The sequence below is a fragment of the Amblyomma maculatum genome, chromosome 5 (assembly GCF_055883805.1).
Source record: "Amblyomma maculatum isolate TAMU_Amacu chromosome 5, ASM5588380v1, whole genome shotgun sequence".
NCBI classification, from domain to species: Eukaryota; Metazoa; Arthropoda; class Arachnida; order Ixodida; family Ixodidae; genus Amblyomma; species Amblyomma maculatum.
In genome coordinates, this window is record NC_139348.1 from 143251516 (window position 1) to 143395130 (window position 143615).

The window sequence follows — 143615 nt, forward strand, 5'->3', positions numbered from 1 at the left end:
GCAAGATGTAGAGGTAATCGGGAAAGTGCGATGCAGTGAACACAGGATGGTGAGGTCCCGAATTAGCCTAAATCTGAAGAAGGAACGCAACAGATTAGTAAGAAAGAAACCCATCAACGAATTAGCGGTGAGGGGGAGGGCAGAAGAGTTCAGGATCTCGCTACAGAATAGGTTTTCAGCTCTAACTGAGGATGGCGACATTACCCTGGAGGCAAGGAACAATAATTTCAGAGATATCATTACTGAGTGCGCGGTAGAAGTAGGCGGTAGGATAGTTAGAGAGGATACCGGTAAGCTGTCTAAGGAGACGAAAGATTTGATTAAGAAACGCCAGAGTATGAAAGCTTCCAATCCAACAGACCAGATCGAATTGGCCGAGATATCAAAGCTAATCAATAAGCGCAAGATGGCCGATATTAGGAAGTATAACATGGAGAAAATTGAGCATGCTGTAAAGAACGGGGGAAGCCTTAAAACGGTAAAGAAGAAATTGGGCATAGGCAAAAACCAGATGTATGCGATAAGGGACAAGGCGGGCAACGTCATCACTAATATGGAAAAGATAGTCAAAGTAGCCGAGGAGTTCTATACAGATCTCTACAGTAGCCAAAGTAGTCAGGACCGTAATGAGATTGGCGGTAGGGAAAAACAGTCAGACGTTCCACCAGTGACTAAGGACGAGGTCAAGAAAGCACTAGAAACTATGAAAAGGGGGAAATCAGCTGGAGAGGATCAGATAACTACAGATTTGCTGAAGGACGGGGGGGATATCGTGCTAGAAAACCTGGCCACCCTGTATACGCAGTGCCTGGTGTTATCGACGGTACCGGAACCATGGAAGAATGCAAATATTATCCTCATTCACAAGAAAGGGGACTCTAAGGACCTTAAAAATTACAGACCAATCAGCTTACTGTCTGTTACGTATAAGGTATTTACTAAGGTAATCGCTAATAGAATCAGGACAACCTTAGACTGCAATCAAGCAGGGTTTCGGAAACGGTACTCTACTATCGATCATATCCATACCATCAATCAGGTGATAGAAAAATGCTCGGAATATAACCAGCCCTTATACATAGCATTCATTGATTACGAAAAAGCATTTGACTCAGTTGAAACCTCGGCGGTGATGCAGGCATTGCGAAATCAGGGGGTAGACGAGCCATACGTGAAAGTGCTGGAAGATATATATAGCGGCTGCACAGCAACCATAGTTCTGCATAAAGAAAGTAACAAAATTCCCATAAAGAGAGGTGTTAGGCAAGGAGACACAATCTCCCCAGTACTATTCACAGCTTGTTTAGAGGAAGTATTCAGAGACTTGGAATGGGAGCAGTTAGGGATAAGGGTAGATGGAGAATACCTCAGTAATCTGCGATTTGCTGATGACATTGCCTTGCTAAGCAACTCGGGGGATGAACTGCAAATAATGATTGATGACCTAGACAGGAAATGTAGAATGGTAGGCTTGAAAATCAATGTGCAGAAGACTAAGGTAATGTTCAACCGCCTCGGGAAGGAACAGCAATTTACATTAGGTAGCGAAGTACTGGAAGTAGTAGGCGAATATGTCTACTTAGGACAGGTAGTAACCGCAGACCCGGACCACGAAAAGGAAATAACAAGAAGAATACGACTGGGATGGAGCGCATTTGGCAAGCACTCGCAGATTATGACTAGCAGCTTACCGGTATCGCTCAAGAGGAAAGTATACAACAGTTGCATCTTGCCTGTACTCACCTATGGGGCTGAAACGTGGAGGCTAACCAAGAGAGTTCTACTTAAGTTGAGGACAACCCAGAGGGCTATGGAACGAAAAATGGTAGGGGTAACATTAAGAGATAGAAAGTGTGCAGAGTGGGTCAGAGAAATAACTCAAGTTACCGACATTCTAGTAGAAATTAAGAAGAAGAAATGGACATGGGCAGGACATGTAGTGCGAAGAGAGGATAACCGATGGTCGCTGAGGGTTACAAACTGGATGTCAAGGGAAGGAAAGCGTAGCAGGGGGCGGCAGAAAGTTAGGTGGGCGGATGAGATTAAGAAGTTTGCAGGGGTCAAGTGGATGCAGCTAGCACAGAACCGGGTTAAGTGGAGAAATATGGGAGAGGCCTTCGCCCTGCAGTGGGTATAATCAGGCTGATGATGATGACACTACTAATTACCGTTCATCACCACTGCAGATTTTTTTTATTAGTTAATTATATGCTTTCCTCAATTTCATTCTGTTGGTTTGCATACCTGTGTAGTAACAGGGCCTTTATATATTTTTTCTTTTCTGCTAAATAGAAGAGCATGAGCCTCTCATAGCCTGTGTTGCTTTGGGACGTTAAATCCCATAAGCCAGACCAGCATGAGCCTCGTTTCTGGTAGTCGTAGATCTATTTCATTGAACCTCTTTGTTAATAAGCTTGTCAAACATACGTCAGACAAAAACATACAGTATTATGGGTGTGACACCATGAAGGCGTCAATCATTAGAAATGTCACAAGTGTTGGGCAGGCATGCAGGGCCCATCATTAACGTGTTAAAATTAAGGAAGCTCCGGTGCCACTCAAGCGAAAACGTGAGAAGCTACTGACAGAAGGCCATGGAGTAGGGCATCTGAAGGGGGAAAGGGCTACCCTTGAGTGCAATCTATCCTCACTGAAGGGATTACTGACCAGTGCCTTGGAAATTTTATCAGAACAGGCATGGATAAAAAAAATTATGTGCACAAGATAGGGAGTGGAAATATGCTGCTTATTGATGTGAACTCCGAACTAGTCCAGTGGTGCTTGAGCACATCATATTGGTATAGTCCACATTTCTCAAGCTAAAAGAGTCATATTTTTAGTCAAACTTATCGTTCGGGCATCAAGTATAGAAACAAGCATTGCATTTTCTGCTAGTTTGTTCCAAATTGTTGCTAAGGTCATTTGTGTTATTTTAAACATCTGTACATGTTTTGGCTGTTAGTCTTGTATTTTCACCAATGCATTGATCTTTGAATAAAAAGGAATCAAATAGGTTATTTTGGTATGTCAGGTATAAAAAATTCAGCTAATAAAATCATTTGACTTTAGAACGTGCTCCAAAACAATTTGAATGCTTCAAAACTTCCGCTTTATAGCTTCAAAGTGCTCGAGCCTACTTCCACCTCTCCAAGTTGGTTTGTGGTTCAGGTCATTATTGCCAATTCTGCATGACTGAATTGATGTCTTCAATTTGGAGTTTTGGGGAGGGTTGCATCCATTGGGAAGAGTGAAAAATGCTGGCCGAAGATAAGGAACGCTGCATTATGAAAATTCCGATTGCTATTGGGCAACCATCTCATGGATGATGGCACTTGAAAGCGTTTTGACTGGAGGTACCCGCACTGCTTGGGCTAGGCCAGTGCAGCACTTCATCTTACAGGAGCATATGCACCTAATCTTGGTCGCATTTTGCTTGTTAACGACATGCAAGACATTGCTCTGTACATATCATCACCTGGTTTTTATCTTCAACCACTAAATAATTTATAATTGAATTTTTGTCTTATCTGTTTCTTTCAGGGTGTCTATACTCCACTAACACACTGAATGTTAGTAGTGCTGCTACTGCACTTAAAGTCAAGTGTTGGTCTCTGTTTGCAATATTTTTTAGCTGCTTTGAGAAGTATGATGCTCATGGACAGCCTCCTTAACAACATGAACTGGTGTATTTGTGATGAGGACCATATATCAAAGACAGCCAGAGGTTTTATGATGCTAGCATTGTAGCAACTGTTGTGGTGCTGTAGTTCGGTGAGCGATTTGGCCATCTTGTGGTTGTTGCCTGTTTGCTGTGGCCACCCTCAAAGTAAATAGCTATGGTCCTGTCACATAGTTTGAGAACTTTTTGTTACTTGTATGGAAATTACTGTTTGGCACAAAATGACTTATGGCTGCCATCATGTGCGTTATAGAGGGCGAGCGACTACATTTCGGTGGAACAGTTCCTCATTCCTTTTCACAGCCCATAGGAAGGATTTCGCAAGTTTAGAAAAATGAAATGTTCACAGCTGAGTCAGTCGCAATTCCGGAATCATGCTGTGTAGTCGACGAACGCTACAATCCAAGAGCAACGCATGTCGTCTAATGAACAGTGCAAGCGGAACTTCTTGGATGCAGCAGCAAATGAAAATGTGCACACATGGTTTTCAAGATGTCTCAACGTTTATTTATATGCCTCACAACCTACCAAAGCCCGCACGCTTGCGTTATACCAAAGCACAATCAGCTGTCTGTTCTGATGTCAGCGGCCAGTGTTAACTTCATATCAGTTCTTTACCACCCATGGTGTCCATTTCTGCTGTACATGTGCACTGCAGTGATACATTGTCACGCGCATGCAGAGAGCACTAGTACTGGCCTTACTTAGGGTAACTTTTTCGCTGTTATGGCTTTTCTCATTCTTGAGCTATGCTACAGGGTGCACACTTTTCTTTTGGTCTGGTTCCTTTGACAAGTCATGAATTCAGCATTTGTGCTTCTTTCCTTTTTGAGGGTGTAGTGACCATATGCAAATCCACTATTAGAATATATGAGCTGCTGCATAGTCTGCAGTCCTGTTATCTTTTTGTTTAAATTTGGTACGTCTCTGAGTTTCTCTGGGTGTTTTGTTATTGTTCTGAGCTTGCATTCTTTTGTTTTTTCTCCCTATGACAGCCGATCCTGCACGTGACTGATACTAGTCGAGAGATCACAACAGCTGCCCACCTTTCAAAGCATGGCATTCCCTGGCCCAAGTTGACTGCTCCCTGTGCTACTGGCTCAACAATGTACTCACAAGTCTGCACTTCACTTACGAGCGTAATGGCAACACACACACACGTTGGCCAAAGCTTCTGTGTCAAAATAAAGTATTCCTACTTATGTGCCTTTTCATTCATTATTAACGCACATGATTGGAGTAATAAACACTCCAGTGCCAAAACACCATGTTGACACATTCATTTATGTTTAGACTGCCTACCTTCTGCATTACTTCCCTTTTGTAACCTACTTAGAAAGGCATTTACTGTATGTGTCATAGAACCACATGTATTTGTTATTCCTTTTGAGACTGGAAATAATCCGCAAAACCAGTGAAGTAAGAAAAGTTCACAGATATGTTTCGTAGACAATTTTTAGAGGTAAGCCCAATGAAGATGTTTCGAACTGCAGACAGGGACTGATGACAAAAAGGCAAAGTGGGCGGTGTTTGTTGAATTGCATAAGATTGGTTTGATTCAGTATTTTGCAGATGAGCAGCAACTTTCTTAATTGCAATGCCCTTGTCTGTGGGATACTTACACCCATACTGTCACCTCATGTAATGCTCAAACATTTGGCAGTGCTAATCACTTTACTAAAATATTGAAATCTTGGCCCTTCAAAGTGAATTGTGTTCAATAGCGAGGTGACATACTTGTAGCAATGAGATGCTAACCTTGGATACCCGCTTAATACACTATTGCTGTACCTCTATGCTACTGGGATGGTGAGGCAGCATACTAAAAGTGCATAAAAATAAGCGTGTGCAGTAATTCTTTATGTAACAATAGTTGAAGCCCTCGCCTAATTTAATGTGACTGCATTAAAAGGCCATATTTACCAAAAAGAAGGCAATTTGAGCGACAAGGATGAGTGGCAGATAGTATGACTGGATGGATTGGTCTGTGTGATATGGGGACCATGGTATGGTCCAGCTCCTTTGACATGAGAAAAACTTGTTGCCTTTCAGAATCCCAAGTCAGATGTGCGAGTTGGGAGTTCATTTACATAATGTGGTAATTAGTAATTTTACAAATTGGTGTGTGCGATAAAAGCGCAAACTAATATCGGTGAATCAACAAGTAGCTAACTAAATGTACAGGGATGAGGATACAGGAGTCGTAAATGCTGTGGCATGTTTTCCTTAACAGTGGTGCTGAAGTGCCCCCAAATATTTGTTGCATTTGCTCAATTCAGGTGTATTTCAGTTTCTGGTATAACCTTTCCCACACCTTTAGGCACAGTAATTGTAAGTAAAATTGGCAGTTAAAAAAGCATTGTCAAGATGACAGCGTTCCAAAAAATTGAGAAATAGTAATTAAGGTACGTATAACAGCAAAAGTTGCTACACTGTACCATCAGCATACACGTGTGATCCCAGCCATTTTTGGAACCATAAATGCAGTATTAACATCAGTAGTTTATCAATTCAGTTTCGGACTATCCTCATGTTTGACAAGATTTTAATGATGAAACTTTCAGCTTAATGCCCCAGTAGCCTGAGTATTCTGAAGCATAGCATTGTTGCCTTACTTAATTACTTGGCACACTTTCCAATTTTGCAGTGAGAAATTTTCTTAGCTTAAAACAGTGAAAAAATTGGCAGTACTCTGTCGGGGACGAAGCAAGCTTTTGGAAAAGGAAAATAGAGTAAATGTCTCCGAGTGGACACCCCATGTGCACTGTGAATGAAACTAATGAGCAAAAAAAAAAAAAAAGCACATGCTTTCAAGCAAAGTATTGCAATGCTTAATATTACATAGAATTCCTCCTGGCACACATAGATTTCATATTTCAAGCTGCCAGTTTCCATCATGCAAGGACGACATCTGCTAGTTTCTATAAGTGCGAGCCATGTTTTGCGAGAGGGTACCTTTCTAAGTGGACTCAGCTAGGCTTAACCTGATTTCCATGAAATATATATGGAAGGGTGCTTAAACCAGATGCTATCAGGCTTTAAGTATACCTGCAGGTAAGGGCCCTGCCAACTACTATTTTTAATAAAGAAAATTTGATATATCTAGTCATCACTTAGTGTTTGTCATATATACTCCCGCACAATTAATAGTGATCTAATCGAGCTGCTTGGTTGATACTAAAAATGAAAACGCAGCACTGACACCAAACATGGACGGGCTACTGCTCAATTAAAACGCCTGGAGAGAGTGCAACGTAAGTCAACTTAATCGCTTTCACTTCTTTCTTGTCGACTGCGACATAAAGTATCGGCAGCACTTGTGCAGTGGTCACCTTTACAAACCAAGCATGCTATGCGTCTGGTCATCGACTGGCAGCTGTCGGCCGGCGCATCGTCGCCGTCGACTCTCCTAGCGACGCCACGCCCTCCGCGGCATGGATTCAACCCTCTTTCCAGTTTGGTTGCTAATGGCCATCAATTTTCGCTGATTACTGCACTATAAGCAGGTAAGCCATCTCTACAAATTGAGCACATAAAATATTTTATCGACTTTAGTTTACAGCGCAGCCCTATGGCAGTCGCGTAACCGGCGAAGCGAATAAAGAGCACATCAGAGGATGAAAGTTCGGCGATTCACTCTGATGCATATCTTTAGCACTGGATTTGTTAGAGACCAACATGGAATAATTTGAACAAATTGTTCGATATAAATGGTCATTTGGCTGCTGGATATACCATTGCTTGTAAATCCGGCCGCGCAAAATATATAGTAAAAAAAATTTACTTCTTTTTCCATATTTTATGTTCACAACAAACATATGCATAACCACGCACTGAGATCAAGTGCCACATGAAAATTCGCGCTTCCACTTCAGTTCGAATAATAGCTATCGAGGTCAAATGTTCGAATGAGTCGCGTTACATATGCTGTGTATGCGAGGTGGGGGACGAATTAAACTGCACTGCAAAAGATGGTTTGGTTTGGTTTAATGAGGTCCCGAAGCAACTCGATCAGGCTATGACATACGCCGTATATAGTGGAAGGCTCCGAGAATTTCGACCATCTAGCTGGGGTTTTACCGTACCGCGCAGTACACGCGGGCGCCTTGTTAGTATTCGCTCCCATCGAAAAGCAGTCACCCCAGTCAGGATTGAATCCCACACCCTTGGACACAGAAGTCGAGTACGCCAACTGCACCAGCACAACGGGGGAGGGGGGGGGGGGGGGGGGGGACTGCAGAAGACACTGTTGCGTTGTTGGGTGCTTGGTTTTGCCCGCGGCTGCTACGTTTTTGCGACATGGCCATGCAGTCCCGTTCCACCTAGCTTCCACTGGGCCATCGCAATTCAATCTCGACTTTCTATAAAATCGCAACCATGCAATTCCTGGCACGAAGTCGCCTCCTGGTCGAATTAGCATGGCTTACCCTGCTCGAGTCGCCAGACAGTTCGTTTATACACGCTGGCCAACAAAGACGTACGGGATCTGTTGGCTCTTAAATGATCACAACGGTGCACTGCAATGCCGATCGACGAAGCACGCACACGCTTACGGGCGGCATGCAATTCGTTGCAGCCTCCGCTGCTGCGGGTGCGAGTCGTGAAAAAAGAAACTATGCCGGGACTGCGGGCATTGCAGAATTAACATGCAGTTTCACGGGTTGGTTCGGCTGGAGGCTTTTAATTGTGCCCGTGTATGCGGTGCGATAACAATTAATTAAGCAGGCGCTGGTATATAACTGATAATGCTTTTTAACTAGTCATGCGCACTAGCGCCTCATTTACTAACAGCTATAGGTTTGCTGAGGTCGCAATTATAACATCTATATTAGTTTTTTAAATTTTGGAAACACCATTATCGTCCCCGCTTTTAGCACATGAATTTAGGCCGCGCATGGCAGAAAACGAAACCTCTCAGTCGAGGATAATTTAGTGCGCGCGGCATATATATGTACGGGTGTACGTTGTACGATCGCTTCGCTAGCCATTCCTCCCGGGCGCTCCCGAACATAATGAAAGGAGTGACACCCGCGGCGGTGCGTGGCGCGTATTCAGCATGCATGACTAGCGTGGCGATTTGCGCTCACCCGCTGTATAGTTTCGGTTTCGCCTGTGTACGGCCGAAACTACCCGAGCAGGTAGCGTAGATGGCAGCGTACTGCTCCGAAGTTGTCACTTGCTCCTTCGTAGCGCACAGGAGGGACGGCAAGCTTCGAGAGCAAGGTATACCCGCACATATGAAACGGGCTCATAAGAGAGCCAGGTCATAGCCTCCTCTATTTTTTCGAAAAAATAGAGGAGGTTATGGCCAGGTACGTGCTCGATCATCACAGTGGCTTCAATTTAGCCCGCGCATAAAAATTTCTTGCGCTAAATACGCCAACAGAATTATGTTTTGGGAAAGTTTACACTGATATAGATACTGACATGGGCGTCGGCATGACCCCCTGCATGGTGTCAACAGATTCTTATTCACTGAAACTGCATTGTCAGAACACTTAGTGACATAATTTGTTCATTCTAGAAGGACAAACTCGTGGAAGTTTAAATTTTGGGGCTTGTGTTATTAAATTAAGGAAAAAAGTATGGGAGATGGAATAAACCCCACCCTTTACAACCCCCTTTACTGATACATTGTCACCAGGTTTGATTTGGTTGTTTATTCTGATGCAAAAATTCATAAGAATAGCAATAAATGGACAGCAGAAGACAATTAAGTAGATCAGTTTGGTAGTTAAAATCTTAAGGGTCACTGTATCAAATTCTTTTTAAAGATTAAGAAAAGGTAGCTAATTTTATTTGAGTTGAACATGCCCATGCTTCTCATTTAGTGAATCAGTATATACAAAGCATTCCTCATCACCTGATGGGCCAGCTCATCAAGACACTTACAGTAATTGCTTAACTGTGGCTGCTTCCTCTTTGTATGAAATAAAAAACTAACTTGAATTTGAGGCAAAAATTTCTAAGAAAGGAAACGGCGCGAGTACTGAGTCATCAAAAGTGGCTTAAAATTGAGATACTCGCTTAAAATCAAGAGACTTAGCTGCAGTATATGCAGCCAAAGAAGAAACGGAAAAAGGCTTTTGAAATGTCAAAACAAGTGATTTTAATAGCACCCCCAAAATTCAGCAAGAGTACTGGGCAATTTTAGAGTGTATGGTTAAAGCAGAATTCATTTTACCCAAATTTAATACTCAACTTGGCTGTTCTGCCAATGCCAAATTTTTCTAAAAAATTGCAACACTTAGAAGCACAAAAAAAGCCTAGCCCTGAAGGCTTTTGCTTTCTTTTCTAGAATGCATTCATACCTTCAGTTAGAAATGTTAAGGTATAGAAGCACGATCAAAAGCGACCATTCAGAGCTTCATTGGAACTATCCAAAATATAAGTTATGAACTGCAAAATAAAATGACCCACGTTTAAGGTCTAATTGTGTTGTTTAAGTTTCGCTCTCAGCTATGCTGGTCCCTGTAGACCTTTCCTCAACTCTTTAAACTGTACTTCAAGACCTAGTAGAAGTAGTAGTAATAAACTTTATTTGGCTACAAAAATGAGTGCCAAAGAGGTTTGCAACTTGTAGAACCAGGGCCATCTGTCACTTTGACATGGAGGACTCCAGTCAGGTACACCAATTAAAAAGAGGAGAGTCAAGATGAATGGGGGACTGAATGGCAATGGTGCAAAGGAAAAGCAGTGTTCTAGGTTAATGCAAATGAGAGATATAGTTGGGACAAGATGCTTTAGGTGGAAACGGTAAAGAAAGAAATGCACTGGGAGAAGGAGGAAGAAACTTTAATGACACGGAGTATTAGGCACCGAGAATGTCCTGAGTATGGGTCACCAAGGCCAACCAGTCCATCAGCTGATGCAAGACTAGCCAAGCCCACCAGGTCGGGAAACAAAGTGAGGAAAATGAAATGTGCCAGGATGGTGAGAAAATTTGTTCCCATTTTACGTTTGACATGAGATTTAGTGACAGAAGAAAGGAAGAGGTGTCAAAAGAAGAATGAGATAATCTCGAAAATGCCTGGAAAGCAGCTTCATTCGTCAAATTGACAGGTTGAAAGAAGCCGGCTATCGGGAACATGGTGTCATCTCAGTTGCTGAAGGAACCTATAAAGAAATGAAAACAAACAGCAAGGAAGCTATGCCTAACACAGTGGACAGAATACAACAACAAAATCTGGTTGCAATACCCTATCTGCATAGCATATCGCATGATTTGAAACGAATAGGCAAAAAAGTAAATATCGGAGTAGTTTTTACAGCTTCGGAAAAGCTATCGAAGCTTTGTAGGATCACTCAAACTTGTGGTGTGCAGCGACACGCATGTAGCATAAAACACCAGACTTTATTTGTACCCTGCAGCACAGGTGTGGTGTATGAGATCCCATTAAGCTGTGGGAAACGTTACATTGGACAAACGGGTAGATGCCTCAATGAACGGCTCTGAGAACACAATTATACCTATGAAAAACTTGCGAAAAAGAAACATCTGCGAAGGAAACGTTGCTTTGCACTGCAGCAGGTGCACAGGTTGTATGCGCTGGCTTCTACAGGGCTTAAAGCCAGGGAAGGTGTCAGAGACCCCCCCCCCCCCCCCTCCCGTAATATTTAAGAGGGGTCCGAGATCCCCACAAGCTTGAATTCAAGCATGAGGACTGTAAGAATACAAACCAGGTAACCATTGTTTTGTTCTTGTCAGTGGTGTAATTGGAAGATTTTTTCTCTACCGTTACAACAGTTTCACATTGAGTATTAATAAAAACCAGAGATGGAGAAAAATGATGATTTCTCCCCTTTGTATAAAACAATTTGCAAAACAGGCAACCAGCCACTTTCTCTATTTCCCTTTCCACCAATGCTAGAATCACTACAGACCCCCTCCGATTGAGCCAGACTTTAAGCACTGGGCTTCACAAAACAAAGATTATTGGTAGAAGCAACAAGCAGATTACAAGAGAGATTCTGGAGGCAAGAGACATCAAACAGAAAAAGGGCTTGTGCATCAATGCACCTTCGATAATGCTCAGTGAAAAAGAACTTGAGATCCTGTAAGTAGCGTAGGCTTACTCAAAATGCTTAGTATGTTATATCTTTTCTTGTATGGCAGTTTTCGGTTCTATATCTGGTGGCTTTTAAGGCTAACGACACGACTTAATCCTGCTCCTTCATACTTTACATTTTGACAACAGAAGCCCATATACAGCTCAACCTGGCTTTTTCATTTGTCTTCATCGAATGTTTAGCGGTGAGGCATGTGCTTGCTCATGGTGTATACTACTTCACTTGCGTTTTGGATTTTTGTGATTTCTTGTTTATTGTTACTTTTTTTTTTGTCAATGCTTTGTTAGGAGAGAAAACTGGTATACGTGTATATGACGTTTTGACTTCGGCTGAGTCACATGTCATGAAAATGTGCATAAATTCCTCCGTTTTGCAATAAACCTCAGTTGACAGTCAGTGCTGTGTTCATCTCCCTACCTCTGACCACATCTCAATCTCAAAGACCTCATTCCAAAAGTAACATGCACAAGTATTGATACAGCCATAAATTTATTACAATGAATAAGACTTTGCTGTCAACCATGATGAACTTTACTTTCTGCAACATCTAATGTCAAAGTGAAAATGATCGCTCCTTCTGCTTATATGCTTCGCTTATTATTAAGGAGATTATTAAGTTGGTTTAGACCTTAAGGCAGAATATTAGTTTAAATAGTTTAGTCACACAAACAAAAAAACACGGAAAAGAAATTATAATCGAGCTTTTTCTTGATTGAAGCGCCATACAGTGGAAAAAAGTAATCATATTTACACAGGTGGAAGCAGGCTCAAGCATTTTAGAACAGCTCAGGGAGCAGTAATAAAGTAACTTCGGAGCAGCTTTGAAGCAATAAAACTAGAGTTTTGGAGCAATCACATTATGTCTTGGAGCAAGATTCTAGACTCGCTTTTAATAATAGAATTCTAGCTTCCTCACTTAACTCTCTGACTGTCGAATATTCCGAAAAAAAAATAAATCACCTCCAATGTCGAACTATTTCAAACGCTATGCGTTTAGCGCAATACCCGTACTGCAAAAACGCCGCGGGACGGCATGCAGCCGCAGCACCTGTACGGCAAAACCAGTCAAAGGGTTAAATAGCAGCAAATGGAATGCTGCCTTCTACACTTCATAATTGAAGATCGTTTAACTAAGAGATTTAACTGTTTTGTAAGATTCAAAGGTAGACTTCACCACTTTGATGCACTCAAGTATTGCCACTAGTTTGAAGTTCACATCAATCAACAGTACATTTCTGCTTTCTATCTTGTGCATATTCTTTTTGATCGTGCGCCTGTGCCGATAAATTTCTGGGTACTGGCCAGTAACGCCTTCAGGGAAGATAGGTGGCACTTTAAGTATAGCCTTTTTCCCCTTCAAATTCATTACTTTATGGCCCTCTGTGGCTGCTCAAATTATTGCTTGAGCTATCTTAGTTTCAACACACTGGCGATAGGCCCTGTATGACTTTCCAACACTTTTGAAAACACATTTAGTGACTGGCACCTAAGTGGCATCACCTCCATAAGAGTTCCAAGTGTGCTTTTGTCTGTCGTAGGCATAACAGGCTAGATGGTGAAGCACCTGCTTGTATTCACAGCAGAATCGCTACAAACAAACCGTGTAGTTCGTTGCAGCTGGACAAGTTTCCAATGGCTCATAGTCATCATCGGCCAGACTATACCAACTGCAGGGTGAAGGCCTCTCCCATACTCCTCTACCTGTGCTAGCTGCATCCACTTTACTCCTGCAAACTTTTTAACCTCATCCGCTCACCTAACTTTCTGCTGTCCCCTGCGACGATTTGCTTCCCTTGGAATCGTTTATTACCCTAAGCGAACATCGGTTGTCCTCTCTACGCATTACATGCCCTGCCCATGCCCATTTCATCTTCTTGATTTCCACTAGAATGTAATTAACTCAAGTTATTTCTCTCACTCACTCTATGTGCTTCCTATTTTTTAATGTTACACCTCCATTTTTCATTCCATAGTCATCTGCGTTGTCCTCAACTTAAATAGAACCCTTTTCGTTAGCCTCCATGTTTCAGCTCCATAGGTGAGTAAGTGTAAGATGCAACTGCTGTATACCTTCCTCTTGAGCAATACCGGTAAGATACTAGTCATAATCTGAGAATACTTACCAAATCCACTCCATCCCAATCTTATTCTTCTAGTTATTTCCCTTTCATGATCTAGATCTGCGGTTACTACCTGTCCTAAGTAAACATATTCGTCTACCACTTCCAGTGCTTCGCTACCTCATAGTAGTTTGGTGCGCCTGCTTCACTCGCTGATCTCATTTCTTTCACCACAGGCGATTCAAAAGGCCGGGAGTAGGTGCTATATCAAGTGCACAGAACATTTTCCGTAACGAATTCCTCAAATTTGCTTATAAGCAAACATTATGCTGCATACTAAAAGTAATATTAAAATTTTATATGTATTATGCTCGGGTGAGATGCATTACCGGTGTGCTGCCATCGTTTTGACTACACCAACCACATACCCTGTATACAGAACTCATAACAGACCATTGCCCAGCTGCGCTTCTCATAGTCGCTTAACTTAATTGTCTCGGATTGCGGTTCTTGCTGTCAAACCAGTAATGGCCCACTGTGCGGCAAAACCGTGCTCCACTAAATTTAATGTCAGAACATTGATGCAGTCGAGTTGGAGCAAGTTTGTAGCAGGGAAAGCAGGCTGGAGCAGAATGAAGCAGCACTTCCACCCCTGCATTTAGGATGAATGCAAAGAAAGGAATACTGCAATCAAATTCTAAGTTCAGTCTACCACCATGTCAGTGTTATCACTCAGTATCCTAATTTCTAAGTTCAATATCACAGGAAAGACAATTGTGCCAAGCTCAAGCTTAACACCGTTCAACATGATCCAGTTACATATATATATATTTCTGCCGAACATAATCACAGTTCCCATATTGTAAGGAATCTTTATCAACCATGCTTTTATTTATATGTTTATTGATACCTCAGAGGTCCTAATGCAAGACTTTACAGAAGGAATGGGCTTGTGCACAGTGATAAATGGCGACAGGCTAGTGGTATACATGGCTATGATTAGACAGGTTCTTCGATGGCAGTATTGAAGCTTACAGGATCACTGATGAGGGATGATTCCAGTTGTGAACAGTGCTTGCGAAGAATGACTCATGAAATGTAGTTGTGCGGGCATGCGGTGAAACGCCACTTTTACGATGACCTGTGCGAGGTGTTCTATACACAGGTTAGCCGAGACGACTGCCATGAGGTCTTGTATGAAAAGCTTGTGATAAAGGCAGGGGCATGAAGTACAGTGACGAGAACAGAGACTGTAACGGAGATTTCATGGCAGAGATGCTGAAGGAGTATTCGAGGGAATGAAACTGGTGGCATGGTTTTGAACAGGCTCATAAGGTTCAGTGAAGTTACAGTAGTGTGGATCAACTATATGATTGGTATATTAAAGTTGTGATCACACAAGAATTTTGTAATATAGTAATTTTACACAAGAAGGTGCCAGCCATGGGTAGGTTACGATAGAGGTATCCAACAGTTCTATTAGAGTAATTAGTTACATGGCTTACAAGGCAAGACAATGTTAAGCCATTAGTGAGGTGAACACCAAGGTACTTAAACGAATTCTTTGAAAAAGTAGTACGTGTTAATTTTGTAAGTAGGATGTGTTGTTTTGGCAGTGGTGAGAAGAAATCAACAGTATAAAGCTTCTCAGGAACGGAGGCCACATCACTATTGTATGTGAATTAGATATAGATATAAGGCAGAAGCGTCGGACGAGTTGGTTACAGAGCAGCGAAGTACACAGTCATCAACTAAAATGTGGATGGTAGAAGTTACTGAAGGGAGATCGTTAAGAGTAAGGGACAGTGCTTTGTGGAACACATAGCTGAAAGAAAACTTTGAAAAAGAGGACTGGGTATTAGCAGTAACAAACCGCGAGCGGTCGGTCAGAAAGCCTTGGATCAAACTAGTGGATAGAGGTTTGTTCAATTCAGGCAGCTTCAGCAGAATGCGGGCAACGTGAAAAATGCGTGCAGACAGGCGACGCAACTTGGGAAAAGCGGTAAAAGAAAATCGAGTGCCGAACCTGCTGGATATTTTTTTCGAAGTTAATATTGGGATATATTGAGGGCGAAAGGCACCATTTCGGCTCCATCTTAGTGCCTATACCCTGTGCGATTCAGGGAACGTAGGAACGGGTAAATGCTAAATATTTTTTACACACTCTTGTACACTACGCGAACGCGCACACCTCGTGAATAACGCGAAATAGAAGTGTCCTTTTGCTAAGGCAGTTTTGGGAAAACTGCTCGCAGCTTCGAAAAGACCCGTTTTAACTGGAGTGCCCGGCATTGCAAAAGAAAGAGCACATAAACATCCTTCCAGAATCAGCCAAGCGATCACATACGGTGATTACATAAACACCGCAACCTTCAAAACGAAAGCCAAGACCACCTACACGTTGAGAATATTCTTCTTCCATGGCAGCACAAACCAAATCACGATCCCCATACACAGGCCTTTTACATACGCTCTTGGTTTCTAGTATGCCACACTGTGCACCATTCATGCGTCAAAAATAAATCCAAGACGCCCTGTTCATGAAGCAACACGCAAATATGATTTGTTGCAGAATGAACGGAGAGACCGACGGGGTCCGCAGGTAGGAGCACTCTTTCAACTTCCGTGGATGCACGAAGCCTCTACTGCGTTTATCGCCTCTGTCGTTACTAACGTAATCCATGAAGAAACTGCAAGATGAGCACTGAGGCACGAAATGTGCACGACGCAAAAATCGCGATTCACACGACCACACATTCCAAACGTCGTTTACAAACACACGACACGTGATCTGCCTTGGGCTTTCCTGCAAAAACACCAATCCGAAAATAATAAACAAAGCCAAGCCAATCCATGGGTTGCAATAACGGTTTGCTTATTTTCACCCGGTTGCACCAAGCTTCTAGCTTATTCCAACCGGGTCGCAGCAACGCCGGCCCAAGTCGCCCCGCTTCTCTCTCGACCAACCAGAGAGCGCGATGCCGCACGCGCTTCAGGAACGTCACAGGAGCTGCTCAACATGGCCGCTCGCTGAGGTTCGGGTCACCTGTCGCTGTCCCCAGCGCGTTCCCGCCGTCAGCATCAGTAGCCATGCCCGTGAGGACGACAGAGATCGTGCCGCCACTACCAGCCAACTCGCAGCAACCCGGCGTCACCAGGTCGCTGCTCTACAACGGCTCCCGGTTTCAGGGCCAGCAAAAGAGTAAGGGCAACAGTTACGACGTCGAAGTGGTGCTTCAGGTGAGCCAACCCGCCGTACCATCCTTTCAAACGCATCATCGTTCAGAACAGCTGCTCTGCGCGTGTGTCTGACGCGCCGATATGCTGCGGTGCCATACTACGCCTGCGACTTAATGATCTTCGCCGTTTCTACCTACGATCGGCTCAGTTGCATGGGGTTACCGACGGTGAGGTGCCCCGATTTCGTGCGCTGCGTACCAACGTCGCGATCTTGTCGGCAGAGCTCTGGCACGCTACCCCGCTTGTGGTTGCAACACCGTGCGCGCGTGATGAGTCCTGTTCCTGCTGCAAAAGAGTCGAAAAATAACAAAAAGAAACTGGCTCCGGAGCCATTTCTGGACATTGGCAATGGTGTTCTCCCGGGGACAGCGGTGATGCTGTTGTTAAGGCCGCAGGGGTAGTTTGGCGGTTGTCGTCGCGAACGGGCGAGTGATAAATGGGCCTTTGTGACTTGCAATCAGTGCAGCCGAGATTGCGCATCGAGGAGCTGCAGATTGTAGGTCTAAGAATTATCCCCGGTGAACGCAGTGGCGTCGCAACTGCTGTCCCCGTGCTCACGTGTTCGCGCGGCTTAGAACGGCCAACGCTCCTTACAGAAGCTACCGAGGACGGCAGTGCAAATAGCGTCGGTGAGGCGGCAGGGACGTCGATAAGCACGAGCTTATCAGTGTTGATGATAAAAAATGCGTACATGCGTCTTCTTCCTGCACGACCTTTGTAGTGTCAGAGGCACATTTGTTGTCTCATACGCACGTTGCCCGTGGCTTTTCAACATGCCAGTCCTTGTACGGGGGTCAGACCAGATAGGTGGACCAATCGGAATTCGAAATCTCGTGTTAATATATGTGTCTGTGTGCGCTACAATCAACCGCAAATTTTCATTCATTTGGGCATTTGCAGTCATTGAACGCCGATATGCAAACATGTATTTAGAAAAAGGAAAAATGTGTAGGATTTTGAGCAGTGATCTTAGTACAGCTGACTAGTTTGGTGCTGTTACATCACTGATCATAGTTGATCATGTGCCATATTGTCTCTAAAAACTGGTATACACGGACTGATATGATGTGTTCTGACGCTGTTGCACCACACCAGCCCTGCTCTGCAACTTATGTGAACTCAGATGAAAACAAAGACTGAGTAGCAGACTGTATACCTGAGTTGCTTGTTAAGAGGCTTCAGCAGATAGCCTGGTCATTGACTGCTAGTCTTTGGGAATAGAGATGAGGTTGGTTCACATGGTACCTTTGTCATGTCAACGTCCTTGGGGGCAATGGACAACCTCAGCTGCTTCACTCTGCCTGTCTTGTGTTGCTTGGAATACATGTCGTGAGCAGATCATTCTTGGGATGGAATTGACTTTGCACCACTTACATATAAGCATAGGTGTCATGCAGGAACAGAAAGCAATTCAGAAGCATGTGTCTAATACCAAACATTTTGCTCTGTGACGCTGCCGGGAGCCTTGCTTACAAGTATCCTTACATCATTACATAGTGCCATAGTATGGTGCATACATGACTGGTACTTCACACACAAGCTAACATTGACCTTAATGTGGGCATTTATGGCACATCTGTGGAATAGCCAGGCTTAGGTTGACTTCATGTGCCTTCTTGCTCTTTCAGCATACCAGAGTACATCATGCAGAAAGGCACTGTTTAACAACACAGAGAATCATGCAAGTTTGTGACTTTTCATCATATTGCTCCACCAGGAAGCTTTGTAATGAACAAGAAAAAAAAAGAACACCTTTGTTCTGTTATTTGTTCCTTGTGTAGCATCGTGCTGAGACGTCATAATCATTACTCTAAACAGTTTTGGTGGTGTCGGACCACATAATGTTGAAATGTGATGCCTTAACATTGCCACTGTCCTTGTTTGTGTAGCATGTGGACGAGGCCAACTCTTACCTCTGCGGCTACCTTAAGATCAAAGGCCTCACAGAGGAGTATCCAACGCTCACGACATTCTTTGACGGCGAGATCATCAGTGGGAAGTACCCGTTCCTTACACGGAAATGGGATGCCGACGAAGAAGTTGACAAGAAACACTGGGTGAGCATATCTTCCAACAACAGCCTATTCTACGTGCCCCTTTCGGGATGAGACAGGACTCTGTTATGCTCTGCTGTTGCTTCCGTAGGCAGCATGAAAGTCTTTTACTGTCTAACTATAAATTCTCTGTGAGAGAGGGATATTTGCAAACTTGTATGACATGGCAAAAGCTTCTTATTTAGCATGCAGCATTTGTTCGAATTCATTTTCTCTCTGGCTTTTACTGTTCTCATTATTGGTGCCCACATTCATATCAGAGTAGAACAGAAGAATGCAGAGACCCAGGAGGCAGGCAGCATTGGTTGTAACTGCTCTAGTATTAAAGGGACAGAACACTGACCAAGACATGCCATGAGTTTACAGTGGTATTAAGGTGTCTTTACTCATTGAGCGCTCCAATGTCCAAATGACAATTTATAATTTCAATTTTGCATTGAAAATTTTATGAACAAACTGAAGAAACCTCTCGCTGCAAATGCTGTCATATTAGTGTTATGCCCCACTTGACTTCATCTCTAGAAAATGTCACATTTCTTTTGTTTTTGTGTTGTTTTTGTTGCAGTGTTTTGTTTTGTTGGGTTTTTTTTTTTTTTTTCTGTTTAGAGTGTTCATTATCTTTTATTATCTTTTGCGCTCTCTCCAGTTTGCCCTTAATTAAAAGATAACACTCTTTTCGCTGCTGTGATGTGCTTTTAGCATTTGTCACTAGGTGGCACTGCAGTGTTCTGAATTTTTTGGGTGAAGCAATGACCGTGACCCCCTAAAACTTTTGTGAACGAGGAATTTATTCCTGTGCCAGCAGCCTTGAGGGTGGAAACCAAAATGGACACTGCAATAAATGTGGCTAATTAATGTCTGGCAAATTATGTTTATATTATTTTTGGTGCATCGCTTTTGTCGAGTTCTAATTATTACCATGATCGCTGCTCATGGTTTCCAGCATTGGCGTGCATAAACCAGGCACATATCAAAAGGATGTCGCTAAAATTTTTCTGGGGTGTTTCTAACAAAGCCATTATAGAATTGTCCACTGTAGACTATAAGGTTTCCACAGTGCCAAAAAAGACCGCACACGCAAAATCGAGTGTTCTCTCCCTTTAAGGGCACACCATGCTGACCTGGTGTGAGGAACAGCATTGAGGGAAAAAGATTTGCATGGTTACTCGCAGGACCTTCACTACTGATCTTCAGTGCAGTGTATTCATATAATGCACCTGATACACATGTTATCAGTTAAAACATTTTCGTCAGACCTTCATGCTGCAGACACTCACTTCTTTATTTCCAATATCAGTTTTTTGCTTTTCTCATTTATTGGCAGGTGTATTATAGCAGGCTGAGTCAGTTGCTTTTTAGTTGGTATTTTTAGGCTATCTGTCTCAGCATTTCCTAGTTTATATTGTTCCATGACTTGGACTGTTGTTTGGTAATAATAAAGCCAAAGAAGCCAAGAATCAGCTATCAGACTTCATATAGTTGCACATTATGATACCGTTTTTAAAAATGCTTGGTGTGACCTTTCAATCAGTGGTTGTCATTTTTAGGCTCGATAATTTGTTGTCTACCTCGGATAACTGACTAGATGGCTCAGCGGCTATTACCTAAGCCCATGCAATTTCTAGTCCACCTGTATTTTTCTGCAAGCCCTGCATTGATAACACTCGTGAGTTTTTCTTTCTTGACAGAGCAAGTTTGGTTCCTTCGACGATTATGTCAAGACGTTCAACGACGACAATTTCAACTACACAAACTTGAAAGCATCTGAAAATGTGTTCATGAGGTGGAAGGTAAGGCACTTTCCAACAGCCTTTATGCAGTGTTAATCCCCTGCTCGGCTCTCTTTAGTGGGATTTGTATATACACACACAAATTGTCTTGCTATATGCCTGGGGGATGAGCAGTGCATTTTATAGTGCAGCCATTTTTGTCAGATCGCTTGATTGGTCAGAATTATCAGTCGGAACACTTGTATCGCTAGTGAAACTTCTTTTGCCGAACGCCGATCAATGTTGCCTCACCTTCGAATTTAACTTATTATGCCTTTGATTAGTAATGTACAGCCGCCCAAACCTATAATTGGCGCGCACGACGGCCGCCTTTTCTGTGCTCCTGCGCCTTAGTGCGGATAAAAACTTGCCAGAAGGTGAAGATAACGCAAGGGCTTGGTGACCCCTTGTTATTACTTGTACTTTTCACAAGTTACGTCCTCTGTAATGCTCAGAATCGCAGAAAACGCGTCCGTCACTTGCGCCAGTTAAAGATTTGGGCTGCAGTACTTGAAGCTATTGGCGTAACTGGTAACAGGCATTCAAAACTTCAGAACAAAATAAAAGTATTGTTATAGCCTCTTTTTCAGTGTCATTCCTGCTATAAATATACATAATATATGTAGTTACAGTGCCCCCCTTATGTGTGCAATGGGCTGTTTGCAGGAGCACTTCTTGGTTCCCGACCACACGATCAAGGACATCAATGGGGCATCATTTGCGGGCTTCTACTACATCTGCTTCCAGAAGAAGTCGGCCACCATCGAAGGATACTACTACCACCGCAGTTCAGAATGGTGAGATGCGGAAAAGTCAGTGTCTTATGTGGGAACTGTAGCCAAAGTACCTCAAAGTTATGCAAAACTGACTGACTGGAGCTTTTAGCTGGTAGGAATGGGGTCGTAGATTTGGCGCCCACCACAGCTCTGTGGCGGCGAAAGTTAAAAATGCCTGCACACCCAGGTTTCAGTGCTCACTTCAATTGAATCCATAGCCGTGCCCTAACCATGCAGTTTCGCTCACCTCCCGAAACTTTGTTGCTGCAATTGTAGATGTCAGGAACCATTAGTCTCTCTTCAAGGCAATATGACTCGAATTTCAGTTGTGACGATGGCGAGATGATTTGTGTTGGCTGTCCTTGCTAACTGCACTTACCGGAAGGTGCATTTAGTGAACCATTTCATTTGACAAGCGTGCAGAGTTCTTGTAACAAGGAAAATGTGATCGAAGGCGTGGTTGCTGTCATTTTTACACATATTATCTCTGTTATCAGAATGCGTTTCCAAAGCCCAGTTTGCTTTAATATGATTTAAGTCCTTTGCTATTTTGCATCTCCCTAGAGGTTGGCTTGGCCTAGCTTGGACTCTAGTCATCCGCAAAGTTACCAATATGTTACTAATCACCAATAGCAGCCAATATGTTACTAATCACCAAAATCCTTCCCCCGGGGCGTTTTACCTGAACTACAACACATAAACAAGCTTACATAGCAATGCGCTCGGCATAACCTCGAACGCATCCTGTGCAGCCTTGGTATGGAGCGCCCAATTATAGAAACATTGAACCTAAATACTCCCATTTTTTCATTATCTGCCAAATGCATAAATTTTCATAATTGGTCGGCACTGCTTCGTTAACTCCAAACATATCTTGTGCATTGCAGCTCATATTGAATGCAGTAGCACATTGTAAAGCCTTTATAATTGCATTTGACAGTTGAAATTGTCGTCACCAATCTTGACGTCTCGTGTGTGTGTGTGGATAATATAGCCACTTGCATTTTATTTCCTTTTTTGTTCCTGCTTGGCTTTACGCAGGTTCCAGTCCCTAACACTACGACACGTACCGGAACACAGCATCCAAATATATGAGTTTCGGTGAGACCACCGACACCCATCTGCGTGCCGAGCGGCGGCGATGCCATTCTCTGCTCCAGCTGTCGCTCCCCGTCCTTCGCATCGTGGCAGGGCAGTCACGATGTGTCACGGCTTCATGGCAGAGTTGCTTCGAACAGAAAGAGGCGTGACCGACGTCTAAGTCGTCACAAGGCCGCACCGAAGCGTCCAGGGCTTGCCCGTAGATGGAGCAGCCGGAGCAAAACCGTCGGAGCAACTACTCCTCGCGTGCTGCTCCTCCATCGCAAGTCTTTTCCACTGCACTCCGAGTGTGTGTGTGTCTGTGCCATCGTCATCACCACCAGCACCACAACCGGACGGTGGAGAGCCCGTGACAATGCCATCTCTGTGCGCACACATTTTTCGTCCTCGAAAAAAGACATGCCCGCATGTGTAGCAGCGATAGAAGAGTGCACCATCGGGGGAAGGGGGTGTGTGTTTCTTCCTTCTAGTCCTGTCGCCACCGCATGTCGACCCTGCAGTGATTGTCCCACCTGTATTTTTTTCTTCTGTTGAGCCGGTTAGTGTCAAGCAGTTCCTGTAGAAAAAAGAAAAGAGGATACCGGGATTTTGATGGAGGCATTCCACAAACTATGCTTTCATGTTGACCGTAATTTGAAGAGAATGCGCACAAGGAAGGGTGCCATGATGTCCCCATGGTACTTGCATTCAGAGAGGCTTTTTTTTTTTTTTTTTTTTTTTTTTTTTTTTTTTTTTTTTTTTTTTTTTTTTTTTTTTCTGATTTTATGTTATGGAAACCATTTCAGCTTGTTTGCTGCATTGATAGCACCTTCGAATTAGTCTTTTTGTGAACAGTTGTTCGGAGCTGCTGTCTCTGGACAGCCTGCTTGACGGAAAGTTGTACAGTTCACTGCTACGATTTTTTTGTGCGAGGAAAAAATATTTAAAATGCATTTTCAGTAAGGCTTCCATAAAATTTGTTTGGCTTACTGTCCACAGTAGAGAGGTGTGCATGAAAAGGTGTCGTTACTGAGAGAACTGCTTTTTGCAGAAGCACTATGTTCAGGGTCTTCCTAAGCATTAGTGTTTTGTTTGTTTCTTTCTATAGCATCGCTTTTGTATGAAGAGCTGTTTTTTTTTTTTTTTTTTCCCCGTTCTTTTTTTACAAAAATTTCTTCATTATATTAATACTAATATCTATGAGGATGGGTTGCTTCGAAGCCCAAGGAGAATGACTGATGGATTTGAACGGAAAGTGCTGTCTCAAATTTAGCACACATTTTTAATTGATCCAAAATCGTTGAAAGGGGTTGCAGTTTTGTGTCAGTTATAATGAAAACCTGTGATTTAATTTCACCTGCATTCAGAAATCGACTCTGCAGTACCTATTTCTGCATAGATTCTTCTTGTGCAAATGTATGGCATGCCGACATGTTGGTTAAGTAATTTTCAGTGGCTGGCAATGTCATACCTCAGTTTATTAGTCTGTTCGAGGTACCCGGTGCACGATTTAGGTTCGAAAAACTCTAGCCTTTGCTGCCTGGGCCACTGGCAACCTTGCATTCCATGGACAGTGTTTGTAGTGTTAATTGCACAGATCTTTTTGGCTGTGCTCAACTTGTTAAGAGTCTTAGGCTTCTTGAAATGTCAGAATATGTTGGCTCAGTTTTTTTATTGTGCCCTCTGACAATTAAACAAAGTTGAACCCGTATGAAACTTCGTATAGCGCAGTTCTGTGCGTGCATTGTTTGTGTTGCCATAGTGGGATGTACTTAGTGCTGCATAGACAGAGAGAAGAGTTAGTCTGATTTCAGTTAAAGAAGAGGCTTTCGTAACTTAGGAAAGGGGAAGCTTAGCAGAGTGATTTTTTTATTCTTCGTCTTGTTGGTATGGACATTTTGTCCTTTTAATGAACTGCGAGCACAAGGACATTTCGCTAGCTCTTCGAGCTTTCATTTCACGTTTGCCTTGCTCGTGCAGTTACTCATTACTTTACTTTAGTAAGCGTGTTTCTAAGACTGCGTTCAGAATTGTGCAGAAACTATTGTTAAAACTATTTGGGGGGGGGGGGGGGGGGGGGGGGGGCTCTGTTCTTGTGAGGTAATCGTCAAGTGTTAGGATATCTGCACCTGTTCAAAATGTCGGTTTCACAGTGTCCCATGAAACTCTTTTAGATGTTCAACCACTGAGCAGTCTACGCTGGTGGTGATCTTTCAAGAACCATTCGCAGTGGTAATCACTGAAGGCGCAAGCCATTTGGTTACATGCAAAGTTACCTTTCCAAAAGCAGGATAGGTTTCTCACCTTTTTGTGCAATGTGTAGCCGTTGTTGCACTAACATGCTTTAGTCCACGAAAGGCATTGGTAGTTGATGCTACGTCTTAAGCCTGTAGCAGCCTGCTGACATAGTGTATTTAATGCATCTAAATCATGCAGCAAACTTTTTATTTGTTTGCTGCTGACGCTCCGCTCGTCTTTTAGTGATGTGTGCCTGCATGCAACCTTTACGTTTGAAACCCACATGGAAGGCTTTAAAATTAATCACTGTGCGTGCTTCTTTTTTCTTTAAATGGCACTCGAACATATTTCTGCGTCACCCGTGATTGCTCCCTAACCACAGAAGTATATTCACTTTACCTGACAAACTGGATTAATGCCTCCAGGGTTTATATTCAGAGTTTGCGTCACCGAAAGTGGCGATAGGGCCAATTTTTTAACCTACACCAGCGTAGTAAATCTCCAATACCTCCAGTGGTTTTAAAAAATGGCCCTGCTATCTCCTTGGCCTCGAGCTGTCCTTTAGGTGGAAACACCAGAACCGGAAATGGTAGCGACATCCGGCTCCAGTATTTCCACCAATCAGGATGTCAGGGAGATAGCGCCACTTTCGGTGACAACGCAAACTTGTAATCTTGGTTGGGCATTTATTGCCAAGCTCGACTTTGCGCATGCGCAAGAACAGTTTCTCCATTGTGCTCGGAGACTGCATTCCTCACGTAATTTGGCCGACCGGTGGAACTTGCGTTTTACAAGCTACCAAGCGAGCATGCACAGTTTACTGGATGCAGTGTTTCTCTGCTTCGAATATTCATCCATGCCCGTGTTGTCTACATCCGAGCACACTGAAAGCCAATGTCTTGCATGACCAAGTTTCCCTGCAATGTAGTACCTGTTATTTCATCACGCCTCATTGTTTAACTGCTGCGTTCTTGATGAGAAATGGACCGATACACAATGCCAGCACTTGGCGTAGCAGAGCAGGCCTTGTCAGTGGCGACCTCCTTATGTTTTAACCTCGTACCTCGAGAAAGAACTGCCGCCCCTACCCATGGCTCTCTCTAGGCACGCTGCTCGCCAGAAATGGATTCTGGCAAAGAAGGGCTTTCCTTTGTACAGTAATTTATGAGCGCGCATGAATCGCAGCTGTTTGGATCACATTGCATGCATTCACTGCAAGGTGGCTGTAGGCCTCCTTGGACATTTCGTTGAATGCGGTGGAAGACCCAATAAAATATTTTCGGTGGTTCAAAACGCTCTCTTCCTTTTTGTCTTCAGAGCAACACCTCTTCTGCCCTCTTGTTTTGTAGTAGCACATTTTTTTGCATCTGCCTTTAAACAAAAAGCACCTTTATTTCAAGGCGTCACATTGCTCGTAACATAAGGGGGCTGCATAGACCATTCACTAATCGCAGTATCAGTCGACTGCAAAGTATGGCCGGAACTGCTAGCAGGCTGGCAAATACTCTATAAAAAATGACTTGCCTCACTCAAAAAAAAAAATTGCCGCCTAAGGTGTGTAGTCTGTTTGCAATCTGCTGTTGCAGCCAAACAGGTTCAAAGTTTTCGCAACATTATGCGAGGCTGCTATATGCTGCATCCACATATGTGGACACGCCCCGAATTTCATCTTTGCACAGAGTGTGAATTTTTGCCTTTAAATTTGGCACCTGTAACATTGGGCCCGCCCCGTTGAGTATGTGGCACCATCTCTTGCTGCTGCAGCAAATTTATTTGTAAACAGCAAGATGGACGTCGCATTTTACGGCGGGCGAATCAGTAGTCCTTTTTGCGTGCCTCTTTATAACCCGATGTCTAATAATACTATTTATTGTAATGAATGTGTCAATAGGGGAATGTAGATGTTGCATGTCATATTTCAGTATCTTAGATATAGAAAAAGTGCTTCAGCGAACTTTGAGTTTCGCGTCCACAAACGTGGCCAAGGCGTCTTAATGCCGAAATTGTTAAGTGGCACATTCTGTCCGCAGCGCGTTATTTTGTGCAAGAGCAGTACATAATACGCTGATTGCACGCAGGTGTCCCAATCTTGAAGGTGTCAAGGTATTCCGAGAGGAAAACTGTTATTCATGCTTAATGATTAGAAAATGCAGGAAATGTTGCAATGTTTTCATTCATATAGCAGCTTTGAGGCGCCATATCCACATATGTGGACACGAATAAAATATAAACATTTTTGCATAATCACATATTTGAATTCTGCCAGGCCTACTGATCATGCATGGTGCAAAAAAATTACTTTCAGAAAATGTAATTGGCGCCTGAAGGGGATATGTGATGCTATAAGGACAGTGTAGTACACCCAGTGATAGTGCACATAACATTACTAGTGCAAAGGAAGTTTGGTTTGATTTACATGGGTTTAACATCCCAAAGCGACTTGGGCCGCAAGGGGGACTGGAAATTTCGGCCACCTGGGGCCCTTAAACCTCCACTGACAGCACATAGTACACGGTCACCTTGCTTTCCACCTCCATTGAAAAGCGGCCACTGTGCCTAGGATTTGAAAATACTGCTTGAAATAGACAACTGGAGTGCTCGTTCAGCCTTCCAGCAGGTGTGCCTACAATGCAGGTGTGAAGACGCCGTAATGCAGATGTCTCCCGATGAGTGAAAGCGGCACAGAGTATTTCTTTTCCAGCTGTTGGATGTAGAAAGGTTTTGGGCTTAGAGTTGAGAAACTCTAAACCAAAACCACGGCTGTATTCAGTGTAAGGTAGGCAGTGCGAGAGTATGACCACTCGGATTGGAACCAAGCCATCTCTGTCTCCTTTCACATGTCAAGCTCCAGCACTGAAAGTGCGCTCTAAATAAGCCGTGAAATGAATAGTGCTACAAGTAAATATAATTTCATGTGGATGTTTCCACTTTATTTATGCATACAACATGCACATCACAGGGAGGGTACATAAATAGGCATCCTGAGAAAAAAGTAAACAGGAATGATATGAGAGTAAAAAATTGTATATGAAGGGTATAATCATAATGTAGAGGAGGAAAAAAAAAAAAGCAGACACCCAAGCGCTGAAACACACAGACGCCTAACTAACTTCACCAACAACGTCGACGCTAGTGATGGCATTTCCACCACAAGGGGGAGTACTATAATGCGAGCCTAGCTTTAAGTCAAAATGCAAGAGCACAACAGCACTAAGTGACCCAAGATTTAAAATGGCTCCATGCAGTGATGACCTTGTCAACTCTTCACATGTTGCACAGATAATTTAACAGCCGACCTTATCTGCTGCCCTGGGCCTTCTAAAACGTGCTTTGGTTGTAGCGCATTGACATTGGTACTATGCAGACAGATTCACGACAGTTGTCACATATTTGCTATCTTAATGCCTTCTTTGAGACCTTTACTACAGCTGCCGCCTTGCTTGGGCGTCCATGTTATTGGATGCCTTTTAGAAAGAAAGCTGGAATACGAATAAATACATGGTGTACTAACTTCAAATCATGGTCAGCATTACTTTATCAGCCCTTTCGCTCTGAAGAGCTCTCTCATCAGACCCTTAAGGTAGGAAATCTCATTAGTAATCCGCTGGGCCTCTGATTGAAGGCTGATGTTTGTCGCTGACAGCGCAGCAAGCTCTTCTTCAATCTTGCCGAACTCCTGCTTCTTCTTCTGTCGGTAGCGCGTTGCCGCATCTTTGTTTTGAAGACGCTTCCTCTCCTTGCGGCTACCTTTATCCGCACTGGTTCGCGACCGACGCTTGACAGTTCGTTTCTTCTTGTGTGACGGGGCCTTGCTTCCCGACGCCGAGTCAAGCCCAGACTCCGAATCAGACCCATTGGCCTCGGGCATGAAGTCAGTATCCATCGGATCATCCTCGCACCCATCGTCAGCTTCGTGGCCTGGGCTTGCACACGTCAGCGCATCAACTGTGACTGTCTCTGCTACCGAGGCTGGTGACAGCACAGAGCTGCAACTCGGAGATTGTGGCTGGTCAAGCGGAACAAGTTCGTCGTCGTCCACGCCAGACACGGTCGAGGGGCTGTCATGTATACCAGACGGGCTAGCAGGGTCAACAGACACGACAACAGACTCAGCGTGGCTGTCCTCTAAATACAAGGGCGAAGTTGGCTCCGATTTGGCCTTGCACGGTTGCTCTTCCAACACTTCAAAATCTGCTTCTACAGTCTCGATGGACTCTGAAATTTCAACTGGCGACCCCGCACGGCTGCAGTTGGCTGCAAAATAAGATGGCGATGCTGGAGCAGATGCTACGGCATATTGTCTTTCCTCTGCTATCGAAGCCCGTGGGCCACCTAAGGCAGATGGAGTTGGTGGTGGCGAAAGCGAATTTGTGCTCAAAGTGTCACGACCATCGATGGTATGGTACGCATAGCTGGACCCACAATGGCCGTCGAAGTTGATGAAGATGTCGACGTTTGGAACAACAGCAGTTGGTGTCGGGGGAGAGTGAGATGGGGAGACGGGTGGGGACAGGAAATCGGGAGAGTAGGGAGAAGCGGTCTGGCTCTCCCAACACCCACTGGGCTTGTTGGAGGCCACACCGCAGTTGCTGGACTGATCAGGTTGGAACGCTGCCTGGAGGTCACTGGCCTCCAACATCACTGGCGGCAGGTCATCTGGGAAGTCCAGCTGGGTCCAGGCAGACAGGTCCACCTTCTCGTCCAGCCAGTCTAGGTTGCCTGCAAGCACAAACAAAGCAGACAACAATGGGTCCACCTGACCAAAAAAAAACTAGTTACATGTAGGCACACCAGCCAAACACACACTTAAACACCAACAGACATATTTTCTAGCCAAAATTTGAGCCAAACTATGACTTTTAGTGGCCATACCACCATCTGTCAGCTGGACGAAAATTTGTGGCAGACAAGCCCCACTCATTCCGTGGCCGGACTCAAAACAAAACGCACAGAGGTGGACTTGCCATCAGCTTGCAATGGGTATGGTTCTTCCAAGTCTACTAGGGGTCAACAAAAGTTAATGTCGTGATCGATGGCACCAGTCCACTTGTTATATACAAGCAGCACTAGACGAAGTTCAACGAACATGTAGACCCATCCGAACCACCGTGATCCATTTTTGGATCACAAGAACTGACCCAAATTTATGCTCTTTTTAGATGTACAAGTTTGGTCAAAAGTTGCCAGGACACAGAGTCTGCTTCTCAGCGGTGTATCCTGGCACTTAATATGCCCACAGAGCTTTCAAGGGTCTCAGAGGCGAGATGATACTTCAACTCCATAGCGATTTTGAGCTTCGACGCTGTCCTAACTGCCCGTGTAGTGTTCAAGATGACCTTGTGCACAGGAAGTTTTATCGACCGTGTATACATTAAGAGTATTTTGCAGGTTTTTAGGACGGAATAGCCCCAACGCTGCATTCTTCTTTAAAAATAAATTCTTTTACAAAAGCCACAAACTGGAGCAAGAAAAGTACAAGTAAAAGGTTAAGCTAAGAAATTTTGTACAGTGTTATCTAACGTCTCATTAGATAGCCTGGCACACTGATTCGACATCATCACTTCGAGCCTCCACATCGTGAACAAATCTGGAAGTCTCACTTCAGATTCATGAGTTTTATCGTCCCAAGTGCAAATTCTAGAAACAATGCACACGCGCACACACACACACACACAGAAATAGCCGTACCTGCATCTTCAAATGCTTGCAGCTGGCCCTCATGGGCAAGCTTGGAGCAGCAGAGCTCCACAACCGAATCGAGGTCCCAATTGTCGTCCATGCTTTGCAGTCTGGACTCCTGGTTTAGGCTGAGATGACTGAACTAATGTGGTGGTTTGATGTGAATGGTCCACGATGTTTTGACTTGCCGGTGTGTAGGCAGGCAAAAAGGCACTAAAGCCTGAAAACCTGAAACCACAACAGTAGGCGCTTCAACTTTCCACTGCAGCAACTATACACTCTGCAAGACTAGGCATCACGTTAAGACTATGTCAAGAGCAACAGACAGCAAAATGACACTAATATCAACAGAGGTGCCTTCATAGGCAATGCAATAGAATAATATGGGCATTGAGGTGGCTTAGGCATTTGCATTAGTCCTTAACAGCAGCAGTAGTTAAGAGTCAGTTCAGTTCAGTCGTGTCCGACTCTTCGTTACCCATGGACCATGTCACGCCACGCTTTCCGGTCTCTCACTATCTTCCTAACATCACATAACTTCATCTGCAGTGCCTCGAGGATGCCATCTAACCATCGCGTTCGCTGCCTACCCCTTCTCCGGCGACCCTCAAACTTTCCCAACATCAAATCTTTCTCCAGCGGCTCCTCTCTTCTCATCAGATGACTAAAGTAGTAGTTAAGTGTAGTAGTATCTAAATCTCCCGTGGTTCTTAACCTCCAGCATATAAAGGTGTCACCAACAGTGAGTAAAAAACATGCAAAATTATACCTTTCAACTCTTACAGCACAATTCTTCAGCTTTAGAAACCTCCGCATTAAAGGTGTTTCAAAGATATGGAGGACAAATATCACTAACCCAGTTTCTTGTAATTGGACTAAACTAATTTTGATGAGTGGATTATTCACAACAGTGCAAACACCTCGCATGTGTAGTACAAACATAAGCTTTTTGCTTAGCTGTGGTACTTCAGAATAAATCCCTGGCAGTTGAATATATTATGTACATTTTCATTGACAATGGGACGCAAAAACATTTGCAGCTTCCTTACCCATTCTCTTATCGGCTGAGTACCTCCCATCACGGGGAAGTGGTGAAGAATTTGCTGTTGTAGTTTAGGTAAGCCCTGTGAGCCACCTACGTATCTGTCCGACTTTGCACGTCATCACCATGCCTTTACTAAGCGAAATGGTTGAGCGTGCGTCACTACCTAAGTGATAAACACACTAGACATCCGGACACCTGGGGTAGCCTATTCCAGGTGTTTCTCTATCCCCCCAAATCAGATGGTACTAGTCATTATGAACACCACAAACTATTAGGTCAGCACCCAGCAAATCATCCAAACCTTTATTATAGTGTGATACAACTTTCAGGAAAAATGCAGCAGTTCCTAGCTATGGGCAACGTTACACAGCAAGTGCATCACTCCAGCGGACCCGGCAATTCCAAACCAGCCAGAGGCACTGAAATTCTTGTGATTTGGCCAGATTCGGTGACCCAATACGCTGTAACAGCAGACTTCTTTTTGCCATGGAGGAATTATATGTGGCGGATAGTATCAGAATATATCAAACCAGTGAATTTTAATTTCATCATAGCGAGACAACTGTTATGAGGAAAGCATACAACTGGAATACAAAAGGCTGTATTTGGCATCTTTAGTACGACCTTATAGATGACCAAAATCGTGACAGGCTTAACTAAGAGGCTCTCAACCTCTTCGCACCCATAATATCGACCGAGTGCTGCCGCGACTTTCCTATATACATAACTTCGTCCTCCCTCTCGGAACGCTAATCACGACATTTCGTGTCCTCCAGTGCTGTGTCTCTTTCTCTCTTCCTTCTTCAAATCCTGCTTTCCCTCGCGGTGCGATATCAGGGCGCGTATTCCGAGTTGCGTCGTTACCGAAAGTGTCGCTATCTAACGTGACCTCGAGTCATCTGATTGGTGGAAACGGCGGGACATGACGTTGCCACCTCTTCTGGTTCCGGCGTTTCGACCAATCAGATGACTCGAGGTCAAGTGAGATAGCGACACTTCGATAACGACGCAAACTCTGAATACACTTCGGCCCGTTTTCACCTTCCACTGGTTTCTAACACATACATGCAGAAAACGTATTTCCACTGGTACGAGCGAGCCTCGTGTCATTGCCCTTCCCTCAGCACTCAAATGTCAGACGAGCGCTGCTCCGCAAATGTCTCAATATCTTTCCAGACCACTCATTATCTCACAAATGCCTCCACACTTAGCCATTTTTAATTCGCAATCAGACCTTTCAACGCACATTGCTAGCAGGTTTTGAGAATACGCCGCAGGCGTTTCTTTTGACGTTGCTCCACTCATTCATTTAACGCATTAACAAGGTACAGCTTATCTGTGGCCACCTGTGTTCTTGAATCATAGTCGACACCGCGCTGACGCATGCGTTCGCCTAGCTGAAAGTGATATTGCTCTTCCAACGAGAAAAAAAAAAAAAAGTGTCTCAAAATGAGACACGTGCACTGATTTACAGCCAGCTTGGCTTTGTGATCGAATAATACCCTACTACGTATTCCACGGGCCAACAAAAAGAGGCGCATTCGTATCAGTGGCCACTTCGCAACAGGCTGATCGTAGTCCACATGGCGCTCGAAAATGACGTCACGGTGACGTCCCTAGGGGCTCGATTGAGGACAAGGTAAACGAACCCAAAAGTAGTTCCGGGTTGCCGTATGCAACACGTAGACTCCAATAACGACAGATCATGCTACGACCTTGCTTCGAGCCTAAAGGGCTCCAATGAGCCGACCGCTGCGTAAGCGAGCGCGTTGTGCAACACCATGTAACGTGACCCTGACTTCCACGAGCCATAGCAGTTATGCCACGCGCTTACGTTGCATACCATTCACTAAATGCACATCAGTTATGATAAACAGCGCAACAGGAAATTCAAATATGTTTCAAGCGCTGTTTGTCGCCCCATAACAACAGCTTGAAAACAAAAATGGAGACGACCGCACGGAAACGTGCTATCTCCGCACTTAGATCCGGAAAGCGGAATTCACAAAACTAAGGCGGAAGATGGCAGTGAACTTACTCCATTTTGCTGTTTGAAAGTGCCGGCACCTTACGGTGCGAGCCGTTAGGCACAACTATTCCATCACAATGGCGGTTCCCACAGAGCAGAAAAGTGACGATCTAGCTGTGTCCGTGACATGAGGGCGAATGAAAATGTAGTCCGGCTGGAGGCTCAATAGGGTTGAATCATCCGCTTTTCATAAACTTTTTTGTACCACTTCATTTAGCTCCCGACATCGTGTGTACTTTCTTATTACGTTTTATGTAAATTTAAACCAGGATGTACATTTTAGAAGTCATTTTAAGTCTTTATTAGCACCCGAAACGGGCTTCTATTTCTTGTCGCGGCGGATGAATTACTATGGCTGTGCGTAGGCCACCAGAGCGAAGCGGCATCCGCGAGCATGTCGAGAACATGACGCAGATTGCATCAGCCACTTTTCATATATGTGGCTGCTAAGTATAACATGCTGATGGTTCATCTATGTTGCAAATAACAATGTAAGGCGAAGATTGAGATGAAAAACGGTGTTCATGACACGTGGAGTTTTAACATTTTATGAACTGTTCACTAGCTTTCCCTGTCAGAGCGATCGCAGGTACCGCTCTCCATGCATAAGGCCCAAAGGCGTACTGCGTACTACTCTCCGCTAGCCTCAAAATTCAAAAACAAATAGGAAAAGGTGACACGACAGCAATAGACATTAAGAAATGGTGAACGTGGTCGCATCCGCGCGGAGGTGATCTCGGAGGCACCGTGCTCGGAAGCCATGCCCAATTTCTCTCAGTTCACTCGTCTCCCGCACCGTTGCGCTGGTGCACTCGCAACTGGAGTGTAAACACGACATAGACAGCGTAGAGGAATGTGTGAAATTTCCGCCATGATGATACTTACGTTACTAATAACAGTACCAGATGCAACCGGCGACAATATAAAAAAAGTCAGATGTGCCGCCACCGTTTCAGGTCCCTTTTCACAATCAACGGATGAAGATTAACCGTTATCTGTGGGTCGTCAGCGAACATACGGCGGGTTGGCGGATCCCACGTAGTCCTCGTAACGGTAACTGGCTCAATATTGGATCCGGTATAAAAAAAAAAATATTTTGTACAACGATAAACCCATATCCCAATTAAAACTTTTGTCTAAACAGAAAAATAAACTACACGCTGCCGTATCAAGGTACGAAGTTTTTGTTTTGCGTGTCGTCAGACTAGTTAAATAGATCTCTTATTCTGGAAGTCTTCAGAGAGAGAGAGAGAGAGAGAGAGCATGTGAACATCGGAGCATTGGATATTACAAAATTAATAGCATAGTTCTAGGAGGAAAGGGACTGAGGAATTGAATCAAAGAGATATGTTATAGCGGAAGGGAACTTTTTGTGGCTCTGAAGCGAAAGCTCGATTTCACGAAGGGGTGAAAGGGCGCTGCCATATTGGACGCTGGGCTGCTCTCGTAACACAGGAAAGAGTTGACACTATAGCTACCATACCAATTGCGCACCGTTCTAAAGAAGAAAAAAAAAAGCGCGCGTCAAAAATTTTGCCTGTAGTCATGTGAAGAACTGACAATATTTATATTTACTCCATTTTTGCACCACACCCTTGCTTGAGGCAGCAGTATATTAAATTTGCTGTTTTTACAATTGCTGTGCAAAGGTTAGCGAATTGAAAGGTGCAAAACCGCGATCATATATTATCATTTTTATGCACTGGCGCTCGGAACCGAAACTGCGCGGAAGAGGTTCAGAGTATATCCCTTACTTTTCCGCCCAGTCCGAATGGATATTCATGTTGTGTAATCTCCTGCGCATCGTTCCAAAGACAGAACAGACACAATAATTGAAACCGCACCGCCGAATCGGCGTTCGAATGAAGAGCGTTAATGCTCTTCAGCTAATTCTGAGCTAATTAGCTCAGTCAGCGCGCGCTCGACGCGTTGCTTCATTTTTCTTCAACGCGATGAAGTGGCGTACGCCACTCTCTCCGACGAAGTGGCGAAAGTAACCCTCCGAAGATCGCCCTCATTACGGTTTTGAGGGCATCGGTGCGAATGTCTCACACATGCTGGGTCTTAAATTGGCTAAAATTTCAACATTCCATATTTCGTACCGACTCGTCTGCCACCACTCCGAACCATCTGCGCTAAATGGGTGGACCACAATTTTGACAGCAATTAATGGTAGAGTGGCCCCATCTCGACACCCGTCTGGCCGGGCGGCCGCGCGCGCGTTATAGAGGTACGTGGTGACGTCACAACATGACCGCCTATTCATGTGATATACATATAGTTACGTGATAGCTACCCATGGCGACTACCTGTTACGTGATGACATAACAACACGGCTACCCAACCTACCCATGGCGGCTAACCTTGTTACGTGATGACGTCACAACGTTATACGTGAGGCGTTCACGTGGCTACAAAGACAGCATTTAATCACTTATAGACTAAAATCCTGCGACAATCTGATGACGTATATAGGGTATCGGAGAGACGGACGGGCGCGAAATGTGCCAACGAAAGTAATATAGAGCAATACGCTCTTAAAAATTTGTGTGTCTCCATGCTCCTTCAATTTTGGCCAAATGTACAGTGCAGGGATGAAATCACAAAGTGAACGAAGGAATGAAGTCGAGAGTTTAACGGAAACCCGTCTGCTCGGCCGTACTGAAGGAGAGGCAGAAAACACCAACCGGTGTTCTTTGCCTCTCCTTCATGAACGAAGGAATGGACGAATGAAAAACAAATACAGGGCGATGGATGGTGAATATCCGACGGGAACGCGAGAGTATAATTATTTATACATGATATCGCTGACCTTCCGGTGCATGGCTTCGCGTACGCGTGCACCACTCATAATTGTTTCGCCTCCTCAGCCTCCATGTGTTGTTTTCGTCGCACTCAAGTCTATTCCTCAATTTTTCTTTCCGTCCGACATACACGTACTCCAACGCGGCGTGCGCTTTCTATTTTTCACCTCACTGTTGTATTTCCTCTTTATCCGCTCTTATGTTTTCTTCCTGTGAAAATCCTAGCTGTTCTAACTGGTTTAAGGAATAAATTTCCAGTTCATCCCAGACGCATATGGCCGGGAAATATTATCATCTTGTGTGTCTTTCTTTTCACCAGTGCGTATCTTCTTCTATTCGATTCCTTCCTCTCTTCCTTCGCTCCGGGTTTAGGCGCCGTTTCTTTCCCTCCCCTTTCCGCTTTTAGTCTTCACCCCTTCCTTCGCTTTCTCCTTTGCATGCTTTCCACTATTTCTCGCTATGAGCCCTCAAACGCTCCGGGCAAAGAAATGCCTCGTTCGCTTTCTACCGCGTGTTTCATTCTGCTAAAGGATATCCTTTAGGGTCACAGCAATTATGACGCCTAATTAATTGCTGTGACGATCGACCGCTTGCAGCATGGTAGGCGGCAGCTAGTGGCGGGTGTGAGCGAGTGTATAGCCTTTGACCTCAGGGTTTATAGCGGCGGAAACATCTTCTGGAGGGTGGAGCCGCAGGGCTCTCTTGAACGCTGATGACAGCTCCATTCATTAGCTCCGTCCCAATAAAAGAAAAGGTAGAAGGACTGAGCCGGCCGGGAGACGCGAGTTCAAACCGGCCTCCGATGGCCGCTAGGCGCGAATTAAAGCAGCCCGTCTATACTGTACGTGCGTGTACGCAAGCACGTGCGCGGTCGAAATTATCTGGCCCATAGCCCGATCGAGTTGTTTCCATCGTGACTTCGAACCCCATTAACAAACCACTCCGGTAAGGAATTCCCTGGTAAGGGGTACAGTATGCACTCGCTACTGCATTAAAGCACATCCTTAATTCGTAATGAATCATTTTGTTAAGCTGATATGACTACCAAAAATGACTGCCGCCTCTCCTCTTCATTTCACCCCCCCCCCCCCCCTCCCTCCTCCATATTAACACCCCGCTTCGAATTCTTGGATAAGCCCGGCCCTGATCCCAAACGAAGGTGGCGCTATATGTGATCAAGTCGTTCGTGAAAGCGTGCAGCCACTTAAATATTGCTTCCGGGTCCATGCATGATGTCACCGCAAAACATGTTGAATGAGAAACTAGTGCCACTAGGGAATTGCAGCAATTGCTCCATTCAATAGCTAGACGATGCAGAGAATTGTCAAAACTCCCCAGTAAAGTAGAACTAGAGTGTACAAGACTGTGGTAAAACCAAGTAAAACCCTTCAGCATGGCAATGCAGCTCCGCCAACGAGCAGAAGTTGGATGCTGCGCGCTGGAGAATTCTATCGCGAATTTTTACTGTGCATGTGTCCAGCAAGCTTGACTTGTGTTCCATCTCCCCACCGTTGTCACACGTGCAATACGCTCGGTAGATGCATTGCGCCTGGAAGGCAGTGCTTGGGGAGCTTCTCATCGCGACGTCACGATCGATGATGACGAATACACATGAAACACGACATTCTTTAACTACGGAAGTCTCCAGCACTAATTATAGCGCCAAAACTGGTCCGGTGAGTGACCCACTATGGTGGCTCAGTGGTCGTTTTTGTTACGACTCTAGGAAGAAGGAAAAGAAAATGCACGGGCCTGATACTGGCTCTGCAGTTGACCCACAAATAAAGTTTTTTCCTTCTCCTCCTTCTCCTCCTCCTCCTCCTCATCCGCTGCCTCGAGCGGACAGAGGAGAAGCGAAGAAAGAAAGAAAAAGGAGAAAGGCGCGTCTCAATTCAGCTGTTGTCCACCACCTAAGCGGTGGAGCGTGAAATGATGGAGGGTTGTTGTTGTTGTTGTAGTGGTTATTTATTGTATGTATAAAAGGAAAGAAAAGATGTTTGCCAGCCCCGGTATCTGCTATCTTATATCTGAAACACCTGAACTGGGGCGGCGGAAATAAAGGGATATAGCGAGGAGAAGGTAGAGGAAATCAAAGAGGTGAGTGATAGGAAGAAAGAAAAGGGTAGATAAAAATAAAAGAAATATATACACTATGGTACAGAAATGATGGAGGGTGAAATGAGAATTTGAGACGACCATAATACCCGGGTTCGAACCTGACGCTGTGGCCGCATTAGGATGGATGCGCCAAAAGGTGTCCGCGCGTGTGTTGTACGATATGTAAGGTGGTTCCGGTCTCCACTGCACCTCTTTCTTTTTTTCTTTCACTCCCACCTTCCTCCATTTCCCTACGGCTCGGTTCTTTCCTGCAACCTTTTACCGTGGTGATCAATTAAGGTGTTTTCCTATGAAGGTAAGCTCACTTGAAGATTTCTGCCGCCCGTTCATTACTTTGGACCGGGATCGCCAGATAATTATTCTTTACCGATAGTTATTTTAAAAAGGGGAGTCAAGCAGCAAAACTATGCTTCCCACAAGTTGAAACGCGCATCATCACCCCGCGACGTTTACACCACCTTCCACATCCTACCGTGTTATCTTCCCCACGTTCGGTGCGAGGCATGAACTACGGCACTTGGAGCGTGTTCAAATGAAGACTGCTCACAGTTTACTATAGTTCATGCCAATCCAGACAGGCAGTGCTGTCGATATGTTTAGTTTTCAATCCAAATGGCTTTAAATTAGGTTTTCAAAAAAACCGCGAAGGGCAGATACGTCACCAAAATCGACGTCTTGTCCCGCGAAATAACCACTTACGGACGGACAGCACAGCGCAGCACACGCTCAAGTTGTGAAAACAGAATGGAGCTTGCTGAACCGTTCGTAAATGGCATCGCCAAGGCCGCCGATCCGCGTAAAGTGAGCGACGCAGAGTACGCCAAGATGCTCGACAAGGTATTCAGTGTAGTCACTGCCGACGAACAGAATGGGGAGGACTATGCGACAGCAGACGACTTCAAAGATGGCTGCGCCGGGCTGATCGCGTTCGTGCTGGAGAGTTCGCGCTTCAACCTGAACGATTCGCAGTTTGCAATGCGTCTCGAGGAGTACGGTATGACCGGTGCTCGGGCCGACAGTCTGGCGCGCAGATACGCGGCCAACAGGCAGCTGGTGCGCGTCGAACTGAGTCAGATCGGACGAAGACCGCCCCACATCACGGACGTCGACTGGAGCGTCGATTATCGCGTGAAAAGCAACCACCTGGAGCGTATCGGCGAGCCAGTTTTCCATGTACAGCTCAAGTCCTCAGAGCCATTGTCGTTCGCCTGCAACATGGCACAGATGCAGGACTTGCTTCATAGCCTACGAGACGCCGCCAAGTGCGTCGAAAACAAAGCCCATGGGGGCGGTTCCTAAATTGGTGCCGGGCTCCGTTCTTGTAAATAAAATTAACTACTGGATACTGCCTCTCTTCAGGGACCTTATTTCTACCGATCATACATAACTCAGCGTTACAAACCTGACAAACGTGCTTGCCTTGTGCTGTTTTGGGACGTCCAAATCACAATTACTACTACGGATAACGAAGTTTCACCCGTGCTTTATGATTCTTTTAGTTTCTTAAAGCAGTGCACAAACCTCTTACAGCAACTAGAAGGAAACTATGGCGCTCAGGAACATAGAACAATTAGCTAACTGTCGACCCTCGGGGTAGAATTGAGTGTATACTTTCACTTCAGTCACTTCACATAGAAGAGAATGGCGGACTGTCTCGAACCCTACTTTTCTGCGAAACACAGGCTGCTTTCAAAAACAAGGCGAAAAGGGAGGTACGCTCCTCCGATTTGCCCCAAAGAATTTCCATTGCATGGCAAAAATTCAGATTTCTGAGTGGCGGCATAAAAAAAGCATGCAGCACGAAATGTTGCCACGAAAGAATATATCAATGCACGACACACAATAGAGACCATTAAAACGTTATTTTAATCCTGTACAGTATTTCAAACACACACACCACAGTAACAGTGATTCGTAGTTTACAATTACACCACAGTCTGCCCATTTTTGAGACTGCGGTGTATGCACTATTAACAGCAACAGAGTCCCAAGTTCAGTATTCTTCTCTAAACTTGTGTCAAAATGAACACTAAAGGTGCCTCTGACGAAGACTTCAAGAGGCGTGGCCACTTTCGAGCTAGGCCATTGCTGCAGAGTTGACGGTCCAACCACACGATGTTGCTTCTGCACTAAGAGTAATGATGGACTGGAAGGGCAGGATGCATCCGCTTTCCACTGAATGGATAGAGAGTGACTAAATCCACTCTCTAGAGGCAAACTGCATACGCAAAAGCACTTAAGCCATACATCTTAAGTACAGTGCCAATGCTCCAACAAACACCGAGGACAAATTGAAGCTAGTCCGTAGAAAGAGATTTAAAGACTATGCTCCTGCAAGATAGAACTGAGTGAAAATCAAGCAGAGTGTTACCACTGCTGGATATTCCCGCAACTATACTTGCTTGAAAAGTAAATGCATCAAAGAACTAGATCAAAATTTTTTTCTTAAAGGAATTTTATAAAATGGCTTCTAGTGGTAGAGGTCAAACACATTAGACGATAATCGTTGCGGACATTGTTATCAAACTGCCGCGTTGGCAGCCTTGCAACAAAGCAAATTTACTTTCGTGGTCCATGTACACTTCCTGCCTCAGGTGGACTGCGGTGAAATTAGGTAAAGTTCTTTGTATGATAGAATATGGAGAATTGTGCACCTGAATATAACTCAAACACAAACAAACTGAGCAAAGCTAGATAAAAATAATGATTGGAAATGATGGAAAAGAATCTTCCAACTTTACCCACAAGTTTCTCACCGGTAAATGTGCCCCCAAAAGGCCAAGTAATCGGATTTTACTATGAAAACGAACCTGCCAAAGTTGTCCGCTGTGCCCATTTAATTCAAAAGAAACTGAAATTTCTTGCAACTTCCATACCTGCAAAGCCTTTCCCATGCCCTTGCATTCCTGGCGTGCTGAAAGGTACAATTAGTCGAACCCCAAAATGACAAACATGGCCATTACGAACTATAGACTACACTGAACTTCTATTGAATATTTTCAACGAGCACATGCAATTTTTACTTCATATATCAAATGCAGTTGGCCACAATACGAATATACTGAATTTTCCGGTATCAAGCAGTGTTCGCTCTAACGGCAAGAGGTGGGCTTCGCCGCATTACACAAGTGACTGATGGCGCTGTAGCATAGCAAGGTTCACGTCTCGTGTTCTTATGTCATGCCTCACCAACAGCGCCGCACAAGATAACACACATTTAAATACTATGCTCCTACAAGATAGAATTGAGTGAAAAACGAGCCGAGTGCCACCACTGCTGGATATACCCACAACTATAGTTGCTTGAAAAGTAAATGCATCAAAGAACTAGATAAAAAAAGTTTTAGATAAAAAATCTGCGATACAGGGTTTTTAAAGGGTCCATGAAAATATATCTATCTAGCGAGTCTCGGGTAATCCGGAACTATTTTCTCAGTGGGGGTAAGGGAGTATATTTATTTACTACTTCAATCCCACGCTCATGATTTTTGTTCTTGTTTATTTTCTCCAATTTTGAACTGTTTAGATTTGGTATCGTTAATGCATACAAGGTCTAAATTTAAATGAATAGGATTAGAAAGATGAACAAGTGAATGATCGGCTGCACAAAAGGAGTCTGCACATTCTGTTAATCATGCTCATGAATAGGGGTCAGGCAATCAATGGCTTTTGATGGGCACATGATTGCTACAGGTCACTGAAACGATAAGCTTTAAAAACTAGCCATAAATCCAACTGGCTAAGCCCAACTGTGCTTCACTAGCACTGTAGCACTACTGAACTTTAGTTTGAGGGAAATTTTAGTGCAAGCAGCTGGAGACTGGAGTTGGTGGCTAAGAATGCACAGTGAAATGTTGCCTAATTAGTTGCATGTTGCCTAATCAGAGAATAAATTATTTTAGGATTTGTAAATTACAGGGCTTACGCAGAGCTTTTAAATTTGACTTGAATGCTTACAAAGACCACCTCTACAAATTTGTTGCATCAGGATGTCACCACAAATAGCTTCGAGGTTGCCTTTAATACTCTGGAAAGGTCTCCCCATTGCAGTCCTTCAAGAATAAATTGCATTAATTATGTGTGCTTCCGATTAAATGATAACTAAGAATTTTGCCAATTTGAACTACATTACGTGATTTTGTTTGCTTTCTTTAACAAGGCCTGACAGTACAACAGCAAAGCATACAACAGACTGAACGCTGGACTCATCATGCGTGGTCATGCTGTGCCTTTGGACTCCTTTTTTTTTAACCAATTTAATTTGTTTCATAAAATCAGCCCATGGAGGCTGAAATAACTTCTGGACACCTTTAACCTTCACATCATAAACTCAAGAATGGTTCTACAACTCGTAAAAGAAAGTAGGAAGGGGAGTAGCCTATGAGGAAGAGCAAGTGTTGAAACAATGTTTGTAACACTCCAAATGCTGGCATCTAAAATACTAGTGGCTGCTATGTTGAAAATAGCTGTGCCACATCCTACAGAAACTTGTGAAACAAGCTCAAGTTTTCGAAACTAAGGATTTGAACCTGAGTCGAACAGGCACGCTGCAACACAGGAGTTGACAAAATACAGTGCAACTTTCAGCTGTTTAAGACGAAGAAAGTTGCCCACCAAACTTCACCGGGTGAAACTGCAGGCCCAAACACGGGTCAACGAACTCAGTATAACAATTGTGTGGCATTGCATGAAGCCAATCATCGCCTAGCCACATGCCTTTACTCGGTAGCAAGTGTTGAAACAATGTTTGTAACACTCCAAATGCTGGCATCTAAAATACTAGTGGCTGCTATGTTGAAAATAGCTGTGCCACATCCTACAGAAACTTGTGAAACAAGCTCAAGTTTTCGAAACTAAGGATTTGAACCTGAGTCGAACAGGCACGCTGCAACACAGGAGTTGACAAAATACAGTGCAACTTTCAGCTGTTTAAGACGAAGAAAGTTGCCCACCAAACTTCACCGGGTGAAACTGCAGGCCCAAACACGGGTCAACGAACTCAGTATAACAATTGTGTGGCATTGCATGAAGCCAATCATCGCCTAGCCACATGCCTTTACTCGGTATCTTTGACATTTGTGTTGCCAAGAAAGGCAGAGTAACACACAACTGAAGCGACAATGCCACGAGAAAACAGAACTGGGCCCATATTCTGAATTTGCGTCACTATCGAAGTGTGACTTCGAGTCATCTGATTGGCGGAAACGACGAAATCTGGTGTTGCCACTATGGAACTGGAAAAGGTGTCAACATCATGTTCTGGCGTTTCCATCAATCAGATGACTCGAGGTCACGTGAAATGAACATGCTACAGAACTCCCCGACCTGACGTAACGAAAGTATTGTGTGAACTCAACTGTAAATCAGTTTCTGTAAAACAGCAGGAAAAAAGAACACTCTGCCCTGCACTTTCAGTACGAACGTCGGTGTGCATCACTCCCCCAAAAGTTCTCGGGCAAATTAGCACGCGACCAGCTAAACTGAAGAGTGGCATGGAGGGGGCTGCCCTCGTAATGTACCCGGTGGTCCTAGACACTGCACACCGCTAGAGGCGATGTCCTCCTCACTGACAAAAAGTGCCTAAAGCACCAGGGGCTTGTGACACGTCAATATGAACAGCCCAGCCACTGAGCTGGTTACTGGCTATGTGGCCTAGGAACTTTTGAAAGACACTATACACCGAGACCTGCCACTATCTCCATCATCACCTCCGATGGTCTGGCACGACTAACATCATTTCTCTTGAAGCTACTATATGTGGTATGTGGAAGAAACGTCACATGTGAGGAAATGCACTGCATGGATGGTGCGCGCCCCAATGCTCGGCCTGGCAAGAGGAGCAGGAAATTACACGGCGGTGGCAGTGACAGACGTGGCGCGAGTGGTTCAGAGGATATTTGTGCGTGACAGCGCGCTTCTTCTTCAACTGCAAGCAGCAGCAGCAGCAGCAACTGGCTAAGGCCAGAAGTATCTGTTTCCTGTGTGCAACGGCACTCTCTTCTTCAGTCCACACTGCCCGTGGTTTTGCTCTGAGGCTGGGAGGCGCGGCGACCGGACAGCAGCAGCCGTGTGCTAGAACCACTGCTGCAACTGTCGCCACTGCTGCGGTTGCTGGCATTGCTTGCTGGGGTGCCTGGAAGGGACACGCTGGTTTCTACGTGGCCGACGCTGCTGGCCGGGGTGCGGGAAGGCGACGTTGCTTGCGTACGTGCCTGCAAAGACGAACACGAAACGTTTGCACTACATCCAAACTGCCTTACACTGCACTATTACGGGACACACTAACTTGTGTAACTTGTGCGTGGCGTAGGGTAGCATTAGATGCGCAAGCAAAGAGCATGTACTCGTCAAAGGCACCCGCGAAATGTACAAATAAATACTTTTGGGAAGCTCTCTTCACTTGCATTATATACAGATGGAAACTTTCCTTTTTTTTTTTTCCACTTTGGTATCCTGAAATTGCACCTCGTACTATGTGCGGTGATTTATAATCTTATGCTTTAGAGCTTTTACGGTAATTTATATTTGAATTTTTTTTTCACCTGCTTCTACTTCGGTTTCAACAGCTGAGTGATGGCTGTGATGTCGAAGCAGAGCCTAGGTCACATGATGGATGAAAATGCTTCTTCACTCGTTCTGATTAAGGTCCTTGAGCACGCTGGCTCTACCGTTGTAGTGAATCAAAACGATACAGGTGCTGTTATATCACAGGCTTTTTCATCCCTCCTTCACGTGACACACATCACAGCTACCATTCAGCTATTGAAACCAAAATCAAAGCAGGTTAGAAAAGAAATGTAATTATAAATTAGTTAGTGGCCGCAAGTAAATATCACACGGTGATTTGTTTTGATGTCTGGCACATTATTCCAAAAAAGAAACACACAAGTGAAAATTAGGTGTCTATACACCTTTGAAATGCCAGTCTATTTATAGAGGCCAATTTCTATCAGTTTTAAGTGTCCTTTTAAGATATAAAGATGGCCAGTTAATAATTTTCGAGCTGCTACGAGGTGAATGCGGTGTCACGAGCTGTTCACCTCAAAGCTAGCCAGTCCTAAATTCAGCCAGCTTGCTTACCTCGAACGTTGTCGTCGATCCTGTGGATGCTAGCGGTGTAGTGGCCTTCACCTCCACGAGCTCGATGGGGCGGTCTTCTTCGTGCACGGGTGAGCACCGGTCATCGAAGACCCGCCTTCGCCGCACAGTCATGGCATCCGGCGAGTTCTTTGCACTGTTGGAGCCACTACCACCGCTAGAGGACGCCGGCACCACGGTTCCAGAACTCTCAGCGCTGGGTGTCTCTGCCAGTGGTGTGTCTAGGCTGGTGTCCGTCCCCTGGTCAACGAGGAAGTGCCCGCCGACCGCACCAGCAACACCGCCTGTGCTGGTGGCCGGGTCCTCGGGAGTGTAGTAATCGGAATCTTCGGCTCCGGGTGACGTGTCTGCGGGGCATCAGTACTATTAATACTGTGGCCACAATTAATACTTTAATTTCACTCTAATTTTCACTCTCTCCACTATTAATATTAGTTATTATTGTGGCTGCTATTTTTAATACTGTGCTATATGGAAAGTAGGCAGGTCATAAACTGCCATGACAAATCACAGAAAAAAAAAAAAAAATAGCCATACACAAACAATTCATGACGTGGAGAACAAAAAAAAAAAAATGCAGCAGAATAGGCTTGAGGGACAAAAGAGAGAGTGAGTTCCCAGCATCACAGTATACACCGAATGATTTCCATCCAGTAAGGTTCATGACAATTCACAACAAACTCACAGATAAAGCAGGTGCATTTCGATGAACTGAAAGATTAAAATTAAAAAAATGAGAATGGTTCAACGCTGCTAAACCGAATGTGGAGCAAAAGCATTAGTTCTTCTTCTTCTTCTCCTTTTCCTTCTTTGTCTTATCTTCTTCTTCTTAGTGCTCTTCCCCTTCTTCGCGGTTGTTCAAGGTAATTCATGACTGCGGCCACGGACTACGCGACTGGCCGAAACCTGGTGTAATGCTGCTTTCACAACAAAAAATCACCTACATGCCGGTGTCCATTAAAGAGCCCCAGGCAGACAAATGTACTCAGGAGACCCCCTCTACAATGCCTCTTGCTAACTTCTTTCACTCACTTCTCTATCCCCTCTTTTACGGTGGGCATTTCAGATGTCCACTTGGAGTGAGCCAGTTACTAGCCTTTTCCTTTTCTCGAAAACCAAATACAGCCAGGCCTCATTATAGCAGAAAGATAAAAAAAAAACTGTAAAACACTTTGATACCCAAAATGCTTTGAAGGTGCTCACAGCAATTGTGTGCCACTTAGGGTGCTTCTGTGCACAGCACCACGTGTGCGCAACTAACTGGTGACAGGTTAAGCGCCAGCTAGAATGGCCCTCTCACATCACTGCAGTGTCGTGCGGAAAGCAGCATGTCAGAGTGAATGGTTTCACTGTTTTCACTGTCCCTGTGGGCGCAGGATGGTTACTGCAAAGCCTCAACCATCCACGCTGCTGCTTCTAAGGCCTTGACAATAAGGTGCTAGAGTTATGAACGCACGCCGGCATATTTTTGTTGCTGTGCAATCCACAATGGAAAGAAATTCAGAGAAGTTCAGAAATCTAATCGCAAAAAAATATTGTTATTGTCTGCGGTTCACATCCCCCTTCTAGTCGCGTCCTTACCCGTGAAACTGGCCTTGTGGAGTATACCGACAACGAGCGTTGGTATACTCCTATGTAATCCGGTAGCCAGTATATTTTATATTATGAATACGAACGAAAGCAAAACAGTCGCAGTCAACTTTCAGAGCAGCCAATTCACGGGGGAGCACGGCAGCTTGTGACATCCCGACAAGCGCATTCGGTCACAATGACATAATTAGCCATAAAACAATACCATTACTGCCATGAGCAAAACAAGATAACATGCTGCCTTTCTGCACTTCAGTCACATTCCTGCAACCTCCACACAGAAACCATGCTACACACATATAGCTTGCAGCATGCAAACGGCGTGACTGATCCAACATGCATGGTGTCACAAGGTGGCACAGAGGGTATCCTCACCGTGAAAGCAGAGGCACGGGTACTAGGATACCCTACTGCCGATAAAAACGCAAACTTTATCGCAAATGCTAGCTGCGTGCTTTCTGAACGGCATTGCTTGGCACCGGAATTCGTATACATATAACGATTTCATGGCCAACTTGGTCAATATGTAAAATAAAAACTGCATGTTTTTATTTTACGGAGTGCTCAATATAGTGTAGGCATCAAGATTTGAGTGCTTTTCTGGAATAAGGACCCCATTTAAGGCACCGACAATAAGCTGCAAAGGGGACGACCACCGCCGCCCCGCCAATACACAAACACGATCAGCAAAAGGCATTCATTAGAGCAAAGCTTCTTAAACTTATAGCCACAAGGAACACCAACAATCACCAGTAGGTGCCAAAGAAGCCACCTTCGCCCGCCCACAGTCACAAAACAGGTGATGTTGCTAGTGCGTGTTACATCCTGTTTTTGAAGCAAAAAGCTTCACTGCAAGAGTCAGTGTCGGGCTTCGCGCATGCCGTATGTCGCGGCCGAGTAACGTCACAGCCAAGGCAAGCTGCGCAGCCCCTTCGCCAAGCTCCGCCGGCATTGCAGATGCCTATAGGAACCCATGCATTTGGAGGTCATCGTAACTATCACTAACCATTACTTGCTAGTTTAGGGGTGTTTAACACTAGTCAAACTTTAACTAGTACTCAGAAAGTGTAAGTCATGGCTAACTATCACTAACCAATAGTAAAAGCTCCGGCGGTGCTGAAATACCCATAGGAACCCATGCATTTGGAGGTCATCATAACTATCACTAACCATCACTTATTAGTTAAGGGGTGTTTAACTAACACTAATCAGCCATTAACTAGTACTCAGAAAGTTCAAGTCATGGTTAACTATCACTAACCAATAATAATTGTTAGACGTTTCGAGACGTCCATAGCCGTCACATGGTGACGTCATGACTAGATGTGGTGATGTCACCAGGAGATTCACGCATATACAGTACAACCTCGATAATTCGAACTCGGTTAATTCGAAATCCCGGATAATTCGAAGGTTTTCTGCGGTCCTGTATTTTCCAATGTAAATTTGGCCGGATAATTCGAACAGGCAGCCTGCGCCAGCCCGGTTAATTCGAAAATTTGGACTGCTATGCAGCAATGCCTGATCCATGTTTCGCCGCAAACCCGGCGAACGACGGCCCTATGGAGCCGCGAGGCAAAGCCACATAGTAATGGTGATGATTTATAGGCGAAGCGCCCCAGCCGGAGCACTCTCTGCACAAAAATCGGTCCACAGTGCGCCTCGCGCACAGCCGAAACACGCGCCTGCAGAGGAGAAGACGTGCTTCACTGCAACACGGCGGGCGTACCGGTTTTTATCACGTGACCTCGCCCACACTCCATCCCTTGGTGTGCTTCGCCCACTCTTCCCCCGTGCCTCCGACGCTGCAAGTACGCCACCACCACCGCCGCGCCGGTCTCGCCTGCGCCATTTCTTTGTGTTGTGCGCTGTGGTTAGGGGTCGGCTACTGTGCCGTTTTTTTGGGCGGGACTGTGCAGAAGTGCTAGGTTTGTGACCGTAGCAGTGCAGAAATGCCAAAGTACAAGACTTTAACGCTGCAGCAGAAGTTCTGCTTGATCCAGAAAGCAGGCAAGAGCGCTTGTTCGAAGACTGAGTCGGCCAAAAGGCATGGCGTGCCCCTCTCGACGTTGTCCACAATATTGAGCAACAAGTCAAAAATACTAGAGGCTTACGGCAAGACCTATTCTTCGAAGCGGTCACGAGTGCGGGCTCCCACGTATCAAGATGTGGAAGCTGCTCTGCTTCGCTGGCTGCAGAAAGCAAACGCTGCCCACCTTCCCGTCAATGGAACGCTACTGCGGGAGAAGGCCAACGACCTAGCTCTACAACTTGGGCACGAGGAATTTAAGTGCAGCAATGGATGGTTTTGCCGTTTTAAAGAAAGCAATAATTTAACCTTTCTCACCCTCTGTGGTGAGAGCGGCAGCACTAACGAGAGCGTTGTCGAGGATTGGAGAAACCACACATTGGCGCCGCTGCTTAGCGAGTACGGTGCAGACGACGTTTACAACCTTGACGAGGCTGCACTTTTTTATAAGATGCTGCCAACAAAAACATTCGCAGTGAAGAACACCGCCATCAAGGGTAGGAAACAGGCCAAGGACAGGATTACTGTGCTGTTCGGCGCAATACTGGTCGTCGGGAAGACGGGGAAGCCTCGCTGCTTCAAAAATGCGCGGCAGCCGCCAAAGGATGAACTCGTCTACAGGCACAATAAAAAAGCCTGGATGACAGGTGCAATATTTGAAGAGTATGTGCGGCAACTTGACCGCAAGTTCGCGGCCACGGGCAGGAATGTCCTATTTGCCGTCGACAACTGCCTGGCACATGGCGACATCCCACATCTCCAGGCCATCAGGATGGTATTTTTACCTCCGAACACCACTTCGATCTCACAGCCGATGGACCAAGGCGTCATTCACCACACTAGGAAGATTTATCGGTACCACCTGCTCAAGCGCATGCTCCTTTGCTACGACAATGGCAAGGAGTACTCCATCGACCTCCTCGGAGCCATATGCCTCATGGTGTACGCTTGGAAACAAGTGGAGCCCACATTGATCAGGAGGTGTTTTGAACACGCTGGTTTTTCCAGTGAAAGCACTGTTGATGCCGATGCAGACCACCCATGTACTACTACTCTTGACAAAGAAGGAGCAGAGTATTGCGACCGCATCAATGCGCTCTGCGCAGAGGATGAGTCCAACGCAGTCGGCTTCGCCGAGTATATCAACATTGAGAGCGAAGAGCAGACTGGCTACTCTGACTTGGAGAGTGAGATCACTGCAGGTACGAACATGCGCGATGACAGCGACGATAGCGACGAGCCTCCCCGAGCACCTGCTCTTGGTGAAGTTATGATCGCTGAACGTTATCCGCAGTTTTGTTGAGTGCCGCGGTGGAAGTTCAGAGATGTTTCGTCTATTTTACCAAATCGAGAGCATGACCTTAGGAGCCGCAAACTACCGGACGCGGCAAACCAGCATCTCCGATTACTTTCAGTAGTAATTCAAAATATGCCGAATAAAGGTAACACGTTCCTGCAACGAATTTTTTTGCCTAAGTCTTATTTCTTAGTGTGTTCGGTTAATTCGAAAACCCGCTTAATTCGAAGATTTCTCGCGGTCCCGATGACTTCGAATTAACGAGGTTGTACACGAAGCTGACCACGCCGGGCTTTCCATCCCTGTGTCCGTACGGCGCATTTCATTTGGCGCTTCCTCGAATGCCGCACCACAGTGCATGTGACGTCACCCATCTGCCGTCAGCTATGAGGACCAAGCGGGAACGAGTGCACTCCAACACTGCCGGGTGGCGCTTTTTGCTTTCTGCGAGTGACAGATGCTGCGCCTTTCCTTCCCTGTAAACGAATTACAGAATTACAGACGCGCTCGACATGGAAGCCAAGGAGAGTTTAGCTGCTGGCGAACGGTGCAGAAGATTGGAGAAATTAACTTTTGATCTAGAGGTAGTCGCTGCTTTTCACTACGTATATCCAGGCATAACAGAGCTAAGCCATCTTCCATTTTTTTTCTTTCTCTCTTTTAGTTACTTTGGACGCAAATGTTAACCCCTTCACCGTTTTGTTATATCAACGAATTTCTTAACAAAACTGCTTATTTTTTTTATTCCTGATTTCGGGTATTATTGCTATAAAAGGCATGCATTCAATCTTCAAAAAATATTTGAAGCAAACGCGAAGTCAAATTAGCATATTGAACTTTATTATTTTTCGCAATACGGTAAACCAACTTCCTGCTGGTAATGAGCAATAAAAATTAAAAAATGACCACGGCCAACAGTTTCTTAACTCTTTCACTGAGTTATGGTGATCGTCCGAAGAAGATGACAACGAAGAAAAGCGTCGTTTCCGAGAAGACGGGCCAGCAGTGTCGCCTCCGCCGGATGCCATTTTTAAAACCCATGTTGCCATACAAAAAAGACGTTTATGTGGTAGAAAAAAACGAAATTAACAGGTCAGTGCTGCCATCTGTCGAGCAAAATGCCATCTAAGCCACAAACGAGCGCTGCTTGTCCGAAACGCTGAAGGGAAGAACCAATTCAGCGAGGACGAGCTATGGTCGTCCAAAACGGTTTGGGGACGGCTTGGCAAGGACGAGCGCAGCTCGTCCGAAACGGTTAAGGGATTAAATTGGGTTACAGGAAGGAAGAGGAGCAGTATCTATCACACTTCTTGGTGGACCCTTGAACCTCGCTGACTAGGCAAAACTGAGCAATGAGGAGAAGAAAACCTAATGCCCTAAAACAATTTTCAACGAACCAGGCCAGTGTTTCTCACACGGGGGTAAATTTTCAAGGTCCGCAAAACCCATAAAAAAGAGAAAGATCATGCGATCGCTGTGGCCTGGCAAAAGTGGTTAAAAGTGCAGGGATTCAGTGCTGACCTCAGTTTCACAAAGCGAAAGAAATGCCGAAAAGGAGAACACACGCAAAAGACCCCCCCCTCCCCACCTCCTGATTTTGAGGGGTCCCCTGCTACTTCCACTCGTCCACAAGGGGTCCCCAGCATATCCATGGCTGACATCCACTGAACCAGGCAGGCACCGTGCCTGGCCCATACGTGCAGCAAGAAGTGGGACAGGAGTAGCAGAGTAGAACCCACAAAAACAGCCGAAAGAACCCCGAGTTCAGCAAAACCCAGTTTGATAACCCACTAGAGTTTACTCATAACACTAACGCATGTGCACTCATGAAATGACACAACCTAATCCCCGCCAAGAATCTGTCAAAACATCACCCTCCAGCACCATCACAGTGATTTGGAGAACGGGGAAAGTAAATGTCATTTTATTTCCGTTCATTAACATTATCACTACTGTTACTGTCTCAAGTTTTTTCTGACCACTTTTCAGGCCAGAAAGTAGGCAAGCAAACGGGCCACCAGTTCTTTCCACTCATCCCTCTGTTCTGAGCGAGTGCTGTGTATATAACGATATCTGATAATTACAATACTCACAAAACAGACATTATACTCACCAGTGGCCTTGTTCTCCTTGTCTGGCCTCGCCTGGCAGAGGTGTAGAGAGTGTGGTGTGGAGGCCGACACCTTCCCATGGCCAGGTGGCGAAGTGGCCGCCTGGCTATGAGAATCGCTGCCTCCGCCGCTGCTGCCTTCCAGCAGGGACCGCGTCTCAGCCGCTTCTGCATCCCTGCCCTGCAGCGGAAGCATTCATCTGAGCTGCTGCTTCTTTTCACTTCCCTTCTCTGAGGGGTGCAGGCCAGGGAGGCACTTCGGATACTCGTGCAATATGACGAGCTGATAACAAAAAGCAATTCAGCGTCGACCGGTTAAACTGCCCTGTGCTACAAATCTGTTCACTGAAATACTGCTTACCTCAAAATGAAACAGTTTACTGCGCGTACAAAAACAAAAACCTGGATCAGCACGAGCTGTGAGGCTCCCACTCGCCCTACTATGTCCGTAGCAGTTTAGTTCAAGGGTTTTCAAGGACTTTCAAGGCGCTGACACGGCCAAATCTAAGAACTTTAACGTTGCGTTTCGCGGCTGGGACCAAAAACGACGCCTGCAGCAAGATTGCTCGCTTTTCTTTTACTACAGTGAACTGGTTATTTCGGCCTTCAAGCGACGAGAAAAACCAGAAAAAATGTTCGTATAAACCGAGAGTTTGAATCACCGAATCAAACTAAATTTGAACAAGCTTATGAGCATGCTTTAAATTGCCCCTTTGTATTTCACACTATCTCACTGACTGTGAAGCAAGCTATTTTGTAACTTCTCCTACTACCCATTAGTTCTGTTATTGTGCATTGCTGTCCTATGGCAGCACCAAATTAAAATTTGGTGATACAAATCTCACAGGGCTGCGAAAAAAATCTGGAACATCAGAAATTTGATATCATCAAAATGAACGGTACCTGTAAGCAGAAATGCGGGAATGTGTTCAAGCAGGTCTGTTTATGGCAAAGGGACTTATTTACAACCACGCGACCCCTGGTCCCTACTCGAGGTGCTTAGAGCACAATTGGTGATCGCAACGTCGGCGATGTGCTGGCCGAACATTGCCGTAAACTGCTCCCCCCTCGCGCATACACAGCGCGACCAGCGATCATTGGTTCAACGATGTATGAGCTGCACGCAGATGCAGGCTGCTTCCCTCTGCATAAAGCAGGACTAGTACTACAAGAATGCGTTCAGAAAATCTGAAATTGTGCAAATGGTACGCAGTGCCTTATCAATTCCCATCCCAAATTCATATCGATCATGTTCGCATCACAAAGACTTTGCAGTTGTGTTATGTGTGTGAAAAATCTGAAATCTTATAAAATTGCGCAAAATTTCTATATCTTGCTCTTTATGCTTTACAAACAGCCCAACTAAAAAAAAAAAAGAAAAGAAAAGAAAAAGAAACTGCCAGGGAGAAGAAAAGTACATCAGCAACATGGGGCCCTGCCAGTGTGCGTCATAGGGCGATGTCATCCATCAAAGACAAGAGACAAGTGGCAAGATAAAATGGACAATGCATACAGACCTGCGGGACTTGGTGGCAAAAAAAGAAAAGAAAACTGCAGCTGGTTTACCATGCACGTTAGGACTGAGAGGAACCAGCACTGTATGCCAATGAATAAACCTAACCTGGACGTCTTGTGTGAAAGCCAGGTATTTTTCGTACCATTCTCTTGCAACCACAGACACTTGCAGGTGAAAAAAGTTTGCATCAATGCGACATGAGGTTTTATTACTCCCAATGACATCTTGACACCCACCCTAGAAATGATGCTAGTTCTTACCTTGCGACGGCTACCGCTGCCTTCAGACTCAGACAGCAGCCGAACTTGCTCAGGGGCAGCCCGTGAGGAACTCCTTCGGTGCCAGCGGCCTTCTGGGCCGAGTGGGGATACTGCGCGTCCTTTTTCAGGGTCGGACGACACCACAGCAGCTACCACAACCTCAGGGGGTGCCGCTGACCCTCCTCCATCAGTCTGCAACGATGATGTGCTCCCCGAAAGCCGTCTACATAAAGACACACGGAGGGAGCTTGTCATAACTCTATGAGGATACACACTAGTCTTAAGGGGAGATGCGGGTCGAAAAACGCGGATTTTTTCGAAAATGACTGATTTTTTGTTTTTACTTGTTTTGTCAAGTTTAGTATCTCTACTTTCATGAAAATAAAAATCAAAGCTAAGTTTAAACAGGAAATGGGCTGAAATTACGTTTAAAGAGCGCACGGTGGCGGTTAAATGACCGAAAGTATGCTATCTTCGAGCGTCCCGCGGTCGGCATAGCGCAGTTGATCGCCGTTGCGGATCACGTGAGGAGATCAGCCAAGCCACATTCTCCCAATCGCCACAGTTGCCTGGCGTCTAAAACGCAAGCAATAATAAAAAAAAAGCATGCCTACGTCGCGTTTTTCGAGCGCTGCGACTGGTTTTTAAATCACGTGGTACGAATCGAGCCTTGCCATTGGCCGCCGCGCGCGCGCATGTGGCGAAGCCCACTTGCTGGCTCCATGCTACGTCGAGGTGCGTTTCCGAGTGACGATCGTTCGGCAACTTTATCTTCGTCATGGATGAAGCACAATTGAACCAGCGCAGTCACCGAGGAGTGAAATACCGTTCTGTTCACAAATATAGAGGACGTTGGCGAAAATCGAAAGAGAAGGCTCGTCCAGTGACAACTCGACCTGTGGCAGTTAGGCCTAGTGGAACCGACGCCGATCCCTCCAGCATTTCAGATACCTCCGAGGAATTTGAAGCGGCGCTAGATTGTGTGAGTGCCTCGGAAAAAAAGATTGGGCATTTCTAAGGTGAGGAAATAGCCTGCGATGAGGCGTCATCTGCAGTTACTGACTTTGCAGCGGTGAACGTTCTTGTGGGCGGCGCGATTTGCCCAAGCCAGCATTCAGGACTTCCAGTATTCGGAAACCGGCCGCAAAGCGCAGACTCGCTTCGTTTCTTGAACTACTCTGTGAGAACTCTGCCAGCCCGCAATGTGTGCTTTCCACAACATACTGATTGTGGCGAGTTAGGGCGTGCAGGGATGCGAGCAGAGATTGACAGCGGGAGCTCGGATGAAAGCTTCGCCGTCAACGTCAAAGCTGCTGTGGCGGCCTGTTTTATAGGAATTGGATATGAGCAGCTAGTGCGATTTTCCTCAATTATTGGACTCCACAAGCCAATGCATCATAGCTTGGCACATCCAGAGAAATAACAATGCAGAAACAAATGTCCTTGAAGCTGACTGCAAAAGCGCACGCAAATCGCCGCACACTGAAGAAAAAAAGCGCATGTCGGAGTCCACTCGCAAGGGTCATGAGGGAGCGACATATGCTGCAGGAAGTTTCTAGTGCCAGTGGCTGCTTTATGGACAATTTTCTTCTTTTGTTCCAAAGTTTGATCGGAATTGAAGCTCTCTTTTTTAAATAAACATTCAATTTTAACTTCAAATGCATTTTTCTCAAAATGCAATTTTGGGCAATTTTCAGCGTTTGCCCTTCATGTTTTTGGTACTTCTGATGCTCATATCTGAATGAAATTTTCCACACATTTTCTCTGAGGTATGAGGAGTGCCATTATCTCTTTCATGAATAAATACTGATCAAATAATTACAAAAAAAAAATAATTACCACATGGCGGTGTCTTGACAATGTAGACTTGCCAGGTTCAAAATTTTCACGTCATTAGCATACTTAATATGTACTTTATTATTAGTTTTTGGCACTCTACAGTTTATATGAATCAAAATGAGCCATCAACGATGTGTGTTTATGGAAGTTTAGTATGACAAAGAAGGGGGCAAAAGAGTGTATATTTTACACACTGTCGCTGAACAGAACAAAAACTGTGCAACTTACAATAAACCTAATTGCAGTTTGAAATCAGCATAAAAAACTGAATTATTAACCAGAGTTTCATAGCTCTAAGTCAAATATTAAAGAAAAAGTGTCTTCGAGTAGCATCTCCCCTTAAGGAACATGGCCAAGCAAGGAAGGTGACAACAATAATTGTATATATGTATGCATGTGTGTGTGTGTGCATATGTACAGCCTTTGTAAAAAATATACGGCCCAAGGGTTTTTCTTCTAAGCCCCGTAACGGGACTCGTATCGCAACTCTGGCATTCGCAATCTCAAAGGTGACAAAACTCGTCCTCATTCTGCTCTAGCTTACACTCATATTCCAGTATTGCTACCAGAAACTGCGTTACAGGGCTTAGAAGCGAAACCGTTGGGCTGTATATTTTTGACAGACTGTACAGGGTGTCCCAGATACATGCAACCAAGGTTTTGAAAAATATGGAGCCCTAACTCAGGAAAACCTGCCAGAAGTTGCTCAGCGCCACCTGGCCTAGTCTGTAGTGTTTGCAAAAATTAATTAGTAAGAGCTAATTAGCTCACTTCTTAATTACTGTAGACCCCGAGAAACAGCTACCCATGTCCATTTCATCAAGCTAGTGTTTACGTAAAGTATCTTTTATTTTTTATTATTATTATTATTATTTTTTTTTTACAGGCCAAGAAAATGATACGTCACGCACTGTAATAGAAAAAGCTTCCTTAAAACCGTGGCGCCACTTCGAAGTCCAGAGTGTGCCCCAGATAACAAAATCCGCATTGTTTTGCACTGCTCTCTACGATGAAGCCTTGTTTAACACTCGGCGAATGATTTAAAATAACAGCTCGTCACGGGACAGCTTTCTTTGACGGCTAATAAAGTAAATTGTAGCGTGATGGACACAATGTAGCTAGCTGTTTTTCAAGCAACTCTTTTTACATTGAGACTTTGGCTTTTTTTGATCCAGCCAATAATTTAATAAATAGCTAATTAGTCTGTACTAATTAGCTAACTTTGATGAACGAAAAAATACTGCGGATTAGGATAGGTAACTTAGAACAGCCCTTAGGTCACTTTGCTGGGAAAGTGCCCACCGTAAATTTTAAAACCTCTTTTACATTTAGCTCGGATTCCCTGCATATGATCCCATATGGTGGCCCTTACAGAATCAGGGCATATACAGTGAAAGCTCGTTAATTCGAACCTCGATAATTCGAATTTTCGGATAATTCGAACTGCACTACTTGGTCCGGCCAAGCTCCATAGAGATCTGTGTATAAAAAAGCCCGTTAATTCGAACGTGAGCCGGTTCCGCTACGGATAATTCGAACTACGCGCCGCCGCGTCTGGGCGGCTTGGCGCACATCATGCGGAAAAAAAAAAAAAAGAGAAAAGAAGTAAAGAAACACTTCCGTGATCGAAAGGCGTAATTAGAGGCTGCGCACGTCCAAAACGGGGACAGAAGATGGAACCAGGTAAAACCATGGAAGAGTGGGTAAAACTTAAATGGCGCCATGACCGGCGCAGCGGCCGGCAGCGTTGGAGGAAAGGGACGGCGACCACGGCAAGTTCAGTGCATGGCCACGCGGCGGCGGCTGCCTGCTCTCTCTTCTGCGCAACCTCCGTAGCTCGCAACTAAATACAGTGAAAGCTCGTTAATTCACAACTCGTTAATTCGAAATTTTGGATAATTCGAAATAATCATTGTGGTCCGGTCCGCAGTGCATAGAAGTCTATGCGCCTAACAGCTCGTTATTTCACTCAAAAATTGGCGCCGCCACCCATAATTCGAACTGCGCGCCGCCAAGCGGCGCTGTTAAAAACCATCGTTGGAAGCTTTCACGGCAGAACGATAGATGGCACAACCATCGGGGCGCCGCTAGGGTGCTGGAACAAGTACTAAACAGTCTTTCCTGCCGCGACTCCTTCGAGGAACGACGTTTTAGTGTTATCGACCACGGTTTCGTGTTGCATTTCGTGAGCCCTCGTTTTGCACGCCGCTTGTTGTGAGCTTGTGTCCGCGAGATGTGTTCGCGTGGGAAATACTGTGCCAAGACGGTGAAGGAGAAAGTGGCTATTTTACGCGAAGTGGATGAACGGAAGGCCAGCAAAGTGGAAATCGCGAAAAAGCACGGGATTCCACCAAGCACGTTGTCGACGTACGTCCGAAATAGGAAGGCCATCGAGGATGCCTATGAAGCCGAAGATTTCGCCAGCAACAGAAAAAGGCTTCGGTTAGCCAAGTATCCGGAAATTGAGACCGCTGTGATCACGTGGGTGAAAGAAATGAGAAGCGCTGACATTCCACTGAGCGGCCCAATTATCATGGCGAAGGCGGCCGATTTCGCCCTGCGCTTGAATGTGGAAGATTTTGTCGCCTCCGAAGGATGGTTTCACCACTTTAGAGACAGACATAATCTTGTCTTCCGGGTGTTGTCTGGAGAAGCCAAAGAAGTGGATGCAGAAACTTGTGCCACGTGGCGAAGCGGTGCTCTGCAGCAGTACTTAGAAAGCTACTTGGCACATGATATATTCAATGCTGATGAGACTGCTTTGTTTTATAAGCTCCAGCCCGACAGAACAGTAACATTTAAAGGGGACAGCTGCGCTGGCGGCAAGCGAAGCAAAGAGCGGATTACTGTTCTGGTCGCCGCTAATATGACCGGGACGGAGAAGGTCCCTCTTTTTGTTGTCGGCAAGGCACATAAGCCTAGATGTTTCAAGAACATTAGGACGCTGCCGACGGAATACTCCGCCAACAGCAAGGCGTGGATGACGGGCGAATTGTTTAAAAAATGGCTCTTGAAATTCGATCGGAGGATGGAGCTAGGGAAGCGTCAAGTTCTCCTCATTGTGGATAACTGCTCGGCACACAAAGTCGACGCCGAGCTGAAAGCCACAAGGCTCGTCTTTTTGCCCGCCAACACGACTGCGGCCTTGCAGCCGATGGATCAGGGGGTGATCAGAAACATCAAATGTTTCTATAGGCGCCACATGATCGAGCGCATGACTTTGTGCACTGGAAACCAGAAGACCAGCACTATCACATTGCGCACAGCAATGCACATGTTGGTGCGTGCATGGGAGCAGGTGCAAACTGCTTCCACCACTGTGGCTTTGCTGCCGGAAGTATGAAAGAAAGTGGCGACGATGGGAGTCCGGAGCCTCTGCCTGCGGCTGTGCGTGCTGTGCTGCAGGACGTCAGTTTTGATGATTACGTTGGAGTAGACAGCGATGCAGCAGTGTGCGGTGCCCTAAGTGATGAGGACATTGTCGCTGAAATTGTTGGGGAGCAGTCTGTCCCAGAAGAGGCAGAAGACGAGGACGACGACGAGGAGCAAGAGCCCGTGCGTCCATCCGCGGCAGAAGTTATGGGAGCGCTGAATGTCGCGCGCCTTTTCTTCAGCTTTGAAGAGGGGGAAGAAGACTCCCAGCGTCGCATTCGCATGCTAGAAGACCGAGTGAGTACGGTAGCCCTCAGAGAGAAGAAGCAGAAGATGATAACAGACTTTTTTGCTAAATAAATGTTTTTCGTGCCCTCCGGGCATCAAACGCCTTCATTTTTGCTCACTTTCATTAGTTCGAATTTTGGTTAATTCGAACTGGCCTGGCGGCCCCGTGGAATTTGAATTAACGAGCTTTTACTGTACCCGTTAATTCCAGCCCTGTTAATTTGGAAATGGGGATAAGTACTGTCGGCGCCGTCCCAGCCAACGCCCATAAAAGACTATGATCTCAGACGGGTACTATGGGTTACAATTTTTTTTTTTTTTGCGATAGCCATCCATCCTTCCACCCACCAGTGTCAACAGAAGCATGCGAGTCAGCCGCGATCATGACGCCGGCTTTTAGCACTGTTTGTTCCGATGATTGGAATGGTAGTAGACGGCGCCTGCCCCAGTTGCTCATAATACGATAAAGCAAACCTGCAAACCTACTGAAAAGGAGGCTTGCACAACCGGACAAGCGCTGGCACTTTGCCAAGTTTGCTTCCCTTCCCCTGCGGGAGCTAAAGTCAAAAGATAAACACGCATGCGCAGCATCTTGGCGCACTGCCAAGAGATGTGTTGCGGAACAGCCGACAGCGGGAAACAGAGGGACGCGCTAACGACTGACGCTTTTATTTATTTATTTTTTTCTGATTCGTTTGCACAAATCCGGGCTGAGTGGGTTTATTATGCGAGCCAGTTCATTACGCGACTAAATACAGTACATTTACTGTAATACAAATGGTTCTTGTCAGTTTTTTCGAGGCCATTCGATAATTCGAACATCAGATAATTCGAACTTTTTTCCCGGTCCCGTGAAGTTCGAATTAACGAGCTTTTACTGTACTGTGCTTTCCTGGATCATAGCCACAAAGGGCATATTCTCAAGAGAATCTGCCAACTGGCCAACCCAACCAAAATTCCGTTGATAAGCAGGTTAAGGTGGGAATTTTTCAGCGATGACATAGTACGACAGCAACAGTGATGTCAATTATTTTGGAGCAAGCACACCATTACAGCTGCTCCTGCAATAATGCCAACACTTGTAAGCACGCTGCGCAAGAGAGAAGGATAGGCCTGGCACTAACACCCCTCTAAAAACTTGGTAACTTCTCACTGAAGTGGGCAACAAGTTTTTCATAAGCAGCATCAACCAGTGTCTCAGTTTGAACAGGAACATGTGATATGCCTCTGACCTTCCACTCCTCCGAGGCTTGGACGCTGGCCCTTCGGGGGTTGTGGCTTCGGGTGGAAGACCTACCGTCAGATGCACTGGGTGAAATGGAAGAAAACGTCCCATCAATACAAGAGAAGTGCAAGTCGTCTCCGCATTGGTGCACTCTATAGCATACCCGCACCCACACTGGTGGCTTATGAGGGAACACTGGGAGAAAATATTAAAAGGTGCCATAATAAAAACCATTCAATACTGCTCCCTAAGAATGATGTCCCACTTGTGGCGGAAAAGAAACAACACACCTTCATTCTTGCCTATGAGATCCTCAGAGCACGAAACGCCATGCGTGTCGCACTAAAATGCACTCACTGGTTGCGACTGGTGCCGAACCCACGACAGGACCGTTGAGGGCCTCCACTAGAGGAACCACCTCGTACCCTGGTGGGATGTCTTGACAGCTCTGCAAACCAACGTTACAACGTACGCTCACACCACCGTCCCTCAGAAGCGAATAACCCCCGCAGAGACTGCCCAAACACACCAAAAAACATAGCAGCTATGCATGTGAGCAATCATTAACGAGGCGCTGAGAATAGCTGTGTAGAATTTTCTCTGTCAGTGAAATTCGATAGTCCAGCTTTTCATAATCTTGTTGGCATTTTGTTCAGAAGCAAAAAACAGTCATCGTAGAGAAGCTGGAAGTCAGGGCCATATTTCCACACTGCTGAGCCAAACTTGTATCAGGGGGCCCCAGTGACTGCTAGTTGGCATGGCCTTTGCCAAGAGATTTATGAAAATAATGTGCCCTTGACAGCACTGCAGTTCATATGTGAAAATAGCCTGCATTTCAAAATGCACCTGTATTACATTTCTTTTTTTTTCTTTCTTTTTTCCGACGTATAAAAAGCTATACTTTCAGTGACAGAAGCTTGCTCATCAATTAAGTGAAATATTCAGCCAATAGAGGCCAACTTCAACTTGTTTCAAGCGTTCTTTCTGCAATGCAGGAGGTTCCTACACAATTAACTGAGCATAACTCTTTCGCACTACAGTGCTCTGCAAGAAATAAGTGATAAGAGTGAGTGTGCAGGATTCCCCACGCATATGCAATGAACATTTAACAGCTCTAGACTGTTTTACCTAGGATTAGTATATGGCCTCTTGATGTCTTAGACACGATTAACTGGCACATCTTTTCTTTTAGCCTCAATATCTTTGCGCCTTTTCTTTTAGCCTCAAGATCTCTGCGCTTGTGACAGTTTCTTTCACAAGATAGGTTAGGTGGGAAACCCAAAGGTGGGGCGGCGGTGGTTGAAGAATAACAGGCGGAAAAGCAACAACTGCTCCTAACTTGATAGACCAATAAGCATATGCTGAGCCTAAACCAGAGTTTACACCAGTGTTTTGCCACTGAGTGGCAGGTGCAACAGATGTCTAAGTGCTGTCCTACACTTAATTTTTTCGCCTCATCTTCACTAACCATGCTAAAAATCATGTCCCATCTTGACTCCATTTCAACTCAGTCAGCAAATGCTACTGTTAAAGAACTATAGACACCGAATTTTGGTGATGCTTTTTCTTATTGTTAATAATGTGCAAGACATTCCAGCCCAACAATCATCACACGATTTTCACTTACGGCTGCTAAATAATTTTGTACCAAAAGCTACACTAGGCTAGCAGAAGCCCATTTCGCCGTGCTCAGTCGCAGCCACAACTACATATGCGCTGTTACCTTGACAACCGGGCGCATGACGTCACGCTCCGCTATGGTCATCATCATCTTAGTCGTGATCACCACGCATGATCATCGCGATAATCTGCCTACCGCGCAGCTGAGAATATAAGCCGTGGCGCGTGCGTTTGCTAGATAGACGCGCAATGGATGAAGAGGCAGACGACAAGCACAGAAGTCATCAGTGGAGGCTACGAGAAGAAACGAAGACCGATCCAGAAGTCATAGCATTGCGTGAGGCTGCCCGACAATAAGCAAATGAAGCAGGGAAGGCTAAAGTGAGCATGAGACGCCTGAAGAGCGTGAAGAATGTCTCGCTAAGCGGCAGCACCAAGTCTCGGATTGGCAAAGACACTGAGTCACTGCCGAATTACAAGGAGCAGAAGACTGTCCATCGGTACAGCAAGAAGAGATTGAAGCTCAACAAGTGTATGAAGGTGAAGTTCAACTTTAATTTAGCATTGGATGCTCATGTTCAAACCAATGGGGAACTGCCATTGATGATGTGTGCAAAAAGGGAGACCATCACTTCTAGATACTGTGTATCCAAAATTGAGACGGTGACAAACTACTACTTCACACCTTCGACCAGCCTTCGTGTCCATAAAGCCTAACATTAAATAAACATGTGCTTTACGTGTATCGAAATCCGTGAGTGTCTCAGTTGCTTAACCGGTGCAGCCTAACATATCGGATAACCCCCACCCCCCAAGCCCAATCAAGCCAAACCCTAACATTTTGAATATCTGGTCTAGCTGAGCTAAGCCACTGCAAATTATTGATCGAATTTTCTTTCCTCAGTGGCTTCGATTTCGGTCTCTGGAGCCAAGAAATGGCTGCAGCAATCAACTCCAGGTCCCTCATGACATGAAAAAACAGTGATATATTCACTGACTCTTCACTTTTTGTAACTCCTGTCTTTGAGGCAGGCTGGAAAATTAAAACAACACAGGAACTATTATAATGCAGTTTCTTTTTTTTTTCATCCCTCACGTGACCTAGACTTGACTTCGACGTCACAGATATTGCTCAGCTGTGGAAAACGAAACTGATACAGGTGAGAAAAGAAATTAGATTATAAATTACTCAGTGGTTGTAGGCGAATATCATGCATTGATCCATGTACATTAATGTCTCACACATCATTACAGAAGACAAAACACAAACCCAAAAATTATGTTGGTTGGTTTGTCCGGTTTACCATTCCGAAGCGACTCAGGCTGTAAGAGATACCGTAGTGGAAGACTCCGGAAATTTCGACCACCTGGGATTTTTTAACGTGCATTGGCATTGCACAGCACATGGGTGCTATACTTTTCGCATCTATCGAAAAGTGGCCGCCGTGACCGGGACTCGATCCCGCATCCTTGGGCGCAGTAGCCGGGCACCCTAGCCATTGCACCAACACAGTGGGGCCCAAATTTAGCTGTCTATATTTAAAGGCGCGCATTTCTGCCCATCCAGGCTGGCTCTGGTCAAACCATTCAGTGCACGCGAAGGAAACAGAAAGGCAGAGGAATAGCTGACCTGCGCGTCCCCTGAGCCCAGGTGAGGAACGGCGACGGCCGAGGAAAGGGTGCGACGCACGGCGCGCACCTGCAGCAGCGCGCGGAACGGGGCGCGGCAGATGGGGCAGTTGTTGGCCTGGTAGCGGAGCGAGTCAGCGCAGCACGAGCACAGGCACAGGTGGCGGCATGGCAGGATCAGGGTGTCCCGGCTGTCACACATGCAGATGACGCACTCGGCCCCGCTGTCCTCCGTCTCCTCGTCACCCGTCGGTGGCTGCGCAGTTGTCACACAAGGACAAAGGCTGAAGCGTTGGCAACGAGCCAACATGTCAACCTCCTCCTTAACAATGATCTGCGTGGCCTATTGAATCCTTTACATGTCCCCATGACCTTCAATACAACTGAAGCTGAAACTTACACATCATATTACGTCAACATCCTGCTGTCAGCGAAAAAGGCGTTTTTTTTCTCTCCCAAGTTTTCGTTCTCCTCACTTTCTCGAATTTGTTAGTGGCCAATAAAAAATGCAAAAGCATTAAATAACTGCCACTTTCCATGTTTTATATTGCACAATTTCTTCTAGCGTGAGGACAAATTCAAATTGGAATGCATGAAAGGTTACAACATCGTAATGAGAGCCATGGGATGTTCACCAAAGAAGCTTTTATAACAGAGACAGGAAACAATACAGAAATAAATCGCAGCCGTCTCCAACACTGGTTATATATTTTTTGGATAGATCTCCGAGGCAGGCTGTACCGCCTTTTCAATGAACATGACAGAAGGTCTCCAATATTACATCCAGCTTTGAGCAATTCCATTTATTCGCGAAGTTTCCCCCCCCCCCCCCCCATTCTAACCCCACAAGTTTTAGACTTGTTTTGTTCTTCAACGTAAATGAGGTAACGATGAAACTTTGGAAGACACTGAAGACATCTATCAATGTTCGTTCTCTGTAAAACATGACGCTTTTGTTGTTTTTTTTCGCAGCTGTTTTAGCACGTTTTCATGCTCTAAAAGAAAACATTTATTGCAGAAAAGCTCAGAGAAAGATCGTAGAGAGAGTTAAAAACACTATGATTGCCAGCTGGAAGTAGACTGCAGCATGATCAGGCCTCAGATATTTGTGCCCAAAACTGGCTTCCCGTTGCCATTGTTTGCTCATGAAAAGAGCCTGTGACAACGGCCACATGCTTAACATTTTCTGCCATCTTGCAGCTTATAAAAGCTAAATTAAAGCAGATTCATTTGGACACGATAATGAATAAACGCAGGTAAACTTCAATATGTCCACGCCGTGCCTTTAATGGAATTCCAGCAAGCAAGTAATGCCACGGTGTCAGCAGAGGTACTCACCTTGGTTTGGGCCACATTTTTGTTCTCGATGCCATAGATCTCCTGCAGCAGATAGCAGAGGCCGTCGACAAACAGCTTCTGCTTGAGTGGCTTGAGGGTGTACGTGTTGTCGGAGTTCTTTTCCACCACTGCGACCAGCACGTGCGACTGTCGCGGCTCTGAGCATCGCATGTCACAGAGTGAAAGATGAATACAAGAAAACAGCCAGGGGTACGGAAGTATGAGGAAGAGTATATAAGAGCCATTAACAGCGATCAACTGAAAACACAGTAGACAACACTTTCCTAATACTTTTTAAGTGACTAAAGAGGCCTTACTTAGAGGTGCAAGTGTAATCAAGCGACTTATGCCACCAATCACAGCAGCTTCCAGAAATCTTAAACAAAAATAGGAAACAAAGTTATCTTCTGTAAAAGGTTATCTAACAAGCCACTTAGGAGCCTTCAAAACAAACATAGAAAAATATATGCATTATGGCATATTAATAAAACAAGAAAGCAGTACTCTCAAATGAGATTTATATCAATTTATTACAGATGCATTCCTTCCTCATAAAGACTGAACAAAATGCAGACAAATATGCAGACTTAACAAAATGCAGATAAATATGCACAAATGTTGACATGGACAAACTCAGAGTAGAAAATGGTAAATGTGTAAAGCAGCAGGCGTAAACGCTGAGTACTAATGAAGAAAAGCTTCAAAAATGCACAGACATAACCCAATACTACTTGGGGTAGAGTGTAAAAAGAGTGCAATTTCATGCCTGCAAAGCCAACAGTTGCTCACACCGCTCACCACAAGCGTTCTTACATATGGCTATGTTGCTGAATCAAGGGTCTTTTCTTCCCTGTTGCTTGCCTTGTTAACAGACATATACTAGATCTGGTGAAACTAGCTAAACAGAAAAACTTTCACCAGATGCCAAAAATCTTCAGATTTATTTTTGTTCTTAGCACAGCACTGAGCAAGTCTCATGGAGAAATGAAAAGCGGAAAACAAGAATAAAATACAACATACCCTCCCCTTCTTCGGCTAGGCAGTGGATCACAACGGGCAGAACTTCCTCCTCAAAGTTATAGCCGAGCTGCAAACGCACAAATAAGAGTTCAGACGCATGTTACTATACATAAGTCAGACACTAATGCTTTAAAAAGAAAGAAAGAAAACTGTTTCTCGCCCCCTTGAAATTCAGTAAACATTTTACTCCACAAATCTCATATTACAGTGCAACTCCTTATACATAATTTGTTGTCATTCTTACTCTCAAACTATGTTTGCTTATAGGCATTGTAACGAATTAAAGCTATCATGCGTCAGAGACTACATTGCAGTTTTAATGCGAAACCATTTCTCGGCCCAAGAGTAGCGTAAACAGCCTGTCGTCAGAGCGTGTGTGCACACCAACACTCAATAATAATAAAATTGTTCATAGCCAGGAACCGAGCCGCCATCCTTCTGCTCTTCAACCGAGCGCGCAAACCATTACTCCGCGCCAACTGCCCGAGAGAGAATTTGAAATTCTTCTTGTCTAGCGTAAGGATACTGGAGGGCTCTCAGGGAAAAGACAATAGCGGCAATGTGTAGGAAAAGCAATAACCAAAAATTTTAGAAGCCTGTTCCAGAGTGTGGGTTATGGAGGGCAACAAAAGCATTTCGAAATATGCGCATGCAAAATTCAAGACAAAACAAAGACAATGAATTTCTCGTTAGACATGTTGCGCCATTTCGTGAGGTTGACACAAAACATCACAGCACAGCAGTCTCGTAAAGCTCTCGCCAGGGAGCAGCAAATCAGCTCTGAACTTCACATTATCCTTGATTTATAGCGCAAAATGTGTATCAGAAAAAGCAAAGGCACAAAGAAACGAGCATGCAGCAACATAATTGGCAGCAGCAGTAAGAGAAATGTTTTAGGCCGATTTCCATCATCGCCGCTATCAGAACTGAATTCTTGCAGTAAAAGGAGCGCGCCAAGAATTAATTCTGCTCGCATTATCAATACCAACAGCTAACAAATCAGTCATGAGATTTGCAGAGTTTTCAAGTGGGCCATTCTTGTTGTCTACTTTTGATGCTAACGACGCTCGTCTTTTGGGACTCATTCAAAAAATGGTGTCTCAAGAGAAAAAAGAAACTCGCACTGAAAGCAAAACTTCAGTTGTCTAATTACACAACACATGGAGCAGCATATCCGTAAGCAATGCAGAAGGTTCCAATATTGATGTGCGAAGACCTTATTAGCAAGTTAACTATGCTAAATAGGCACAAAAGGGGAAGAGCTAAAGGAAAGATGGGGGAGTTCTGACATGCGGATATACACAAAAATGCTGGACACCAAACTGTCTTCACAAATTTTTACCAGCAGTAAAACTGGATCATTTCACTCTTTCTGACCATGGCTACGCTTATTCATCAACAAAAGATATGTTTGTTACCGAGAGAATTGGACTCAAAATAGCATATATTTCTTTCACCACTTCATTCACATCAAGAATGAGGATTGCTATTTGGAAGCGAATGTAGCCCAGCAACAAAGATAAGCGAGGAAAAAAGTGTCTTGATGTCACTGAAGTTTTTTTGCGAACATGGATGGTGACACTGGTATCTGTATTTTGTTTTCTAAGCTTTTTCTACCTAGCTATACAAGTTTCTCTTGAAGCGGAGGTGCAGCTTTTTGGTCACTAGAGCATGACGGCCACTCCAATGATTTAGACCAACTACAATTGTGCCCTTGAGTACCTTTGTAATGAGGTGGTTACTGCAGACAGTGGAACACAATAAACAAATTATGGTGAATTTCGTGTGGTTCCAGCTAACCAGGGCGCTTAATAAAATAAAACAGTTAAGTCCATTCACCTCTTCGTCACAGTATTGACTTGGATCGAAGATGTGGGATGACTGGCTGAACTGCTGGTTGGCCCCACGCTTGTAGTGATAGGTCTCTGAACTCATTTCTGCATTTCTTGGGCTATAACTGTACACAAAAAGTAATACAGCATGAGAAGACAAAGACCCTGCCACATGGATAGCTGTGCACAAAGAAGGGAGGTCCTCACAGTTAATGACTGCAAACAAACCTCCCGTCAGCAATAAACTACAAGAAAAATATGCTGGAAGCAGCTGCCACTAACGAAAGCGAATGAATGATTAATAGGCTACAAAGTCCGTGTAGGTCCAGTTCAAATGTTGCTATGTGAGATATGCTTACCATACATACCCTGCCAGAAAATTTCCAACTAATGCAGTGGAAATTCTGCTGACCACTAACTAGCTTTTAACTCCGGCAACTCCGGCAATTGGTTAGTAATTTAAGTAATGGTTGTAACTTCCTGATAAAAAAAATGACTTAATATTCCTCCAGCAAACTAACCATAATCAAATGAAATGTATGCTCTCAGACCTCCAAGAGAAGCCACCCACATTAAACCATTTGTGGTGATTTCTTCTGTGCAGAAATAGTGGATGGTGATGGCACATCGAACGTCGGTGTCAAAGGTGAACTCGATGTTGTATCGGCACGTAGGGCTTGCCTCTGTCACTTCATCGTCTACCTTGGACTCTTCTTGAACTCTGTCAGCAAGAGAGAAAAAGGGGGGAAAAAAAAAAGAAAAATAGAGACAAACAGAACTGCAGTATAGTCCGTAAAACTACCTGCCCTACAATCCAAAATTTGTATAAATATTCCCACGTGTAGCTCAAATGAGGTGTACGCAAGCCAAACAAGTATGATCTCGAGTCATAGAGGAGATATGAGACAGCTGTAGAGACAGGAGAAAGAAAAGAAATAGAATGAAGTAAATGACGCACCTGACAAAACGTAGTGATTCTTTGCGAATGTTAACCAGACTGCGTAGTGGTCTTGTTGGCTCGTTGGCCTGAGGTGCAGGGTAGGGGAACTGCATAGAGATGACAAGGAGAAGAACGGCTTGAAATAAGCTCAAATCACTGAGCAAAAGGCTTTACTCCCGTCGTACGGGCACTTTTAATCGTGATCAAGTCGATCAAAATTGAGTTCGATGCGGATCCAGTGTTGCTACACAGCGAATTCAATCGTGATCGCCCACGATCCTACTCTATTGCTTCCACCACGGTCAGGCTGTCATAGACACCCTGGTTCCCAGACATTAATCAAATATACCAACTAAAAGTAAAGATTAATCAAACAATTTACAATAAAAACACACAATTCTAAAAAGTTTTAATCAAGCCTGTATTTCTACATATATTACAAACTGATAGCCATCGCACGCAGTGTCATTTCTCATGTTGCGATATAACTTGTCAATTGGAATCGAGTGGGTAAGTGTAGCAAAATCCATCTCGACCGCACTTGAAACTTCAGTCACGATCGTTACCGATCACGATCCGAAGTTCCCGTGTGACAGCGGTATTATACCTCTGTCACCCGGTGCTTTCAATCCTCATTGGGTCGAGCTCATCGAATTCAATGGAGATCAGGAGGACATTACACAGCCACTTTCAAGCACGACTGAGCCTAATCCTACTTGACTCAGTTGCGATTCCTGATTACACTTGAGGTTCCCAAGCACAATCGAAAGCGGGTGTTACCGCCATCCTAAACCTCTATCACACAAACATTTATGATCCTCATTGAACTCAGATCTGCATTGAGCTTTTCAAGAAGGATTGAAGCATCCGGTGCTACAGGGCCATTTCGAATGACCATTGAGAAGTTGCCTTCGTGTGCGTTAGGTGACATTGAGTGTGATGGTGCTCGCTCTCGAATGTGCTTGAAAACTCAAAAGCGACTGAGGAAGTGGCTTCGAGCCAAGCAGGCTTGGGCTCGATTGCATTTGAAAGTTGCCGTGTAGAAACCTTAATCTGTATTGAGTTGAATGCAGATCGAGTTCAGTGAAAATAAAAAGTGTTCGTGTGACAGAGATATTACTGAACATAAGGAAAAAAAATCTTCATGAAATAAAAACCAAAATTTTATTGGGTAAATTGATGTATATGTATGAAAGAAAATTTTCAGTGTGCTCCACCTGCTCATACAAATAAATATTATTCAAAAATAAGCTCAGTACCCTGCTCTACTTCTGGTGCACTCAAAGGAGGCATTGCTAAGTTCATCAGCTAACGCTGCGACTGTTTCAGCTGTGTCCTCTCACATGGCTGGCTTTTGTCAGCAAAGAAAAAAAGAGGTATGATGACTCACAACATTCAGTAATACAAACTGAAGACGATTTTTCAATGATTACTGAAAAATCCCGTGCAGCATCGGATGATTCAATCATGCTTGAAATCCTCAATGCAGATCAAGTTCCTAGGCGCAGAAGTGCCAGTGTGGCAGGGGTATTTATACTGCTGTTGGCCATGCAGTTTAGTATAAGTAACTATTTGACAATGCTTTCGTTGTTCATATGGTCAATTATGCCAAGAGGCGCTGTGGGTAATGTGATAAATAAATAAATAAATTACCTTTCCAAATTTGCACAAGACGCAAATTATGCTTAAGTTTCTTTCCATTGTCAGCATAATGCTAAACAAATAACCGCCAAGCCAACCATTAAGAAATAACCGACATCAAGACGATCAACTTCAAGCCTCAAGTTTCAGAAACACTTAAAACCAAGGGCACACAAGTCGTGTCACAGAGTGCATAATTTAGACAGCGTGAAGTTCAGCACACTACAACTGCACGTGTATAACCTCACTGAAAAGCCACACGAACTGCACACAGCAGCGCTTTTCCTACTAGGAGCTAACTTTCAAAAGGAACAAAACACCCGCCGATAGCAGTCCCGTGAGGTCAGTGTACTGTATGTAAAGCGGCAGAGAAGACGACGCCTGGCACCACTTACGGGCGTCGGCTTGCCACCGAGAAAGTTGAGGTCCGTGTTTTCACCGAAGAGGTAAGCTTCCGGCTGATTGGCATCGAAGCGCTCTCCACCCATGATGAAGTGACTAGCAAAGTAGTTGCCTGCATGACACAAGACAGCAGCGGCTTTAGTCAGCACCTGAGACCAAACTCTCGCAACGACTGCAATCAGCAAGTTTTCGGTTGCTAAGGCAAGCTTACAATGCCAAAAGGACGCTCATATTAGTGTCATGTCCATTACGCCCTCTCCTTTCGTGAAGTTAATGCCGAGACTTCAAAAGAACGGTCTGAGCGGGGTGCACTGTATGTAAACACTGCACTGGTTGACGCGAAACTGAGCGTTGTACGTGGTATCAGGACCAGCACCGACGCTTCTGTAAAGCGTCGGACGGACGGCGATATCCGCACGGAGCGTCGATCGAGGTCTGGCGGTCTTTTCCGAGCGTGCACCGCCAAAAAAACAGACACAACAGTGAGACATGCCCGACGCGTGCCTGTCAGACGCCATTGGACCACAGCTGTTTTTTTCTTCTAAAGGGCCCGCAGGAAACCACTCACCAGTTTTGGGGGGATACCTGTACGCATAATTGGCAACAAAGTCCACTTCTTCAACCCGGACGTTCTGCCTGCTCCATATGCCGCCCATGTTAACGCGATTAACTCGCGTGAAACTTGTTCCAATAACGGGTTTGAGTTCACCAGTAGAAGCAGCATGGATCTCTCCACTCTCGCAAAACGGGATCGCACCGCCGATGCCGACACGCATCCGCGGCTGTCAGACGGCGCGCAATGAAGTAGTGCGAGGCGAGGACTCGCTAGCCCGCACAATTTCGTCACAGCGCGCTACATTTCAAACCTTAACTGCAAGTAATCCTCCAATGCATCCGTGCGGCCGTAATGGGGAATTCCAATCGGCGATTCCGAGCAAACTCAACTGAACAGTTGTTTCAGCGTGCAGTCTGGATTAGACAGTGACAGCGCGGTTCCAGATCTTGCTCTTCCGCTAATTCGGAGCGCTTCAGATCAGCGACATGGAATTCGACATTATATCTGAGCCTTATTCCGTGTTCCTGAAATGGAAATTGAAGCAAACTGCCATTCTTAACAGTCAGCTGTGGGTCACATCTCTAGATATTACGCATGCAGGTCCCTACAGGTCCCTACAGATCGAAAACTAACGAAATTATGCGCGACAGCTGTATTTCCTGTTCTCTACCTATAGTTTCCTAATCACATCCAGCCTTGCAGTAACCAAATGTTAGTCTCAAACTGGTTGTCCCCTTCCATACTGGGACGGCCGCACCTGAAAAGCGGCTGAAATGCATAGATGACAGCTGGCATCATCTCACTAGCATATCAGTATATTGTGCTCTACTGAGGCTAAAAACTAGAGCTGCAAAGTGTTCGTGCATTTCTTTCACATATGTGAAGGCAGCTATAGGCTCAGTACGGATATGCAAGTGCTGCGTATCTGTACTGAGGTATGCCATATCTGTAAGATATTGCCGCATAGAAGACGACGCCAAAGATGATGACTGGGCCCCACAAGCGCGAGCCTGGAAGAGAAGGAAGTTGGAGCGCAAGACTCGTCCAGGTTTATTTATTAAACCCGTCCTATCTTTGGGTCCTCCTTGGCGTTCAATCGAGACGTGACACTGGTGGAGGTGCTGGGTCTTTGGGATGCTGTCGAAAAAGGCCACAGTTGTGCCTTTCGGAATTTGCTGACGCTCGTCGCTGAAGTTTGTCAGCAGCACTTCGGTCTGTCCATTGGTCAAGTTGACTAGCCCTCGAGCTATAGAAACACCTCGGCTTAGTACCAGGGCGACTGCCCTTTCGGCGATACCATCGCCGGTATGCGCCATGTCGCACTTCACTTCAACAAGAGAGCATGATCGCGGAGGTAATGTCACTGTCTCATTGGCGACGCGTAAAGGCATCAGTGGTACTTCCGCACAACCAAGGTCTTCATGATTGTTGGTGAAGGCAACGACGCTGTCACGAATGCTGATTACAGCCCCATGAAGACGCAGAAAGTCCATGCCCAAGATGAGATCTTTGCAACAGTCAGGGAGAATAACGAAGCTGCCAACAAACACCGCGTTTCCTATTCCTATCCGAGCAGTGCACTTCCCTGTCGGTGCCAGTAGCTGGCCCCCAGCACTTCTTATTACTGGCCCAGTCCATTCGGTTTTTACTTTGCGCAGCGTGTCAGCCAGTTTCTGGCTAATAATTGAAAAATCCGCCCCGGTATCCACCAGAGCCTGTACCTCCAGCCCATCAATGGAAACGGCGAGGTCAGCGCTAACAACGTTATCTGGGTTGCTCGTCTCTTTCGGCATTTTCGGCGGAAGTGCGGCAAGGTCAGCGGTATCAGCTTCGTCGTCGGGGCTGCTCATCTGATGCGGCATTTTCGTTGGTAATGTAGGCGGCATTTTCGGCGGTAGTGCGGCAATGTCAATACTAACGGCAGCGTCAGAAGCACGGGCTGTCGGCTGTTGCGGCGGTGGTGAGGGTTTTGACACTTTTAGACTGTGTGCAACCTCCCCTCGTGAGGTTGCGGCTGTTAGTTTCCCCGGTGAGGGCTAGGGGACCGCCGTCCGCCAACGTCAGCATTGCCACGACGCATCGGCGGAGAATAACGCTGTGGCGATGGGGAGGAGCGGCGGCGGAAGCCCGGGGATTCGGTTTCCCTGCTGACCGGAAGGCCGTCGTCGGTTTGGGCAGTGTCAGCGTCGAAGCGGCGGCGAGCAGAAGCAGACGGAAAGGCCTGCCCCTCTTCGCGGTAACGGCAGTACCGATATACGTGGCCAGGTTGTCCGCAGTAGAAACAGAGTGGCCGGCTGTCATAACTGCGCCACCTGTCCGTTCGGCGTAGTTGAGAGCACCTGGAAGGCGCCCACTGAGGCCCCTGGAAGAATCGCGTCTCCTGACGGCTTGGTGCGCTCGGTGAGGCGTGGTCTGGAGGCGGGCGACGTAGGACCGCGGCGTAGCTCTCAGATTGCGGCTCGTGATAAGGTGCAGGAATGTTGGCCGGGTAGTTGACCGGTTGTGAAACGCGGTATGGTGGTTCGGAAATGACTGCCGCGTTGTCGACTGGATGAAACTCGTTGCACTGGGCAGACGGTGTTAGGGAGCACCGAATTTCATTCCTTACAGCCTGCACGAGGGCCTCTGACGACTGAGCTTTCGTAACCGAAATTCGCTGCAACTCCTCAAGGACAATTTCTCTAATCATGTCTCGAAGAGTGGTCTGATCTGTTGCAGTCAGCGCCGCCGCAGTCGTCGGGGCACAGCTGGCTGGTCGGTTGTACTGGCGGCACCGATCTTGGAGGGCTCGCTCTATAGCCGTAGCGTCCTTAATGAACTCACTCACGGTTTTAGGTGGGTTGCGTACTAAGCCGGCAAACACCTGTTCAAATTTGACACCGTGCATGAGATGCCGTAACTTCTTTGGCTCACTCATATCAGGGTCGGCACGGCGAAAAAGGCGAGCCATGTCTTCCGCAAACATAGCCACGCTCTCATTCGGCTTCTGGACACGCACTTCAAGCAGGCGCAGCGCATTGTCGCGTCGATCAGTTCTCGCAAAGGTGTCTACAAGCTGGCGGCGGAAGTCGTTCCATGTGGATAAGCTGGCCTCGTGGTTTTCAAACCACGTTCTAGCATTATCCTGAAGGGCAAAATAAACATTGCAAAGCTTGTGATCTTCGCTCCACTGATTAATCTTGGCCACTCGCTCAAACTGGTCAAGCCAGTCCTCGACATCTTCAAACGCTTCCCCGCGAAAGCACTCTGGCACCTTGGTGTTCTGAAGAGTCACCGGCGTAGGGTTGGGATGTGCCATGGCTTTGGAGACCTGATGGACTTGGTCGTTTGAAGAGTAGCTTGGCAGATGGTTGTACTCCGGGGCTAGGCCTAGAAGGCGGCGGCTAGCGCGATGTACAGGCGTGTCGATGTCTGGGATTCGCTGTGGACTGCCGGAAGGAGTCTTATGCATACCCCAGCGCGCTCCACCAGTGTCACGTCTCGATTGAACGCCAAGGAGGACCCAAAGATAGGACGGGTTTAATAAATAAACCTGGACGCTGCTTCTCACTGCAACAGGAAGGATCAATGTGCAAGACGCCCGTAACCATCGTCGATGTGAGTAAAAATTTGTCTTCTTCAGAACGGGACCGTCTTTTGGATCTCATAGATCAATTTCGAGACTGCTTTGCTTCCGAATCGCGGATCGGCCAAACGCCTTTGACAAAACATCGAATCATCACGGATGACTCGATTCGCCCGATTCGACAAAATCCTTACCGTGTAGCTCCGAAAGAACGTGCAGCTATTCAGCGCCAGGTGGCCGAAATGCTTAGAGACGACATTATCCAGCCGTCACAGAGCCCCTGGGCTTCCCCCGTGGTACTTGTTAAAAAGAAGGACGGCAGCTTACGATTTTGCATAGATTACCGCAAGCTCAACCAAGTAACTAAAAAAGACGTGTACCCTCTTCCTCGCATCGACGATTCCCTTGATCGCCTACGAAATGCACGTTACTTCTCATCAATGGACTTGAAAAGTGGATATTGGCAGATAGAAGTAGACGAGAGAGATCGGGAGAAGACAGCATTCGTCACTCCCGATGGATTGTACGAGTTTAAGGTCCTTCCGTTCGGTTTATGCTCAGCACCAGCAACATTTCAGAGGTTGATGGATACTGTGCTCTCGGGACTTAAGTGGCAAACATGCCTGGTGTATCTTGACGACGTGATTGTGTTTTCGGCCACATTTGAAGAACATCTACGCCGTCTGCTAGCTGTATTTCAGGCCATACGATCTGCGGGCCTCACACTAAAACCCGAGAAGTGCCACTTCGGGTACGAGGAGCTGCAATTCTTAGGTCACGTCGTTAGCCAAGAAGGTGTCCGGCCTGATCCTGAAAAGCTCTCCGCAGTCGCCAAGTTCCCGACACCTACGGACAAAAAGACATTGCGGCGTTTCCTGGGTCTTTGCGCCTATTACCGCCGGTTTATTGCTGGTTTCTCACGAATTGCCTGGCCATTAACTTCGCTGACGCGTGACAATGCTGTCTTTCACTGGGGTGAAGAACAGGAACAAGCGTTTAATGAGCTGCGGAGACGTTTACAGACACCACCTGTCCTGGCGCACTTTGATGACGACGCCCCTACACTGCTTCATACGGATGCCAGCAACGTGGGCTTAGGTGCTGTGCTGGTGCAGCGCCAGGGTGGTGTTGAAAAAGTAATTGCTTACGCCAGCAGGACCCTATCTAAAGCAGAAGCGAACTACTCGGCAACCGAAAAAGAATGCCTTGCAGTGGTATGGGCGGTTATGAAGTTCCGCCCTTATTTGTACGCTCGCCCCTTTCAAGTCGTTAGCGACCATCACTCGCTCTGTTGGCTGACGAATCTAAAGGACCCTTCAGGGAGACTCGCGCGTTGGAGCCTTCGATTACAAGAATTCGACATGGCAGTTATTTACAAATCTGGAAAAAAGCACGCGGATGCTGACTGCCTTTCGCGAGCGCCGGTCGAACCTTTCACTATGACCGATGAAGACACTGCATTTTTAGGTGTCATAGATGACGCAACGCTTTCCCAACAGCCGCGAGAAGACCAGGAATTGCTCCCTCTTATTGATTTCTTGGAAAAACGAACTACCGTTGTGCCTAAGATTTTCACCCGAGTAATCTCTTCATTCTTTATTCGCAACAACGTGCTTTACAAGAAGAACTTCCGCCCTGGGGGAAACAGTCATCTACTCGTCGTCCCATCTGTTCTCCGCAGTGAAGTTCTGCAAGCGTGTCACGACGAGCCAACCGCCGGTCACCTAGGCTACACCCGCACGTTGGCTAGAGTCCAGCACGGATACTACTGGCCAAAACTGCCTGCGACAGTGAAACACTATGTACGTACGTGCATAGACTGCCAGCGCCGTAAGTCACCCCCTGTAAAACCAGCTGGCCTACTCCATCCTCTTCAAGTGCCAACAACACCTTTTAAGCAAATCGGCATGGACCTCCTGGGACCATTTCCGACGTCGACAGCCGGAAATAAATGGATAATTGTCGCCACCGATTATCTAACCCGCTACGCGGAGACCAAGGCTCTGCCAAGGGGTACCGCCGCCGAAGCAGCTCGGTTCTTCGTGGAGAACATTGTCCTGAGGCATGGCGCTCCGGCGCTCATTATAACTGACCGAGGAACTGCATTTACGGCCGAACTTTTGGAGACCGTTCTCCGCCTCAGTGGTACCAGTCACCGTAAAACTACAGCCTATCACCCCCAAACCAATGGGTTGACGGAACGCCTCAATAAAACCATTGCAGACATGCTTTGCATGTACGTTGACGTGAACCACAAGAATTGGCACGAAATTCTTCCCTACGTCACGTTCGCCTACAATACGGCACGCCAAGACACCACTCGTATGACACCATTCAGCCTCCTTCACGGGCGACCAGTAACAACTATGCTGGATGCAATGTTGCTCCCGAATGCCGACACCGACGATCTCGATCAGGACGCGGAGGAAATCGCTCAGCGTGCAGAGGAAGCCCGCCAACTAGCGCGTGTGCGGATCAAGAATCAGCAAGAGCATGATGCACGACGCTACAATCATAGACGCCGACATGTCATGTACGAACCTGGCGACAAAGTGTGGGTCTGGACGCCTATTCGCCGCCGTGGACTCTCCGAAAAACTATTGCGGCGATATTTCGGGCCATATGTTGTTCAGCGACGTTTAACCGACGTCACTTATGAGGTGGTGCCAGACGGGGTGTCGACCTCGAAGCGACGCCAGCAACAAGCCGACGTCGTCCACGTTGTACGCATGAAGCCGTACAACTCGGACTGACCTTGACCCCGTACTCCCTTTTATGCTCATCGGGACGATGCTTCCTGAGGAGGGGGGCAAATGCCGCATAGAAGACGACGCCAAAGATGATGACTGGGCCCCACAAGCGCGAGCCTGGAAGAGAAGGAAGCTGGAGCGCAAGACTCGTCCAGGTTTATTTATTAAACCCGTCCTATCTTTGGGTCCTCCTTGGCGTTCAATCGAGACGTGACAATATGAAACAAGCAGGAAAACAAGTGTCTGTGGCCTAAAAATACTTCTACGTACCTTGTTGCTCGTTGAGGAGAAAAGAGTTCTGCTAAGCACCTCATGTATGAACTTTCTGCACTCCAAATACCAGCTTCTCTGAGGGCAGTGAATGTCTTTATATATCTCTATCAGTATATAACCACAGATGTCGAAACACCTGATCAGTGAGGTATGTTCTTGCCTATATGTACAAAAATAGTTCCACTAGTTGCTTCCTTAACTGAACACTACTTCCACTAGCCATCAATCCATACCATCAATCAGGTGATAGAAAAATGCTCGGAATATAACCAGCCCTTATACATAGCATTCATTGATTACGAAAAAGCATTTGACTCAGTTGAAACCTTGGCGGTGATGCAGGCATTGCGAAATCAGGGGGTAGACGAGCCGTACGTGAAAGTGCTGGAAGATATATACAGTGGCTGCACAGCAACCATAGTTCTACATAAAGAAAGCAACAAAATTCCCATAAAGAAAGGTGTTAGGCAAGGAGACACAATCTTCCCAGTACTATTCACAGCTTGTTTAGAGGAAGTATTCAGAGACTTGGAATGGGAGCAGTTAGGGATAAGGGTAGATGGAGAATACCTCAGTAATCTGCGATTTGCTGATGACATTGCCTTGCTAAGCAACTCGGGGGATGAACTGCAAATAATGATTGATGACCTAGACAGAAAAAGTAGAAAGGTAGGCTTGAAAATCAATATGCAGAAGACTAAGGTAATGTTCAACAGCCTCGGGAAGGAACAGCAGTTTACATTAGGTAGCGAAATACTGGAAGTAGTAGGCGAATATGTCTACTTAGGACAGGTAGTAACCGCAGATCCGGACCATGAAAAGGAAATAACAAGAAGAATAAGATTGGGATGGAGCGCATTTGGCAAGCACTCGCAGATTATGACTAGCAGCTTACCGGTATCGCTCAAGAGGAAAGTATACAACAGTTGCATCTTGCCTGTACTCACCTATGGGGCTGAAACGTGGAGGCTAACCAAGAGAGTTCTACTTAAGTTGAGGACAACCCAGAGGGCTATGGAACGAAAAATGGTAGGGGTAACATTAAGAGATAGAAAGCGTGCAGAGTGGGTCAGAGAAATAACTCAAGTTAACGACATTCTAGTGGAAATTAAGAAGAAGAAATGGACATGGGCAGGACATGTAGTGCGAAGAGAGGATAACCGATGGTTGCTGAGGGTAACAAACTGGATTCCAAGGGAAGGAAAGCCTATCAGGGGGCGGCAGAAAGTTAGGTGGGCGGATGAGATTAAGAAGTTCGCAGGGGTCAAGTGGATGCAGCTAGCACAGAACCGGGTTAAGTGGAGAAATATGGGAGAGGCCTTCGCCCTGCAGTGGGTATAATCAGGCTGATGATGATGATGATGATGACTTCCACTAGCTGCCTCCTTGGACACAGAACAGCAGTAAACATCATGCTGCAGCTCCCTCACAAGGTGAAGCCATGTTAGTGCAGTCCTCGTATGCAGATATTGTTCCCGGACATCTTTTAAAAAATTTTAATGTTACTCAGCATGAAGAAAGAAGTCTGTTGAAATTTCTCAGAAAGAACGACAAGAGATACTAGATATTCCCAGCTGAGTCCAGTGCAGAGCTCTTCAGTCGCTTAATGAGGTGCTGGAGTGCACAAATTTTTTCTTCACTGCTGTCCACTAATTGGTCCAAAGCCTCTTGCTCCTCCTACAGAAGAAAATGAAAATATGGCAATAAGCAGATAATTTTCAAGAGCTGAAGTAAAAATAGTAGCTTTCTCTGAACCAATTGCAAACCACTCCAACAAAACATCTGGCCACGTTGAATATATTACATAACCACAATATGTTGAAATTCTGAGCGTAGTAGCTGGAAAACCGTGCTATCGAAAAATAAACTCAGTGGGGCATTTTCACTGCCTACGGATTTGAGCTTATGAGTCGGGAACTTATCCAGGCTCTACAGTATACAAAGGGTCCTTTCTTGATTCCCATCCTATATTGACACCTGTCATTTATTTATGGTTTAGCTTAATTTGATGAAAACTTCAAAACATGTTTTAGAAGCTGCAAGAGCAAACACGAGTACTCACCTGCCTTACTGGCATATCAACACATCAAGCGCTACCAACACTACAAACTTATTGCTCCAAGGCTCTCTCACATTTAAAATTTCCACAACAATATTTTATGGAGAGAGAGAGAGAATAAACTTAATTTATACAAAGTAACTACGCAGGTGGTTCAACCAGGTCCAGGAAACCATTGGCGAATACGGCCCTTCAGGCCTGACCGATCAGCTGGCGCTGAAGGGGAAGCTCAGGCTCTGAACAGACATGGAGGTGCCCCAAAAAAAATGGAAATACACCGAACTAGGTGCAAAATAATAAATGAGCAAGACGAAAAGCAGGTACTGTATAGTCTCAGATAAGGGCCGCACGCTTTATTTCATTTTTCTGCACTGCATTTTCTAGACATAACAGCAATGATGGGCTGCATTAGAACTCTGTTACCAAATTTCATTTTTAATAAAATAAATTTTCGGAATTTCTCTTCAGTGCTGCACCATTACACAAGTGCAAATTTTTGCAGCCTTTGTTTGTACACCACAAAACTAATTCAACGTCTTGGTAATCAATTCAAACAGTACCTGTCAGCCTGGTAAGATAAAAAGCCGTGGGATTTTTAAAAAAAAATTTTTTGTTAGGGGGGTGGGGGGGGGCTATGTGGGTTTGTCTAAACTCTCAAGCAGTGTACAATGAGTCCTTTTGCAAGCTTTAAAAAAAATGCAAAAACAAAAAGCTCAAAGCATGGTTTAGACTGATGGCCCTTCATGGGCAGCAGAAGCCGAATTACGCTCCGAACACATCACAAAAACTGTCACAAACTGATCAACTAGCCGTGCTCCTATTGGTCGATTCTGAATGGTGGGCCTGTCAACCAAGAGAAGTGGGGGCCGACTAACAGGTTTGTGACAGTTTTTGTGGTGTGATCGGAGCGTAATTTGGCCTTCCAGATATTGAAGGGTGGTGTTGTCCGTTGACGAGTGGCACTGAGTTCTAGTGCAGTGCCCTAGAAGGGGGCAGTGGGCTTACTCAGCCGCTCCTTTGACGCAGTCCACATCGCATCCATGAGGTGGTGCCACAGGCAACTTCAATGGAGGCTTTGCTTGCGGCTTTCGTTTTCCTGGTGCGTCTGTTGATTTCAGTTTGAAGCTGTTCAATCTCATTTGTTTTTAATTTTGAAACACTTGAGATTGTGTACATTTCTTTAGCAAGCAACACAGTTGTTTAGGCCACATGATATTTCGCGAGATATTTTATTAAAATAAGTCGTCGCCGATGGATTTTGCTCACGCGAAAGGGGCTTTAAAATTTTCTGAATCACCAGGCAATTGTAAAAAATGATATAGAAAAATCTTGAATTAGAGGATCGGTGGCCAAATATACTATTTCATGTACCTGTTGCCTGAAATAATTTTGTATCAAGAGTATGTCCAGTAGTGCAGTAGCGAATTAGGAAACAGTGTGCACATGCTTCCTAGCCGAGCTAAAAAAGCAGATATGCTAGTGAGGTTTGTGAATTTGCTTAGCCAAAATGGAATTGCATGGATGGGTCAAATATTTTCTGCATTTGTTACCCACCATGCAGTTACAATTGTGTCATGCTTACGTACAGTAATATAAGTGAAAACATAAGATAACAGGGCTGCTGCTGCTAACAGCTTTTATTTCCGAGAACTGAAATGCAACATCCAGTCACTGATTTATGCAACACCTCATGTGCAACAGCTCAACTTGAGCTCCTTGGCCCTCTGTCGCTAACTGTTAAGTCAAAGTCCTTTCACGTCTAAATGACGACGAGTGACGCCATAAAACTTTATTATTTCAGCTGTGAGGATAGGAGCGGTGGCCATCAAAAACGATTTCGAGGGAAAGTCTGCTCTGAACAGCTGCCAGCTAGCATATCCGTTATGCTGTCAGAGTGTAGCTCGCTCTGACAGAAGCGTCCATTCAGTTCGTGATGAGATCCTCGAGCTTTTTCACAAAGCCGTACAACTGATTGAATGGATAAAGGAGGCCTTCCCAGTCACAGTATTTTGTTAGCCTCTCCTCTTTGTTATCCTCATTACTAATTTTTTTTCTTGCGTGATGTGTGCCTAAATACTGAGCACATAACGCGGGCGGCTCGAAATGGAGCTCGCATGCTGGGCTCATGTCGTCCAGGAACTCGTCAGCTCTGTGATCTGTTGAGGTTCTCCTACTCATTCCGCCTGTTTTTATTCTTGGAAAGGCCAAAGACACTGTGATGCTGGCAATTACGACGCAGCTGCTGATTTCATGGTGCCGGTTTTATGGAAACCACAATTTACAGGGAGGCTTAGAGCGAGACAGACAAAGATAAGAGAGGGACACAGGACGAGCGCTCGTCTGTCTCGCGCTAAACCTCCCGGTAAATCATGGCCTGCCAACTGGACCAAAACTCAACTTTGCTTAAGCTATGTGAACCATACTTGTGCGGGCAGAGGAAACTTGTCGGGAGATATAGAACAGTGGTCGTACAACCAGAAAGTTTGGTCAAAAATCAGGAGTCTCCCAGGGAAGTCAGGGGAGTTGGCAGGTATGCAGAAGAGCCCTGAAGCAGGAAGGCCTTAGTGTCAGTTGTGCTTGATACGGTGATGCGAACGAAACACTCAGTCAGTACATGCGTTTTGGCTAGTCGCTTTCACAACATACTATTTGAACTTGTGCTCAAATTAAGCAGTCTTAAGAAGCATTAAAAGAAATTTAAAATAGAGTCGGCTGAGAATCTCTCCCCCCCCCCTCCTCCCCCCCCAACCTCGTTGAAATAAGTATAATGCACCAATTTTTTGTGTAATTTAATTTTAATCTTTATTTTGAGAATTCTGTTTAGGTGTAAAAACTTGGTAAGAACTGGCTTTAATAGGATCCTATTTCTCAGAACAAGGATGCAGAAGTTAGAGCAGCTTGTTAATTGTCCCTGTACTCAGAAGCCATCCCAGTGGAATGAACCAAAAGAAAATTAAACAGAATGAGCATTCTCAAGGGCAATAGCATGACCTCCCCCCCCAACCCCTAAAAAAATAAATAAATAAAGATACATACAAAAGGTGCTGCGACTCTTTCTTTCGACCAGTCAATCTAAGCGTATCCAAAAATTTTTTTTCTGCTCGTCGAAATGAAACGAGTACCAGAGCTCCTTGGTCTTTAAAGTCACATGTTATATACCTCCTATCGCACACAGTATAATCAGTTCCAGCATTTTGTTCTATAGTGTTTGTCGCACACTCATAATTACTGTTTAAAGTGTGCATGCCTTACTTGCAACTCGGCCAAGTTGATGCCTGCGGTGGGGTTGTGATCCACCAGCTCGTGGCTTTTCTCTGCAGTGGCGATTTTGCAGAACATGGCAATGCCCTGCACCAGGCACTCTGCGGCCTCAGCAGAACTGCGAGGCAAAGGTGCACTCATGTTTCAGTCGCTAGGATAATGGGAACTTTTACCACACAGGGTGCTGCACTTCCACAATGCGCTTATACGGGAAGCCAACCACACATGCAACACCCCTCCACAACAAGAAAGTGCGAGCGCACTTTGAGAAAGCAGGTCACGCAACTCAAGAACAAAGTGGTGACAGCCCCAAATGTTATGACGCTGTAATCAACCATGCTGGCAGGACGCCAGGGGACGCTGTCGTGTGCGGTACTGGACTTTGGAAGCAGCTGCCAACACTTGGATGTGAGCAAGCATGGCGAATAGCACGCCAATTATATTACAACTGTTACCTTAACAGAAAAATCGTCTTCCCCCCTTCTTTCTTCCTCTCTCACTCTTGGCTTGGCGCTTTGTTTTGCATGCTTTCCGTTTCGCTCGACGCCTGCAATTACAGCGAGCTTCAGTAACACAACAAACGAGGGTGTACTACGATAAATGACACTTGCTGCAGGCGATAACATACAGAGCACAACTACAGAGAAGGGCATTCAGAGCGTGTCACTCTATCAGTAATGACATTAAGGTAGCCTCCATCCAGCACAGCAAGACAGGCAAAAGCAGAGGAAAAGCCCTCACAAATAGGAATTCAGAGTAGTCTGAAATGTTGCGAAGGGTTATTTTTTGGACACTGATAACACTAGAGATACAAACTGCATTTGAAACAACCTCACAGGTAACATACACTGTAGGTGAGTTGGCTTTGCATGTTCTTAATGAAAGGGTAGCAAAAGATTAGCAAGACAAAGCAAAGAAGGACACACGGGTACATCATGCATCGTTACGCACAAATAATTCCATATTACAGCAGAAACAGCCAAACTTTTTGCACTACCAGTAGTAAAATAATGTTAGTCGTCAACTTGGAGAGGAGGAAAGCTATGAACGGTGTAGTAAAGGGGATTGGGAGAGAGCCTGGCAAGCAGTTGCTGTGACGATAGCCGCAGCATGCACATGAAACCATGAGGTAGCCGGCCCACCAAAGCGCTGGCAGCCTGCTCGATATAGAGGCAGGAAAGAGTGAGAAGCTAGAGAATGAGGTTGAACGAGATGGCCATCAATGAAACGCCAAGGCAGGCATGGCACACCCCAGACCTCTTGGCTGCTAATGCCAACTACCTTTTGCTGGCGCTCTAAGCCAGTAAGATTAGCTCTATCAATTTTTATTCCCTGCTAATTCTTTGGTTTCCTTTTGTAAGCGTTCGACAAAGCGAAGATTCCTTTCATGGTGCCCATATATTGCAAGTTCTATGAAATATTCTTTGAGGCTACTTTGGTATTGAGGGTACCACGCTTAGCCCATGACAATGCTTTTGCCTACCAGGTACTGGCAGCACCACCATTATGACCTGGACTTTTGTAACTGTGCCTATATAAAAATAAAAGTTTGCTTTGTACTCTGACAGCAGCGGCATTGCACTGAAACTAACGCCTCTTCTACACCAGCCGCAAAGGCCAAATATCTCAGCTTGCTTACTTGTCGCCTTTCTTTTCGCCTTTGTCGCCCTTCTCGTCCCTATCCAGCTGGATGACAAGTGCAGTCTCCTTGCTAGATGAGGACGCTGTTTTCACGAGTGGATTAACCAGCCGAGTTGTGGAATTAAGCTGGCGTCGAATATTGTCTGAAATTCAAAAAAGAAATTCGAACCGTAAGTGCAAGAAGGTCAAAGAAAGGCTGCTCAAAATGTGAGCTGAGGTAAGAAAAAAAAAATTAAAAGAAAACGAGCAGGTTGCAGCTCAAGTACATTTTGTGCTGCAAGGAAACATCCCTCACGTACTAGAATACTCGGGTGAATCCCTGTTCATATTCCTTGCGGCGCCGTTTTTTTTTTTTTTTTTAATTTCAGTCCAACATGGCGCATGAATGTGAAATGCTACCCGAATGGTGCCAATACACAGAAATTATCAATGATCTTCGACCCTATGCAAGTTAACACTGAAGAAATTGGAGGCTATAGCGGATTTGCTAGTGATGAAGTAGAAGATGAACCCCAGCCTTTAAAAACCAAACATATTTCTCATGTTTTCTCGGAAATAAACGCTGTGTTGTCAATCATTTCTGTAAACCTTGCTACCGTGCTTCTAGTAAATAAAATACATAAATACATAATACATAAATACATAATAAAAATAAAATACATTTTTGAAACAGAATAAAAAACCATCACAGAGGAAGTGGGTTTCTCTGCGATATGGGCCACCTGCAAAAGATAGCTAGATCTTCACACCTCACTACTGGTAAACGGGAGTAACAGACCCAAATCCTGAAACCACTGCAAATGGCACTGATTGTTCTGACAACTACATCTCTTTGCAAACCTTAAAGTGGCTTTCTTGCGGTCTAATCTGAACACTAGCCTCTAGGGTGATGCGCCTTATGAATTCATCATCGCCCGTGTAATGCGTTGCCATTTCCAGCCAAACATCTGTGATGCCCCAAAGTAATAGTTAAGGGCTGAATGACATGGTGTCATTTTGACAGCACTGCCGTGGCTACTCTACAGGGGTAAGCGGAGCTCTAATGTTCTGACAGTAGCAATCCCCCTATTAAAAAATTACTGAACCAGCGCTTGCATCATACCTCCTGTGCAGTGATGTGCTTAACCAGCCGGTAACTTGGAGCGACGTGGCCTGTGTTTGACTGTGTAGAGTCACCAGAGAAGGGCTGGACATGAGGGGTTTTAAGGATGATGCGCAGTGAGCAAAAAAGGCCCAGAGTCCTGGGAAAATGGCTCATCTAGACTATGGTGGCTGCTACCATACCTAGACGCTCATCTGGATCTAGATGCTTGAGACTTTGCTGTTGAAAACCTTTTAATCATAAAATAAAGTTTTTTGCGAAAGCTTTCCTAATTTCGAAGCTTCAGTCTTTCCGCAACCCCAAGAATCAGCACGCTGCCCAATGGAGCCCATGTTCTAGCTTACCAGAGCACCACAGCAAGAGATATTTCATCGCGTGTTCTCAGTCGCAACAGCTCATTGACGCAAAGTGAGACTCTGGTGTGACCTCTCATTGGGCACGCCCAAGTGATGCGAGTGGGACGGGGAGTGGTCGGGCATAATAGCAACACATTTCCTTCTTTTGCGCATAGTCTAGTTGAAGAAAGGTGGAGCACTTTTTGATACCCGGTATTTTCAGGGTTAAACTATAGTTTCAAGACTCTTGAGTAGTGGAGACGAGTGATGGAATACACACTGTTCATGTGCGTTTTGTGACCTTGACATGTATTTTCAAGGTCCGTTTGAGGCACAGTGGACACAACGCAAACCACCCACAGTTAAAAGCATGTTATCAAGGTGTACAGCTGGATGCAACGTACGCTTAATGCAATTTTCTTTGCAACAACGGGGACAGAAAAGCTTGGTTTGACTTACAGGACAAAGTTATGCATCTGCATCCTTTGTCAAAATAGGCCCTAAAGGTTTTGGTTCTAAGGACACAGAGTGCCAGACTCCAAATATTTCTAATGTGGGAGGAGCTCTCGCCCTCACACCTAAAGAGGCAGCAAAGCATTGCACATTCACCTTTCAAACCTGAATTCCGCCATATTGCTCGCTGGACTGCTTTCTTCACATGAAGCAACCAACAAATCCCTGGGCAATGTGGCAAAGGCTAGGCAGGAAAGAGAAGGAGACAGGCTTTTTTCCCCCTGCCATGGGGAGTGTATTGTTCATGGATTGGGCTAGGAGTGTGGTGTGAAAAGGGAGGAAGGGGAGGGGGGCTGCACTGTGAGGGGGTGCAGAGCCATTAGCGCACTAGCTCCCTTGATAAATGGATGAATTATAAGAGCGTCCCCTTTTAAATGGGGTGGTGGCAGTTTCCAACATGCTGGGCTTTTTTTCTATTCTTTTTTCCTATATTATGAATGCTGTTATATATTGCTCGCCTATTTCGTCAGTTTTGTTACTAATTTTTAATTCTACACCTACACCATTTCTCTGCTTTTCAGCCACCCATCTTCTAATTGGTTTTTGATAACTTGCACCTCAGATTTGTTCACCCGGACTGCTGGTGTCTCTAAACCCTAAGGCCTCAGGGATAGTGACTGTGCCTGCACCGAGATCCAGATGAATGACATCGCGTTCAAATTTAAGATTTTCAGTTGTTTCTATGGGCCCTGGGGAATTTTTCCCGAGTAGAGCTACGAAACACGCAGCTACAAAAAGATTTTTGGTTTGGTTTGTGGGGTTTAATGTCCCAAAGCGACTCAAGCTATGAGAGACGCCATAGTAGAGGACTCTGGAAATTTCGACCACCTGGGGTTCTTTAACGTGCACTGACATCGGACAGCACACGGGCGCCTTGCCCCCATCGAAAAGCGGCCGCTAAGGCCGGGATTCGATCCCGCGTCCTTGGGCACAGTAGTCGAGCGCCGTTAAATTTAACCAAGAAGATGACATATGCCCAGGCAAAATGCCCCAGGTCGAAGGCACAACGGATTGGTAACGATAGCTACAAAAAAAAAAAAAAAAAAAAATTACACGGGTTTAACGCTGCTGAACCGCGTGTGGTGCGAAAGCTTTGGCTGCGGGCGACTGAGCATCGCATCGAACACAACCAGCGTCCCGTTGAACGCATCAAATTTCACTGGCGTTTTAGGCGGTGGTAACGGTGTTTATTTGTGGTGCTGGCGGAGACTCTTGAGAGTTCCTTGGACTGCCAGAAGATCAAATCAGTCGATATTGTCGACCATAAACTACGACTGCTCATTGCAGGGTCAAATTCTAAAGTTAAAGCTCAGCTACTTTGGTCATCTGATGAGAAGAGAGGAGTCGTTGGAGAAAGATTTGATGTTGGGAAAGGTTGAGGGTCACCGGAGAAGGGGTAGGCAGCGAACGCGGTGGTTAGATGGCATCCTCGAGGCGCTGCAGATGAAGTTATGTGATGTTAAGAAGATAGTGAGAGACCGGAAAGCGTGGCGTGATATGGTCCATAGGGTCACGAAGAGTCGGACACGACTAAACGACTTAACTGAACTAAACGGTGTTTATTGCATCTAAATATAGGAGACACCTAAGCTCCGCCTTTAGGGGTATGACGCGATAGCGTAGGCTACCCGCTTTAACCAAGCCGTATGAACGTGCCTTAGTGGCTTATAGGGGTAACGTGAGGGGCCTGGCAGGCTGACATAACCGTCTCATGTGAAACGAGAGACCCAAGTTGGCAGCTCCTCATGCCACGCTGCCACGCCGACGGCTTCAAAACCAGTAGTGTAGATTTCGCTACAAAACAGTCCAGTCCGAAATACGGCAGTAGGCACGTTGGGAAGATTCTGTACATGAAACTTTTTTTTTTTTTTTAAATCTTAACACTGCGCCTAAAAACAGCGGACCCGCACTTAGCCTCTGAAGCCGTTTAAAGCTGGGTTTAAACGCTGCCAGCCAAGACCACTCACCAAGCTCGTGAGGCCGTAGGCAGTCAGTAGCAGAACGTGACTCAATCACACTTGTCTTGTCCAGCACCTGCGCCGACAAGACAAAAGAGGTAAAAGAGACGGCAAGCAAAGCGCGAATGCCGGCATACCTGTTCGATCTCGGTCAACATTTTTAACGCACGACGCGCCAACGACAGGTCGTTACGAAGAATAGCCCTACATTCATTGAAATCGGCCATTACAGGAGTGCAATGCAGATGCGAACACTTGCAGATTACGACAAGAAAGAAACTTCAGTCAGCTTCAGCGTTCAGCTTTATGAAACCACAAAACGCGCGCGCTACGCTCCTTGCCTGTGTACTGGATTGGATTGAATTGGATTAATTCAGCTGGTTTTGATGGTTTACAACAAAAATATTCTTGATATCTAATAAATGAAGTATAATAATTAACTGCCAAACTATAGCAACTCCATTAAATTAAAGTATATGGTAAAAACGTACAAAACATATTTCTAAAAAAAAAAAAAATCAAAGCGTTGTCAAGAGTAATCTTTGGCTACTTTGGCGTTGCTACAACGACAGTCGCCATGGCGACAGCACACAGTCAACGCAAACGGCGCTTTCCGAAACTGAACTGGCGGTTCACAGTTTCGTTGGTTTCGTGTTTCACTTTGTTGAACAAACACCGACATGTCCTACCGTGAGCTTAAAAGTAAGTGGTGTTCAGGGTATCCCAGTTTCCAACCGCTCGAATGATGTACTGCCAAGTTTCCTTTTTTTTTTTTTTTTTTTTTCGGGCCCTCTCTCCAAAATTTCAGATTTCACAGAAATGACAAGGGCACTAGGTTATCCAAGGCTGATATCGCTGGAAAACTTTCGGACGCCTAACTTCACCCTTGTCGCTGAAATCCTGCGCTGGCTCATTAACCGGTAGGCAGCACGCACTGCAACATGAATATGCTGTCATGACTCGGACTGACCGCAATGTGATGTATATATATATATATGTCAACCGTGCAGGTATGATCCCGACATCGAGGTTCCGCCAGACATCGACACCGAGCAGGACAGGGTGATATTCATCAAATCTGTAGCTCAAACAATGGTAATCTCACATTTCAGCGTGCCATGTACTACATGCGTAAAAATTTCTTCTGTGCACGCTTTGGAGGAAGGAAAACGGTCACTTGCTGTGGGACTGCGCCTACAAGAATTGGCACCCGACTGTAGCGGGCTTTTCATCGAAGTGCTGTTTCATATATTATTGCCTGGACGCAGGAACATTTTCGCAACTTCATAAAACCAGCCATCATTTCTTTTTATCATTTATTTAACCATTACTTCATCATCATAAACCTCATTAATGCCTAGAGGCAACAAATATCGCTGATAGAAAGCAGTCATGCACGGGAGACTGCATAGAATAGAGGACATCGCACATGTGTAACATCAGAGGCATCAGTGGTTAAGGAAATATTTGTGTCGTATGCTGGTCATCACCGGCTATGGGTATTACTAATAAGTGCCCTCAAAGTTTGAAATTGCTTATCAACAGTGCATGCAGACACCCTTGGCCGAGCTTCCAAATCTCAGAACTCTGAAATATGCACAAATATCCCATTCTTACACAGACTACACACTGCAGCTACTTACACAGGCTGAACCTAACTACAAAGTCGGATGTGCCGTCTGTGCTGGGAATAATTTGGCTGCAAGAAAAAACTGCATACTGCACTGCAGAACCAAGGGAGCGACTTTTGGTATAAAAAATGTGAAAAATGCCATTCTTTTCGGTCTGGAGTTTTCACTGGAAAATGCTGACACCCTTTTGCAACGAAGTTCGGTCAGCACAGTTCATAAGCTTGTGGGTCTACTGTGACAATCTGTGCCTTCTCGTCAGACAAAATCTATGCATCACCCCCCCCCCCCCCCCCCAAAGCATTCTTCACCTGTAACTAAACTTGACTATGCAGCAGAATATTAAAAAAAAAAAAAAAAAAAAAAAAAGAAAGGAAGAAGGCTTTCACAGAAGAAAGGATGAAGGTGTATTCACTAGCACAGCTAATTTAAATGACCACACAGAAACGCAACGGGCACAAGCATCATCACTGAAGAAAAATACTGCCAGTGCCGCATGGTTAACCAGTCTACTGGTGCCAGCATGCAGTTGGATTATGTTAGCAGTGTACACGTCTAGCCTTGATACTGCGGGCTGAAACTAAGCTGAACTTGTCTTTGTGTAAGCTGCTGTTCTGTGAGCCAGTCTCGTCTAGTAAAGCTCTCGGCAACAGTGTGCTAGTAGAAGATGTGCACTTCTAGCATAAAAAGCAAACACACAAATATGCAATTTTTAGCCAAATGGAGGCTGCAAAACTTTATACAAGCACAGAAGAAAGTATGCTGCTAAATCACAAGAAACATTTCTTGCGGCAAATGGTGATTGCATTGATGCAATGCATTGCAAGTGAACACTCCCGGGCTCGTTACCACGTTGTGGGGTCAATGTGTGGGGTTTCTTGAGAATTTGTTCTCTGAGCTGACAAAATCCAGGTGGATTTGTCACTGTGCATATACATTCAAATGTGACCAAAAAACAGTGCTATCTCCACTGCTCCTCCTCTGCTCAAGGAACGATGAAAACTCTAGATGTCATGCTTTTCCCACTCAGGCTTGCACGCATATGCAGTTTTCTCGGCAGTAGAAACGGCAATGTGTAAAAATTGAATTCTGCACCATGGCCGTGCAAATCGCACTTTATCAGTCATCCCATAGCTGCATGTCCTTTTTCCTTAATAAAGTAGGTTTTGGTTTAGTTTGGTTTATGGGGTTTAGTGTCCAAAAGTGACTCAGGCTATGAGAGATGCCGTAGTGGAGGGCTCCGTAAATTTCGACCATCTTGGGTTCTTTAATGTGCACTGAGATCGCACAGCACATGGGCGCCTCTCTTTTCATTTTTATTTATTTATTTGAAATACTGCTAGGCCCAAGGTAGGAGCCGTGGCAGGGTGGGAATGACAACAACATCAAAATAGCAATGTCCAAAAGGATAAAATACATGAAACCGTAGACACATGAATGGAATTGCAAAACAAAAAAGTGACTGTAAATGACAATGACTAAATTTCACACACTACGTTCAATAACGCCTGAAATTGCTGGATGTCTTCCACCTCAAACCACGCACCATCGAGGCCGTTCCACTCTAAAACCGTACGAGGGAAGAATGAATACTTAAAGACATTATTTTTCGTTTGAAAAGGAAGCAACGTAAAAGGATTTCTGCATCTCCTAGCATAACCAGAAGAAAGTGTGACAAATTCATGAGTGTTGTTACTTAATTTGCCTTTTACAACTTTAAACAGGAAACGCAAGCATGCTATCTTATTTCTGTTTGATAATGCAATCAAACCTGCTCTATCCCAGAGTTCCATAACCGATGTTTTGCCATATTGATTGAAGATAAACCTGACTGCTTTCTTTTGTACTATTTCCACTTTATTACTAAAGTGAACGGATCCCAAATTATATTGCCATATTCAAGAAGAGGTAACTCGAGAGATTTATACGCTAGCAGCTTAACATCTTTTGATGAGTTACAGAGACATCGCTTCAAGTAATGTAATTTTGTCATGGATTTATTAACAATGTGTGCAATATGATGGTCCCAACGCAAATTGTGAATGCATTGAGAAGAATAAAATTCATCATGAACGGAACAATTTTTACAATGGTCACTTAAGTAGGCTATTAAATGAATCTCCATTGAAAAGCCGCCGCCGCAGCTGGGATTTGGTGTTGCATCCCAGGGCACAGTAGTTGAGCGCCCTAACCACTGCACCACCGTGGCTGGTCCAACAAAGCAGGAACTGCCACAGTCTTTTCACAGCTGTTGAAGATCTCCTTGAGAACTGCAAAAGAAAACTACATTCAGTTCTGGTAGGAACGTCTGCTGCATAGTTTTTATTACAATGCAGAAGTCACTGCGGCCAATAGAATCATTCACTCATATTTAAAAAAATAAAATGAACAAATCCAACTGTGTACTCAAGACCATCACCTGTACTACTCCTATACTGTTATGTTGTCAACTTTGCATTTTACAAGGTTGCATGAGCAGTAATATCAGCCCCTGCTCCAACTACACTACACTAACTCAATACTACACATATGCCGAGTGGCGTTACAGGTAGCTGCTGACTAAAGCGGAGCAGCACGTACCCGAAATGAATATTTCGCCTGTGTCACCCGCAGAAATAAAAAAAAAAAAGAAGAGGAATTGCTAAGCAATGATTTGCCGCACGACTGCTGCAAGCATTGGCCACAAGCCCACAAACTCACAACGATAACATCCATTACACACGCATATACCTGCCAACCCTCCCTCCAGATATTTTACAAAATTTTCTGATTGCATAGTCCCTGCACTATATCTCCTGTCCTGATCAGTTGCCTCTATCGCGCAAATATGGTTTTTGTAAAACCAGCGCCACGTGGTCTGCAGCTGCATCATAATTACTAGCAGCACCATCATTGGCTAAGCAGCCAATCAAAGCCAAACCAAGGCAAAGTTAAAGTAGCCCCATGTCATGTTTGCTGTTGCAACTGCTTGTGTGTATGTTCATGGTTAGCTAAGCCCCGCGTGCGGGGTGCACAGCGTAAAGTTAGAATTCTCATGTATTTTATTTGAGTCATGGTGCAATCAAAGCCCAAGAAGAGGTGTTTGCGGATGTTTTTGCAATCTCATACTTCTGAATTTCTCTGCTTCATTCGATCGGAGAAAAGGCATTTACATAACGTGCGGATGCAACATCAGCATGTCTTATGGTGGCGAAGGTAATTTGAAACTGAAGCTAAAACTAGAACTAAATTCCTCTCCAATATGCAACACAACCATTACACACCTGCTGCTGGTGAAGGACCATCAGTCTGGACCATGTTTTGAGTAAAACCATTCTGACAGATTTTCGAAGCTAGCAAATTCTGCTCCTACAAGGTCCCCGCTGCCCCCCCACAGTGGCGCAGTGGTTAAGATGACCGTCTACTGTGCCGTAGTACCCGGATTCGATCCTTACCGCCGCCAGCTGCATTTCGATGGAGGCGAAACGGAGAGGCGTCCATGGTGCTGTGCGATGTCAGTGCACATTAAAGATCTCTAGGTGGTCCTTTACCCTTCACTTTCACCCTTCAATTATGGCACAGTTCAGATGTCCACATAAAGAGTGACAGATATTGCGCCTTCCCTTTCATGTTAACCAGTTATTAATTGTTCAAGTTCCCCGATAAAGGGCTCATTAGACACTGCACCCCCCCCCCCCCCCCTCATCACAAGGTAGGCAGGTATGAAGAGACTACACATGTAGAGGGATTACAAGCACTTTTGTCAATGCTCCAAAATAGGACAATTTAAATTACAGGGTTCACATTGCTGCTAGTGGTTCCTGCTTTATATCCCTGTCACACGGCCGACTCGGAACTACCTTGAACTTCCTTGGTCTAAAGGAGCGCAAGGGAGTCGCAGGGAGTTTCGCCTTAAAGGAGTTGTCCCCGTGTCACACGGCTTGCAACGAGCTTATCAGAGCAGCCAACAGGGGGCCATTAGGCGCTGTTTATTTTGCACAAAGATATAAAAATAATGTCCAAAACAAACTGAAATATTTTTTATACTACTATTTTCCTCGCAAAATGCAATTAGCTTTAGTCATATCAATATAAAAGAACACACATTTGCTGAAAACAACGACCATAGCCATTTTTTCCGCTCTGCTGGACACCATGCGCGGCGTTGTGCAATACGTGGTGCAGTGTCGCGACAACTAAACGCAACTAACCGAGTTAGAATACAATTTTATGCAATAAAAACTAATATATTTAGGAGTAAAAATTACATTATTGAAGAAATATGTTATTTAATGACTCGGAAGCAAAGCACATTGGAAACGAGAGTACTCCCTTCGCCCATCAATGGAGATCGTCGATCTCCTTTGCTTCAAAACTCCATTTAACTTCCTTCCATAATGGACTGCCGTGTGACACGGCACGTATCTCCCTCGAGGTAATGGCTACGTTGGTTGAAGGGAGTTGAAAGGAGTTCAGCCGTGTCCGTGTGACAGAGGTATTAATTAATTGCCTTCTGACTCTTTGGAACTGAAAATCAAATGGAGGATGAAGTCAACAATACCATTAGAAATGATATCTGCTACAACGTCATCTCTCTCTGTTAAAAAAGCGCTGGTCAAGTTCTCAGAGGTAGCATGCCAGTCTAGCCTGGCTTTTTGCTCTTGGTGCCCCTTCAGTTAACATCACACCAGCGCAGTCGCCCACTGTCAAATTTTTTGTTTGCAGTCTACATAAACTCAAACAGTGCAGGTGTTCCACAATCACCACGTGCAAGAGAAACTATGGGGTTGTACAGTGTAACTGTATTCACCTTCCACCAAGTACACTGCTGCAGTCAAGTCTGCATAGCTCTATGGCAAATCTTCTTGAACCTGTTCACTTGTACACCTGTGGAAAAAAAAAATTAAACGAAAAATAGTTAACAACGCAAGAAAAAAAACTCAAATGAAAGCTGTGCATCAGTGCCCTGTGTTGTTTCAAGTTGCACCAATGCTTTCTAAAAGCGCAAAGGTGCGAGACCATGAGGTATAGTTAAAAAATTCTAGGGGGCACTTTGGACGGCTAAAATGCAATGAGGCAAAAGCGTCTGTTACGCGGTGGTCCAAAGCCATCCACTACAGCAGCTCTTTCTCTCCCCTTTCACTCCCGCCTTCCTCCTTTTTCTAATGGCTTGGTTAAGGTGCCTCAGCACAGGTGTCCACGGAGCATTGTGACAGATAGCGCGCCTTTTCTTTCCTGTAAACAAATTTAAAATGCTGCTGATGCCTGCTGTATTGCGTCTGCTTCTATATGCTGTGGGTGTGGCGTTCGAGGAAGCGCCAAGTAAAAGGCGCCGTACGGATGCCTGGATCGAATGCATCTGGCGGGGTCAGCTCCGTATATGCGTGAATTGCCGGGTGATGTTATTTAGTACCCAATTAGTGCAAACTAAAAATGGTAATCAGTACTATATTTGTGGCAACTAATTAGTAAGAACTAACTTGTGTTAATTAGTACCCAATTAGTGCTATCTCATTAGTGTCAATTGGCACCCAATTAGTTCTAATTAGTGTTAATTGTTAAAAGTGTTGTGGTTAGCCTAGTAACTAGTAACTGATAGCTAGTAAATGATTATGTCCATTTTTGGGTCACTGCCAAGGTGTGACACCCTCTGCGTACGGACGACATTATGAGCCATTAAAGGCTTTCGCCTTAAAAGAACAAATTGGAAATCTTTGTCAGCTATGACAAACGTAACGTTGCTAAATTTTCGGACTCAAATGTCCCTTACGCACTGTCGAAATAAACGTGACGGTGACTGCCTTGAAGCTAACCTAATCAGATTAAGTGCTCTAGAGAAATCTATATCTGCAAAAAGTTTTTTTTATTTAACACAATGCCTGGAAATAGCTGTCTTCTTTTTTTTTCTTGGCCAACACGAAAGCTACACTTCTATACTGATGCCGACTTTATGTACAGGGCAACTCATGAACAAAAATAACTGTTCTATAGTCACGCACTCGTCATAAGCACTTGAGTGGTGATTGCTGAATGATGGTGACAAACTTTTGATGACACGAGGACAACTCTGCTAAAGAGTACCATGCCACACACTCTAGCATTATGCCCCGGATAAGCTGAGCACCGAGCCGGGGAAAAGCTCACAGCCAATGTATCACTGTATCACCAGTGGGTAGCCAGCAACGCTGGGGACCTCTTGCATGCAAAGCTAATGCTCAAGCCACTAGGCTGCTACTGTGGTTCAAAGTTGCATGTCCTTCAACACTGGTACATCTTTGCCTTTACCAGACACAACACCAAGAAAATTAAGAAGTAATATAATCAGGGGTCAATACGAGAAAGGAAGGGGGGGGACATTGCACTTCCCTTCTCCTTTCCATAGCAAGAAATTTTACGTAGGACGATCATGCTAACTCCCATTTCTTCAAGAAAAGAAGTACAAGAAATACATGCTTAAAACAGGATGACACCCCCCTCCCCCTCCCTGTAGGAATGACCCACAAATCTGCCCCTGAACATTAATAATGTCTTAATCTGAAGCTCTCGCAATAGTTTGATACCTATAAGTGCAAAAAGATGGTTTACGGTTTACAGAGTTTAACGCCCTAATATGACTCAGGCTATGAGGAATGGCGTAGCGGAGGGCTCCGGAAATTTAGAACACCTGAAGTTCTTACTGACATCGCACAGAACACAGGCACCTTCCTTTCAGTCTCCACTGAAAAGCGGCTATCACGACCAGGATTTGATGTCAGGTTCTTGGGTTCAGTATTCGAGCGCCATAACTATTCAGTCACCACGGCAGGACCGTAAGTGCCAAAGAAACGTTGATGGAGATGGAGGGAAACAGTAATGCCCATTTATACCGAATCCACGCACTACTAGGCTGGCACTGTTCCATTAGAGAAGAGGACCGCTAATAAAAATGCCTTGGTTTGTTTGACATGTGCAAACCTGCTCTAAAAGGGGCCCACACCTAACTTATTAACAATGCAAAACAGTTTTAAAAACTACGAACCACATTTCAATGTCTTCGCTAAACGGACAACCCAAATGGTTATGGCTACCTGTTCTCCTCACTGTATTCTTGCAAATGCACACTTGTGATTTCTTTTCCTTGAATGCAAAAGCCTTTTTAGGCTCGTGGTTTGTGCAAATGTTCGCAGGAAATGTTTGCACAAACTGCCAGTAGAGAAAAAATTCTGCCTCCGCCAGGGATAGAACCACTGTCCTTCTCCAATTCCCAGCCAAGCGTGCAAACCACTAGGGCCACGCTGGGCTGGTGAGAAACTGATCATAATTATCCTTGTCTAACGTGAGCAGCGATGACGACAATGATTCAGTCAGTGACAGTGATAATGACGATACTAGTGATAACAATGACAATGCATTTAGTTGATAGTAGCTATAGTAGTGGTGATGATGATAGTATGAATAATAATGCTGATAGTAGGAATGACAATGACGATTCAGTTAGTAAAAACAGTCCTATAACTTTTTTATTATTATTTCAGACAGGACATCACTCCTACCTGTTGCCAACACACTTTGCTCTCTTGCCATTGCCTGATGTCACTCCCGTTAGTTTCCTTTCTGCAACTCCCTACTCTGTCTGCAATCTTAATTTCTAGTCCTTTTCACCAACTTCCAAGCCTCTGACCTCCGGGAGGGTGCTAGCAAGATAGCTACTGTCTCAAAGCTTTGTGATGCTGGTCTGTTTATGCTCGAAGCCATGTGGCCTCATCACTGTGTGACACGAAAGGCATCCACACACGCATGACTGTAGCCCCGCACAACTACTTCTACGACGTTTAAGACTGCCGTGGGTGCTTTCTGTGCGCAATCCTGAAAGTTTTTTACCGCCTTTAAATCGAGCATGGTTGACAGTAATTCTGTTCTTTGTCGGCCGCCGTGTGTACCGGCCGCTACTGCCATCACCATGTTGCTCCTGTTTGTGGGCATTCCATAGCACAGATAACGGCATTTTACAGATAATGGCAGTCCACAGAGCCTTCGGCTATCTCCTTGCTGTGGACTGCCATTATTACCATGTGTTACAACCATACAAATTACACCTTCTTCTTGAATATAATATGACCAATATGATCGGGAAGCTGCCACATGTGCCATGCAACCTGTCACTCATGAACTGCAAATGTAACAATTGCCGGCCAGATCAAAGACGATGCATAAAGCTTTTCACTCTCACCCTTGGTACATAGGGAAGTCTGCGTTGCTATGCTGCACCCTATGGCACGCCCTTCTGCATTCGCTGGTGGTCCTTGCACAAACCTTGCCTGCATTTCAGCGAATTCATGGTCACAAGAAGCAGCGAATTCATGGTCACAAATTTGACTAAAGCGGTTCACTAGATATTACAACACTTAATGCACATTGTGAAGCTGCGAAACGTGTCCGCATGAACTGTCAATCATTAACAAGAAAACTGGTTTTAGAGAGACAGAGAGAGTCCCAAAAAAGGTATCGGTTCGAACCCGAGAGAAGGTCGTGTGTACAAGTCTCTAAGAAGGTCGTGGGTTTGAGTCCCAGAAAAAATGGTGGGTTCAAGTATGGCCAAGAGTCCAAGTTCCAGTAAAGGTCCTCGGTTCTTATCCCACATTCGGCAGAATTAAAAAGTGTGGCCCTGGAATTTTGTTGTGCTCACCTTTCTGCTGCAGCAACGAAAATCGGCAAATAACCACCCAATCTGGCTGCAAATAGTACTTCGGCTGTGATTCTCTGCGGCGTTACATTTATCACTAAAATAATGATTAATGACATATCTTTTTTTTGTGTGTGTGCAAGGTCAGGGCACTCAGTTGCTGATCCCAGGTCGCTGAAGCGCATGAATCTTTGTCAACGGCGGAGTCTCTGCCACCAACGCAGGCCAACTTGCATCTGAGCTCAGGTCTGGGGTCAGGACATCCCACTTCCGACACCAAATGCAAAAACTCGTTCAGGGTCTCAACATCACAACACAATGATGTTCCATTATAACACAGTTCATTCCTCCTCTTCCTCGGGGGAATATAGAGTCAGTGTTCTCGTTGCAATGAATGGTACATTAAATAGACATTTCGCTGGAAAAGCCTGCTAATTTTTACAGAAATGAGCATTAACTAGAATCCCCTCTTCTTGTCATGTTATTTGCAGGCTATAAAAGCTCACCTGAAGTTGAACACCCGCAAACTTTATATGGCAGATGGTTACGCTGTGAAAGAGCTGCTCAAAATCACTGCTTTGTTGTACGATGCCATGCGAGCGAAGGCCGGAGACGAGGAGTCCGGCAACACTGGTCTGCCAGTTGCCATGCCTTATATACACAACTACGATGCAGCTTCTAAGGTGAGCTAGGCCCTCTGATTTTTGTCAATGCTGCCATTTGCTAAGAGCACTGCCAATAGATCTGAGAGGTTAAAGGCCTCCTCACGTTTCTTGCGTCCTTGTTCATAGTTTTCAGGTTAAATCCCTCCTCACATATGTTTATTGCATCCTTGTTTATAGTTTTCAGGTTAAAGGACTCCTCACAAGTTTATTGCGTCCTTGTTCATAGTTCTCAGGTTAAAGGCCTCCTCATGCATGTTTATTGCGTCCTTGTTCATAGTTTTCAGGTTGAAAGCCTCCTCAAATGTTTATTGCATCCTTGTTCATAGTTTTCAGGTTGAAGACCTCCTCACATATGTTTACTGCATCCTTGTTCATAGTTTTCAGGTTAAAGGCCTCCTCACATACGTTTATTGCATCCTTGTTCATAGTTTTCAGACCTGAAGATGACACGACAGCTGGCCTCAGAAATAACTCAACAGGGTGCCATCCTGTATGACCACCTTGGCAAGGAAGCCGAGCTAAAGGTACATAATAGGATACTTTTTCAAAAGGAACTGACGTGACACTATATAAGAGCGTTTATTTGTCAGCATAAACTAAGAACTACTATAAACCAATTTGGAGAATACACGAATGAAGACTATAGGAACTTTTACTTTGCTACCTCGGGGCCCAAACCGACCACTATTATATGAAGGGAAATGAAATGCAAGTCTTCATCGCTCACTTCTGGACTTCATAAAATCAGCCAACCTTTTTCCATTCATTTAATCATTCATTCATCCTTCATCTCATATTCTACTGATGCCCTGAGGCAATAAATATTGACAAAAATAAATGCAAGCCTGATAATGGGTGCATGTGAAATTATCACAATGAAAAAAAGATAACGTTAATATACTGTGCCAATGCCAGTGATTACGGCTGAAACTTGGAAAGAAAGCTTTTTAAAAAAGAACTGTGGATGGCATACTATTATGTAGCAAAAAAAAGAAGAATTTAGGAGTATGTATAACAGCAATGAAAAATGCAGTCGATATTCTGGCTCAAAAAAAAGAGAGAAACCTGTCTTGGGACAGAAGATATGATGAATAAAACTAATTGGTTCATGAATGAGTTTGAACACTAAAATGAGCACCGTCACCTCTGTGTGTGTGTCCGTGTACTGAACTGAAAAATTAGCATACTGGTGACGGTGTGTATGACCAGAAAGCAATTTCAAGTTTTTATTCATTATGGCCCGAAAAATGCACCACCGAGTATGATTTCGCCCTTTCTGTTCCTTATTAGGAGATTAGAACAGCAACTCTGTCAAAGCAGCTGGAGATTACGGACATAGAAAAATGCCTTCAAGATGCCATCAAGGCTGTGCTCGTAAGTTTGTACTTATATACCTGTCATACAGTTGGGCTAACAGTTTTATCTACCGTATGTTTGCTGAAGCTGTCTTTCTCAAGCTGTGCACGTGTGCAATCAGAATTTTATGGAACAAGGTATCAAAAATTAAAAAAAAAAAAATTGCCTTCTTTGCAGCAGCATAATTATGAGTGTGTGATTACAATGGTTTTAAGGCTGCTGCATAATGTGTGCAGCTTAATTATGAGTACACGATTTACACAGTGCACCATTCAGACTTACCCTTCATATGAAGAAACTAAATATGGTTGTACAAATCATGTTCCATATAAGTTTGATAGCAAGCATACAAACAGTGCAAGTAAAATACATTTGCGCTAATGCACAGCTAAGCAGAAAAGCATGCAGCATCATTACCCTTCAAGGCTATACTGTGTTACTACTTTTTCTGGAAATGGGACTAAAGCTGCAGAGCCAAAGCCATCCCTTCTTACGCAGCTGGAATAAAGGTCCCATCACAGTTGTTAATTTTCTCTAAGCACAATATATTGCCAGTATTCAACATAACGCATATCAGTAACATATCTGGCATCTCTTAACGTTGAAAGTCAGGAAAACAGTTTCCTTGACTATAAGAGGTCTCTGTGGCACATAGTTATAAGAAGCTTCCACAGATGGCGCCAACTGCCCCAACGACAGTGTGAAGACACACTTGTGAGCATGAAAGGTTGGCACTGGTGACGTGTTTCTGGAGAAAAAGATAACGCTTGGCACTACGGTTATGAGCACGCCAAAAACCATGTTCGCAAAGAATGACGCCAGGCCAGCCATGAGGTGGGATTTTCGCTGCTCCGGTGATGCTAATTAACGTGTTAATCTTTCTGACTCGCCACTGTACTGTGTAGAGAGCAACTAAAATATTTGGTAGAACAACACATTTACAGTACAACCCATTTATAATAAAGCCACTGAGACTGGCAAAAATCTTTACATGGTCCTGAAGATGCTGTTTAGTAATTAAATGGCTATTTACTAAACACGTCTTGTAGCTTAATGAAAAAAAAAAAAAAAACTCTTAAGCACTTTCCAACTCTCTCTTCGTCTCTTCATGCCATTTTCTTTTTTTCAATTATAAGATTTTTTATTTATATCTTGTGGAAGTACCTCTTAAGCATGAGAGCAACTTGGCTACGAATACAACTGAGTTTGATTTCATGTGAAAACCAAAGCATTGCATGAACACGGCATCATTTTCCACTGTCTGTCATTTAAGAGGCAACAGATGATTAATGTGCGCAGTGGGCAAGCGCTGCAAAACCGCACATGGCGCGTCTCCACTTCTTGCCACCACTGCTTTGTGCTGCGAATGTTTGGGCCGTTTCTTCTCTTCCTTATTTTTCACAGCACTTTTACTCTATTTTACTTTCTAAACGAAACGCTCAGCCTTGTTTTCATGTTTGTAGACAACTTTATTTTTTTTCCCTACACGCTACATGCTTTCCCTCACGGCATCAAGGCTTACGTAAAGTTGGCTTCTCCTGAGCACTGTTGAGACTGGTGGTAAAGCCTTTAAGAAAAAAGAAAAGACATTCAGGGTTATTTCAATTTTTTTTTTTCTTAAATTGCCTCGCGATCCTAGGTAGCGCGTGCGGCGACATCATTTCGTGGGAGTTGTAGCCGCGGCCAGATGCACTTTACTAGAACCGACTTTTCTCAAAAATGCTTTTACTCTAAAAGGGAAAAAATGTACTGGGACTTCAGTTTCATTTCACTGAAGTCCCAGTTGAACTGGGACTTCAGTTTCATTTCATTATATCCGAGTTTACTATAGTTTACTGATAGATGCCCCGCCTCCTTAGCTTTCCCTTCACCGTCAACAGCACCTGTTGCCTAGTGTATGTCAGAAGTTCAAATACACAGTGCAGAATCTATGAAGAGGGTAGAGTCGGGCTGGTTGGTTCATACTGGAAGAGAACGACGAACGCTGTAAACGCCGTTTTTGTCATTCCCTTCTAACAGCGCAGAATGACTGTACACTGAATAAAGAACATGTAGCACAAATCACTTTGTGTGTATGTTTCCTGAGCCAGCACTCCACTATGCAGAGCTTCTTCACACTGCTATCGTGACAGCTCACCCATCAGTTCACAGTAGCGAAAAGTGCCGACTTGCGTGTCATGGTTGCATGTTTAAGTGCTACAGTGGCCTCAAGTTGTCATCGTTCCGTACATAATTTCCAAAATTGTCTTCCTCTGGTATTCTGGTTTCTCCTCCTTGTTATCTAGGAACAAACAAGTGAGCTGCAGCGTCGCATTGAGTCAGTGGCATCCGACGAGGAGAACCTCGAAGTCAAGATTGAAAAGAAAAAAACTGAACTGGAACGGAACCAGAAGAGGCTCGCCACCCTTCGTGCAGTCAGGTTAGTCCCAACCAGTGAATTCTGCTGACGTGAGCAACCACATTTCACACGTGTAGCTTTATGAGAGAAATTTGCCTTCTTACTATATAAGAGTCCCTCTAGAATAATGTGGACTGTGTGTAAGGCAGATGGCATGCAGCCTGAAGACAGGACCTTCAGCTACAGGAAGGTCAAAAATTTGCCTATCTGAAGCGAGCCCTGAAGTAATGTTCCACATGTCTCTGCTTTCCCCAAAAGGCCTGCATTTATGGACGAGTACGAAAGGATCGAAGAGGAGCTGTCCCTGGTCTACGGGACATACGTGGTCAAGATACGATGTCTGGCCTACTTGGAGGAACAGCTTGAAGAGCTTGAAAAGGCCCAGAAGATTGAGCTTGCTGTAAGAAGTTTTGTTTTTAGCCTGCGACTTGGTAAGATAAAACACAGCGTGGCAAAACTGAAAATTGGCATGCCAGTTGGGCTTGATGCCGCCATTTGCTCATTGAAAATGTCACATTTTAATCTGTTAGCTTGTGGGAATTTTCCCAGTATGTGTCACTATCGGCGTGATGTTTCCTAACTGAATGGTGTATGGGCACCCAGTTTTGGTCGAGCATTCTTTATTGGTAATGATGTGCAAGACATTAATAAATGTAGGATTACTCAAGTACTGAAATCACAATGAACGAAAAGGCAGACAATATATTTTTATCCTTGCACGCCTCGGAAGACCTGACCTCTAATACTGCAGCCATGAATCGTTCGGCTGTTGAAACAAACAGAAACCTTCCTTTTTCACGTTCCAAACGAGCACGCGGTGTTTAAAAACTTGCTCGCTTCATTTTCTAGGTACGCGAGCAGAGGATGAAAACTGCAGCCCGCCCAAGTGACCAAGGTCTGGCCGCAAAGCAAGAGTTCAGCGATGCTTTAGGCCTAGATGTTGCCGGTAAGATTATTTTTGCCTTTTAAGCTTGGTTAAAATGTCACTGGAGACGTGACAGGGCATTGGTTAGCCGGACAAAGGCCAGCCAAAGGAACAGTAGTTACATTACAGAAGTGAGAATAGTGCTAGAATGGGACAACAGGTCAAGGATGCTGCTATTGCCGCAAGTTTGGCACTTCAGTATTAAAACGCAGCATTCACCAACAGACCCAAGTTTGTAGCCTGCTGCTGTCATCTAACAGTGTTTCTGAAATTCCTTGCAATCTCTCTCCCTAGAAAAGAGGAACAAATTCTGAGAAATGGATGTACGTGTGCTCACCTCGAGCTAATTTTTTAGTCAGCCTACTGCACTCAAATTTCTGCTGTGTGATACTGTTGTGCATATGTGAGGAATACACTTTCGGTAAAATATTTGTACCCAGAGTCTCAGACCGAGCCAAGCAAATTGCAAGGACAAAATATGAATCCGCGGCCCGCTTGGAACTTTAATATTTAAGCCAATATGTTCTCTGTAGAAGAAAAACTGCACTTCAGGCTTTTTATTGTTTTATCACTTGTATTAAATCATCACTGCACTGATTAGCTTATCCTGATGATACAGGGGATGCCTGAATCCTCGAGTAAATGACAAAAGATAAAAGGCAAGAACTGTTTGACTGCACAGCACCTAAACTCTCTCAGTCAATAAAGCATGGGTCGAATTTGAGTGATGTAATGTCTCCTCCCCCCATTAAAATTTGTCTTCCATTATTTTGCTCCAAAAATTCCATGCCTCAGTAGCATGCTTGCAGATAGAGAAACAAGTCTGCTAAATGCATTGCGCCTGCCTATGCAGATTCTGAAAGCCGTGCAGCTGCTGGAAGACTGCTTTTTGGATCCATGGCAGGGGGTGACAAGGTAGGTTCTGGAAGTGTCTACCCACAAGCACAGATTCATTGGCCAAGCTACTGTCCACGCCTAATGGTTGCCCACACGAGGACAAACACAAAAACCTGCATTTTGAAAGGGTGCACTGAAAAAATGTTAACATACTTTTCTTTTCCCCCACACTCCCTATTATGATTTGGGGTTAGTATGCTTGGAAAATAATTGCACCTTGATCATTACCACCATTATGATGATGATGGTGATCAAGGAAGAGACAGGAAAGGATACACGGACTTGGAAAGGGAACAGCACAAGTGTTATATACTTGCAACAAGTTTTAATTGGAGAACAGTGCTTATATACCATTGCCTTGTCCCGTTCCCTTTCTGTGTCGTGTACCTTTTTTGCGCTCCTTTTTCATACTGAACACACACGAGCATGCCCAGCTACAAGTACTTTTTAATCAGTAGTGTTCAAGACAGAACGCACTCAAGTCTTGGCAAAATGTCTTAAGGTCACGCAGTCCACCTTTGAGCCTTGTCGACTGGGCACTTGTGACAACGCAGAAGCTCAAAACCTTTGATCGGTGAGCAGGGCACCCGTCCTCAGCCAGCTGCCAACTTGGCAGGTGCTGTAAGTGGCTCACTGGACAGCTGACCTCACAGCCTGAAGACTTTTGACCAAACCTATAATCCCCTTTTACTGCAGAGTCTATGCCTGTGTTTCTATGCTGGTATCAAGAGTCCTGCAAAAACTGATTTAAATATAGACAACATGGAGAGTTTTGAGTTAGCATTCCTTTGAAAGCATTAGTGTAATCTATCAAGCTGGGCAGGTACCATGTATTTGCACCATATTTACTATGGTTGCATTCTAAGGTTAGTTTCAGACAGTTTTGCATTCGAGCCCAAAATTTATGCTTCATGTCCTGTGTTCATCTGAATTTAACTGCAACCTTATTGCAGCAGTAACAATGCATTTGAGTTCTACAAGTGTTCACCTTTGCACTGCTGGCACAGTTATTGAATTTCACGTGTTCATTTCTGTGGTATTCAAAATTTGAAGGTCGCAGTTCAGTCTTAGTGCCTCCTGCTCTCTTCTGTTCTGTATTGTATTGCAATCTGCAACTCTTTAGTTCTCTCTCAGAGAAAGCTGGAACAGAATTTGTTTTTTTGCAATAAAGCCTGTTTGACAAATTCCAAAACTGCCGAGATTTTTTTCCTTTTTTTTTTCTGGGAGGGGGGGGGGGGGGGGGGGGTATTTGTCTTCATTGAGTTGTTGTTAATGCAGTATTGTTTTTTTCTTTCCACACAGATGCTCGATTCAGACTCTGACCTCGACCTTGAAGGTGAAGATGAGGGGTCAGAGGATGGTTCCTCAGATGATGACCTTGAGCTTGATCTGGAAGCGATGGGTGGGATCAAGCCACCAAACAGGCGTTCCCAGTCGCAATTCATAGACAGCGACAATGACTTTTGAAGTGCTTTTTGAAGTGCAGTGCTTGTGGTAGCAGACCTTGCATAATTGTTAAAAGCTTAGCTCTAGAGCCAAGCAAAAAAAAAAAAGTGCAGCGGATAGCATATATATAGGTATTACATACAAGTTGATAAAGGGGGCTTATAAAACTCATAAAACCCCGGCCCTCAGTCACCAGCGGCTGCGGAACAACTGACTACGGCGGCGGTCAGACCTGTGACGCAGCAGGGGGTGCTAAGAAAGCCTGGCTCCGCTGGACAGGCCGCCATTGGAAACTGACCCTGGCAAAGTTTAATGCTAGAACCCTAGCTAGTGAAGCTAGTTTAGCAGTGCTGTTAGAGGAACTAGAGGGCATGAAATGGGATGTCATAGGGCTTAGTGAGGTTAGGAGGCCGAATGAGGCATATACTGTACTGAAGGATGGGCATGTACTGTGTTATCGAGGTTTACCGGAGAGGTGACAACTAGGAGTAGGTTTCCTTGTCAATAAGTATATAGCGGGTAATATAGATGAATTCTATAGTATTAATGAGAGGGTTGCAGGCATCGTAATTAGGCTTAATAAGCGGTATAAACTGAAGGTTGTACAGGCCTATGCACCTACATGTAGTTATGATGACCAGGCAGTTGAAAGCTTCTATGAAGATGTAGAATCGGCAATGCGAAAAGTAAAAACGCAGTATACTGTACTAATGGGCGACTTCAATGCCAAGGTAGGGAAAAAACAGGCAGGAGACACGGCAGTAGGTGACTATGGCATTGGTTCTAGGAATAGCAGGGGGGAGTTACTAGTTGAGTTTGCAGAGCGCAATAACTTACGAATCATGAATACCTTCTTCAGCAAACGGAAGAACCGGAAATGGACATGGAAAAGTCCTAACGGAGAGACTAAAAATGAAATCGACTTCATAATGTGTTCAACCCCCGCCATTGTGCAGGATGTAGAGGTAATCGGGAAAGTGCGATGTAGTGACCACAGGATGGTGAGGTCCCGAATTAGCCTAAATCTGAAGAAGGAACGCAATAGATTAGTAAGAAAGAAACCCATCAACGAATTAGCGGTGAGGGGGAGGGCAGAAAAGTTCAGGATCTCACTACAGAATAGGTATTCAGCTCTAACTGAGGATGGCGACATTACCCTAGAGGAAAGGAACAATAATTTCAGAAATATCATTACTGAGTGCGCGGTAGAGGTAGGCGGTAGGATAGTTAGAGAGGATACCGGTAAGCTGTCTAAGGAGGCGAAAGATTTGATTAAGAAACGCCAGAGTATGAAATCCAATCCAACAGACCAGATCCAATTGGCCGAGATATCAAAGCTAATCAATAAGCGCAAGGTGGCCGATATAAGGAAGTATAACATGGACAAAATTGAGCATGCTGTAAAAAACGGGGAAAGTTTTAAAGCGGTAAAGAAGAAATTGGGCATAGGCAAAAACCAGATGTATGCGATAAGGGACAAGGCGGGCAACGTCATCACTAATATGGACAAGATAGTCAAAGTAGCCGAGGAGTTCTATACAGATCTCTACAGTAGCCAAAGTAGTCACGACCGTAATGAGATTGGCGGTAGGAAAAAACAGTCAGACGTTCCACCAGTGACGAAGGACGAGGTCAAGAAAGCACTAGAAACTATGAAAAGAGGGAAATCAGCTGGAGAGGATCAGATAACTATAGATTTGCTGAAGGACGGGGGGGATATCGTGCTAGAAAAACTGGCCACCCTGTATACGCAGTGCCTGGTGTCATCGACGGTACCGGAACCATGGAAGAACGCAAACATTATCCTCATTCACAAGAAAGGGGACTCTAAGGACCTTAAAAATTACAGACCAATCAGCTTACTGTCTGTTACGTATAAGGTATTTACTAAGGTAATCACCAATAGAATCAGGACAACCTTAGACTGCAATCAAGCAAAGGATCAAGCAGGGTTTCGGAAACGGTACTCTACTATCGATCATATCCATACCATCAATCAGGTGATAGAAAAATGCTCGGAATATAACCAGCCCTTATACATAACATTCATTGATTACGAAAAAGCATTTGACTCAGTTGAAACCTCGGCGGTGATGCAGGCATTGCGAAATCAGGGGGTAGACGAGCCGTACGTGAAAGTGCTGGAAGATATATATAGTGGCTGCACAGCAACCATAGTTCTGCATAAAGAAAGTAACAAAATTCCCATAAAGAAAGGTGTTAGGCAAGGAGACACAATCTCCCCAGTACTATTCACAGCTTGTTTAGAGGAAGTATTCAGAGACTTGGAATGGGAGCAGCTAGGGATAAGGGTAGATGGAGAATACCTCAGTAATCTGCGATTTGCTGATGACATTGCCTTGCTAAGCAACTCGGGGGATGAACTGCAAATAATGATTGATGACCTAGACAGAAAAGGAACAGCAGTTTACATTAGGTAGCGAAATACTGGAAGTAGTAGGCGAATATGTCTACTTAGGACAGGTAGTAACCGCAGATCCGGACCATGAAAAGGAAATAACAAGAAGAATAAGATTGGGATGGAGCGCATTTGGCAAGCACTCGCAGATTATGACTAGCAGCTTACCGGTATCGCTCAAGAGGAAAGTATACAACAGTTGCATCTTGCCTGCACTCACCTATGGGGCTGAAACGTGGAGGCTAACCAAGAGAGTTCTACTTAAGTTGAGGACAACCCAGAGGGCTATGGAACGAAAAATGGTAGGGGTAACATTAAGAGATAGAAAGCGTGCAGAGTGGGTCAGAGAAATAACTCAAGTTACTGACATTCTAGTGGAAATTAAGAAGAAGAAATGGACATGGGCAGGACATGTAGTGCGAAGAGAGGATAACCGATGGTCGCTGAGGGTAACAAACTGGATTCCAAGAGAAGGAAAGCGTAGCAGGGGGCGGCAGAAAGTTGGGTGGGCGGATGAGATTAAGAAGTTCGCAGGGGTCAAGTGGATGCAGCTAGCACAGAACCGGGTTAAGTGGAGAAATATGGGAGAAGCCTTCGCCCTGCAGTGGGTATAATCAGGTTGATGATGATGATGATAGCAAGACAAGGACCACAATAAAGAGTTGTGCAGTGAGGCTTTGAAAGGCTGAAGCTCTATCATCAAAAAATCCAGAAACTCGAGAAAAGTACAATGCATGCCACTGCAGCACTGTAGGCACTACACATTGCACAAGGACCTGGTAACATTTACCATAACTGTTAACTTTGCATTGACTCTGCAGCAAATGTGGCAACGGCTAGGAGACCCATTGGCACACCTTGTACTTACACTTAGTGCAGGCATCCCTGACAACCCTCGAGAAAAAAGCAAAGCGACGACTGCATGCAGTCGTCCCACTACGACCTGCCTGAAAAGTGACATGAACATCAGAAAAAAAAAAGAAAAACCTCAAATGCCAAACACTTCATGCACACCGCAAAATGTGAAACAAATTGCACAGCCTCTGGTGTTGGACAGCAAAAGAATCTTCGTTTAACACTATGTTCTTTCTGCCTTTCAATGTTTAGCTTAGCGAGGATAAGATGATTCTTGGGTTTTTCTGGTATTAAACTGAACTTACATCATTGGTGCTTGAGCCAGGTCTGTAACAGGTCAGCAGCTGAGTGTCATACCCGCACACCTTGAAATAAGAACAATACAGAAGCATATAACACACATCATCATGGTCCGTATGTTAATTGATCATGTGCAACCCGAAAACGAAGTGAAAATTGAAATGCCAGCGTTCGGTACGTAACCACGCTAAATCGCCCCTATTTTTTTTTCAACGCCTACCTTTCTTGTTTTTGTTGTCACGAGAACCGTATTGACGACGCCGCAGACCGTCTTTCGTTCATAGCCAAGGTTGAGCACCGGTATCGGGTTTGTTTCAGTCCGTTCCCCACCAACAAAGTGTTCGGAACACACGCGAGATGACTCACTGGGCACGAAATCTTTCCGATTGATATTTAAAATCCATGCGCGTCGTTGCTCATCGTCCACTGGGAACCGGTGCAGTTTAAAAAGCTTACAACCGCATTGCAGGCGCGTTTGGTTGTGCACATCACACTGCTCTGCTTTCAACAGTTTCCGCTTTCTAAAGTTGTTTGTGCAACCAATCACCACACAGTGATTCCCTGTTGAGCGTAAAGTAGCAGTCATCGCATACAAACGCACACTCGCCCACGGTGTCACTCGCCTCCGGACAGTAGGAAAGAAAACAAAGCCATCCGCCATGTAAGCGCAGGGGCCGTATTACAGACGGCTCACACTCACAATCACACTCACACTCACAATCTTCCTATTGGCCAGCGGCAAAACGGTGGGAGTGGCCGTCCTTTACATCATCGACGTCTGCTGTTTACGTCATGAACACACTTGAAGTGGTGACGTCGACTACGGGCCAATTGTGAGCGGGGGATGTGAGCGACGCGAGCCGCTCACAACTCGTTTGTGAGCGCGCTCACAAAGGAAAAATGGCGGCGGTCTATGCGGCGGCCGGCGTTCTCGTGAGGCGGTAGCGGCGGCGCCCCGACGCAATCATCGGCAAAGGACGGTGTACGAAGACTGTTTGACGTGCCGGGCGAGATGTTTCGACGCATGTTGCTACTCGAGAAGGATATAGGACAGTGACTGTGCGACGCGACGAACTGAGATAGGTGTGTGCGGCCGAGTGCGCTGTCTGTGTGGCGGCAGATAATGTGTGCACTGCGCTTTTTCCGAGCTCCTAGTGGCTTCCAAACCGCTACTGGCAACGAGGCGAACATCGGCCTCGCGCAGCCGACACTTCAAAAGCGTTTACGGCATGCAGCAAGGCGGCGGCGAAGAAAGGCTTCCTTCGTCACGGCAGCATACCGGGCGTCGTCGGGTTTGTCGACGGCCCATCGGGCGTCTACGAGTAGCCTTGTGATGTCCCTGTTTTCAGATATGAGATGCCGACATGATTTGGGCCATGAACCTCCCTACGTGGTATCTTGGCATGATGCTTTCTTCTGGCGGCCTTCTCGGCTGCACACAGGCATGACACAGGCCGAGGAAGGCCTTCTGCGAGGCGTCGAATTCACGACAGTGAGCCGTGCTGCTCTTTGCAAGATAAGTTACGGTAGGCTCCACATGCCTCACATGTATTGCCGTTCTTGGGCTTTTATAAAAGCTGAAACGTAAGACACGTCGTACATTTTTGAAATGCCTACGTAAGAAACGAATATGGGAATGCGTGTGTTTGATGCCTGTATTGAGTAGGAATGGGGCACCATTTATACCGATATGAAGTGCAAGGCTGTCCTTACAGCAGTGTTGCTGAAACTTTCAATCATTCATTGTCTGCACTCCCATGAATGTCATCATCAGCAAGACCTGGCAATGAGCTACTTGATGCGACTCTTCCATTGTGTCAGTTTATGAGGCTGTTGAGGTCGACAACGACGAAGAATGTGCTTAACATCGTGCCATTTTCGGTTATGCTGGTGAAAGGGGCACCTGTTGGAGACATGGCTGCCAGTGTCATGGCATCCCGGTCCGGACTCTCCATAACGGCTATAGAACAAGGCATACACCTCCACAAGGTTAATGGTGGATAACTGCGTAGGCGTGCTGAAGAGCCGCTTCCAGTGCTTGCAAAAATACTAGACGCTCCTCTACCAGCCAGAGCGTGTAACATGTGCCGTGTTGCATAACTTCTTTGGATGTCTTCCTGCCTGCAGACGAGGAGGGTGCTGCTGGCTTGGACAAGAAAGGGTCACATCTGTGTACCGGCTACTTGGAAGTGGGATCACTATTGCCATGCATACCTCTAGGGAAAAGCCATGCAGAATCATGTTAGCCTGTTCCACAGAACCTACCACCAGAGCTGGCTGGCACAGCTGCCCATGGTACGGCAACAGCTGCGGCGTCAATGCCAGCACAACAATCGGCTATGATATACCACACGTAGCTGACCAACTCATCGCAGGCAGCCAAGTGCAGCGCCTTCTCGTTTCATGTCTGTGCCAGAAACCTTTGTGATAATGATGAATCTTCTCGAACCTCATCTGTCAAGTCAAATTTGTCTTCGTACCCCCCCCCCCCCCCCCCATTCACTGTTGCTTGCAACCGTGCATGTTGGTGTTTGTGTGTGTGCCTGTGTTTGAGTACATAATTAAAGTGTTTCACAACGAGGCAGCAATTGTGATGCCTATCGGAATGGGAAAGTCTCACAGAAGTTTTTTAGAAGCACGTGTATCAACTGTGCCCCTTTATTTTCCTGCAGCGTTTCACACGCTTGAATATGCAGCAGCGAAACCAACAGGCAGTTATTTGCACGTGCTGCACGATTGTGCTACACAGAGAAGACATACACGAATAATTTTTTAGAGCCTGTAAGCTGGCACTGTACTCATCGCAGGTCTGACACACTTCAGAAACAAGAAATGAAAGTATTGTGCATAAAACTGCGACTCAGAGGCATGACACAAAATAATAGTTGCTTAATGATTACAGGCGTGCATAGTAGTTGTCATAGGTTTGGCCCATTTCAGAAGCAGGAAACAAAGTATGGCTCTTAACAGTGCAGAAACATGACACAAGTAGTGCTATGTACAATGTTTGCATAAGGTAGTCTCCATTAGTGAACCTTCCAGGACTACAGGCCTGCATATACTGTTAGGACGCATAGAAAGCATTTGCTTAATGCTAAACAGAGTAAAGCTGACAACTTGAATGCATAATATTGCGAGTTTTAGTGCTCACAGTGATTGTAGCGTACGCAGAAAAACATCACATATGCATCAAGCAAATGGTGTGTGGGCAGAAGGTATCGCTCAAAAACAAAGCAACTCAGTCATGAGAACAAATAAAAAAAAAATACAGAGCACACTACAACGAAAGCTACATCGAAAGCCCTGTCACGGTGGCACTGCAGTGAATGAAGGCTTCGGGTTCAGTCACGGCAGGGGTGGAAGCATTCCCATGATCATGTTCTTTCCTAAACTATCCAGCTACATACAAACAGATGATCATGCAAGGACAGAGCTTCATTTTGGCCTACACTACATGCTTCACGATCGTTTTGTATTTCCTAAAGAGAAACAAATAGAACCACGGAGCCTGCACGTTGCACTTTCAGCACTTTTCTCATCGATACTAGTAGGCGCCGACCGAAAACACCTTCGCAAGTTGTCTTTGTCTATTTCCGTGTCAAGCGCTCCATGAAATTTTATCGCTGCAGGCCCTGAACTTCGACTGCATTCTATTAGATTTTCAGCATGCTCGCGGTACTTGCACGGCACTTCGATTACCGACGACGCTAAAAAAAGCAGCACCTTCTCTGGGAATCAGCTGTTTCCTTGCAGGCCGCCATGTGCACGCCATGACGCCGCCCGCGCACCCTCGCGGCAACAAAAGTTACCTAATAGCAAGTATAACTACAAAACTAAGAACGCTTCAACTTGAGCTCAATGTTAATCAATACTAAAAATAGTATCTTGCCAAAATAAACCTTTGTTTGTTTTATTTATTGCGTATTAGTTGCGTCCTGTTAGAAAAAGTTAGGAGACGGTCCCTGCTCAGTTTTGTGCCACACTGTGGCATCAACATTTGCCGAGGATTCGGGACTACTAGGGCGGAGCCACGCTAAAAGTCGCTGGTAATTGGACGATTTCGCATACTCGTCACGATTGACGTCTCAAGGCTGCGTCACAGCTTCGTAATTTTGACGTCACGCTCACAAACTTGTGAGCGGAGTCCGTAATTCGGCCCCAGCACTGTACTAAAACTGCTAAAACTCCGCCGGGCGCGCGCGTCGAGGCACCCTACTACTCTAAAGGGGGAGGGGGGGGGGGGGGGGGGGGTAGCGCATCAATAGGCGGAGACTGGTGACACGCACCGTGGCACCAGTAAAACGCTGCTGCCACGCACAAAATACGTCACCCTACGTCATCATAAACTAAGCAAAAGAAAAAATGTGCGCAACAGCAAGTGAAACATTTATAATACTTATTTATAACTTAAAATTGTGGCTTAAAATAAGTTATTGTTCATTTTCTTAATAATTTTAACTTATGTAGGTATCGGCGGCGTTGGCGCGTTGGTCATAGCGTTGGTCGCGCACTTGTACTCATGGCTTATTTCCATGCCTATTTCAGTCGAAGCGTTTCGGGTACTCATATATCAAATCCTCCTCGCTAATCTCCAGGATTTGAGAAATCCGCGCTTGGTTGCTACAATCAAGCACGGAGTTTGGACGCGCTTGATTGGGACGTACAGTTGCAGACGAAGTTTTTCTCGTGTAGAGCAATTCGCTCTGGGCTTCGGGTTCGGCTGTGCATTGTGCGCTTCATTCGACGCAAGGGAATTAGGCTCCCCGTGGGCTGCTTATCTCGTTGTTCTGCCGAAAGTATTCCGCCTTCAAATGCGCAGTTGGTGCAGTGTTCTGTTCCATAGCTCTAAGGCTGTACGTTATGGCACTGCATTTATTTACCTCCGAATTCCTTTTTTGCAGTCAGCTAGGCTACGCGTTTGCAATTAATAATTCAGTGTTTACTGTATCTGATAGAGACAGGAAATACAGGCTGTATGGCCGGTTAATATCGCTTGTCAGAAAGAAACTGCAGGCAGCAACAGCTGGGGAATATTCGAGGTTGCTTTGGTTGCCTTTGGTACTTATATGAAACTATATATGTATGACCGCGAACTGGGTTTGCATTATGGCTCAGCAGTGTTGCTGATCAATCTGTAAGTCAGAAAAAACGGTACATAATACAAACTCCTGTTTTTGGAAGGTGCAGTTGTGCCCTGTATCTCAATTAACTCAGCAGTTTTCGTGGAGCCTCCCCGCCCATACTTCTATAGTTTCCATCTTTCAGAGATTTGTTCAAGTCAGTGCAGTGGCATCGTCTTTTGACTTGTTATTATGTGAAAGTTGCGATATGGGCAGTATGGTATGGGCGATATGGGCAGTCAAGAAAAAAATGATTTTCAGTTGAGGTTCGCAGTTGCAAAATTTCTAAATATGCTTTTGGCACAGACTCGAAGCACCAGTTTGAATAAATTGAACATTCCAATTAGGCAGTTCAGCTAGGCACTATAGTTCAGCTAAGGCTTCCAGTTTTAATGCTTATTTTGCTGGCACTGACCTGAAATGGCCTAGCCCATTGGACCCTCCTCTTGCATTCAGTGGCAGATCTCCATGGAGTCAGAGTTATTTCGTTTAATCACAACTTGTGTGGTTATAGAAATTATGCAAACTACACAGCAGTTTAAGTTGTAACATTTTTTTATTGAATGTTCAACAGGGCCTTCCAATTGAATGTTCCGAAGTAAGTGCCAATCAGAAGTAGAGAAACCATTTGAGCTACCTGATTACATTCACAAGTCCAGCTGGCATGTCTTAATCTATTTCATTCCTAATAGACACTTGGTGTCTTTTATCCTGGGGTAAATTGGCAGCACACTTGGCAAAGTTACTGTTCAAAAGCAATTAAATTACATTACCAATTACTTGCTAAGCCTTAAAAATATAATGAAATTGCTAAATACTGCTCCCAAAAAGTAATGACATTACCATTACTTCCGCAGAGCAAATTCCTTCTCACTAATTACTGTCTGGATTTCATCTGTATATAAATAAGTAAAGCTTGTGAACAAAACCTCTCCAAACACTAGAGCACATTCTTTCATCTTCTCATCTTCCTGCCAAATTCTATCCAGTAAGACTATTCCCTCCCCTTTTCCTACAGAACAGGCTATTAAAAATATAAGACAATGGCAACAAAAACAATCGTGGTCAAACCCGCCGTGAACATTTCCGCCTGTCTCTTCCCCCAAACCCCTTGTTTGCCCGTGATGGCAAGTGTAACCAGGCGCCACTGTGCCTATAGCCAGTATGCAACAGTGAGTGCTACTGCACACTTTCAACTAGTTTTGACCTTCTACCATTTTGCGCCATCTGTCACTTCGATGGACCCTCAACGCCTTAGATGTATACCTTCTGCTTAGAGAATGGTTGTGATCCGGAGAAACAGGGCAGGTCTGAGGCCTTGAACATGTAGTTCTACTCAATTCTGTCTTTTTTTGCTTATCATGATCACTGTGGGACAGGCTTGCTGCATGTCATTACTGCTTTCTTGGCATCGTACCGGGAGTACATAGTATGAAGTATAGAAACAGCAGTGAGTCACTTTAATAAAAGTAATTTTGAAATGAATGAATTACTTTCAGTGCTTAAAGTCTGGCTCTATCAGAGACTCTAGAAATTTGAGCGCAATTGTTGAGGAGGAACTAAGAGGGTGAGAGAAAGGGCTGGCGGCCTTTGCACATGTTTCTATTTAAATGAGAGAAATTATATATATATATATATATATATATATATATATATATATATATATTAAGGAGGTTTTTGTGATCATTTTATGACATGCACCTGAAAAAGTGATCCCTGCACTCTGCCAGCATGATCGATGATCTGTGATGTAAAGCAGCTTATAGTGAAACAACAAAGTGTCAGCACTTGTAACATATGCAGTATTTCTTTAAAGCACTTTATATAGAAAGTACAATCTTAATTGCACATTAAATGTAAAATCAACTAAGAAAAAAATATATATGCTATAATTTTTACACTTCAAGTGAACGCAATGAAAATTAGCAAAAAATATTGTAACAGCTACCAGCTTGGTTTGTCTAGTGACAAGTGCATCATCTGAATAATATTGCATGAGCATATTGACAATTTGCTCAGCTAGTACCAAAACACAGTGCGAACCGGCAAAACCGAAGAGATGGCATGTGAAAATACCTTAATTAGTTCCAGCCTCTGTGTAAAGGGACTAACTTTTGTTTTCTTCATCACAGGTTTTAGAAAATTCGAATTCTTACTAAAATTAAGTAATAATTCTTACAAAAACTTGCTGCAAAATTTTTTAACAATCATAAGCATTCTCTGATTGCCACTGAAAAGAATAAAATTCGAGGACACTTTGGCGACTAAAGTGATGAAAGGCGAAAGCCTGAGTGCTGCATTCTGCTACGCGACTGTTGCGCATGTAGCGATGAGTGCTGCTACAAGTAAAGCGAGTGACTACTCTTTCACATTCTGCAAGTGCATTTATTCAGTGCATTCTGCTTGGCAGCGACGAGATCGCGCTCCTTGTATCTTTGCAGTTGTTCTACATTTACTGTTGTGTGGTTGATTTTACCAGGTGTGTGGCATTAATTAGTAATTATGAATGAATTAGGCATTAATGTGTAATTAGTAATGAAATAAACAATAAGTCATTTATTTGCAGTTAGCCATTAATTGATTAGTAAACAGTCATTGATTGCCATATGGCCATATAAGCCACGCATTCGTGCATACTGTGGTGGTGCTCTGTGATTGGTCGAGACCTCCATGATGTCATCCTGTCTCGGCCGATCAGAGCTGCCGCAAAAGTGTGATACTTTGGTTGACGACAACGATGAGGCAATAAAGGCCTTTGCCAAACGGATGCACCTGCTTCATATTCGTGCAGTGCTGGACACCGGATATATTCAAGTGCAGGGGGTCTCAGACCTCTCGTAAAAACTGATGAGGGTTCTTGGACACAATGACACCCCCCTGACTTTAAGTGATAATCTTATCATGTATCTAAAATAATAATGTGAGCTATTGCACCTTTATTGTAATGCTAGTGTAGTGCATCTGGCAAGTATATTCCCACTGAAATCAGGGCTAGTAGCTGGTAATCGATATGCCTCCAAGAGCAAGTGTATGATACCTTGCTTGTGACCATTGATGAGATAGAAACTTCAAAAAGGCTTGAAATAGAATCTAAGACAGCAGCAAAGGTAGGAAGAGAGCCTAGTGGATTAGTGAACCAGCAGGAGCTCAAAGGCAAGATATCCAACAGTTAGTTGTAAAGGAATAAATTACAGAAAAAGATATGTAACAAGGGGACCCAGATAGCCAGGTGGGCTGGTGAAGTAGATAGCTTGTAGGGATAAAGCAGTTTACACTGGAGAGGGTTAGTTGGAGAAAAACTATAGATGCCTTTGTCCTAGCTGTATAGTGAATGCGATTATGCTAATGATATGTAACTTGAAACTTACATGCCCTGGAGAGGCATGCTGTGTTGAACGTTTTCATGCCTAAGAGAAACTGAGATATTTAATGTTTAAAACATCTGCATTGTACCCACATATATTTAATACAAGCTGTTTTCATAGGCAGCTGAATTTGACACACATTTAAGGTGGCGCACATATCAAGCACATTAATTTGAGTGTACTAAAATTGCCCTTAGTAACTAGGTTTATGTCGGTTATCCCCCATGAAAATAGACACCTAGTATACTTTGTTCTAACGTACCCATATCAGCTGGAAAAGCATATTTCCAGCTGAATTTCTAGCTGGACGGCCATATTTTTCAGCTGGAAAAAAAATGATATTCCAGATAAACGCTTGACTGGAGGTGTAAATTTTCCAGCTGGAAATCTCAAAATTCCAGCTGGGCATGCATGATTTCTGGTTCTATAATCTAGCAGGAAATAGATGTCATTCCAGCTGGAATTGCTTTTTCCCAGCCGGAAATCACAGTTTTCTAGTTGGATAATTTCGGTACACGGTTCCATAATCCAGCAGGAAATGAGTGTTTTTTTTCGTCTGGGATGAGCTTTAACATCCTAGAGCGGCTCAAGCTATGCGACATGCTGTAGTGGAGGGCTTCATAAATTTTTACCATTTGTGCACTGACATCGCATAGCACATGGACACCTCCAAGCAGTCTCCACAGCCGTGAATCGATCCCATATTCTTCAATAGAGCAGTCGAGCACCCAATCACTGAGCCATCAGGTTGGAGCGCTATAATACTTATACTTACCATGTGGATAGTATATAGACATACGCACATCAAATGAAAAAAAAAAAAAAACTGAAGTTATCTATAGGCGGCAAAATGGAACTGCAGTTTCACTTCACTAGCTGTACTATGCATGTTCTGCAGCATACAGTTTTACTGATTCTGACAGAATGTATATGATAATATCGATAGTATTAATTGGTAACTCATGGATGCATTTAGAAACACTGAGCTTTGTTCACCACTTGATGCAGCATATAACTACAGTAGAACCCCGCTGTAATAAACTCGGATATAGTAAAGTGAAACTGAAGTCCCAGTTCATCTTCCATAGAAAGCTGTACTTTTTCCCCCCTTTATGTAAAGATAATTTTGGTAAAAATCGGTTATAGTAAAGTGGGCCTGGCCGCGGCGACGACTCCAAAGATATGACATCGCCGCCCGCGTACTACCTAAAATCACGAGGAAAAATATATATATATATATATTTCAAGACAAAAATAACACCGAGTGTCCTTTTAAGTGGCTTTACCACCAGACTTAGCAGTATTCAGAAGAGGCCTACTTTACAAAGGCCTTGGAGCCGTGAGGGAAAGCACGCAGCGCGTAGGGTAAAAAAGGAAAAAGCTGTCTACAAACATGGAAAGGAAGCGGCGCGGTCCGTTCAGAGCGTAAAGGAGAGTAAAAGTGTACCAAGAAATAGTTAAGGGGAAGAAACGGGGGAACATTCCCAGCACTGTGCAGCAGAAAGCATGAGGCAGCGGTGGCAAGAAGTGAAGGTGCAGCGTGTGTAGTTTTGCAGCACTTGACTGCCACTCGCATTTATCATTTATTGCCTTTTAAAAGACAGAAATAGCAAAATGTGACGCCATGTTCATGCAAGGCTCTGATTTTCACTTGAAATCAAACTTGGTTGTATTCGTAGCCACATCCTCATTCTTTAGAGGTACTTCCACTAGATGTAAAAAATTTTGTAACTGAAAAAAATTGCATGAAGACATGATAAGGGAGGGATGGAAGCTATTTTAGAGTGTTTTTTTTTTTTTTTCATTAAGCAACAAGACATGTTCATTAAGTGCCCATTCAGCTACTAGACAGCATCTTCAGGACCATGTCATCACCAACAACTGATATAGCAAAGACCCTGATGCTATAGTGGCTCATACAGCAGTCAGCTCAACCGCCAGAATGTGTTAATGTGAAGATATGAAGCAATTTGAGAACAAATTTTGTGTTCCATATGACAAGAAATGAAGCTCATTAATGTAGTAGATTGAACATGTTTGTGTTGTATGAAGGGATGACAGCACACAAAAATGGATAGGGGCACATATAGCAACAAACGACAAGATGAGCACTCATTTGTCTGGTCATTCCTTTAAGAAAAGGAATCACGAATTGTGTCTTCATCATTTCTGAGCTGTTCATTCCTGTCTGACAAGGTTTAAACAATCTTTAAGGGAGGAGATAAGAAAGAAATATCTAACTATGGACCAATATCCATTCTATCCGATTCTTCAAAAGCTCTAGTTATAGTTAAAAAAAACTGACAACTCTTCAAAAAACACTCTTACTATTAATGACAGTCAGTTCGGCTTTTGCAAACGACGGTCCACTGAATCTGCTCTGCTGCTGCAAAAAGAAATTATTTTTCAGGGTACTGAATGTAAGAATACAACACTAAGTATGTTTTTAGACTTTAGTAAAGCACTTGATCTCCTCAATCATAAAACTTAATAAACTTGAAAGGTACAGCATCCGCGGCTCCCTTCTTATTCTGTTTCGATCGTATCTGAGTCAATGTAAAAAGGCTGTCTGTATTGATGGAATTCTGCCTAGTTTAAGAGCTATACAATGTGGAGCTTCCCAGGGTAGCCTTCTGGGTCTGTTTCTTTTTAATGCTTAATGATATAGTTATATAACCTTGTTTTCGACGTTATATATGTTTTGTATGCTGATGATAAAAGCTTTTTCTTACTGATTCGTCCATATATAAGTAACCTATTAAAAAGAGGAAACATTGTTCTTCAGTCACGGTTAAGATCAAATGGACTTGTTAAAAAATTGTCAATAGTAAGACATCTCTTTTGACTTTTAAACTTTAAAGTAACTTTATCAATGTCCATTTTACTTACCTTAAAAATTAATAACAGAATAGAAAATATCTACAGCTTTAAATCGTTGGGTATCATTTTTGAGGCACATATGAAAGGGACAGAACAGATTACATATATTGCAAAGAGAGTGTCACAGTCTGTTGGCGTCCTTTGCAGATGTCTCAGAATTTTCTCCAAATCTAAAGTTGATAATCTACAACACAATATTCGAATCTTATCTTAACTATTGCCATTTGGTCTGGGCCACCACATCAAGCACTAACATTAATAAGTTACTAATGCTTCAAAAGAAAGTAATTAGATTAATTGTCGGGGACAGTTATACAGCTCATAACAGCAGATTTGTCTTCTTAAATATAAGATTATTTGCATTAATGTCCTCTCTAAATACCAACTAGTATATTATCTGAGGTTCTCTTCTCCCACAGCAGCTGCTTTTCTTGTGTCCCTCGCTAAATTAAAACCAAAAGAGAAATATATCTTCACCCGATGCACTGATAAATTGGTTCTGCCACCCTTAAGAATAAATTATGCAAGACACTGCAGGCACTAAAGTAGTTCTCATTGCCTCATTTAATTGGTAAATAAATATACTTCCAGGGTAAATGATTTCTTTTCCCCATCTCTGAGGGCACTGAAGTTGCATTTTGTCGTGAGTATGGTTGATGTACACCAACATTATTATTCCATTATATATATATATATATATATATATATATATATATATATATATATATATATATATATATATATATATATATATATATATATATATATATATATATACATATTGCCGTGTAATTCGATAGCTTTGTTTGCAAGCTCCCTTGTATGCCATTTTATTGTTTATGTTGCTTTTGCCCTGGGTCACTCACTTTCAAGCTACAGAGTGGTGGCTTTTTTGTCTGCGGTCGCTGAGTCACAACCATTCTCCGAGCAGAATTTAAGGTACGTGAGGCGTCGAGGGTCCGTCGAAGGGACAGATGGTGCAAGGTGGTTGAAATTCAAAACTAGTTGAAAGCGCTCAGCAGCACTCACTGTTGTGTCAGCTATAGGCACAGTGGTGCCTTACACTTGCCGTCACGGGTGAAAAGGGGGGGAGGGGGAGGAGAGACAGGTGGAAATGTTTATGGCGTGAACATTACCAACTGCAAGCTGCTATGGTCAAGTTCATTCATTCATTCATTCATTCATTCATTCATTCATTCATTCATTCATTCATTCATTCATTCATTCATTCATTCATTCATTCATTTTATGGATAAGGAGACATGAAGCAGTAATCTACTGCTTTTGAGTACTGCAATTCCTTTATTTATATTTGCAGTCTTCTGAAAGTGAAGCTTCCAGTACAGCACTTGGAAAATATTATTTAAAATATAAGACTGTTGGGACTGTGGTTGCTTCAAGTACCAGTGAAGAGAAACAAGCCATATATATCTCCTGTTTGCTAACTTCACCTTGAAAATAAACTGACATCTGATGTACAGACCAAATGGCTAGCCAATTGAACTGAATTGAGCATAGAACTTGCTACAGCAAACAGCTCATGGTTACATTTAATGAAAACTCAAGTCCCAGTTCGTCTTCTGCAGACAACTGTAATTTTTTCACTTTTATAGTAAATACATATTTGACAAAAATTTGAAGTGCGTCTGGCCGCGCCGACATACTTCCCATGAATTAAAATATACCTATAGAAACGCAAAAGCAAAAAGCAAAGTTTTTTAAACTCTTTACCACTAGGCTCAGCAGCTCTGATAAGCAGATATAGTAAAGAAATTTGCTGGTCCGAGTGACTTTACTATAAGGGGTTCTAGTACTAGTACTTATTCAACCTGAATCAATGCTTTCAGGGCCTGCATTATACGAGCTCAGTCAAAAAAGACCAATTGGATATTTTCAACTGTAACCATTTAATTTTCCAACTGGAACCAATGGTGTTTTTTGACACTTAACCCATTGCAGCCAATGGGGGAGACCAATTGCACTCAGTGGGTCCAATGGGATGTGCCAATGGTACATATATACAATGGGTCACACTCATTGCATACAATGGGTCCAACGGAACATACCGAATGGGACAAAAGGTTGACTGACTTACAATTTGCATAGAAACATGCTTGATGGATATCAAGGAGTACAGGCAAGCATACGTCTCGCATAAGAAATGCAATACTGTACACAGATGCATTATATAACACAAGATTCCATACACATAGCAAACATACTTCTTCCTACTCTCATGCTGGGGCCAGTCTTGCCATTCGAGTGAAGTTATTTCATTTAATTTTGTAGGCGCAGCGATAGTAAGAGGAAGAATTGTGTTTTACAGGTTAAGCTACTGATAGTCATATATCCAAACCAACTCGTCCAGTTTTCTGTCTTCCAGAAGTTGACTGCTGATTGTTGTTATTTTGAATATTGTGTTTGTTTTCTTTGTGAAATATGGAAATGTTCCCATGGATACACCCAGTGCAGTTGGCCAGACCAATTGGACTCAGATGGTAATTGTCTCACTGTGTGCATATGGGTTTGATAAAGTGGGCTAACCAGTTGGTAAAGATTCATTTAACCGAGTAATCATTTGGAACATATATGATCTGATTAATACTATAGTTATGCACAGATGGCACTCTATAGACTACTTTGCACAAGTAGTTGCAGGATCCAAGTGACCTATCAAATTGAAACCTACTGGAATGAGATTTTCAAATGGAATCAAGTGTTCCAAGTAGACTTTCCAGTGGGTTCCTATGAATTCCAACTGGAACCCATTGAGCCCAATTGGGCTGCCTACTTGAAAGGAAAATTCCAATTGGAAAAAAATTTAGTGCATCAGTACGATTGACATTCCAGGGGGTTCCAATGTTTTTTTTTTTTTTTGTTTTTATTTTTACTGGGGCCACTTTAACTCCCTCTTTGCCATCGCACAGATGAATCGTAAGTGTATCATACTTTCTTGTGGTACACTAGCTTCGACGTTGACATTTGTTAGCACTACATGTTTACAGAATTTTCAACCTCTATAGTTGCTTATTTCATCTGGAAGTTTTCTAAATGACATGAAATAAGGAAAAGTTTTGGTCATATATAAAAGATGAAAGAATATTTTCCAAGGGCCTTGAAAAGGTTATTCTAAGCCACCTCGACATAGTCAAGCACAATATTTTATCAAAATCTTGGCATGGCTTTCGAAAGGGCAGGTCAATCCGCCCTTCTGTGGTTACAACATTAAGGCTGACATATTCACTTTTGGCATTTTTGTTTTATTTATTATGCCATGTGACTCTTAATAAATTAGATTGTTATAGTGTCCATGCTCTTTTGCAATCATATCTAACCGGCTGAACTCGGTACATTCACATCAATGGCTATCATTCTAATTTGCTATGCCAGGTGAAAACCTTGTCTAACTGGTTTAAGGAACAAATTTCCAGTTAATAGCAGTTGAATTACAGTTGGGGATCCATTGTTATCCAACTGGGATGAACTAGAAATTTGTTCCTTAAGCCAGTTAGAGGGATTTGCACCTATGTTCCACAAGTCAGCATTCTTGGGCTGTTCTTAAATCTAATTTATATATAAATGATCTCATGCATCAACTTAAGTTTGTTTTTTAGCTCAACTAATAAACTTGATATGTTTGAAATGGCTAACGGCTAGTGCACTGTAAAAACTACTTGAACTACCAAATAAACAGCCTAAAAATTGATGAAACTAAAATCGAAGGAATTTTATTTGCTCCTAAAAACAAACATGTTTCCCCAAGCCTCAATTTAAAATTAAGAAGTCATGAAATAAACGTTGTGATACAGCATAAAATCCTAGGTGTATATTCTCAAGTCAGCTGACATGGGATAGTCATATTGAACAGGTATCCAAAAAACTCCTGTTGTAGGTATGCCCTCTTTCAGACCCAGAATCAAGTTTACCATGTCATATTCTGTTCCCACCTTAACTATTGCATGCTGGTATGGAAGGCAACTACTAAAAAAAAAGACATCAGTGCACTTCTGCCTCTAGAAAAAAAAAAAGCCGTTTGTTTCATAAACAATTACTGTCAAGCTTCAACAGAGCTAACCATTCAGCATCAAATTGTCTCTCTATATTATTTCTTTATAATTTATTATTACCATCTTTTTATCATTTGCACTTTGATGATGAAAAATGTCAGCAATTTAATAACCCAATCAGGGGCAACATTGTTTTAATATTTTGTACCTGTGAAAAAAAGATGATAATTGACATTGCCAAACTAATTACCTCCTTCAGTCTTTTAACTTGTACAGTGCTAGTTCTACTAAATAAACTGTATTTTTCCAATATCAACCTTGTGACAAAGTTTTGTGTTTAATATTTCTAGAGGGGCCTGTGTTTTCTATTTTACTGTGCATTGCATGGTACCTGGTTCACTGAACCTATAAATGTGAATTTTGTGTGCATTTTGCTATGTTATTTTAGGAATAGTAATGTTGCATATTGTCGGTACTTTGGTTCATCTTTCATTAAGTGCATGCACTCAGAAAAGGCTGAATTTCTTCATTAGAAACTTCTTGTTTGAACTTTTGATAATTCTGTCACTGCAGCCTCCCTTACCTCGTCCTAAACTGTCTCTGCAGTTTTTTGTCCGAGAGTTCATAAATGAAATGTTCAGCATAAATTAGATGAACTGAATTAAAATAATTTGAATTACAGCTGGGTTTTTGAACGGGAAATCACTTCTTTCCAGCTGGAAACTATATATATTCCTGCCAGAATGACAGTTTTCAGGCTGGATTATTGAACTACCTATCCATCTGAAAAGTATTTTTGTTTCCAGATGGAAAATTTACATCTCCAGTCAAACAGCTAAACAATTTTTAGCTAGAGTGACTCCAACAAGTCATATAGTGACATATATATGATCCTGCACAACACTAAACAACATATACAACTCGGTGCACTCGCGTCGATACCATGCATGGAGCCAAGCATACAATAACTAGGCCATAATTAAGAGGTGCTATATAGTACTTGGTTTTATATGCTAGTGTACTGACTGTGTTTGTGTGATATTATGTAGATATGTTAACGTAATGCTTAATGTCAGACCAGGTGATTCATATGAGTGGGTGAAAATGAGTAGCCAGAGCCCTCTGCTTTATTGTTTGTGTAAATAGAAAAAAAAAGGGTGCCCCACGGGGTAGTGATGAATGGGTAGTAAGCAAACCTTTCTAACAAAATACTATATCTGTGCATGCGCTCTGTTGCAGGCAGAATTTAAGAGATTTAGTTGCAAAGTACTGTTAGTTAAAGAAGCCTTCGCGGTAAGAGACAGGGAGAAAATTCTGCAACCCACTGCTTCAAGTATATTTTTATTATGTTGTTTTACAGTTATTATTGAAAAAGTGCATAACGATGTAGAGAAGACTATATCAAAGGGATTTTGCTTTGTAATGTTAAATAATGTTTATAATACAACATAATGATATTCTTTGATAATTTATAACAACATAATAATTATAACATTGAAAAGATCAGATAATTACTTATGTAACACAAACAATAATACAACTTACACAATAGTTTTATTATTCTAATGTTGCTACCAGCTGAAGAATTATTTGGCAATTGCTGATTTGCTTCTTGTTCATTGTTTATTGGCATAGATGAAGCATGCATCTATGAGCGGAAACAGGTCTTGTCATCACCTTTGCATGCGGTTCGCTCTGCGGAGCAAGCACTTTACATTAACATGACCAAAATATGTGCAGCAATCCCGTCCTTTGAGCTAAATTGTAGAATATATTTGTAGCAAAAGTTATAAATTTTCAACATGGATCTTTTTTATTACATTAACCAATTCCTATCACTGCTTTGCCGGCTTCCGCCCACGATGCAGCATCACAGCCAGTGAAGAGGATATCGGGTACTTTTTTGTAAAAAAATATCATAATGGGTGGGCTTTACAGCAACATAAGTTGACATGCAGAGAAGCCCCCTGTTTGTATACTGAAGACGTCCTTGCATTCCATCATTCTACAGTGTTCCTTTTTCTTTTCTCTTTCAAAAACAGCGTACCTGGAAAATCATTGAGATGGGGCAGTAAGTAAATATTTTCCAGCGCTGAAAAATTCGGCAGATATAATATGTGCCGCGTGACTATATAGTTCAACCCGCATGCATTAAATAAAGATTTTAGTTTTTTATTATTATTTTGCATGATCACCACAGCTCGTTTCGTAATATATTCAACCAGCTGTTACGCCCAAATGCGAGCACCCTGTTCTTTCTGTGGTACATATGTCTCACTTGTAATATATGTGGCACATATGATAACAGGCCGCGCGCACTACCGCGACCCTAGTGTGATTCGCATTTCATATAACCTAGAATTGCTTACACGGAAGCTCTACTGATAATATATAGCTACGCTTCGGCGTCGTTAGGTCGGATGTCCTGTTCACTGCAATTCTCTGAGACACTCGAAGTTGTATACTATCTCGTGTATGGTGTTCTCGTGTCTCCCAGGCCGCGTCGTCTGCCATCTCAGCTGCAGCCATGGATGGTATAACAGAATTGACAGGCGAAAACTAAAACACACCATCTATGCGGACCTTTATAGAGCCTGAAATTTAATTTTTAAGTGCAATATTTCATTTGCGGTTGCTTTCTTTTTCTTTTTTTGTCAACAAATGGTACAGTGCGGCACTGCTGCAAGCTACTTTCACTGCGGGACGTATTACAAATGGCGGCGCACTGTAGTTATAGTATAGTTATAGATGATATTCTAGGCACTATATAGAGGCTAGTCAAATGTGCTAGCCTCTATAGTGTCATGTCTCTTTCCAGGGACCATTACCACATTGAGAACACTTCCCGCATTGACTGTTTTGGTAAGGCTCTCTTAGCATTACTGAAAGTTATATAAAAAGAATTCACAGTGGATTTATTGCATCAGTCATTTATCGTAAAATTTGCGCGTAGATACTTCAATCATTTGTGCTCCCGGTTTCTTCACGCCGTTGGGATACAAGCGGGACACTGTGTGTACTTGCGAGGTTTGTGTACAGTGCGAGTTGATACAGCCCCTTCGGTCACGTCTTCTCCAAGTGTGCAGTGCTGTACTTAGTAGTACGTAGTACATGCTAATTTGGTGCGGTAGCTACCCGTATAGCTACTCGCTGTTGCAGTATCTTTTTTTTTTATGTTGCTTTCCTGAGAACTGGCCTTCATATGTAAGTGCATCGTTGTTGCTTTCAGCTGTCTTAGGCACAGCCTGCCTGTATGCTAGCACACCGTTTGTTGTGAGAGCTACTCGCTGTTGCAGTATCTTTTTTTTTTTTTTTTTATGTTGCTTTCCCGAGAACTGGCCTTCATATGTAAGTGCATCGTTGTTGCTTTCAGCTGTCTTAGGCACAGCCTGCCTGCATGCTAGCACACCGTTTGTTGTGTATGCTTCGCCCCTCTGTACTTGTGCACTGCAGAGAAGCACCAGGGCAGATGATCATCACTGTATTTTAGTTCATGTCATGGGCTGCCGGGACTTCATGTACTGCCTTGTTGTACATGCTTACATTTTAGTTAACTGTTAATTCGTAAAATATAAACAAATGTTAACTTTTCTCATATAGCTGTAAATATTTCGTCATACTGTCTAGGATGCCAAATGAGTTGTTGAAATGTCAGGATGATGCTAGAAATATATTGATCCTTGTTTACCCTTTTGTGCTGTGCTACTACCACAAATTCTGAACAGAACCAGTCAATTCATTTTCTATTGCTGTCCAAAAGAACTTCAGTATACTTTCTTCATCAGTTTAAAAGCACTTCTGCTTGTGTTGCCTCATATATGTTGTTTTCACCCAGAACACCTCCACCTTCCCCAGTACTTCAAGAAATAAAAGTAGTCACTGAGCCGAGCTTAATTGTCCTTTGCTACTTTCACTAGAAAAGCATGACCCTGCTCGTCCATGTCATGGGCACGGTTAATGCAGACTTTGCAGAGCATGCTTTTCTTGTCTGCAATATTTGGGCATTTTCAAAACATATTCATCATTGCTCGTAGCAGGCATGCCCATGTGGACTAAAATACTGACTCTTCTAGAAATGAGCCCCACCTTGGCTTATGTGTCATGACATCAACTGTAGTTGATGTTGGGACTTGAGTCACAGGTGCTGACTCTGTAACTACAAAAGGCCTCAATTCAACCGGGAAGGGCATTCTTACACATCTCTTGACTGTGGACCAGTGCACTTGTGCTATTTCGAAAACATGAAAAAATACAGATCAAAACAGGATTGGTGTGCTGGGTGTTTAAATGTACAGCAGTGGACAGTAGGTGCAGCAATTTCACAAGAGTCCATGTGCCTGGTACATTGTCACAAGAATGCACACAAAGAGACATATATATTACTTTGGTTGTTTTTATTCTAAAAGTCTTGTGAGCTTGAAAAATTCCTTTATGCCGACAAAAGTATGTTCTCTGTGCGAGTTCAAAGTGTTGTGGTGGTGCCTGCTGGCCACAAGGTCAAAAGGTATGCACAGAGAGAGAGAGACCCTTTAATGAAGAACAGAGATTTTAGCCGTTTAAATTTCTCTGACATGCTACTCTGTGTAGGAAGGGGAATTCGGGGGGTAACGATGAAAAAAGAATCCTGAGGAGATTAAAAGAAATGAAGAGGGACATAAAATGCAGCCATTAAGTGCGTTCTAAGGTGCATCGTGGAGTCATGGTATAAAATGAAATGATGAAATGCATAGTCTGATAAATGTGCTTATAGAGTTCACAGCGTGAAAAATGCCACAGTGTGACATTCAAGGTGAACTTAGTTTGTCTAAAAGTCCAATGTCTTTCAAATACGTAAATAAAAAGTTTGTTGTGAGTCTCTGTTGCCTAGGGCAGGCTGAGAGACCTAAAACAATGCCCATTGTTAAAGGCACTGGGGAGAGCTTTTCTATGCTATGTTCGTAGTATGCACGCTCGTCAGCATATGCAGGACACTCAAAAGACATGCACATGTTTATTCAAAGCTTTAGGCACTAAAAAAAAATTATTACTGCTTAGAAGTGTGCTTCCTGTCATAGCAGTATGTGTACACATGCATGTCCTTTTAAGAACCAGCTGGCAGTAAATTTACTACCAGTAGATTATTATACCTACAGCTGTATGCGCTCACATTTTCTGTGATTCAGTTAACTTTCTTTTCAGCCGTATAATGTGCTACTCCTGTGTGGGTAAAGAAAGATCACTTGGGGTTTACTTCTTTAGTTAATGGGTTTAACGTCTCAAAGCATAGTAGAATAGTCCAGAAATTTCAACCACCTGGGTTTTATAACGTGCACTGACATCGCACAACCCAAGGGCGCCTTGGTTTACCCATCACAAAAGGGGTCGCCGCGGCATGGAACTTAGGGTCTACCTCAGTCTTTTTGTGAGCCCAAGTATTCAATGTAAGTGTAGTTAATGCAAAAATGATCATACGTAGATCTGTACTGTAACGAAGAAATGCTGCTCTTTTGCTGTTATATACACCTGAAAAAAATTTTTAATGTGGGAAATTTAATAAAGCAAGCAAGAACACTAGTTTGGCGTAGTTTATTTTGATATACGTGATATAAGGTATATGTAGATGACTTTGTATCTTCTTGCCTGCTGTTCCTTGTATCGCTTAGCGCAAGTTTCTCGGCATTTGACAACTGCCACAAAGGACCAGGCCTGCTATTTTAAAGCAGATTGAAGATCAGGACAGTTTACATGGTTAAACCACATGAGAACATATGTCACTGCTGATGTCACACGCACATTTAATGCAAGCAAACACAAAGGCAGGTAAATTTAAGACAGATGATGTCACAGAAACAGCCGAAAAGTGGCCAGCCATGCCACCTGCCAGAGGCATGCTGTGAGGTGGGCCGTAATGTATGCTGCTCAAGCTGCCGGGAGTGACATAGATATAAAGCCCAACTTTAACCAAGCCATATGAATGTGCTTGTGTGACCTAGGGTAGCATGTCTAGCCTGGGACTCAAAAGGCGATTCTGATCTCACCCTCCCATCTCAATGGCGAAGCTAAAGTTAGCAGCACTTGCCGATTCCACCATGACGTGCGGTCTTGTGACGTCACAGGAGTCACCTGTTCATGTCACCTGCCAACTGCAAGAGGCATCCTCAAATAGTTGAAGACAAAGGCCACGGCATCAGACATACCTCACATCTTTATTTACCCCATGCTTTTGCAGTAAATTTGAATTCGGCATAATTTTTTTGCTTTATCTTGGTTATTGAAAAGTCCTACCTTTGTTAAGAAACGAAGGTGCCATTTAAAAGCACTTTATGAAGCAGAATGTATATAATAGGTCACAATCTTTTGACTCTTTTATGAGGCACAAATAGCCCAAAGCTCAAGATGTATGTAAGGTGAGGATGGTCTTGTCTGCTTCCCTGAGAAACTTTGGCAGCTTCACAAGTTCCCCATTGTGCAGCTTAACTGCACACCCCAAGGCATGGGGTCCTTTGACCAACCATGCAGGTAACCTGCATGCAGCAAGTGTGCTACGAAAGCTTTAGTAAAAGTTCACGAGGAATCTGTGCTTGGCTTACTGACTACTGCTGTCAAACCTTATAGGCCACAATGTCATGCAAAAGGTGCTGTCACAGATACCAAAGCCAAGGGAGTAAGTAGACGGGGCGTTGCGACAAAAGCAAGCATTTCTGAAGAGTAACAAAATCATAGGAAGTGCCAGGCAACTCTACTCTTTGTTCTTGCAGAGAATCAGGGTCTGTCATTATGGTACTCTCGGTAGAGTGGCACAAAGAAAAAAATGGGGGAGAGTACTGCTCTTCATAAACATAATTCAAAAGAAAAAAAACAAAAACAATTGTAACAATGAGAGCTTCACATGCTTACCAGGAAGGAGGCATTATATGAAAGTGTTCTTTCTGTCAGGGCCCGAAAAGGGCTATCGGATAGCTTTGTAGATGGTGCCCGCCTGCCACCGTCTCTCGCCTTCCTTCGCCATATTCATTGCATACAGTGCATTAGGAGTGCACAGTAACTGTTCAAGCTTTGCAACCTGTCACCAAAGTTGCAAGATCACTTGACTGGGTGGCAGCAGTGCCCTCAGCACTGCATGGGCTAAGATGGCCTTAGAGCTTGGGTTTAAAGTTGCAGTTCCATATGCAGAATTTCAATGTCTATATATATGGGATTTTATGGCGCATAAGCAACTGTGGCTATCACAAATGTCTTGGCTTTTGATTCATTATTGTCAAGTGAAGTAAACTTAGGGTGTTACAGCAGAGACATGGATGAAATAAACTATGGTGTGTGCAAAGAAAAAAGTCAACGCTTATTTTTTTTACTTTTACCCCGCCACAGTGGCTCGGTGGTTAAGATGCTCAACCACTGAACCAGGGTACAGTGATTTGAGCCGTGGCAGCCGTGTTTGAATTGATGCAGAAAGCATAGCACCCGTGTACTGTGCACAGTCAGTACCTGTTAAAGAAGTTAAAGGTGATCGAAATGATCCAGAGCCCTCCCCTACAGTGTCTTCATAGCCCAAGTTGGTCTGGAATGTATACAGCTGTTGTGCTTTTCGTCCGGTTCGATCATGAATTCAACCCATAAAGCTATTGATTAAAAAATGTAATTCCACTGGCTGCAAGGATGTTTTAATATTTAGACATAGTAGGTCAAAAAATATGACTGAATAAACATGTTTACTAAATGCTAAGTAATTTAAATGCATGTGTATGCAACATTCCCCATTTAGGTTCTTGGAACGTCCGATCACTGTTAAAAAGGGAGCTGATCAGTGTAGCGCCTTAACAAAGGAGCACTATTTAATTATTTTCATGGAAACCTGAAGTAAAAGCAGATAACCTTATTGGTGGAAAGTAGTCCTAATAAATAGCGTCGCAGGTCAGTTCCAGCCCAAAATGGGGAGACTCGACTATTCCTCCAGTAGGTGCGCTGAATAGAGCGCCTCTGCAACTCCAGCCAAGGAACATGGTTCCCTCACCACCTTGGATACACAATGCAGTGCCTGCCTATAACGATCGTTTGTGTGTAGAAGTTGAGTGGTCTGGCTTACATTAACTGTGTACTTGTTCTGGTCTCACAGGAGAATGGCAAAGAGAGCGATTTACGCCAAAGGCTCGCTCTCGACAATGGCGTAAGATAACCGGTCAAGTGAATTGGTAAATGAGAACATAGATGTCATTTGCCCCGTGCAAACATCTTCAGCTATTTCTGTCTGCTCGTACAAAATCGTGACTGCGACATGATGAAAAATATTGGTCAACGTAATTCACTGTCCTAGTCACCATGCAGCCACCACACGACACTATTTGAAGGTTAGCAAAAGTAAGGAACATCCCTTTATCTTGCGCGCGACAATATGCACAAAAGGCCAGAAGGGCTATGTAATATATGCAAAAGACTAGCTCATTCCTACCAAATGCCTATACCTGAATTGAGCAACACTTTACATAACCAACTACTGTTCTGAAGCTCCCGGGTTCGAACCAAAGAAACATAATGCAACTTGTAGCGTAGACAAGACAGCAATGCAGCAATTGACTACTCTCCAGCCATTCTATATTTCACTTCCTAGTTTTCTTGCATACACATGTGCAACAACACCGTCAACAACACCGTCTTCATCACATTTCCACCGCACTTAAAAAAAAACAAAAAAACCTTGCTGGCAAATGGCTAAATATCCTCTAATACATCACAGTCTTTTAAACCTTGCGGGAAGCTTCTTTTCACATTTACTTCTGCGGGGAGAAGGAAGAGGAGTAGTAGTTGCTGCTGTTGAGGCACACTTTGGTTGAGGGGGGTCTGTCAGTTCTGTGTCGGGCAAAGCCAGGAATGAGGAAGTTCCCGGGCTAACACCTGCGTTATTGGGGTTATGCGAGGTTGTACTCTGGTCTGCGTTTCTGGTAGTGGACTGGTCGACACTCGGGTGCAGTCAGTGGGCAACAAAATGTTAGTGGGGAGAGCCATCAGAGCTGAGGGCGGAGGTTGGCGCTGAACAACTGCTTTTCTAACAGCTCATAATTTGGACGAGTGCCACACTCGCCCATCATCCAGCAGGTGTGAGACTGGTCCAATTCGCTCAACAACTCTTCGAGGCTCTGAAACCGAGCAGCCAGCTTGCCTCACACAATCGGCTTGCAAACTCGCACATAGTCGCCAATCTGAAAGTCATAGTGCTTGGTTCCACTTCGCTGGTCTGCATAAAGCTTATATTTGGCTTGCTTCTGCTCTAGCCACTGGCAATAAAGCTTCAGTGCTCTTGTACGATCAGTCGAGAAGCACTGATCCGGGCAGGCACACAACGTTAAGTCTTATGCGAGGCATCTGGCCATGAACTAGGATGGCTAGTGCGATTCCTGTCGTGGAATGTGGCGCACAGTGGTAGACACAGTTATAATAGCGGTACGTAGGTCACGTCGCTCGCAAAGAGCCATCTGAGCATATGCCCTGAAAACCCTATTAAACTGTCCTACAAGTCCATTGGCTTAAGGGTCATAAACTGAAGAGTAGCAGTTACGTATACCCCGAGGATGAAAATTGTGGTCCGTGATCCGACACTATTTATTCAGGGTAATCCTCGTGAACAAATGTACCTAGAAGCAATTCTTGAACTGTGGCAGTTGTGAAAGAAGCCTCCGGCCATTTACTGTAATAGCCAATGAGTGTTATTGCAAAGCGACAGTTACTAGGAGCTTGGTCGAAACGGCCCACGATGTCAATAGCAGGCTTATCCCAAAGTTTGCCTGGCAAAGCAACAGGTTGCAGACGAACAGTAGAGACCTGAATAATAGCAGCACTGCTGGAAGAATCATCTTCGACTTTCTGCACTTCACTAGAACGATCAGACGACTTGCAGACAGATGCCAAATAGCCCACTTCGCCGCACCGACGACACTTTCGTTTGCGAGCTTGCCATGTGGAGTCGTTCGCCAAGTGGGCAGGAGAACTGCAGCGATAGCACGAACACTCCGGAAGTGCAGATGAAGATTTACATACGTGGCAACTGCATTTGATGCAAGGGACCTGAAGGACCCGTTCTGATGTGCACTCGCATCCCACGCGCTAAAGCCCCTTGATACTTTGAAAGTTACGCCAACGATTGAACTTTGCCGCCGCCGCGCTACCTCCTCGCCTCCTCCTCGCCCCTTGCGCGCCCCTTCGCTGAAGGCATGGCTCTCCGCCCGATTTCCTGAGCGACGATTGGTCTCCCTGCCGTTGCCATTGGAAACCGACGCGCGTCCGGCGTTTTCCTTGTGTTTTCTTTTTCCTTCGCGCCATTTTTCCCCTAGTCTCGGCGAGCGAATATTGCGCGCTGTGCTTTTATTGCAGCGTGCAAGCTCTATGCCGTGCTGTTGCGCGTACAACTGCAGCAAGCGACCTGAAGATGGTTATGCGGTATTCATGATATCTCAAGGCAAGCGTGACGGCTTGCGCACGAGTCAATGGATTCACAAGATTAGTCGAAAGACGTTTATTCCTAGAAACAACAGAGTTGTTTGCGACGTCGAGTGCCTTTCTCACTCCCCGTAATTACGCGTCACCTGACGCTGCGTTTTTTATTCCTGCTTGCTGCTCAATATTTTTGCGGCGGCAGCATGTTCATTGTATAAAAATAAGGTTGTCCTCTGCAGCATGCTGAATATTCTGCGAGGCTCCAAGTCTCCATCATTTAACACGCTTCAACTTCTGTACAGTGAGAAACAGGGCGCTATAATCTGCTTTTTGCTGTCAGAAATAACTGGAAAATTATAGTCTCTTGATTGCATTTGTCGCGATTATGCTAGGATCCCTGGCCTCCTTCACTAAAAATCAAAATTCGGGCTTGTAGATGAGCTAGCCTTTCCAGCTTTTACTTGTAGTGTGCGTCGGTTACTCGGGAGCATTGAATGCTGGCCCTGAAAAACTCTTTGGCAAGTAAACCCGAGGTATTGCGGGTAATCTGCACTAGTTAGGTCGTATGGCATTTTTTTTTTCAATTCTTGAATGTGTCTTGCCATGCTTCGACGCACGCGTGGGTTAAAAAATATGCGTTCGTTTTATCAGGGATACGGCCAATGTACAGGAGGTGTTCATATGATCACACACGCTTCACTTTGACCATGACTACAAGGCGTTGGCAGGTTACCTTCGCTTTGAAAGCTGGAGCTCTTAAAGCGCGATTCCGCGTATTCATTTATTGCGAGAAAAGTTATCCCATCGATGTCAAATCCGCCGGAATCATTGCATCAATTTTCTGTATTTACGAAACTTAAACAATCAATGATGATTATAGTTATTATGTAAAAATAGGGGAACATTTTGCGAGCAACAATTCTTAACACTGTAACATATTACTCATTTCAATTGTATGCAAGATTTTTTTTCACCTAGCCTGAGTAATTATCTCATCGCTCTATGTTCTAGCTACATTTCACTGAAGACCAGTTTGAGCCGCCAATATTGAACTCGAAAAAAAAACAGACCAAACGCAGTTCCATCAATTTTCTCTCACCGACCTGTCCTGAAGTAAAGGAAGCCTCCTCGACAGAGACATGAACCTCGCGCTGATAGTAGTCAGTTATTTCTGTGGCTTGCTCTTTTCCCACCTCCATTTATGAGAAAACAAGAAAGTATAAGAATTAAAGGTCAATGTATAGTTGTCTCGTCAGATATTATGAGATAATAGAGATATGACTGACAACGTAAGTCAATGAAAATTGAAGTATATCAATGGGTCATGGGACGGCATCAGATTAAATAGTGATGGTTATGAATAGTGATAGGTAATGATGATGACTGTTACGGATAATAATAGTAAATTATAGTAATAGGCCCGGATAGTGAGGTGATAGTGTTCGTTGCAGATAGTGACAGTTACGATAGGTCTCTGGCATTAGTAGATATAGTGATAGATAGGATAGCGATAGTTAATGAATTGGCAGTTATATGCTTTCTCATTTCCGCACGTTGAAGACCTATGTGCACCTTGTAATTTTTTATTTGATTGTTGCGTTCAATGAAACCAAGCTCTTTTACACAGCGCATGAGACCACAGCATGCTTGCCCCAGAACTTCAGTGTATCGGCAATAGGGCCCACCACTTCTCCCAGTGTACCCTGCTGTCTTTTAACCACACGCGAAGTCAGTGAGGGGCCACGTACTCATAAAATTATTTAATTCCTCCAACAGCATCATATCAAGACTGCCGTGGCAAACCTGTTCCTCGAAGCAGCAAGGAACAACTCAAAATTTGATTTTATACAAAATTAACTAATGAACGCAGATTAGCGCGGATCGCTAACTAGCACAGTGCCATTACACTTGGCCTAAGCTTTTTAACGGTATACGGTTCGGTGTTGCAGCTAAAATTTAGATTTTAATTGTAATTTACTAACTCTCAATTAATTTGGCCCAGTAATTGATTGAAATACATGTACAATTAACCAATAATCCAATCTCATGGTTGATCACGTGACATATACTATGCTTAGAGAGATAGCTTGACAGTAGCGAAATAGACTAAGTCCTGCTTTAACCTTCTCTAATCTTGAAGCTCAAAGCACCAGCCTGGATCGTTTTCTGAAGTTTTACCGCGGTGACAGATTTCACGCTCTAAAAAAAAACACGAAGTCAGAGGCAGTACTAGATTAAGTGCACAAAGTAAAACCTTATCATGAGACTTAAAAAGTGTCTGTAGCACAGAACTCGCCTGAAAGCTTTGTTTATCAGTATTCCCCATTCAAACAGTTCTAAGAAGAAAGAAATCAATTCATGAACTTTAGGCATTCTCAATGCTTTTCTCGCAATTTTTCAAAAATTTTGTGCACTCCTGGAGCGCTGACCTGGCCCAAAAGCTCGCGCTTCACTCACTGCTGCGGCCGGCCGGCGGGCGTCAGGGGGAAAAAGCGTGTCGTGCGCAGCGCTCGCCGCCGCCGCGCGAGGAGAATCGAGGAGGAAAGCGCGGCGCGGAGGAGAGTGTCGCTACTTTCAAATTATCAAGGGACTTTACCACGCGCTCTACTGGAGCGACCTCTTCTGACAGCTCCTTTGCTTCACAGGAAGCTTGCTGGCACTGTCTAGCGCGACAGAGTCAAGAAGGAGATGGCGGTTACTGAAATAGTGACTAATGGTCTTCACCAGCTGGTCCCTGATGATGTCCGCGAAGCTCCCAAAACCGCAGTCGCCGACAAGGCTGCGAAGGGCAGCGATGTACTCATATGCTATCTCTCCGGCAGTTTGTACTCGGCAGTGAAAACGGTGGCGTGCGGCGATCACATTTACGGAATATTTGTAATGCGTCGCCAGTATAAAGATAGCATCGTCACCGGAGTGTGAGGCAGCAGCGGTAGGCGCTGAAGTGGACGACGGCGACAATGTGTAGAAAATTCGCTGGCAGGATAGCCCTCTCCGGTTAGCAGAAGTGTGGAGGTATCTAGTGGAGGCACCAGACGCCAGCATGTAGTTGTGGAACGCCAGCCACCATTACTCCCACGGAAGGGCGGAGGCGGCTGAAGACCTGAAAAGCTCATGATAGACGGCCAGCAGTCCACGCCGAGGTCCTGGTTTAAGCTAACATCCTCGTCGCCAAAATATGTAGTATCTTACACGAGACAGGAACGCAGCAATTGACTGTTCTCGCTGCGCGCGTGCAACACTTCGCCTTTAACGCACAACTCACAACACAAAATAGCTCATGCGTACCAATAGCAATAATTAACACCGCCGCAACAAAATTAACACCTTTAAAGCTATGACGAGCAAATATCACACAGATGAAACTCTACTCGGCTGAACACTTGCAGAGCGCCATTTTAAACGAAAGCGCGCATCCACTGACGTCATCATGCGCGGGTCACGTGAGTGTGACGTATTTCCGTGCGTGGCAGCAGGAGAAACGTGTGTGGGGTCGGCTGCTGCCACGGGCGTGTCTCCAGCCTCGGCCTTAATAATAGAGACTTTTAGTATAGCGTACACAGACACACGCAAAGGAATAGCGCACGCCAAAAATATCGTGACAGGCACTGCGCATGCGCTATACGATAGCCGAGACCGAACTCTTTCGTACGATAGGCCAGCGTACGCTGAAACTTGAGTTTATCGTACGCAGCCCTCACGTACGATGGGAGATCAGCGTTGACAAGATGGCGGCGTCCAGGCCTACCGCTTCAGAGTGAATTTGTCTTCGTTACCACGTTTTTGTGCGCGCTGGCGCCTATAAATGGCACACGGGGTTTTCGCTTTGCCTCGTGTAGCATTTAGCACAAATAATTAGCGAATATTTACCTCTATTTTTTATTTTGCACCGCGGCAGCGCAGTCCTTAAGCCTGACGAGTAGCGTTGCTTTGTTGGTATGGCAACGCCATGAAGTGAATCGTCTTGGCTTGACTGCTTACACGCGTGTATCCGTAAAAATATGCTTGGCAGTACGGGGCTGAAAGGAGGCCGTTATGCACCATGATGGCAATACAAGGTAAAAGTCGTCAGCGCAGGAATACCAGCGTTAGGGAGTACAACAAAACTGCCACAGCTAAGAAACTGGCTCCGGTGCGACTTGGCTAGGTTTGGCTTGCGAGTAAAAAAAAAAACCCGAGTATGTTTTCTTATTCTAAACCTAGATGTCGCCACTGTAGTTTGCGTTCGCGCTTTCGTACGGCCAACTAAAAGCGCCGATGCCACACACGGAATAGCGTCCCATAATTTTCTAGCGTTTATCGTACGAAAGAGTCCATACGCTATACTAAAAGTCTCTAATAACAATTTAGGCAACTTGATACCTGCTGGCTGGTAAAGTTTGTTGCTTGATGGTATGAGTGACGTTTAGCCAAGCCAAGCTTCACGGCCGGTCTCGCGCGCTTCTAGCGCGCGCTCTCCCTCGAGACCGGCCGTGACCCTGTGGTACAGTTGAGCATAGTTCAGTAGGGTTAAAAACCTTTGCCGATTTTGATCCTAAACAAACCGTTACGCCAATAGACGACGGATCTGGACAAATGGTATCCGAGGTCTATGGCATGCCAAAATCTATCGCACGTGCAAGGGTTATCCGTATAGATGATGATGAAGCATCTGATTTGTCTGATTCGGCTCGTCATCGGCGGCGTTCAGCATCGTCATGACGACGTTTGACGAGACGGACTTCACATTCTTCCGAGGTCTCGACGGCGCGGGTTCGATCCCGACCGCCGGTGGCTGCGTTTCGATCGGAGGCGAACGTGTTCGTGCGCTGTGCGATGTCTGCGCACGTTTAAGATCATCAGCTGATTGAAATTACTCCACAGCCCTTCACTACAGCACCCCTTTCTCTCTTTCCACTTTCACTATCCCTTCCCTTGCGGCGCGGTTCAGGTGTCCACATGACAGATACAGCGCTTTTCCCTTCCTGTGAACCAATTATTATTATTCCCTGCTACCGCGATCGATCACCATGCAGCTATAGACACGTACCAGACTGCCGTACAATGTGGAGAGAGCGATCATTGAATCTGCAGTCCTCTCTTTATCGCCGAAAAAGCGGCACATTTCTCAACATAACCTTCCTTCTATAGCTATCCTTTCTTCCATACCCCTTTCTCCTCCTCGCCCGCAGCAACACCCCCTGTCAGGGTGTGCATAGTATATACAATATTGCCCGCACAGGTCCGTCGATTCTTTTTGCATAATGAATGCTTCTTTCGTGAATTTGATCCTCCGTTCGCGACTGGCAAATTTGTGAACTGTACCACATATATATGTGTCGAGGGAGCCCGAGTGTTCCCCAGAAATTGTTGTTGTGGCTGTAGGAAGAAGGAATTAAAAGAAAATGCACGGGCCTGCTAGCTCTGTAGCTGCCACCTCCGCTGATTGATTTATATAGGAAGGGAAAGGCGCGGTAAAACTGTCTCACTTGTTTTCTATGGACACCTCAACCGCGCCGTTTCGCCTCCATCGAAACGCAGCCGCCGGGTTCGAAGACCTCGGCGGCTGCGTTTCGATGGAGGCGAAACGAAGAGGCGTCCGTGTGCGACGTCAGCACACGTTAAAGATCCCCAGGTGGTCGAAATTACTCCGAAGCCCTCCACTATACGGCTCCTCCTCTATGTCCACTTTCACTCCCACCTTCCTCCCTTCCCTTACGTCGCGGTTGAGGTGTCCACAGAGAACAATTGTGAGACAGTTACCGCGCCTTTCCCTTCCTATAAATCAATCAACCCAGAGGGTTATGGAACGAAAAATGGTAGGGGTAACATTAAGAGATAGAAAGCGTGCAGAGTGGGTCAGAGAAATAACTCAAGTTACCGACATTCTAGTGGAAATTAAGAAGAAATGGGCATGGGCAGGACATGTAGTGCGAAGAGAGGATAACCGATGGTCGCTTAGGGTAACAAACTGGATTCCAAGAGAAGGAAAGCCTATCTGGGGGCGGCAGAAAGTTAGGTGGGCGGATGGGGTTAAGAAGTTCGCAGCGGTCAAGTGGATGCATCTAGCACAGAGCCTTCGCCCTGCAGTGGGTATAGTCAGGCTGATGATGATGATGATGCAATAAATCATATAAGGGAAGGGAGGAAGGTGGCAGTGAAAGTGGGAAGAGAGATAGAGGACCCGTAGTGGAGGGCTACGGAGTAATTTCGACTACCTGAGGATCTTTAACGTGCGCTGACATCGCACAGCACACGGCGCCTCTTCGTTTCGCCTCCGTCGAAGCGCAGCCGCCGAGGTCGGGTTCGAACCCGGGTGCTCTGGCACAGTGGTCCGGCGTCTTACCACTGCACCACCCCGGCGGGGCTGAATAGTAGTAGTAAAAAACATTTATTTTAACAGAGGAGTTCGGGGAGCCACCTCCGCTGCCTCGTGCAGACAGAAGAGAGAAAATAGAGAAGGAAGAAAAAGAAGAGGGAGAGAAAGACGCGCGCCGCAACAACAGCCGTCGTCCACCACCTGCGATGGCGGGTGCAATGACGGCCTACAACAGATAAAAATTTGGTGGCTGGCTAGCCCCCGCCGCAAGCGGCGTTGACCTACCGTCCCATGCAGCCCCGTAGGGCCAG

The 143615-nt window shown here is 44.5% G+C and overlaps 7 protein-coding genes across 10 annotated transcripts; 3 read left to right on the plus strand and 4 right to left on the minus strand.

The window, feature by feature from the left end:
* Positions 1-16776: 16776 nt before the first annotated feature.
* On the plus strand, positions 16777-24802 carry LOC146189819 (glucose-induced degradation protein 4 homolog). The gene is made up of 5 exons (XM_084604578.1): positions 16777-17049; positions 18939-19106; positions 20792-20893; positions 21539-21669; positions 22690-24802. The coding sequence occupies exons 1-5, from the start codon at positions 16900-16902 to the stop codon at positions 22751-22753; spliced, it is 615 nt and encodes a 204-aa protein (XP_084460704.1). The 5' UTR covers positions 16777-16899; the 3' UTR covers positions 22754-24802.
* A 3067-nt stretch (positions 24803-27869) lies between these two features.
* crc (bZIP transcription factor crc) lies at positions 27870-33884 on the minus strand. The gene is made up of 3 exons (XM_084604577.1): positions 33729-33884; positions 30655-30873; positions 27870-29685 (listed from the first exon to the last, which is right to left on the minus strand). Exons 2-3 carry the CDS (start codon positions 30743-30745, stop codon positions 28496-28498), a joined length of 1281 nt encoding a protein of 426 aa, XP_084460703.1. The 5' UTR covers positions 30746-30873; positions 33729-33884; the 3' UTR covers positions 27870-28495.
* Positions 33885-39311: 5427 nt separating this feature from the next.
* LOC146189821 (COMM domain-containing protein 3) lies at positions 39312-39984 on the plus strand. The gene has a single exon (XM_084604582.1). It carries the CDS (start codon positions 39386-39388, stop codon positions 39938-39940), a length of 555 nt encoding a protein of 184 aa, XP_084460708.1. The 5' UTR covers positions 39312-39385; the 3' UTR covers positions 39941-39984.
* Positions 39985-40484: 500 nt separating this feature from the next.
* On the minus strand, positions 40485-72653 carry Mrgn1 (Mahogunin ring finger 1). Of its 3 annotated transcripts, none has more exons than XM_084604580.1 (14): positions 72256-72653; positions 71681-71799; positions 69663-69751; positions 69276-69425; positions 68712-68829; positions 66873-66939; positions 65853-65980; positions 64516-64770; positions 61623-61713; positions 61273-61348; positions 54542-54764; positions 52769-52946; positions 45722-46086; positions 40485-44853 (listed from the first exon to the last, which is right to left on the minus strand). In XM_084604580.1, the coding sequence occupies exons 1-14, from the start codon at positions 72461-72463 to the stop codon at positions 44644-44646; spliced, it is 2277 nt and encodes a 758-aa protein (XP_084460706.1). In that variant the 5' UTR covers positions 72464-72653; the 3' UTR covers positions 40485-44643. The 3 variants fall into 3 exon arrangements, with proteins under 3 accessions (XP_084460706.1, XP_084460705.1, XP_084460707.1); XM_084604579.1 differs by having other exon boundaries at positions 65853-66010; positions 72256-72652; XM_084604581.1 differs by lacking the exon at positions 72256-72653 and adding an exon at positions 71899-72165 and having other exon boundaries at positions 65853-66010.
* A 7601-nt stretch (positions 72654-80254) lies between these two features.
* On the minus strand, positions 80255-90063 carry LOC146189823 (uncharacterized). The gene is made up of 5 exons (XM_084603327.1): positions 89838-90063; positions 89710-89776; positions 85791-85935; positions 84143-84269; positions 80255-80508 (listed from the first exon to the last, which is right to left on the minus strand). The coding sequence occupies exons 1-5, from the start codon at positions 89925-89927 to the stop codon at positions 80392-80394; spliced, it is 546 nt and encodes a 181-aa protein (XP_084459453.1). The 5' UTR covers positions 89928-90063; the 3' UTR covers positions 80255-80391.
* A 208-nt stretch (positions 90064-90271) lies between these two features.
* Cluap1 (clusterin associated protein 1) lies at positions 90272-107976 on the plus strand. The gene is made up of 11 exons (XM_084604583.1): positions 90272-90402; positions 90509-90620; positions 90711-90795; positions 100461-100652; positions 101063-101158; positions 101925-102008; positions 104276-104409; positions 104647-104788; positions 105238-105334; positions 106167-106228; positions 107513-107976. Exons 1-11 carry the CDS (start codon positions 90381-90383, stop codon positions 107675-107677), a joined length of 1191 nt encoding a protein of 396 aa, XP_084460709.1. The 5' UTR covers positions 90272-90380; the 3' UTR covers positions 107678-107976.
* LOC146189825 (uncharacterized) lies at positions 91732-111895 on the minus strand. 2 transcript variants are annotated; one of them, XM_084604584.1, is made up of 6 exons: positions 111451-111895; positions 111236-111295; positions 110944-111022; positions 99517-99604; positions 96118-96194; positions 91732-93598 (listed from the first exon to the last, which is right to left on the minus strand). In XM_084604584.1, the coding sequence occupies exons 1-5, from the start codon at positions 111889-111891 to the stop codon at positions 96158-96160; spliced, it is 705 nt and encodes a 234-aa protein (XP_084460710.1). In that variant the 5' UTR covers positions 111892-111895; the 3' UTR covers positions 91732-93598; positions 96118-96157. The 2 variants fall into 2 exon arrangements, with proteins under 2 accessions (XP_084460710.1, XP_084460711.1); XM_084604585.1 differs by lacking the exons at positions 91732-93598; positions 96118-96194; positions 99517-99604; positions 110944-111022 and adding an exon at positions 103090-103557.
* Between the last annotated feature and the right edge of the window lie 31720 nt (positions 111896-143615).

Excerpts from the sequence above, each read along its gene's own strand:
- Cluap1 (XM_084604583.1), top strand. The coding sequence starts at position 90,381 with ATGTCCTACCGTGAGCTTAAAA. Across the intron at positions 90,796-100,460 it reads AATCTGTAGCTCAAACAATG|GCTATAAAAGCTCACCTGAA; the intron begins GTAATCTCACAT and ends TGTTATTTGCAG. Across the intron at positions 102,009-104,275 it reads ATGCCATCAAGGCTGTGCTC|GAACAAACAAGTGAGCTGCA; the intron begins GTAAGTTTGTAC and ends CTTGTTATCTAG.
- LOC146189821 (XM_084604582.1), top strand. The coding sequence starts at position 39,386 with ATGGAGCTTGCTGAACCGTTCGTAAATGGCATCGCCAAGGCCGCCGAT.
- Mrgn1 (XM_084604579.1), bottom strand. The coding sequence starts at position 72,463 with ATGCGTGTCGGCATCGGCGGTGCGATCCCGTTTTGCGAGAGTGGAGAG. Across the intron at positions 69,426-69,662 it reads GAATCACTACGTTTTGTCAG|AGTTCAAGAAGAGTCCAAGG; the intron begins GTGCGTCATTTA and ends TCTTGCTGACAG. Across the intron at positions 61,714-64,515 it reads TGGGCTCAGGGGACGCGCAG|AGCTGTCAAGACATCCCACC; the intron begins GTCAGCTATTCC and ends GTTGGTTTGCAG.
- crc (XM_084604577.1), bottom strand. The coding sequence starts at position 30,745 with ATGGACGACAATTGGGACCTCGATTCGGTTGTGGAGCTCTGCTGCTCC. Across the intron at positions 29,686-30,654 it reads GCAAGCATTTGAAGATGCAG|GCAACCTAGACTGGCTGGAC; the intron begins GTACGGCTATTT and ends TTGTGCTTGCAG.
- LOC146189823 (XM_084603327.1), bottom strand. The coding sequence starts at position 89,927 with ATGGCCGATTTCAATGAATGTAGGGCTATTCTTCGTAACGACCTGTCG. Across the intron at positions 84,270-85,790 it reads GGCGAAAAGAAAGGCGACAA|TTCTGCTGAGGCCGCAGAGT; the intron begins GTAAGCAAGCTG and ends TTTGCCTCGCAG. Across the intron at positions 80,509-84,142 it reads TCAACTTGGCCGAGTTGCAA|GAGGAGCAAGAGGCTTTGGA; the intron begins GTAAGGCATGCA and ends TTTCTTCTGTAG.
- LOC146189819 (XM_084604578.1), top strand. The coding sequence starts at position 16,900 with ATGCCCGTGAGGACGACAGAGATCGTGCCGCCACTACCAGCCAACTCG. Across the intron at positions 17,050-18,938 it reads ACGTCGAAGTGGTGCTTCAG|CATGTGGACGAGGCCAACTC; the intron begins GTGAGCCAACCC and ends TTGTTTGTGTAG. Across the intron at positions 20,894-21,538 it reads ATGTGTTCATGAGGTGGAAG|GAGCACTTCTTGGTTCCCGA; the intron begins GTAAGGCACTTT and ends GGCTGTTTGCAG.
- LOC146189825 (XM_084604584.1), bottom strand. The coding sequence starts at position 111,891 with ATGGCGGATGGCTTTGTTTTCTTTCCTACTGTCCGGAGGCGAGTGACA. Across the intron at positions 111,023-111,235 it reads CTGGCTCAAGCACCAATGAT|GCAGGTCGTAGTGGGACGAC; the intron begins GTAAGTTCAGTT and ends GTCACTTTTCAG. Across the intron at positions 99,605-110,943 it reads CAGGGATGCCTGCACTAAGT|GCAAGGTTTGTGCAAGGACC; the intron begins GTAAGTACAAGG and ends GCTGAAATGCAG.